The 144,179-nt window shown below is 35.2% G+C and overlaps 1 protein-coding gene and 2 long non-coding RNA genes across 3 annotated transcripts in view; 2 read left to right on the top strand and 1 right to left on the bottom strand.

Annotated features, from left to right (window-relative positions):
• Nucleotides 1–75,714, bottom strand: part of SLC28A3 (solute carrier family 28 member 3) — a 122,456-nt gene extending 46,742 nt beyond the window's left edge. Inside the window, exons 1-8 of the mRNA XM_051966180.1 lie at nt 75,263–75,714; nt 23,452–23,541; nt 20,962–21,044; nt 10,337–10,428; nt 8,036–8,225; nt 7,188–7,332; nt 4,152–4,265; nt 3,952–4,029 (exon numbers count right to left, since the gene is read on the bottom strand). Of these exons, the coding sequence (XP_051822140.1) occupies nt 3,952–4,029; nt 4,152–4,265; nt 7,188–7,332; nt 8,036–8,225; nt 10,337–10,428; nt 20,962–21,044; nt 23,452–23,541; nt 75,263–75,328 (858 nt within the window). The 5' untranslated portion in view covers nt 75,329–75,714. The remainder of the gene's footprint in view (nt 1–3,951; nt 4,030–4,151; nt 4,266–7,187; nt 7,333–8,035; nt 8,226–10,336; nt 10,429–20,961; nt 21,045–23,451; nt 23,542–75,262) is intronic.
• Nucleotides 75,715–102,176: 26,462 nt separating this feature from the next.
• On the top strand, nt 102,177–134,330 carry LOC127555846 (uncharacterized). The gene is made up of 3 exons (XR_007952303.1): nt 102,177–102,433; nt 132,720–132,928; nt 134,180–134,330. It is a non-coding gene; the product is annotated as an uncharacterized LOC127555846 (long non-coding RNA).
• A 600-nt stretch (nt 134,331–134,930) lies between these two features.
• Nucleotides 134,931–138,244, top strand: LOC127555808 (uncharacterized). The gene is made up of 2 exons (XR_007952297.1): nt 134,931–135,323; nt 137,897–138,244. It is a non-coding gene; the product is annotated as an uncharacterized LOC127555808 (long non-coding RNA).
• Nucleotides 138,245–144,179: the final 5,935 nt, after the last annotated feature.

Here is a 144,179-nt window from a genome sequence, read left to right as displayed (position 1 = left end):
TGCTCAATACCACCTAGAAGCAGACTACAATCTTTTAAATATAGTTTCAATAGTATTTTATTTTTCCAATTACATGTAGTTTTCAAACTTTCATTTTTGTAAGATTTTTTTAGTTTCAATTTTTTTTTCACTCCCTCCCTTTCCTTCCCCTTCTCTAAGACAAGAAACAATCTGATATAGGTGATACAATCACTGTAAATATATTTTCATATTAGTCATTTTACTTCAGTCTTAGTTTTTAGACTCCCATTAGTAGGTTCTGACAAAGTTTGAGAAACATTCTTGGTGAGATAGGATGGGGTCATGGAAAGATTAGTAGAATTAAGTTCAAAAGATCTGGCTTTAGTATTTGCTATCAGTGTCATCTTGGACAAATCATATCACCTCTCTGGGTTGTTTTTCCTTATCTGTAACATGAGGGGAGTTGCACTGAATGACTTCGAAACTCCTTTCCTGCTGAAAAATCTATAATCCTACAAAAATGGTGCCCACACCCAACATAAAGAGATTTGATAACCTTATGTGCTCATGCTCCTTGGCAACTCCTATTATATGAAAATTACTTAGCTGACTTGTCAACATAAAAGCCAGACCAATCATCTCCTCTGAATATTAGCTTTTTTTTTTTTTTTTTTTTTACTGTCAAAAGCAGTGAGATTTTGACATACACAAGAGATTTTAATTGAGTTTCAAGTTGATTAAACTCTCCATTAGCATCTTTGAATTTACTCAGCATTCTGCTAGTTTGTTGAACTGATAAGAATGTGGTTCTTGCTGACCTGCAGGTCTTATGTGGATGCCAGTGATGAAATAATTTAATTAGACAAGCCTAGTTACTTAAAATTCATGTCTCATTTTGGACTTTTAAAATACTCAATCATTTGGGCCTCTGAATTAGAAAAAAAAATTGTTAATCTAATTACTATAAATCATGTTAATACCATTTTAACCCAGCAGGATCAGTACTTCTGGTTTTCCCACATACAGCCCGACTTTAAATACAAGACAGGACAGATTTTTTTAAAAGTTGGTTTTCATTACTGTCAAAATTTAAGTATCTTTACCAGGTTAGGACAGGAGGTCACAGTAATAACTGTCATTTACATAGAATCCATTACAAATATCACATTTTATGCTCATAATAACCCTGGCAAGAGGGGAACAGATAGAAGCACTGGGAGATGAAGGGCCCATAGGATCATAGATTTACAATTTATAGGAATTAGGGTTCATTTGCCAGCTGCATTATTTTTCAGATGGAGAAACTGAGGCCCCGTGAGTGAAATAACTTGTCCAAAATTCACCCAGATAGGTGAATGAGTACAATTTGAACCTGAATCCACCAAATATAGATTTTTTTTTCTTACTATACATGTTCATAGGGTCTCAGAAGCATCTAGAACACTGCTCTTACAGACAGAGCTTTTTTAGTCTGAGTGACTGTGAGAAAGGATTTATTTCGATCCCTACTCTATTCCAATCAGCATTAATCAGGGGCAGTGACTCTAAATAAATTCTGCATATTAGCCCCCAGAGCTGTGAGCTGCAAATTGTAAATGCACTTGCTTAATCACAGGAAGAGTCCTCCACTCTTACTTCAGTCTCCTTTTGCTTAGTTTTTAGGAGCCCATTAGTAGGTTCTGACAAAGTATGAGAAACAATTCTTGGTGAGGTGATGGAAAGATAGTAGAATTGACATCAAATGATCTGGCTTTACTATTTATTGTCAGTGTCATCTGGGACAAATCATATCACCTGTCTGGGTTGTTCTTTCCTTATCTGTGAAATGAGGGGAGTTGCACTGAATGAATGACTTCGAAACTCCTTTCCAGCTAAAAAATCTACAATTCTACAAAAATTGTTTTGTCTCCTTATGGTACCCAAGCCAAGAATTACATGGAAAATCCTCCAACTAAGTTTTGTACCTCTCTGTTATCCAACATGAGCAGATTATGATGCTTCTCCCAACCAGGCTGACATACCATATTTTTGCTTATGCATCATTTTTGGCCCTGGAAGCAGGGTCTATCAACCAATGCAATTCTATATTTTGTATAGCCCCTCTAAATTATTCAGGTATCAAATGTGTATCAAACATTGTAAAAATAAGGCCATGAAGAAGGAACATCTCAGATTGTGAGGAAAATCTGAGGTCCACTTCATGAGAGGGACTCTTTAATAAAGTGTCCCTGGCTCAGATTCTGCCTTAGTTTCTATAATTGTAGATTTCTTTCCCTCTTTAGGAGCTATTGTAATTGTGTACAGTATCTTCTCATCCTTTATCCTTTCTTCTAATTTGTTAAGTTTTCTATTATTGCAGTATCTATTATTGTAGATTAGACAATTTTAAACCCCATATGACCAATCTATTTTTTAGATATATGTATTAGAACAAGGAACTTTCAGTCTGTTTTCTCTCCAAGAATTAGGCTAACTAAAGGGTGTTTTTCCTGTGTGAGAAGGTAGGATAGACTACTGGCCCTTTCATTCTATGAACAGGAACCTGTTACATCATATATGTTCAATATATGGTAAAGATCCCCTCCAGGAAAGGCCTCACAGGAAAAAGAAAAAGTGAGGTGAAAGAGATACACTTGCCCAAATGTCTTCCTGGATTTTAAGAAGAAAAATATTTGAGCAACAGTTCTTTAAAAAACATTCCAGCCGTGTAAACTTGTATAACTGGACAAGTCGCTAAATCTCTCAGTGCTCTTGGCACTTTCTAATAAATGTAGAGAAGGTGCCAGTTTTCATTGAGAGATAAAGTTCCTCCCCCAGAGTGATTTCAACTGATGAAATCACAAATCCAATTTTTAAAATAAGATTGAAAAACAATCCACCAATAACCATGTAAAATATTTAAAGTAATCATAATAAGATAGTAAGGTAAATATAATACTGAGCATTAAATTGTATATCCCCCCCCCCAATTTCCAGAGCTGAACAAAAATGAAGATAGACATGCTCAGTCATAACTGGTAGAGCTCTGTATTGGTACAAGCATTTTGGAAAATAATTTGGAAATACGTATGATAGGTTTCTAAACTCTTCATGACCTTTTGTTTCACTACTTGGTTTAGATCTCCAAAGAGATCCCTGAAAGAAATGCAATCAAGGCAACTCTGAGATACCAGATGACAGGAAAAGATAATGAAAAATGATGGGGTATGTGTAGGAAAACTAGGACACTAATGAATCTATATCAAAATAATCATGGCTAGAAAAAATAAAAACATGGGAACAATTAATGTCTTCTATGAATTATAAAAGACTAAATAAATTCTTTTTTTTTTAAATAGAGGTAATTGCACATTATTATACCACGAGTAAGAGTGAATATGATGTATGCAAAGGAGTAATTTGAATGACATGAAGCAAAGCCAGGAAAGTAGAACAATACATACAATGACATAACAATGCAATTCAATATGCACAATAGTATAAAGAAAAACAACATAATCCAGTCAAGCATAGGGGTTAATATTAGTTCCATAGGACTGAAAAACCACATACTCTTTTGGTTAAAAAATGGTGAATTGTAAGAATGCAAATTTAGAGAGACTTTTTATCTCAATCATTAAATTATGACATAGTTTAAAACTTTTTTAATGGGATAGCTATTTGTGAAAGACAGTATTTTCTAAATTTAAAAGAGAGATGGGCTCATCCTACCATCAGTGTCTCTTTGTAGACAAAATATAAAACAGATCCAATTAGATGAAAATAATTTATTTGGATGATCACTCCAAATATGTTTTAAATATATACATATAATCCTATCATTGAAAAATTATGAAAACACATGAACCAGTTAAGACAGAAGGTATTTTTATAGTTATTAATAGGTGGCTGAAGAAAGACTTAGGTGGGTGTAGTGCTTTTTCAACAATGAAAATAAATAAAAATTTATAGCTGTGGATTGAGTTATATGGAAAAGTTAATAGTTCCTACCTTAAAAGCGAAGAAATGGTCTCTGTAGTTCTCACCAAAGACAAACCTGGAGCCTGTGTCCGTATATTCTAAGAAAATCTAGAGTAAAGATATCAAAATTTACTTTAAAAATTAAAATCACTGAAAAGATGCTTGTGGAATTAGTGGGAAAATCCTCAGGCCTGATAGTTAAATATGAGCTACATTGACTCTGACCTTACCTGCATTTGTTTTCCCAACCAATTGAATGTTTCAAATCCAGGTGTAGTTCTTAGAATGAGAAGACCAAGAACAAACTGTAATCCAAGTCCCCAGAAGACAGGTCTCCAGAACACCTGTGCATAAAAGAACCAGAAAAGTTGCTCTTACTAGAAAAGAAATTCAATAAGGGACTCAAGCATTAACTTATTCAGCCATTCCCCAGTTGATGGGCATCAATTTAATTTCCAATTCCTTGCCACTACAAAAAGGGCTGCCACAAACATTTTTGCCCATGTGAGTTCCTTTCCCTCCTTTATCATCTTTTCGGGATACAGGCCCAGTAGAGATATTCCTGGATCAAAGGGTATGCAGTTTCATATCTCTTTGGACATAGTTCCAAATTATTCTCCAGAATGGTTGGATCAATTCACAATTCCACCAACAATGCATTCTTGTCCTAGTTTTCCTACATCCCCTCCATCATTTTTCATTGTATTTTCTTGTCATTTTAATCAATCTGATAGGTATAAAGTGGTACTTCAGAGTTGCCTTGTTTGCATTTTTCTAATCAATAGTGATATAGAGTATTTTTTTCATGTGACATGGTAAATGATTCTGATTTCATCATCTGAAAATTGTTCATATCCTTTGACTATCAATCAGGAAGTGACTTATATTCTTATAATTTGGTTCAGTTTTCTATATATTTTAGAAATGAGGTCTTTATCAGAAACACTGGCTGCTTTGCTACTTATCTAGCTACATCAGGTTTGTTTTGCAAACCCTTCTTAATTTAATGTAATCAAAATTATCCATTTTGCATTTTTAAGTCTTCTTTGGCCATCAATTCCTTTCTTCTTCCAAAGATCTGGCAGGCCCTTGCTCTCCTAATTTGCTTATAGTATCATCCTTTATGTCTAAATCATGAATCCATTTTGATCCTATCTTGGTATAGTGACTCTGTGTTCTTAAAAGTAGTTGAGGTGGTAGCTAGATTTGAAGAAGAAAACATGTAGAAAATATTTTATAGTTGAGTCATTTGTTAATTACTTCCATCCTCACCCTATCTATATTATAGACTTATTGACTTGTATAATAAAATGCCATCTTAAAGGTTTTCCTGAGAACATGCAAGATTCAATGAAAACATAGTAGAGATAAATATAGCAGTCTTCTGATGATTAATCTCAAAACAAGCATAAAATAGGGAAATATATGCTCCCCCAAAGGTGTTTTTCATTGTTATAAACTATGTTCTTTGAAGATGCATGTACAATCTTTGTTCTGCTTCATATATTGAAATGATAATCTTGTTTGTTGTTAGTCAAGATCATAGTAAAAAGACATACGTTGTCTAGATGGCTGAGATTGCCCAGATTTAATGATTTATGGATAATTGTACTGACTGTATTGGTTTTCATAATACCAATAGACTTCTTCATTGTTCACCCAAGAGATCTGCCATCCAGCAAAAATAAAGTAAAAGAGGAAATCAAAGACAAAGAAAAAAGCCTAATGCCAGATGATTATGGGAGAGCATTAGTAAATTAGTCCATTAGTGCTCACATCTTGAATACATGTTGCAGATGGACAATAAGCTAAACTGAAGAAAGATTAGATTGCATCTTGGGGACTGCACAGTGTTTACAGGACAGGGCTCCCAAACTGCTCTCTTCAGCCAAAACTCATCTCTTTAATATCAATATTTTCCCTCTTATGCCCTCTTATGTTTGTGAATCAAGGAACATCATGATCTTAATAGGATCAGGTGAACCAAAGGGCAATGAAAAGATTCATGGTACATGTGAAGTAAGCAGCAATGTATTAAAAAAAAAAAAGACAAATTACATCAAAAGAGGAATACAAGACATCAAAGACACAGATCAATAGAAATGACCAGAAGCATTAAATGAGCATAAAAGATGGACAATCCAGGTGCCAACAAGTAAAAAAGTAGGAAAATCTTTAATTAAGGGAGTTGCAGCATAGCTTTATCATATCTCATATGTTAGCTCCATCATAAGGGCTTTATTCTGGCATCAAGCTGATATGATACAGAAAAAAAACAACAAAAGGATTTTCTTCCATTTGCCAGCTTCATAAAAGCTGGTTTTATCCAACCTCTTCATTTTTCAGAGAAAACCAAGGCTCAGAAAAGTTTAGTGACTTGCACATAAGCAATAAATAGTAGTATTAGAACTTGAAACCTCCCCCCACCCAAGTATAGCATTCTTTTTTTTTTTTTGCACTGTACTAAGCTGTTTGAGAATAATGTAATTGAAATTCAGCTTTGATGATTCATTTCTATTTCACTATACAAAGACTTGATTACTTCCAAAATATAGAATTAAAAGAGAAGCACTGATTGGCAGTTCAGACAATATTTGTGATGATCAAGGGCTGCAAAGAAGAATTTGGGTCACTGCAAAGCTTTTGTTTCATATGGTTGAAAATTCCTAGTATTTTTGATTGTGTGACAATATATGTTTTGAGAATTTACTCTTTTCCCTATTAAAGCAATCCTCTCTCATCAAAATATAGATTGAAAATGTTATTTATTGTCAATTTAAAGAATATTATAGGTAAGTTTTTAGATCAACAAAAAAGTAAAAATTCCAGTAGTCAAAATTTGCAGGCAATTATGGATTTTTTAAAAATCAAAATCTATGTCATTGGAATATATGTTGATTTGAGACTTTTGATCCAAAAATGATAGGTTCTATTTTGGGAGGAGATTGACTCATTAGGGAAAAGAATTGAAGTGGGATTTCTAATTGGTCACAACTACAAGATCAGGCATCTCTATAGAAATGATGTCTATGATTTCCTTCATTTAGCCTTTATTTCCTTTGTTAAAAGGGAGGTTCTGTTGGAGCAAAGAAAAATGAAAGGAGAGAGAGGCATTAAGAAATGATAGTGGTGTAAGGAAGAAAATAAATAATTTTTGTTTTAACATTTTTAAAAAGTACCCAATGCATTCTTTACATATAATGCCTTAAAGATACTTAAATGCAGATATGAGAGTAAAATGAATTTAAGATTTCCTTAGTACTTACTCTGGTTGGATACTTAGAAAATACTAGCATCAGGAGAATATAAAACACAAGCCCAGCAAAGGACATTAGAGCCTGGGTTCCCTGTTTGGCTGTGTCAAAAATTAGCCAGCAAATGATACATATAATCAGTGAGATCCACATCAACCTAAGAGAAAGGAAAGAGGATTGTTGAGATGATTTAGATATTTTCAAATGACAGCCAAACTTCTGTCCTGAGGAATGACAAGTTGGGACAGACAATAACACTAGCTCTATGGATGTGTTTACATGAGCAATCACTGAGAGAATTGAGAAATCTGAGATAGTTCCTTCAAGTCCATTATGTCCTTTCTTATCCTGAGGAATTAGGAAAAGAGATGCCTAATTCCTGGCTTTCCTATATGGAATGGGTAATACACACATATTATAAATTATATTATTATTACATTGGGTAACACATATATATTATAAATTATACTATTATTACATTACATTATACGATATTACAGTTATACAATCACACACACACACACACACACACACACACACACACACACACGCACAGACTCAGGGAGCTAGAAAAAATCAAGAGATCAAGAGATCAGCTGTCCAGTAGGTCTGTTTGGAAGACAGGACAGATAGCTTGTCAACCATAAACTCCAAATAGTATGATTTCCACAATTTCCCTTGGGATACTCTTTCAGCATCTAGATCTGATTTCATTACTGGAGAGACCTCCTAGCATAAGCCCCCCTAACAATATGGACTTGGGAAAACTTGAGTATTAATCCTGACTCAGACATTAGCTACATACATGACTTTGCATTAAAATCCCACCCATGAACAATAGGAAGATGTTCTATACTTACCACTTCAACCAGAACCAATGTTTATTTAGGAATCTGCCACCAGGAGACAAGAACTCTGCAATCTGACCTTCATATCTGGCTATCAAGCGGTCCCAAATAACAAAAAATATGGTAGCAATAGTGAGGAGAAAAAGTGGGAGGGCTCTATGAAAGTTCATCACACAAGCTGCAATGATTAGAGTCAAGTAGCCTGTCAAGGAAAGGAATGAACAGTTTATATATGTATAATGTGTAATAATAAATATAAAATATTTATATATTACCATAAAAAAAGATTTCTTCATCCGATTAAAAGAAAGCCTCAAGGAGACTTCCCCCCCTCCAACAAAACAAACAAACAAAACCCACCACTTTCTTTCTTTTTTTGTTAAGGCAATTGGGGTTAAGTGACTTGCCCAGGGTCACACAGCTAGGAAGTGTCAAGTGTCTGAGGCCAGGTTTGGACTCAGATCCTCCTGACTTCAGGGCTGGTGCTCTATCTACTGAACCAACTAGCTGCCTCCACTTTAATTCTTAAGAGATACATTTCCACCCCATTCTGCTTGATCCTATTGGACTCTATTCTCTCTGGAAGCATCCCACTTATCCAAATTTTTCTCATTCTAACCCATGTCCCTCTCCCCCCAAGTTTGCCAGATAAAAATATTTCTCGCTATAAATTAACCCCCCAAAAAGGCAACCAACTTTTTTTTTTTAATGGGGCAAAAGGTTGACAGTAGAAGAAAGAATAGGGATGTGTAAGAAGTTACCAGTTAAAAGTGAGACTTTGACATTTTGGTTGAAAAAATTTTGGTTGGAAAGGGGAGGAACTTTTTTTTTTTAATTAATTCTTAGCACATCTGATTTTAGCTAATTTAATACACTGTTAACATAGAGTTTTCATAATTATATATATTTGCAATGTATTAATTTGATAGATATATTTTTATGAGTCTGTAGGGGTTTAACACATTTAATGCAAATGGGGACATTATAATTTATTTTCACTATGTAAACTCCTAAAAGCTAACAAAGAGGGGAAAGTGCACTTTTCTATTTCTTTTACAAAACAATTAATGCCACAAATAACGATTCTTCATTATGACCTTTCTGCTAGATTGTTCATTCTATTGATAAGCTTAGACGATATAGCCTGGCATAATATCATGGATGGAAGAAACTAAGTTGAAGGGAGGATAGGTAATTAGTCCAGAGTGACTGAAAAAGTCATTGGTAGAATAAAACTGGACCTCCTATGGATTACTTAACATTGGAAAAGAAAATCTTCTACTCTGAAAGTACTTGAAAATAGGGGGGCTTCTCATTTGTTTGAGCTGGTTTAGATACACATGAACTTATTTGACACCAAGGATATAAAATAGCTTCTTTGTATTCTTTTACTTTTCCCTTTTTGTGCCTATATTGCTTAGCCTTCTGACTGGCGCATGCTGTTTAGTCATTTCAGCCTTCACTCTTTGTGACTGGAGGTTTGCTTTTCCTGGATTTGAAATCATGAAGATGAGTTTTTTTTCTAAGCCCACTGATTTATCCGCTTTATCATCTAGTTGCCCAGCATGTTAGAATTACCATTTAACATTTACACTATCCATCCTCTATGTCAAAAACGTATTCTTTCCTCATCTTAATTATCTTAGAGAGCCTTGTTTTCTTTTTTCCTTTTTGGGGAGGCTGAGAGGTTGTGACTTGCTCAGTATCACAAAGCTAAACCATCTGAAATTATGTTTTAACTGACTCTAGGCTCAGCATTCTAACCATTGAGCCATGTAGCTGTCTAGTTGATGCTCTCTCCCAATAAATTTATTTATTTATCTTGAATTTACCTCGTATTTATCTTGAATCTTTTCTTTATATATACACATCTCCTAAAGGATAGGGATAGTTCAATTTTGCCTTTGTATCCCCAGTGTCAAAATCTCCTGGCATATAGTTGGTATTTAATAATAGCTTGTTTAATAAGGATTATTGCTTTGCCTTAGAGTAATTGGAAGATTTCCTACCACCAAAACTATTATTACAACTCAGTACCCATGTCAACCAGCATAGTAATTGACTTAAGAAAATTTCAATAACATCCCTCCCTCTCAATCATTTTTTATGTTGTATTGCTTCATAAATTGAGCATTTCAAGGGGAACATTTTGTATTCACTTTCTCTATGCTTTGATTATGTGGCAACGAGCATCCGGAACACATTTTTGATGCTCTTGCACAATTGAAAGAGTTTTCCTCAACATTCCACTTAGAAGCTCAACCCTTCAACTAAAACCTAAAAAAGTGCTCGTTTCCCTCCCAACTGAAGTACCTGCTAAAAAAATGCCATAGAAGATGTATTGGAGCACAGTTTTATGCTTCCTAAAGAAGTTACAAATCACATCATACTTCTTTTCTAGGTACCTGTGAAAACACAAAAAGAGACAATTAATTTAGCTAGAAAGAAACACACTTTCTTTTTTCAGTGGTGGGATGGGTTTGCCACTGTGTTCGATGAATCAGTTATTTTTTCTTTTTCCTTTTTCTTTTGTTTTCAATGGGATAGCTTTCTGTGGGGAACGGGGGAGATTTGGGGTGGGTAGAAGTGGAAAGATAAGGTGATATTAAAAACAAAAGACATCAATAAAATAGAGATATCTATGCCTATATCTATATGAAAAGAAATTGTCAGTCAAGTAAAAGCAAGAATTGAGGTAGTTTTAGAATAGGGTAGGGATTCCTAATACTCCAAAAGGAATATGGTGATTTTTTGCCACATAATTATCCTATTTAAATCTTTGAAAGTAATATTGGGGACAAACTTGATAAAGGCTAAGGTGGGATGGGAAAGGAAGGGACTTTTAAATTGATAGTGCAATAATGCATCTAAAAAATTTGGAATTCAAATTGGGGGGATAATTCTTACTAACTCAAACCCAAGGAACCAGATTTGAGAACAAAACCTTTTTCTTTCAAATAGTCAAGGAAAGATGACATAATTGAAATCTGCAATAATCAGAAACACTGTATCATTTCTAATCAATGCAGTTACAAAATTTTCAATTTACCCAGAAAGAAGCCTGTCTCATTCTTACTAAACTAATACTTTAGTTTATTTTTAAACTACTATTTGTAATACTTTGCAATGAAATCAAAGCAAGAAACAATCAATCAATACTCTGCTAAGTGTTGGGGATACAAAGAAAGAAAAGATAGACAGTCCCTGCCTTCAAGGAGCTCATAAGTTAATGTAGAGACAACATGAAAAAACTACACACACACACACACACACACACACACACACACACACACACAGTAAATAAAGAATAAATTGGAAATGACCAGCAGAAGGAAGGCAGTGGAATTAAGAGGTTTTAATTAAGGATTCTTGTAGATAGTGTAATACCTCAGTTTCCCTGAATTGTAATACCTCAGTTTCCCTGCCTCAGTTTCCCTGAATTGTTCTGCCTTAGTTTTCCTAGTGGCCATCTCCCCCCCCCCCCCTTCCCTCCTTCCTTGTCCCATTGGGACTGAGAGAATTGGGACCTCGAAGCTCTGGCCACTCTCACATTCCAAAGAATTATAAAACTCTAGATGGCTTATCTCAAATGCTTGAGCATCTCTGTCTCAGACTTCTGTCTTCTGTTCCACCTCCATAGTTTGACACCCAATCTGTCAGGACTAAGTTATGGTCCTTCTTGGAATTTCCTCCCTTGCTTTTGTTTCTGTGAAAGCTGGAGCCCTAGAAAAGTTTCTGGAATTATTTGCTGGTGACTGGATGCTTTGAGACAAGGGTCCCATCCAGCTGGCTGGCTATGGCTAGTCCAAATTCTTCACTATTAAAATATTAAAAACCTAATCTCTGCCTTGCCTCAGTTTCTCCTGTATTACAATAATGGGATTTTACTTGGGATTTGGGAGAAGCCAGAAGTTGGAAATGAAAAGGAGAGCTTTAAAGATATACAGAGAAAATGTTAACAAACTGGAAACTGAAAATGATATGTAGGATGTCTTTTCAAAAACTACACAGAGAATAAAACTGTAAGTTTTCAAGAAATAAAATCATGGGTCACATTGATTTACTTATGTTCTGATAAAATATTGGACAACTTTATAATACTAAAAATTGATAGATTCCAAATAAAATTTCTTTATAAAAAATTAATCTATTTTAAGTACATAGGTATTATAAAATCTAAAACTTACTTCCTTTTCATATTGAATAAAAGGTATGACAAAACTTACAGATTCTATGATGATAGGCAGTATTTAAAAAAATCTTACATAACGTAGTTTGGAGGCTTAAGGAAAAATACAGTTGTGATTGAATCTCTGGTTCACAATCTTTTACCTAGGAAGGTTGTTAACTGATTATTTTGTAGTGTTTAGAATTTTGGTCTTTTGTCTGGGTAAGCATATCTAGTAGTCAGTTTGGTAGATCATTTAGAGCCGGACTTTTAAGTAAGGAAAAACTAGGTTCATGTTCAAGTCTGTTGTAATAACTGTGTGACTTTGGATAGAGAGACATCATAATGTGGTGGAAATTTTGATCACTAACTCTAAGGTCAGAGTACCCAGATTTAAAAGTGCATTTCTAATACTGTCTGTGTAAATTTAGGTATGTCATTTAACCTTGGGTTTCAGTTTCCTCTTTTGTAGAATGAGGGAGTAGGACTAAATGATCCTTTCAGTTCTAGCTTTATGAACCTATGATTGATTGAAGTTGTCTTATTATTGACAAAGGAAGTTCACATACCTGTAGTTCTGTGTCTCTAAACTTCACCCTTACTTTCCCCAAGTGAATAGAGTCCTGGACCTAAAATTAGGATAACTTGAATTCAAATCTGCTTTCTTTTGTTAGACTATTTGTGTGACTGCACAAATCACTTAATCATGTTTGCCTCAGTTTCCTCATTTGTAAAAATGAGCTATAGAAGGAAATGGCAAACCACTCCAGTATCTTTGCCAAGAAAACCTTAGATGGTATTATGAAAAGTGGGATGTTGTTTCCCTTCTAGGATTGCTGTGAAGATTTAACTAAATTAATACTTGTAAAGCACTTTGAAAACCTTAAACTATTAGTATTAGAACAACCTGAGCAATAAATTAAAAATTGGAAGGTGGGAACAGTTGTGACATCTTATAAGATGAATTTATTTTCAGGTAATATTTTTTACATGCTAAGGAATAAAGGAAAACTTTCAAATTTGTCTCTGTTGTTTGTCTCTTGTGCAACTCATACATAATCTAGTTGGAAATATGTTACCAATGTTTGGTTATCTATCAGAAATGATTCCAGGCATCCAGTTGGTGTTTTCCCATAAACATTAGCTGAAACTTGAGTACCTCTCTGCCACTCAGGGGGCTTTCTCAGCCTTTAGAGTCTTATAGTGTTTCAAGGAATCTTAAGGTAATATGAAATTGGAAAGGAAGCTCAGGTTTCTCTGGGTAAATGTCCTTGAAAGTTGATACACGATGAGAACATTTTGGCTTCTGTGCAGTGCTTCTCAACTTTGGTTTTGTAATGCCTCAGGGTATTCTCCAGTTATCTCAAGGGCTGTCAAGAAATTTTCTCCTTCAAAGTCTCAAAAATAAAAATTTGTTTTCAGTAACTTTGAATTTTAAGATGATCTTATACACCAAAGTATTTTTAAAGGAGGTTCTCACTATCATAAAATCAGACATCTTTAGGCTATTATAGGCCATATGGAATTAATAAAGGGCATAACTCAATCAATCAAGTATTTAAGTGCCAACTCTATGCTTGGTGCTATTACAGACACTGGGAATACAAGTTAAGAAAATGAAAAATCTCCTTTTGCAAGGAGCTACTTCATGATAGGTACTTATAGACACATATTGGAATTCTCAGTCATAGATAGAATCCTGGGCCTGGAATCAGGAAGGTCTAAATTTAAATCTGCCAGTGATCCTGGGCAAATCATTTAACTCTGTTTGCTTCAGTTTTCTCATTTGTAAAATGATCTGGAGAAGGAAATGGTAGACCATTCCAGTATCTGTGCCAAGAAAACTTCAAATGGGGTTAGGAAGAGTCAGACATGACTTAAATAACTCAGCTACAACAATACTGAATAATCAGTTTTGAAACCTAGTTTTAGCATGGGAAGAATTTGTTCCTGTTGATTTGTTTCTTTCAGTCTATATTTTTGTTTTATTAAAGGGATCTTAGATTTATTTTTTTTTAAAAGAGGAAACCAAATTTTTAATCAGAACAACAAATCCTTCATTATACTGGTGCTCTAACTTTATCTGGCCTGCAGGAATTAGGTCTAAAAGTCCTGTCTGGGATATTGGTGAGCAGGGACTGCTAGAAAGTTTCAGATTTTACATTATATGATCAGATAGCAAGAATGTTGATCTTGGAGTCAGCATTTATCAATTGAACTGCTTTCTTGGTCATGTAGTCCCTGTGAGACTTTGAACAAATCATTCAACCTTTCTGGGGCTTCAGTTTCTTCATACATAATTAAGGAGATTAAAATGAAACTATTTTTAGGGTCCTTTTATTTCCTATAATATTTAAATCTAAAAGCCATTTTGAGGGCAACTTAAGTCATTTATCACTATTCTTTGTAGACCCCATGACATAGAAGTCACTTTAAAAATGCATGTTGATAACTAATGTGAAAATATGTTTAACATGATTACACATGTATAATCTATGTCAGATTGCTGGCTGTCTTCAGGAAAGGGAATGGAAAGGAGAGAAAAAATATGAAATTCAAAATCTTATAAAAAATGAATATTGAGGGCAGCTAGGTGGTGCAATGAGAAGAACACCAGCCCTGAAGTCAGGAGGACCTGAGTCAAATATGGCCTCAGACACTTAATGATTCCTAGCTATGTGATCCTGGGCAAGTCACTTGCCTCAGCAAAAAAAAAAAAAAAAAAAAGCATATTGAAAATTCAAAAAATAAAAAAATAAAGAAATGCTTGTTGAGTTGACTTCAAGTTGTACCTTTCTACAAGACTTCTGAGAAAAGGCACTATCACAGTGAAATGTAAGTTGGGAATTTTCAGTCTGTGTTGTTTCAGAAATACAAATTTTGTTGTCCCAGAGTAGAAATGTTCTTTCTAATGCACTGAGCTTAATCCTGTTCTCTCAGAGGAATCTCCTCTTGTGGCAAATATGCAAGAAAACTGCCAAGGGATTCCATTCAGAAAGTCTGGCTTTCTGGTCTGGAGAAATGATACATTGTGAGAAACTGACTTTATTGACAGCTATAAAAAATGCCTTAAATTTTCTATTTTAATTTCAATTATATTATAGGCAAATGTAACCCTAGAGGTTGTGTGGGAAACAGAGTCCATTGGGACCAATTAATTCCCAAGGGAAGTTAATCATTGTCTATAAAAACATTTATGTTTAACCCATAAATTCCAGGCTACACTGTACAGCTTATGTATAGTCCCTACTTTTCTCTCCAAGATCTTCCCCCATGTTGCCCATAATCTTTGTCATTATGCTTAAAACACCACATAAAAGTGATGCTTAGAAGACAGAAGCAAGGATTTGAAAATAATTATAAAAGAGTCACTTGAAGCTCCAAGCCAAAGGGACAAAAAAAGATCTAGGATTTGGAGCTGAAAATGTATCATCTAATCCAGCCCCTTCCTTTTTATAGAAAGCTAAATTATTTCTGTGTATTGAATGCCAGTCTTGCAGTCAACAAGTTCTGAGTTTAAATTCTGCTTTAGACAGAAGTTATGTGAATGGGGCAAATCACTTATCTTCTCTCAGCTTCTCATACATTCATTCTGTCTTTGTCTCTCCCTTCCTGTCTCTCTCTGTGTCTCTTTCTCTCTCTCACACACATACATCTATTAAATGGGAATAATAAGAGCATCTATACAGCAGAGCTGTTCTTAGGATTAAATAAATTAAGTGAGATGATATGGGTAAGATACTTTGCAAATCTTAAAGCATATCAAATGCTAGTTATTTTTATGAGGCAACTAGATGGAGCAGTGGATAGAGAACCTTATTTGGAGTCAGGAAGACTCATCTTCCTGAGTTAAAATCTGGACTTAGATACTTATTAGTGGTGTGGTTCTGGACAATTTATTCAACCATGTTTTCCTCAGTTTTCTCATCTTTAAAATAAGCCACAGGAGAAAATAACAAACCACTCTAATATCTTTACCAAGAAAAACCCAAATGGGATTATGAAGAGTTAAACATGACTAAAAACATAATATAATTTTTTTAAAGCCTGGAAAGACTTACATGAACTGATGCTGAGTGAAGTGAGTAGAACAAAAAAACAAAAAGATTACATACAAACATGGGAGGAAGAAAACATTTGGAACACAAAATCTTATAAAAATGAATGTTGAAAACTATCTTTAAATTTAGTTAGAAAAATAAAATACTATTGAGAAAACAAGCTTTTTTTTTTTAGAGGAGAAAATTTAAAGGTTGATGAGATTTTTTTAAAGGATTTTTAAAAGGAAGTAAAAACCTAAAGTAAATGAGTTTGCAGAGCAATATTTAATTTTATGAACTTTAAATTGGATTGATGAAAGAACTGGAAAATGATTATTGAGCTTAGATTAAAAATCTATGAAAGATCCTGGATAATGGAAGAAATGGACTAATTTAAGAAATATTAACCTGTTTTGAAAAGGAAAGAGAGTGAGTGTGTAAAATTCTAGAACTTAAAAATAAAGGGAAAAAATAGTTATAACAAGCCAGCATGATCATTAAGAGAAATAAGCCATACCAATCTCAAATTTTTTTTTTTTTTGGACAAAGTCATTAGATTGGAGAATAGGCAGTCATAGTGGACTGAGAGTCAGCCTTGGAATCATGGGGTCCTGACTTCAAGTTTCACTGGCTTGTGTGATTCTGGGGAAGACTTTTCTGTGCAGTTTGGGTAATACTGAAAGACAACAAGGTACAGAGCAGGTACTGATCTGCATTGGGAGAAGAAATTTTATCACTAGGGATTTCATATAATATTAAAATCACAGGCCCAATCAGTTCCCTATCCTCTAATAACACTTCCTAAACAACCACAAAACTCTAAACTGAACTGGTAGACTGGGGAAATACCAAATTTAGATCAATTTAGTCTAAATGATCCAAAATTTAGTACATTTAGATGAATTAGATCTATATTTATGTTTCTGCAGATTATTTGACAAAATCTCTTAAGTTTTTCTTTTGAATAAGATATATAGATATGATTTATATGAATGCATAGTCCAATTGATTTAGACTGAATCCAAATTCGAAAGAACAGTCATTAATGGGTCAATATAAACTTGGAGAGAAGTTTCAAGGGCAGTGCCTCAGGGATCATCTGTCTGTTCATGACCTTGTATTGTTCAATATTTTTAAATCAATAACTTGGATGAGGGCATGCTTGTCAAATTTGTGAATGATAAGAATCTGGGTGGAATAAGTTAACACATTTGGATAGTTTCAAAGGCTAGAATTACAGATTGAGTAAAGTAAGATGAAATGTAATAGAAATAAATAAAAACTTCTGTGTTTGGGTTCCAAAAGTCAAAACCTCCAGAGGGATGGATGTATGGCAAAACAAAAGTTCTCATGGAAAAATATCTAGGGATTTTGGTGGACAAGTCAATACTGCAATAGAACATGTTGATATGTTTTGACTGCATCCGGGGATAGTTTTGACAGAGTCATTTGTCCCCTTAGTTTCAGATTTTTATTTTGTTATCTTTAGAGACAAGGAGTTGTGAAAGAGCAAAGAAACTCAAAGCATTCCTACTGCAAACTCATCTCACGTATGGCAGTCATGTCTGAGACCCAAAGAAACAAGTTACATTGGAATTGCCCAGATGCCTAATTGATTTTGGAACTTATTTAATATATTGCAAGTACTTGAAATCTTGAATCTCTAACAAGCTCTTTGAAGGAAAGCATATCTTGATGCCATCTGGTCCCTCCTTAAGTTTACAGACTGAAGTCCAGAATCAGGATTCAAACTCCAAAGTATTATTTAAATACTTCTAGTTTTTTTCATGATTAATTTGGACCCCCAAATCTATTCCAATTAGTAATAAATTAGTTTGCTATTTTACATAAATCATGGATAATTCGATAAAATATGTTCTTAAAGGAGGTCTTTATATGGATCTCAGACTTTAAGATAACATTCACCATTTAGGAAGCTTATTTGTATAACCACAAGAATGTTGACAAAGACATCTCCATCTTGTTTTATTCAAATTTCATGCCCAAATTCAGCATGTGTGGGATGTTTGATTTTTTGAAAAATCCTCCAACTTATTTTTATACATCTGTACCACCTTCTCTTGTCCAGTGTGAGTAAGGGACCATCTTATGACTACTTGGTCACCAGAAATGACTCTTATATTGCCCATCTGAAGAAGCTCTAAGGTGCTATAGACCCTTTAATAAAGCACTATTGGTTTGGAACTCTGCCTCAGTGATTTTTCTTATAAATGATTTTATTTTTAGACCCCTCATCAGATAGTTGATGTGTCCCTGCTTGAGACCATAAGGGGTGGGAAACCAACTAGATTCCTCTCAACAGGATCCTTTACTATCCCCATCAAGCACTTGTGTTATCCTGACTCTAGAATTATCCTGAAATATGCATCCAGGAAGCCTACTGAGAGATTGGGGCAACCATACATCAAATCCAGAGAAATTTTGCATTATACAATCATGGCCCCCTAACATGGCCTAAATACTATCATGCCAGAGGTTTACTGGTCACTTATTAGATTGTATCCTGACCTTATCAGCTCTGCCTTATGTCCGTCCTGGCCCTGATGTGAAGAAGTTAGTGGAACAAAATTAGTGAGACACAGAGATATTTTGATACTATGAACTTAGGAAAAACAAATTGTTAAATTTTCAGTGTAAGCAATTACAACTCAGAAATCAAGAAATATTATAAATCAGATGTAATTTTATTGTATAGACATAAATAAGTGATGGGCCAGTTCCAATGGACTTGTGATGGAGAGAGCCATCTGTACCCAGAGAGAAGACTGTGGGAACTGAGTGTGGATCACATCATAGTATTTTTACTTTTTATTGTTGTTTGCTTGCAATTTGTTTTCTTTTTCATTTTTTTTTCTTTTTGATCTGATTTTTCTTGTGCAGCATGATTATTGTGGAAATATTTAAGAAGGAATTGCACATGTTTAAACCTATATTGGACTTGTTTCCAATAATAACTTTTTATTTTCAAAAAAAAAAGCAAAGAAAAATGTTTGTGGCAGCCCATTTTGTAGTGGCAAGTGGATGCCCATCAGATGGAGAATGGCTAAATAAATTATGGTATATGAATGTTATGGAATATTATTGGTCTGTAAGAAATGACCAACAGGCTGATTTCAGAGAAACCTGGAGAGACTTACATGAACTGATGCTAAATGAAATGAGCAGAACCAGGAGATCATTATACACAGCAATAGCAAGATTTATACAATGATCAATTCTGATGGGCGTGACTCTCTTCAACAATGAGATGATTCAGACCATTTCCAATGATCTTGTGATAAAGAGAGCCATCTATACCCAGAAAGAAGACTGTGGAAACTGAGGGCAGACCACAACATAGCATTTTTCACTCTTTTTATTATTTGCTTGCATTTTATTTTTTCTCATTTTTTTCCTTTTTGATTTGATTTTTCTTGTGAAGCAAGATAATTCTACAAATAATATGTATGCATTTATGTGTTGGATTTAACATATATTTTAACATGTCGAACATATATTGTATTATTTACCATCTGGGGAGGAAGTAGAGGGAAGGAGGGAAAATTTAAAACACAAGGTTTTGCAGGGGTCAATGTTGAAAAATTATCCACGCATATGTTTTGAAAATAAAAATCTTTAATTAAAAAAATACACACAAAGATAGTTTTCAACATTCATCTTTGCAAAACCTGGTGTGCCAAATTTCTCTCTCTCCCTTCCTCCCACCATCCCCTAGATAGCAAGTAATCAAATATAGGTTAAATATGTTGTTCTTCTAAACATATTTCCACATTTATCATGCTGCACAAGAAAAATCAGATTAAAAAGGAAAAAAATAAGAAAGACAAAAACAACAAAAAGGTGAAAATACTATGTTATGATCCACGCTCAGTTACCACAGTCCTCTTTCTGGGGGTACATGGCTCCCTTCATCACAAGATCATTGGAACTGATCTGAATCATCTCATTGTTGAAGAGAGCCACATCCATCAGAATTGATTGTCATATAATCTTGTTGCTGTGTACAGTGATTTCCTGATTCTATTCAATTCACTCAGCATCAGTTAGTTTAAGTCTCTCCAGGCTTCTCTAAAATCATCTTGTTGGTCATTTCTTATAAAACAATGATATTCCATTATATTCATATACCATAATGTATTCAGCCATTCCCCAACTAAAGAGCATCCACTCAGTTTCCAGGTTCTTGCCACTATAAAAAGGCTACTACAAAGATTTTTGTAAATATGGATCCTTTCCTTTTTTTTTTTTTTTTTTTTTTTTAAATGATCTCTTTGGGATATAGACCCAATAAAGATCCAGCTAGATCAAAGAATATGCACAGTTTGATGGCCCTTTGGACATAGTTTCTCTCCAGAATGGTTGGATGAGTTCACAGTTCCACCAACAATATATTAGTGTCCCAGTTTTCCCACATCCCCTCCAACATTTATGTGATCTGGTTGTTAAAAGAAACAAACAAACATTTACTAGCTCACTCCTAGTTACTCCCTTTCCTTGGCTATATCTAATTAGGTTATACTTCCTTGCCTGTTGATCCTTCCCTCAAACATGCCATATAAAAGGGCCAATTGCTTTCAGTGTTGATTGACTCATCTGCTTTTTTTGTGAACTCTGTTTAGTTGCATGGGAAATCTGTCAGTGAGTATGACGGGGGGGAATGGCAAAGGGAGGAAGTTACATTAGATTTGAAATTTATTTAAGAGTCATACCTTTTCCTGTGTGTCAGTTCATTTTCTTCTATGCTTTCTTTCTGTTTGGGGAGATCTTGCTCAATAGTGACATGTTCTTCTCCCTGAAAAGAAAATATATGAGAAAAATAAGGATAATTATTTCCTAGGTAAACAGATGAACTTGCACAAATGAACATTATTAAGAGTCTGCTGTGTTCCAGGCATTGAGGTGAGAGCTAGAGATACAAAGAAAGCTCTCAGTCTAATGGATATAGAAAAAAACATAGGGGCAGCTAGGTGGCTCAGTGGATAGAGCACCAGCCCTGAAGTCAGGAGGACCTGAGTTCAAATCTGACCTCAGACACTTAACACTTTCTAATTGTGTGACCCTGGGCAAGTCACTTAACCCCAATTGCCTCAGCAAAAACAAAACAACAACAACAAAAAAACATACATTTCTGGACATGGCCAATATGAGAGTTCCCAGCTTCTTCTTCTTTTTTTTTATTAAAGCTTTTAATTTTTAAAATATATGCATGGATAATTTTTCAATGTTGACCTCTGCAAAACCTTGTGTTCCAAATTTCCCCTTCCTTCTGGCTACTCCCTCCCCTAGATGGCAAGTAATCCAATATATGTTAGATATGTTAAAATATATGTTAAATTCAATATATTTTATATAATTATCTTGCTGCACAAGAGAAATAAGACCAAAAAGGAAAAAAAAATGAGAAAAAAAAAACAAAATGCAAGCAAACAACAACAACAACAAAAAGAATGAAAATGCTATGTTATGATCCCCACAGTCCCCACAGTCCTCTCTCTGGGTGTAGATGGCTCTCTTCATCACAAGATCATTGGATCTGGTCTAATCATCTTATTGTTGGAAGGAGTCACATCCTTCAGAATTGTACCTTGTACAATGGTCTCTTGGTTCTGCATATTTCACTTAGTATTAGTTCATGTAAGTATCTCCATGTCTCTCTGGAATCATCCTGCTGGTCATTTCTTACAGAACAATAATATTCCATAATATTCATATACCATAATTTATTCAGCCATTTCCCAATTGATGGGCATCCATTCAGTTTCCAGTTTCTAGCCACTACAAACAGGGCTGCCACAAACATTTTGGCACATACAGGTCCCTTTCACTTCTTTAGTATCTCTTTGGGGTATAAGCCCAGTAGAAACATTGCTGGATCAAAGGGTATGCACAGTTTGATAATTTTTTGAAGATAGTTCCAAATTCTAGCTTTTTTATGCATGAAGATAGAATTTTTGAGCGGCATTGTGGCATAGAGGGTGTAAAAAATTGACCTTAGAAGTAAGGACTGGTCACTTCCTCTGCCCCTTGATTAGCTGTGTGATCCTGGACAAGTCACTTAACTCTATCTTAGAGGCTCAGACAATTGTCTGGTAGTTTCCTATAATGTTGGACTACAAAAATAATTCTTACTATAATGTCAGTCTGTGTTCTCTCACCTGCCTTAAATAAGAAAACATCCTCCTCCTCTTCCTCTACCAACTCTATTCTTATTCGAACTCTCTATTTTTGATCAAGTTCATTTTGGAGCTGCCTTTCCATGTCTCTGTACAAACTGTCCCCTATGGTCAGAAGGCACTCCTTTTAAAATTCTACCATTAGTTTCTTTCAAAGTCCAATTCATGTTCCACCTTTCTGATCCCCCTCATTATTAGTCCTTTCTCTTATATGCTAAATAACACATTGTATAGCGTGTTGGTTCTGAGTCAACAAGAACTGTGTTCAAATCTAGTCTAAAAACATTTTTTAACAAATCATATAATCTTTCTGTCTCAATTTTTCATCTACAAAATGAGGATAATAATTATCGTGAAACTCTAATGAGAGTATCTATAAAGTTTTTTTGTGAGAGTTAAATAAGAGCTATTATTATTATTGTTTGCTGTTGTTGTTATTAGTTATTGTATGTTCCCTTCCTCCATTCTCAGAATAGAATATAGACTTTTTGTGGGTGGAAATAATTTTTCATTTTGCTTTTATACCCTTGAGCTTAGCACAATGTTTTGTACATGGTAGGTACATAATAGATTGGGTTATATGCTTTTTGTAGAGAAAATATTTTTGATGAATTTAAATTAATGGGACATATAATCTAGCACACTTGTTTCACATAAGGAAACTTAGGCCCAAGGAAATAAAGTGATAGACTTAAGGAACTAAAATCTCTTCTTCAGGGTTCCATTTTGGTGTGCTTATATCCTATAGTATAATAGAGTAGAATGTATAATACAGCATAGTATAATATGAGAAGCTAAGTGGCTCAGTAGATGGAGTGACAGAACTGGAGTTAGGAAGATTCTTCTTCCTGACTTCAAACCTGGCTTCAGACATTTACTAATTGTGCGACACTGGGCAAGCCACTTGACCCTGTTTGCTTCAGTTTCCTGGAGAAGGAAAATAATAAAACTACTGCAGATACAAAGTGCTCCATTACTTTTGTGCCTAGGAACCAACAAAAGTCACCACAAAAAATCAAACCGTACCTGCTGAGTATTTTTACTATCCCCATTGTGTTCATTACGATATTTCAGTGAATATTTTCTTGATTCACTCTGATCCTTGTTGTCTTCTCCCTTAATATTAAAAAAAAAAATAAGAGATGTAAAAAGGAAAATCACTGTTAAAAAAGAAGAGAGAGGGAGAAAGAACAATTGTCTAATGAACTAGAGTACTAATGGAGCTTAGTAGAACCTCCAATTTCTTTTAACCCACAAAAATTCATAACTCATCAGATTAAAAAGTCTAAAGAAAACTGATAAAAGCAATTGAAATGGAGTCTCTAGATTTGGAGAAAGGAAAAAGATAGCAAAGATCAAATAAGAGGGTAGTATGAGTCAAAGGCTAGGGGACAGCCTTGAAATAAAGGACCCCTGGGTATAAGTGCCATTTCAGGCACACATGAAATACTGAGTGAACATTTCTCTGTGCCATAAAAACATTTCTCAAATTTAATAAATTGGAATTTCTAGGACCTCTTTCCCCAAATTATGTTAATACCACAAAACGAAGTTTTACCAGATGATTAGTAATATATGACAATGGAGGTATACAATTTGTTTTTGATACAGTAAGGATATTGAACAAGTCTGAAATACACAGTGAATTTCTTTTGAATCCTCAGGATGATTGACTGCTCCTGCCACCTGGTGGCAGGCTCAGAAACTACTTTCATGCTTAATCTAAAGATACTAGGATAACATTTTTTACTTTAGATAAAGAAAAAAGGGGGGGGCATTAAAAAAACCCCACAAACAAACACTTTTCTGAATGTGGTCTAATATCCTGAATTAATCCACTGTGCCTTATTAAGGAAAGCCTAGTTATTATATAAAAACTCCTTCCCCCTTCCCCCCCTCTACATTTGCTTCTATACTTCCTCCCTCCCTCCTTTCAGGTGCATTAATTTTTTTTTGAAGCAACTGGAGTCGGATTTATCTGAAGCCGGATTTGAACTCAGGTCCTCCTGATTCTATCTACTGCTCCACCCTGCTGTCCTTCAAGTTTATTATTATATATTGCTCTAGCAAACACTGAAGTTGAAGCTTAAATACATAATGAGATGAGACTCATTAGAACAGACTCTGATATTGGGAAAAATTGAAGGCAAAAAAAGGGGGAGCAGCTGAGGATGTGATAGATAAATACTGTCATGGAAACAATAAACATGAACTAGGACAGAACTAGTAGAAAGTAGCTGGACCTGGTGTTTTATGGTGCAAGGGGTCACAAAGAGTATGAACAATAACAAAATTGAATTTTGTCTAGCATATATTTTTCCTCAGTTTGTAGGATCCCTAGCTTTTCTTCAAGGGTCTACTAAAATGCCACCTCCTACAGGATGCCTCTTATGATTTTTTCTTTAGGATTTGGGATCAGAAGGACCTTCATAGCTGAGAAAAATGAAGCTACCAAGTTGTGTTATTCATTTTAAATGAATTGAATTTTAGTGAATTGCCTCACAGGTTTAGAGATAAAAAAGATCTTAAAGACCACTGAGTCCAAATTTTCCTTCATTTAACAGATGAAGAAACTGAAGCCCAAAGATGAGATTACTTGCTTGGATTCATAGTCAGCAAAGGGCAGAGCAATTGTCTTTGAATCTAAAGCCTCTCCCTTTAAATGCAATATTACCTTGTACTATCTATCTCTCAGTGGCTAGTATCCTCCTCATGGTAATTCTGTGTTTCATATTTACTTTTCTGTGCACACAGTGATAAAAATTAAATAAAATTTATATATATATATATATATATGTAGTCCCAAGGATAGTGACTATTCCATTTTTATTTGTTTTTGTAGCACATTGTTTGGAATATAATAATTGCTTAATGAATAACTACCATTTCTTGAGAATTTGTCATTATTTGACTTTTTAAAAATTGAACTGAATAGAAAATAAGAAAAAACAATAGAAAAAGAAAGACAGAAAAGGAAAATTTAACCTCCCCCCCAAAAAAAAACCAACCAAAAAAAAAAAAAAAAAAACATTGCCAAGTGCCCAGCAGAACATCAGGGAAGTTTTAAAATATATAACAATAAATTACCATTTCAAGAAAGTATATATATGATAATAGAAGACAATACATTCATGAGTATCCATCTTTTTTTTGTTTCCTTGTAAGATATTCTTTTGTTCTCTGCTGTGTACTTTTTACTTTATTCTTTTTTCCCTTTCATCCCCCACACCTCCCTCAAGCAGGCTACAATTAAATATCATGAGGGGTTAGGATTGTGTGTATGTGTGTGTGTGTGTGTGTGTGTGTGTGTGTACGTGTGTGTACATAAAGACACACATACATACACATATACACATATATATAATACAAAGATACACACATACATTTATATGTACATACATATATATATTCACACCTACTCATGCAACTACCCATATATATATCTTCTTACATACATACATATACCAAGATTCATATATACTCAGATATATAGACACACACATACATTTACCCATATGTAAACAATTTTTTTTCACATCAAATTCTTCCTTAAAATGAGATAAATTCAATCTCTCTGTAGCTTCTGCTTTTTGTGCCTAATTTTCTCCCCTGGGGGCACTTCTTCCCACGCCCTCTTCCTACTTGTAGACTCCCACTGGGATTACTGCCTATTGTGAGTATGGGTTAACAGCTGAAAATAACCCTTTTAAAAAAATAGCTGTACCTGCTTGGCCACCCCCAACACACATTCTTTGGCACTCAATTGTATTATTAGGGCTTCAGCTACTTAAATTCTTTGTTTTCTTCTTTTTCACTTAGTACTTAGCATTAATGGGCACATTCATATAACTAATCCACTAGGACTGGTCTAATTGCAGTTGCTGCCAAGCATAGAACAGTTAACTTAATTACTCAAGTTGTGCATGTATAAGGGGCTTCCATAATCCCTCTCTAATTTGGATGATTACTAAGATTGTCCCACAGTATGGAACCAAATCCCAGCATTCTTGCCAGCTGCCCCCAACTGAAAATGATGCATGTCAATTCAATTCAAGGGGAGCAAATGAGATATTTATAAATTATGTCTATAAAATGAAGTTTATCAAAAGTTAAGATGCCATATAGTCACTATTATAGGAAGCTAAGGATGGATAAATTATTTACAAATACTAAGTGCCAGACACTGTGCTAATTATTTGGGATAAAAATGCAAGCAAGAAAGACAGCTCCTGCTCTAAAAGAGTTGTTGTTTTAGGTTAAACAAGTGCAATTCTTCTAAACAGATTTCCATATTCATCATGCTGTGCAAAGAAAATCAGACCAAAAGGGAAAATACAGGAGAAAAAAGAAAAAACAGACAACAAAAAAAGGGGAAATACTATGCTTTGATCCATGTTCAGTCTACAAAGTTCTCTCTCTCTCTCTGGATGCGGATGGCACTTTCCATCCCAAGTCTATTGGAATTGGCTCATTGTTGAATAGAGTGTTGATTATCACATAGTCTTGCTGTTTCTGTGTACAATGTTCTCTTGGTTCTGCTTGCTCCACTCAGCATTAATTCCTGTAAGTCTTTCCAGGTTTTTCTGAAATCAGCCTGTTCATCATTTCTTATAGAACAATAATACTCCTTTACATTCATGTACCATAACTTATTTAGTCATTCCCCAACTGATGACATCCACTCATGTTTTTGTACATGTGGATCCTTTTCCTTTTTTAATGATCTCTTTGGGATACAAACCTAGGTATACAGACTTAGAGATACTGCTGTTCCAAAGGGTATGCACAGTTTTTTCGGTAGGCATAGTTCCAAATTAAAGGCTTATATTTTAACAGGACACATAAAAGATAGCTAAAGGGAAGTAGTCCTTACTGACATCCCAGCAAGATAAAATGAAATTTCACCTGGGAAAGAGAGCCCAGCAATTCAAGGGTAGAGCTCATGCACGGAGGAGGAAATGAGGGGATGGCTGAAGTGAAAATAGAATGATGAGAAAAAAGAAGATGAGTAGAATGCTAGAATCCCACATGAGGAAAAAAATTTTATCAAAGCTGATTGGCATCTGGCCTGACATTTATATTCTGAAAATTGTTTGGAGGTTGAAGAGCTTGTCCAAGATCATATAGTCAATCTTTGCCACAGGACTTGAATCCCAGTCTTCTTGATTCTCAGGCCAGCCCCCTTTGCACCATACTCTATAGTACAGTATGGCCTTCAGCTATCATCGTTCTTTATCCACAACTGCACTTTCTTTGGGATAGAGAATTACCATTGTAGAAACTTTGTTCGCTAGCAGAAATTAGCAATTTCTACCATCTGTAGAGTTTCTTGGAAGAAATGGTATGATAATAACAACAATAATGTGCTTAAATAAAAATATTGAGATACATTATTATTGTTTTTATATTGTTGTTAAATATAAGATAATAATAATGGCTAGCATATATGTGTCTGTGTACATATATGTATATTTGTATGTCTCACATGAGTTAGATGTTATAATAACCCTCATTTTATAGATGAGAATACTGAGAATAAGAGATGCCATCTGACTTGTCCAAGATCTTGTGTGTCAAAAGCAGGATTTGAATCCAGGTCTTCCTGACCCTAAGACCAACTCACTGTGCACTGAGCCTACTTGCCTATTATTATTTGTCCACGAGTGCAAGACATTATGTTAGGTGCTAGAAATAAAAAAAGTGGCACAGTGGATAGAGTTTTGGGCCTAGAATTAGGTAAAAAACTGATTTTAAATGCAGCCTCAAACACATACTAGCTGTGTGACCTTGGACAAGTCACTTAACCCTGTTTTCCTCAGAGTACTCACTCATTTAATCTATAAAATGAGCTGGAGAAGGAAAAGGCAACTCCCCTCCTAATATCTCTAAGAAAACCCCAAATGGGGTCACAAAGAATTGGACATGATTGGAAAAGAATTAAACAACAACAAAACAACCAAAGTCAATGACAACAATTTTGTGGGTGGGTGTGGTTGTGATAGGAGAACCTTGATTGACTCCACCATTGCCAATAAGCCAACTGATTTATTGCTGCTCTATGGCAGGTTACAGGTTATAATAGGATTATAAATCTAGAGCAAGAAGGGCTCTCAGGCCACTAGTCCAATCCCTTTGTTTTAACAGATAAAGAAAATGAAGCTAATAAAAATCAGAATTGACCCAATATCCTTAATTAAAAGAAATAAAATATATCAATAAAAATCCCATTAAAATAATGCCTTAGTTTCCTTATCAACCCCAGTCCCTTGAGGTCAAGCATTCTATCCTAAACTCCCTTATGTCTCATTTAACAAAGGATTCTCTTAAAGCAAAATATAACTATTTGCTGAGTGATTGATCAGATTTTAAATAACCCTCAGTAAATAAGAGGAATTTTAGGGATGAAGGCAAAAAGGAAAATAAAGGAAAAAATTACCAAATCTATTGGGTAAGAATATATTTTAGAGCTTTCAAACCTTTCAAATTTCCAGCAAAACTTCTCAATTTTCTTTAATTAATTGGACCTTCAATACATTTAGTACTTTGTAGAGTAATGATTCATGATTTGTTGATCTGTACTCTCCTCCTTGCTTCTAATTCCATGAAAACTCAAATTTCTAAATTTGTCCATTGGGGTTGGGGTAGGGAAAGTTGCAATGACCCTTTCTTGTTGAAGATCTATAATAGCTTTTCTTTTGCTCTTGATTTAGCTTCAGTATTCTTGTGTACCATTCAATTTCTCATTCTTTCTATCAATTCTTCTTCCATTGTCCATATTTTTGTAGAAACCGCCTATGGAGTCAAGGCCTTGGATTCATATATGACCTCCTTTGGCACTTACTGCCTGTGAAACCATGAAGAATTAATTCCAACAACAGACCTCAGCTTTAATCAAATGTAAAAAGAGAGTGCTGAACTAGATAGCTTGAGGTCAATGCCAGTTTTAGATCTCTCATTCTACATCTTTTTGTCAAGTCCCTTTGTGGCCTTCTTATGCCTACCATAATGACCTAAAATGGGTCTGGGGCTGTTTAGTTTTATTCTTCTGAGCAATATTTAATCACAATTATAGTCATGTCCCCCTCCCTAACAGAGATTAAAAGCCAAAATTTTAAAAATAAGGTCTTCTTGTCTTACATTGATAAAATTAACCATATAAAAATGTATGAATTTCTTCTGCAGAAGATTGAGGAGTATAAAGATTCTGTGAAGGACTGGACAAAATCCTTCACAGAAAATGTAATATTTAAATGTTAACATGGGCCACTATGTGGGAAAATGTGTTGAGAAATATGGTTTTAAGATTAAGATATAAAAGACCATTCAGAAATTTCATCCCTATAAACCAGGAGTTTAAAGAGTTGGAAACTGCTACTCCAAAAGATTACTTGAACAAAAGCAGGCAGCTCAGTTCTCACATACTCATTCCAGCAAAAAACAAATACAAAAACAAACAAACAAAACAATGACAACATAAAAATAACACCTGTCTGAATCATGACCAAGAAATCCAAAGAGAAAATACTATAGGTGACTTCATATCAAAACTATACAAAAAGAAACAGAATTGAGATGCAAATAAAACTAGCATCAGAGGAGGCAGTCAGGTCAAAGACCTGTATAGCTTGAAAAGCTCTATCTGGAGACAGTAAGATCAGAAGGATTGTACAAATATCCTTGGTCATAGTTTGAGCTTTGATAGACTCAGAGTGGGCGTAAATAGCAATTGTTTCTGTTTTGGTCAGAAACCCCAAAGTTCTTCCTTTCCCAGATTGATTTTTTTTTTTTTTTTTTTTTTTTTTTACTAAATAAAAGAGGCTTTTCTTTGTCTCAACTCTAACTTAGCTAGCTTTAATCACTGAATGAGAGTTGCCTCAGACACTGAGACCTGTTAAAGACTTTAATTTAAAAAGGTCAAGCTCTCCTACTCATCCTGGGCTATGTCCAGTTTTCTTGATCTATATCTTGCCATTGGGTTAAAGGCATGGACCTTAAGAAAGAAGTCTACCCCATAAACCCCAAGATATGTTGTGAGGTTTCAGGGATCAAAATTTATATTCCTTTGTACAGAACATCTGCAGGTAAAAGTATGATACTCTATATGGACAGAGGAAAGGAAAGGGTAAAAAGAAAGAAAAGGAAAGGAAAGGAAAGAACTCGTTAGTCCCAATGGGGTCCTCAGTGGACAATTTCCTACAGGATCCTATATGTAAATACATAGCATTGGAATACTTGGAAATGATTCCTTATTTTCATGACTGCTTGTGATCAAACTTTCAGCTCCTAGGACAAAGGCCACAGTCCATACTAGAAGTAAAAGAAAGGATAAAGAGAAGAAAAAGGTACTATAAACAGCTACAACTGCCCCAAATTAAACCTGTTTTTAAAATGGGAAACAGGATAAAAGTAAAGACACTGACATTGATTATCACTAATAGAATATTATGTTGAAGTGCCACAACAAGAAGGTTAAAAGAGCCCAGACATCAAGCAATTAAATCAACAAACATTTGTTAATTATGTATTATGTGCACACCCTGTGCTGGCAAATTGCCCAGTTGGAAATGCAATTGGATGGAGAGGGTGCTATGTTAATTTATTACTACCTTTATTTGGCCAGATAGGGAAAAATAAACTGGGCCCAGAATTGCATAGAAGGAAGAGGGCTGAATTAGTTTAAAAAGTGCTTTAAATGAACCAACTGTTTTTTCCTTCTCCATTTTTAAAAATAATATTGTCCCAGTGATATCAAATGGAAATGAATCAATAAAAATAATGATATGTGAAGAATCAGAATTGAAAACGATCCAAAGATAAAATAGAGATATGATTAGCATATGTTTGTAAGATATTGTCAACAATTACTTGAGTGTAAGGAATAGCGTAAAATTTTTCTAATGACCAATGCCATTATAAATGATCCAAAGGATAAATGATCCAAAAGGATTTGGACATCCAAAGGAAGACAAGTTAGGGTAGCTCCTTCAACTAAGTCTCACAGAGCATGCTTTTTTAGGTCCTTTCATCAACTGCCTTCCCCTGACAATGGTCTAGATCAGCTGTGTCAGAAATGGAGTTATTTAACCATACTTAAGGATCCCCGAGACTGCATATTGATTCAGAAAACCATATATCAACATTATCTATGTTCTACTATATTTTTATTTTGTAAATATTTCTCAATTATATTTTAATCTGGTTTATGTCACACTTAGAAGAATTATTTGACACTTCTGTTCATCATGGAGGAGAGAAGTAGAAAATTAGGATGTTCCTCTGTTAATTGGTATTCTTTGGTTTTTTCACCTAAACTATATTATCATCTGTTCATATATTCCACAGAATACCCAGAAAGGTATTCTAACTAATGAGGAAAAAATAAATGTCAAGTTAAAAATCTTAATATGTTTAGGAACAAGATTGTAGCATTTATCATATGCTTAATGGGAAACCATTGGAGAATTATGAATAAAGAGAACAGATAGGTAACATGCATCTTAGGAAGATTAATAAGTCAGTAGGCTGGTCACTTGCCACAATAATCCATGAGCAAATAAAAATTATCCTTGCTTTTATATGGCCTATTCAGCTTCAGCAGGGATAGTAGCAGAATGCCATAACTTTTTTTTTTGCAGGTAACAATAGTAATAACTGATATTATAAATATGAGATCTGTATTCAGTGATCAGTGATCATATCAACTATGATATGCCTATTCTAAGACAGATAAGTATTAGACTTGAAGTCAGAAATCTTGCCTCAGACATTATGTGATCCTGGACACATAATCTGCTGACATCTGTAAAATGAGGATGATACCAATCAGAGCTTTTGTTGTTGCTTTTTTTTTTTTTAATAAGAACTTTTCATTTTCAAAATACATGTAAAGATAGTTTTCAACATTCAATCTTGCAAAATCTTGTGTTCCAAATTTCCTCTCCTCCCCTAGACAGCAAGTAATCCAATATAGGTTAAACATGTGCAATTCTTCTAAACATATTTCCATAATTTTCATGCTGCATAAGAAAAATACGATCACAAATGGAAAAAAATGATAAAGGAGAAAAAGCAAGCAAACAACAAAAAAGGTGAAAATACTATGTTGTGATCCACATTCAGTCCCCATAGTCCCCTCTCTGTATACAAATGACTCTCTCCATCACAAGTCTATTGAATCTTGGCTTGAATCACCTCATTGTTGAAAAAAGACTATAAAATCATCCTGATGATCATTTCTTATAAAACAATAATATTCCAAAACATTCATATACCATCATTTAACTGTAATTCTCCAACTGATGGGGCATCCACTCAGTTTCCAGTTCCTCACCACTACAAAAAGGGCTGCCACAACAGTTTTGCACATGTGGGTCCTTTTCTTTTTTTGTGATCTCTTTGGGATAGTCAGTAGAGACACTGCTGGATCAAAAGGTATGTACAGTCTGATAGCTCTTTGGATATAGTTCCAAATTTCTCTCCAGAATCAACCAGAGCCATTTGTGAGGATCAGATAAGACAATATTTGTAAAGGACTTCGATTACTTTAGAGTGCATGTTAGCTATTATTATTAAACAAATCCAGGGGACCAAAAAAAGCATTCACAGGCTTTCTTTGAAAAGGCACTTAAATAAATTCAGTTATTCCAAAAATAACAAGGAAAATTTTCATGGAATATTTGTCTATGTTCTATTGCAATATTCATGTTAAGCATTTGCTGAAAGGACCTATGAGAGTAATTGCAATTTTATCTAAATATCCATTGCAGGGGAAGTAGAGAAATTCTACAAAGAATACAGTTAGACTGCAAATTAAATCAATATGTACTTTAATTCTCTGTAATATGGGAGGATAGCTAAAAAGAAAGTTGGTAAAATTGTTTAGAAATTAGAAAAAAGAGAGGTTAGGAAGGGAGGAAGGGGTTGTAAGAGACATATCCCTGTGCTTATGTCTCATTAACATTTTCTTCAGGAAGAGTGCCAGTGATAGTAAGGAGAGATGGACACTCCCTTTTTGGAGCAAAGACAGAACTGACTTGGTCATGTTGGGAACAGAACGTGACTTCAGTGTAAACATGCAGGGGCAAGAAATCCAATGGAAAAGTTGGCCACCAGGGAGTAGGGAGTGAAATGTCAAGTTAAGCAAGCTAGGTACCGGCTTGAAGTGGTGGGGCAGGTGATCAGGTGAATGGTAATAGCAAGGCCCCAGGGTGAAAGCAAAAGGAGTAAAAACTTCCAGAACATGTTCTGTGCTCTGAGTAGGAAAGTAGGTGCTGAAGAGAGGTCTAGGGAAATAGAATTCATTTCTGGAACCATTCCAGGTGATTTCTGAGGAACACGAACAGTTCTTACTAGGTTTTTCCTGCTTTTTAGAAGCTTTTCTAGAAAGAAATGATACTTTTAAGGCTATTTGGAAGGCTTTCTATAGAAAGGGCAAATTTATCTATAGCATACATTTGGCAAGCATTTAATATATGCTTAATGTATGCAGAGGAAGATACTAGACACTGGAGAAGTCATGATCTCTGACTTTAGGAACCACATAGTTTGGAAAATTTGGGAGTAGGAACTATCTCTTGCCTTTGCAAAGTTCTCCCATGTATCTGGAAAGTATGGTCTCCTCATTTCCTAGTATCCCTAGCTTTCTTCAAAGCACCTTCAAAGGTGCTATCTTTTAGAAGGATAATTTTTTTAAGGCTATTTACGGACTTTATTTTTTTACATGCTATCTATATTTTAATAGTATTTCATTTTTCAAAATAGATGCAAAGATAGTTTTTAACATTCACCTTTGCAAAACCTTATGTTCCAAATTTTGCCTCCCTTCTTTCTTTCCCAAGACAGTAAACAATCTTACACAGGTTAAACATGTGCAGATATTATAAACATATTTCCCTATTTGTCCTGCTGTGCAAGAAAAATCAGATCAAAAGGGAAAGAAAAAACAAACAAGTAAACAAACAACAACAGGTGAAAATACTCTCCTTTGATCCATATTCAGACTCTATAGTTTGCTCTTTGGATGTGGATGGCACTTTCCATTCCAAGTCTATGGAATTGCCTTGAATCACCCTTTGTTGAAAAGAGCCAAGGCCATCACAATTGATCATCACATAATCTTGTTGTTACTGTGTACAATGTTCTCTTGGTTCTGCTCATTTCACTTCATGTTCACGTAAGTATTTTCAGAATTTTCTGAAATCATCCTGCTCATCATTTCTTATAGAACAATATTATTCTATAACATTCATGTACCATAACTTATTCAGCCATTCCACAATTGTTGGATATCCACTCAGTTTTCCATTTCTTGCCACTACAAAAAAGGCTGTTTCAAATTAGAAGTATCTTTAGAGCTCAACCAGTAGTAACTGTATTTTGCCAGAAAGTTCTCAATCCAGAGATGTCAAGCATAGGACCTTACTATTATTCCCCAGACATCTGGAACCAGATTATAATTTAATTGAGAAATGTTCAACAAAATAAATAATATAACATAGATTAATTTGTGGTTTCCTAAGTCATGACATTGTACTTGTTTTTGACATCACCAAGGATGTAGAATGTATACTAAAATATCCATAGAAGCATTTTTAAAATAAAGCTTTTTACTTTCAAAATATATACATGGATAATTTGACAACATTGACCTTTGCATAGCCTTGTGTTTCAGATTTTCCCCTCCTTCACCTCATCCTCTCCTCCAGAAGGCAAGCAGTCCAATATATGTTATACATGTTAAAATATATGTTAAATCCAATATGTATAAACATATTTATACAATTCTCTTGTTGCACAAGAGAAATCAGATGAAAAAAAGAAAGTAAATCAGTAAGGAAACAAAATGCAAGCGAACAACAAGAAAAAGAGTGAGAATGTTATGTTGTAATCCACACTCAGTTCCTGTAGTCCTCTCTCTGGGTGCAGATGGCTCTCCTCATCACAAGATCATTGGAACTAGCCTAAATCATGTCACTGTTGGGAAGAGTCACATTCATCAGAATTGATCATCATATAATCTTGTTGCCATGCATAATGATCTCCTGGTTCTGCTCATTTCACTTATCATCAGTTCATGTAAGTTTCTCCAAGCCTCTCTGAATCCTCCTCCTGATCATTTCTTATAGAACAATAATATTCCATAGCATTCATATATCACATTTATTCAGCCATTCTCTAATCGATGAGCATCCACTCAATTTCCAGTTTCTTGCCACTACAAAGAGGGATGCCACAAATATTTTTTGCACATGTGGGTCCCTTTCCCTCCTGTAACATCTCTTTGGGATATAAACCCAATAAAAACACTGTTGGGTCAAAGGGTATGCACATTTTGATAGTTCTTTGGGCATAGTTCTAAATTGCTCTCCAGAATTGTTGGATCAGTACACAACTCCATCAACATTGTATTAGTGTCCCAGTTTTCCCACATTCCTTCCAACATTTGTCTTTGTCTTTTCCTGTCATCTTAGCCAATCTCAGAGGTGTATAATAGTATCTCAGAGTTGTTTTAATTTGCGTTTATAGAAGCATTTTTGTGGTAGAAACCAAAAATGGGATTCTCACAGATTACATAATGGCTGAATAAATTCTGGTATATGAAGACAGACTATGGCAAATGAAATAACATATTGTTTAAGAAATTATGAAGAGAAGAGGATTCTGGGAAGATCTGAGTAGATCAGAAAATTCAAAGGTCTCTAGATTTTCCCCACAAACAAGACAAAATAGTACCTCAGGGCAAATGTAGAACTGCACAGCAGTAAAAATAAAGAGTGGTGGGCAGAACAGTGGTCCTCCTCAGACCTCCTAGGATGGAATGTAAACACAAGCATTAGTCCTGGGGCTAGCTGGCTTGGAAGATAGATTCACACAGCCACAGGAATTTGTTTATTTTGGGTCTGAGTGGGGAAGATTGAGGGAACCTTTGCTGATAAGAGAAGTCAGGCTCAGCTGGGATCTCTGTGATTCCTGGTGAGAAGGAACTAGCACATGTAAAAGCAGTTGAAGAGAGATGCTGGCCATGGGCTTTTACAGGAGGGTAAAATTCTTGGTTTGGTGTTCCAGATCAGAGGAGAGAATTGAAGGAGGAGCTGAGATCAGAGGCACTATCATCCACAGCCTAGAACTAGAAGTAATTACAATAACAAGCTCTTATTTAAAAAAAAAAATGAGCAGGTAAGTAGAAAGACTCTAATTGTTGAAAGTTATTATGGGAAAAAAAGATTGGGGTTCATTTTCAGAGAAGGCTTCTAAAGAAAAAGAAACCAAAACAACAACTTTCTCTTACCTCAAAAAAATAGCATCAAATGATCACCTACCCAAAAAGAATTTATGGGAGAACTTAAAAAAAAATCAATCTTCAAATGAGAGAGATTGAGGAAATTTTTTAAAATAAGAACAATCCAAGAAAAATGTAACCATGAAAAATCAAGCAAATGAGAAAGGATACCTAGAATCTTAAGGAAGTGACTGCTTGAAAATTAGAATTGGGCAAGAGGGTTGGAGAAATATATCAAAATAAAGAATACAGAAATTGGAAGAATACAGTCCTTTCTCTTTAATTAATACTTTCAGATACTATTCTTAGTCCCTGCTATCTGATTGATTTTGCTTTATTTTGAATTCAATATGTATACTACATTGATATCCAGTTGGACAATAACCAATCTTATAAATTTTATCTTTATATATATATATATATATTCCTATATGATAGCTGATACTTTATATTCTATATTTATTTGATATTTAATATCCCCCTGTGTCAGCCTGGTGATAAACTATTTCTAATGCTAATTTATTTCTAGTGATAAAGTGCCTGTTGGTGATCACTTTTTTTCACACTTTATCCTCACTTTTTATTATTTAAATTCCCCTTTACTTGAACATACACACTTCCAAAGAGGGCACCTTTCCACAGAAACTCTGTCCACTCATGAAGTTTCACTCATGAAGTTCACTCATGAAGCCCACCACTGTTGGAGTCCTAACCCAAGACCAATGGTGTTAAACACAAATAGAGATCAAGAAATAAGACAATCAAAGTATCAGCTATCATATAGGAACATATATTATATATATATATATATATATAAAGATAAAATTTATAAGACAGTTCCCTTAAATTCTTAAAGTAAATTCTTTTATCATTACTCTGGAGGAAGACAGGAGGGCAGAAACTGCAAAGCCTGAATACTGGAAGAGGGGAAGAATTAGCACCTCCTCCCCAGGCTTCCTGTTCAGATCTCTCTCATAGACACAAACCTATAGAGAATTAAATTCTTATACCTAGGGGGCTAGTTCACAAAAACACTTTAGAGAGCCAAAGAAAGAGAAAGGGATATTCATTTTGAAATACAATTAGCCTTTCCAGCTCCTGATCTAAATTATCTAATTCAAATTATAAAATCATTAGCCAGTTTTCTATCAACAACCTGCTTTTTAAAATGCTAATGTTGATTAGCTGGGGGAGAATAAAAAATACTTTACTTCCCTTCAAACAGCTTCCCTTGGTGTCACATGGAAGTATAGATAGTATAGAATATATTCTCTCCCCACTAGAGACTCACTCAAGTCCACTCCCTTTTGATATGCTAGGTTTATTTTAGGATACATTTTACAAGCATTGCCAAGGTTAGGTTTATTTTAAATTTTTAAGAAAATATATATTCTTTGTTTCTCACCATATTTTTGTTTAAATAAATAGGGGGAGAAAAATAGCACAGTTTTAATAATATCTTACAAAAAATAGGAAAAGCATAAAAATAAAAATTTTAAAATATGTATATATAAAAAACTTTAGGATCTTGAAGATTTTTGGGAGCACAGAAAAGGAGGTATTCTGGATGCAATCTATCAGTGATTTTACACCAATTCTAAAATGGAAATTTGAGGGGATAATTTAATTACTTTAAATGATTATCAGGTATTACTGAGGGATATTGAATGGATAAAACTGTATTTGAAACTGGGAACACATGCATTGACAGTTATTTCAGATTTTAGGAGGAGATCCTAATCCAAATTCTAAAAGAAATTTTACCAAAGAAATTAGGAGCAGTTGCAGGCAATAAAAGGAGTAATAAATAATTTAGCTCATCAGTTTTGGAAAGGCTTTTCTGCTTGCCCTCAGATATTGATAATATTGATTCAAAGAGCTTTTAAAAGACTACTGCAATTAACCAGAGACCTCCCACATATAGTTCATCAGCTGTATTCTAAAGATCTTTATTAGCTTCTAATAATGATTGGGTACTAAGGTCCAATTGATAATATTTTTTTGGCTACCGATTTTGTAATTCATGACTATTTATAAATGGATATTCCTATGATTGACTAACAAAAGTTAGCTTCTTTGTATGTGTATTCCATCTATCTGGACTGTAGATTGTGCCTCAAATCTCCTGAAAAGATGAGTTTGCGAGGTAGGACTTGAAAAAAGCCCTAAATTTAAGATGACCCAGCAATATCAAAGCCTTCTTGCTTACTTAAAAAGACCCTTGTCTCTTTTTCTGTCAAACCCCCACTTAGCATAAAAATAACAATGAAAACCTCATTCAAGATTTCTGTTTCCCTACTAAATATGTTTTTGATACCTTGCTTGAATATAACAGCAGAAGGAATTATTATATTGTATACTGCTCAAGATCTTCTTAATATTTTTTAGTTAGTAAATGTGCTGTCTTTTGGAAACAGCCCCAATCCTGAATATCCTGCTGGTTAAAAGGAGATTTCTTTAACAGTAATTTGTATGTGTGTGTGTATGCATGTGTGCCCATGCAAAAGAATGGTTGAAGTTTATGGTGTTATACAAAGTTGAGACAATTTTCTTCCATGTCATTTTTGTCTGTGTCTATATCTGTTTCTGTGCAGAATGTCCATGTCATGCTTGTTGTGTGGGCTAGATTTTGTTGCCTGGAAAGAGTCATAGGTAACCAGCCAGAAAAAACCTTTATAGTATAGTTTGTATGCTGAAAAATTTTCCTAAAAAAGGAGCCTAACTTTTTTTTCTGTGAATTAAAAACTTCTAGCCAAAGGTTGAAAAAAATGCATAGAAAAAAGGCATTAGAAAATAAAATTAAAATAACACCCTACAAATTCTCAAAAATTTTGTGAGCAAAACACTTTAGCAAAGTTTCACAAATTTTGAGAAAATTGATTATGGAATTTGGAAATTAGTAAAAAACAAGTAAAAAACAATAGCAAATTTTACTAACCTTTCTTTGAATTCTATTTTGTCTGAAGTAATTTCCCACTCCAGGTGGGAGTAAAAGTCAACTCTCATAGGGCTGCTCATGAGATTATTACCACTGGATTGCTAAAGTATTGTAGGAAAAGTTTCAATAGCAGTGGAGTCAAAGCCTTGCACTTTGCAACTCCCACCCAACCCAGCTTAGAGGAATGCAAATGGGGTGAGAGTCAGGCTCCATGATTCACTATTCCCAGATCCTGCCAGGATAATTAGGGAAACAGAGTTAGGACAATAAAAGAGAACTGTGGCATAAAAGATTAAAGCTCCTTTACAATTACTTTTACCATCATATCTCAAATAACAAATTACATCTCATTATGTATATTTTCTTTCTCTCCTTCTTATCCCTTCTTCAGGTCAAAGAAGTAGAAGGAAAGAGAAAGAATTTCTACACACTATCTTCCTAGACCTAGTGAGGCCTAGTTGAATTTGTTTAGTATAATTTTATATCCAACTCTCTAATCTCTATCTTGCCTCAGTTTCTCTGGCATTACAAATCAAATCCTATTAAAAGAATATATAAATTGTAATCTATTTGCACTAAATTTAGGAAAACAGAAAAGCAGTTCACAGCTACTTAAAAAGTATAAAAAATCAAACTGCTTTTAAGTTATCTAGAATCAGACTTCTCAGGATCCAGACAAAAAAATTACATCTTAACCCTTTCCTGGCTCACCAAAGAAAAAAATGATTTGTGTAAAATTGGAAAATATTGAAATGGAAATTCAGCTTGTCTGGAATATTTGATTGATATTAGGAGGATTTTGACTGATTTAAGAAAAGTAAATGAACAGATGGAAACTATGGGAACTCTTCAGCCTGGACTTTTATCTCCTACTCAGTTGCCTAGAGAATGGCTTCTTTGGGTTATAGACATTAAGAACTGTTTCTATTCCATCCCTCTACATAAAGAGGATATGAAAACATTTGCCTTTTCAGTGCCCAGGGTTAACTTAGCCAAGCCTTATAAAAAATATGAATGGACAGTTTTGCCACAGGGAATGAAAAACAGCCCTACTATGTGTCAAATGTATGTTTGCTGCTGCTCTTACTCCAGTAAGAAAAACATTTCCAAAAGTGATGTTATTACATTACATGGATGATATATTGGGATGTGTATCTGAGGAACAAATGTTAGAAGCATGTCTACAAAAGACCATAGAAACACTAAGACTACAAATTGTACATAGCTCCAGAAAAAATTCAAAGACATGCTCCTTTTTAATATTTAGGATATGAAGCACACCCTAAGGTGCTTACAGTACAAAAACTGTCTTTAAAAACAGAGAAGCTAAACACCTTAAATGACTTTCAGAAATTGATAGGAGATATCCAATGGATGCCTCCAGTGTTGGGTTTGACTACCTATCAATTGCAACCATTATATAACATTTAATGCTTTAAACTCATCACATCAGCTTACAAAAAGAAGCTCAAGAGGCTTTGAGAGAAGTTGAACTGGCTTTATCCAATGTGGTTGAAAGAGTCACTCAAAAAACCCTTGGAAATATCAGTTTTTGCTACACAAGAGGCACCCACAGCAGTCCTTCATTAAGAAGACAGTATGATAGAGTGGGTGAACCTCCCAGCACAACCAGAACAAAGCCTTACTCCTTATCCAGTGCTTGTGATTAGAATTTTATTAAAGACCATTAAGCGAGCAGTACAATTATCTGAGATAAGATCTGACAAGATATACACCTTTTATACTAATGCACAATTAATATATGCTGTGAAACCATCCCAGAGTGGCAAATTTTATTAGCCATGGCTCAAAATTTTATACAAGGGTCTCCTTTAAAGATAACCAGACTATTACATAATTGGTAATGGATTCTTGAAGAAAAGGTTTCTAAGGTTTCTCTTAAAGGACCAACTATCCTTACAGATGCATCTAAACATAATATTTGCGCTGTATACTCTCATGACTTAAGCATAAAGAGAAACTTTTCAGTCCACTCAGCAGAATGAATTGTATGCAATCATTCTAGCTCTTATCATCCAGGAGATATAAATATAATATCTGATTCGGCCTACAAAGAATTGCCACAGCCCAAATAAAATTTATAGCCTCTAATATATATCAACTCTTTAAGGAACTTCAAGAGCAAGTGAGAAAACATCCAGGTAAGATTTATATCTTGCATGTCCACTCTCATAATGGACTTCCAGGTCCTATTTTTAATGGTAATTCAAAGGCAGATAGCCTTCTAACTATGCTGGCCAATACACCTTTATTTCAAGAAGCCCAAGAATCTCATTCTAAATACATCAGGCTACTGGAGCTTTACGTTTGCAATTTGGAATAACAAGAGAGGAAGCTAGGAGCATAGTAAAAGCCTGTCTATGCTTTTCCTATCTATGCTTTCTATGTTCCTACACTGCCTCCAGGGAAGAACCCTCGTTGATTGAGACCCAATGAAATCTGGCAAATGGATGTGATCCATTATAAATCTTTTGGTCGTCTGTTTTTTATCCGTGTTGTGGTAGACACCTTTTCAGGATTCACTTTTGCAATACCAGCAGCAAAAGAGACAGCCCGAGTGGTCACTTAATTCCTTATCCAAGCATTTGCAATTATGGGTGTGCCACAAGCAATAAAAACAGATAATAAAGCTGCATATACTTCTAAACCTTTTACACACTTTTGTGCACAGTATAAGATTTTACACACCACTGGCATACCCTTTAATCCTCAAGGACAGGCAATAGTAGAGAGAAGAAACAGAGACATCAAGATCCTCCAAAAACAAAAGAAAGGAGGAGCCACAGGTAATCCTAGAGAACTTCTAAATTTAGCTCATTCAAACTTGGGGCCCCAGAAATGCAGGACCTTGCAAAGCAGGGCACAAAGCAGCTAGACTGACAAGATTGGAAGCTCAATGGAGAAGTCCCTGTGACCCAGAAATAAGGTGAGTATAAAAATAGACAAGCAGGAAACTTTGGGAAGGGCTAAATTACTCACTTTTATTTTTCAGCTGCAATGGGGCAAAAACTAAGAAAAGAGCCTTCCCCACCCTGAGGGGAGTGTGTAGCATGCATAGTTAGATTAATAAAGAAGCAAGGTTTGTTGGTAACTTGGAAGCAGATCATTGGGCTCTTAAATAAGTTAGAGTGCATGTCTCCTTGGCTCTCTAAGGAAGAAAAATTAGAGCCAGATATGTGAAAAAGAGTGGGAGAGCAACTAATTGAATATGTTGAAGCTAAGGGTCCTGATTCAATTCCTGAGGAAACATTCCTTATATACAATATAATACAATTGGCTTTAAAGAATCCCATGAGTTTTAAAATAAGGAAAAGTTTTAAGGAGAAGAGTCAGACAAGGAAGTGTGAGGAGAAAGAGCAGCAGGGGGATGGTACTGACAAAGCAGCTGAAAGGCATGAAGAGTTGGACTAGAACAGAACTAATGAATTTAAGAGGTGATAGGGCTGCTTGCATTCCTCAGTGTGCCAACTCAGATTAGAGCAAATGCACAAACTTACTGACCATGCTGTGGGTGGAAAATATCCATAAAACAAAAAATAGGGAATTGTTAAGGAAGGAACAATTCAATTCTTCTAAAGCCTTCACAGCTGTGAACATCTGAAGGTGTTGCAGGGCAGCCTTTGCTGACACAGGTGTTCCTTGTAGATTGGGAATGAAATAAATTGGAGGCAGAGGGAAGAGGAGAAAAGTCAGAGAACACAACAGCCTCTCAGTCTCCTTGTATCATCATTATCCTCTCACATGAAGAGATCCATTCTACGGGTCTGAGTTAGATCTCCAGCAGCCACTGGCATGTGGCTCCCATATCACAATAGATATTTAGAAAATTTCATGAATTAAAGTCAAATAATTCTCAAAAATCTGTTTTACCTCAACAACAAAAAATATGTGTGTGTATATAGGTGTGTATCTATCTATCTATCTATACACATACATGCACATTGTCTTGTCTTCTCTCTAAACAAAAAAGTAAAATTATTTAAGGCAATGAAAATCATCCGAGAACTTCTCAGCTCAGTAGTTTGGAGACAAAATAGATTTATCAACTATTAAGAAGGTGAAAAGTTTATTTAGCTTTGCTTATCCTGTTTCATATTATTTTGTAAATATAAATTAAGGAATAAGATATGTTTCGTGGCCACTAGAAAATTAATAGAAAAATTACAATAAAAACTATTTGGTTTCTCTCAGGAAGAAATAAAAATTGTTAACTAAGTTATCTGGAGCTATTGTCATCATATTAAACCTAAATCTGATAATTACTATATACAGCATAGCCCATCGAAACATGATCAAAGGTGGGGGGTTGGGCAACAAACAGCTCAGCTCCTTCCCTAAGGCTATTGCCCAACCTTTTAATTTTAAGCTTGTCAGTTTGCTTAAACTTTTAGGATAAGTAAAGGCATCAGCCCTAAGAGCCTATTTAAGGGATATAGTAATATTATATATATACATATAACAAGGAAAGTATATACAAAAATTCTATAAGTTCATCTAATGATCAATCCTTTTGCATCAGGATGAGTTTAACATATAAAACAAGTTAAACAATCTTTTAGGTGTGTTAAGTTTGGTAAAATTTTTGGTAAACTTGGCAAAAAGATAATTTATCTAGCTCTCAGTTGCAACTAATAGAATGTGATATTGGAGATGAAACCTCTTAGGACTACAACTTTTAAGATTTTGAATTTGATTGCCTGATCATTAAGTCAGTAACCTAGCACTTGAAAAAATTTTCATAAGCTATCTAGGGAAATGTGACCCTGAACAAGATAGGAGTCTGTATTAGGATAAGAGTTGGGAGCTTTTGTTCAAAGTGAGATCCTTCTGACTCAGTTTACCAATTCTGTTTTTTTTCCTACTTGATCATTCCAGAGTCCAATAAAGTAAAACTATTACAATTGGATATCAATCTAAACTAAGGAAGTTTTATTTTGTCATGTGTGTGCTCTCAGTCTGAGGCCTGAAGAATATATACTTTCATATTTTCCTTTTATGACAAATTTCTCTGATAAGAGCAAATGGTCAACACAAATTCAAGTATATAATATCTTGTTGTTTTCAATCTGAAAATATGTAATCATTATTTCCTAAATAATTAAATAATTTGGTGAATGAGTATTTGGCCTAGTCATCTATTTATTATATACATACATACATACATATATATATATATATATATATATATATATAAATGTTTGGTGAAATAAATTATAGGTTTCCAAAATAATGTAAGAACTAACATGATTGTCCATAAGAACAAACTGTTATTTTATTGTTCATTTGAAATTAAAACTGAAACATCTTTAAAATTGGTATATACTGTATGCCTTATGATACAAATATATTTCATTACCTGAAAATTGCTGCCAATATATATTGGTTTCTTTACATCTTATAGAAGTTCTAGTGAACATGTCTTTCTATCTCAGATCATCCTAAACTCTATTTGTTAAAATTGTTTTGTATTTTAGATTTTGGTCAGTTACAGCTGCATTGACCAGCTTCAAGGAACTAAATCAACCTTCTAACACTTCAGTCAGCTCCAGCTTGCCACCCCCCTCCATAAAAAGATGGGACCCTGCAAGTGACTCAAATCTATACCCATTCTCAGCAGGAAGCAGTTTTAGAAGATGAGATCATCCCCACCTGCTCCCAGAGGGTTTTGAGCCCCATTTGTTTAAAGGGGGGAATTAGAACCCCAAATAATCCAGTCTCTGGATGGGTCTCCTGTTACAATATATTTGGGACTTAGGATGGCACAAATTTTCACATCTCAGATATGGGATTCCATGATGTTTTCAAGCCCCTAAGAGACATACTGAACAGCATATTTAAAACTAACCGCAGCTATTTCTAATTATAGATACTGTTTTAAGGAATGACACTAGAATCCAAATCATGAATGTGTTAGAAGGATATATTGTAAAATGTTACAATTGTGTGTTATTCCAGTGTCTTACTTTTATTCAAATGTTTTCAAATTCAATACTTATGGTTGTTATTATGGAACATCCATCCTATGTGATCATATCTAATAAGATTAATCACAATTGGTACAGGCCAGAAGGTGAACTGGTTTTGGACAACATCAAGGAAAATTAGAACATAGTTGCAGAAGAGATTTGTGGGATTACTTACTGTTGGAATTCTAGCAGATATATCAACTATTACAACACTTGCTGTTTCAGCTACAGCTCTTACATAATCTGTTCAGACTGCTCAATTCACAGATAAATTAGCAAAAAATATATCATAAGCTTTGTAGAACAAATTAATATAGATTATTAGTTAAAATAAGAATTTAACTTAGTGGAACAATCATTTATATGGTTAGGGAATCATGTAAATAATTTGGAATCTCAATTGCAGCTAACATTTTAGCAAAAAACATGACAAGAAGCAGTGTCCATAGAATTGATCCTGATAGGGTAGCTAACAAAATATTTGAGTGGTTCAAAAAAGATAAATCCTGTACATAATCTGACCTCTATGCTTTTGCATTTCGTTCCTTTTGCATGTTTTATTTTGCTACTGATTGGCTTAGCCCCTGGCACTGTCAAGTATGTTCTGCAATCATTCTCAACTATAAGAACTGAAGTCCATAGTCTTCATTTTTAATTTAAAAAGGGAAAATTTGTAGAGGGCAAGGAGGTAAGATTCTATTCCAGGTCTTGAATCTTATAGTAACTTGGCTCACCAAAACTCCCTTTTCAGATTGAAATAACAGAGAAATACTTTTTTTTTTAAAAATAATTATAACTTTTTATTGACAGAACCCATGCCTAGGTAATTTTTTACAACATTATCCTTTGCACTCACTTCTGTTCTGACTTTTCCCCTCCCTCCCTTCACCCCCTCCCCCAGATGGCAAGCAGTCCTATACATGTTAAATATGTCACAGTGAAATACTTGTTAATATGTGATTAGACATCTAGCAACTGAAGCAAAATGTAAAACAACTATACAGTGGATCAAAGGCTTACCTCTGATTTTAGGACAGGAAAAGCAGCTTACAATGGAAACTGAAGGCATTTGGGAGAAAGGTATTTGACAACATTGATAGGATAAGTTTACTCTGATGTTTATCTTAACTATTTACATCTCTGTCTAAATAACCAAGATCAGAGCTTAATCATTTACATCTCAGCAGATCCTTGCTTATTATAAAAAACTATTGGGACATCTAAGAGTATACTTTATATCAAGTCTAGAAGCATTGGAGATATATATATATAGATATATATATATATATATATATATCTATATCTATATCTATATATCTATATCTATATCTATATCTATATCTATATCTATATCTATATATATCTGTCTGTCTCTCTGATCAATAAACTTTGAAGAGTTCCATTAATTCTCTATTGGACCTGGACTCCAACATTATACAAATGAAATGCAAGAGCAAGAACTGACACAGAAAAATTAGATGGGGAAGGAGAGCTGATAGTTCTGGAATTCTACTCTTATTGGGAATAGGTAAAAGAGGAAACAGTACATATATACATACATATATATTTGGGAGGGAAGAACATATATATTTGGAAGGCTATAAAAGTCCTCTAAAATTCAGATATAAACAACAGGGAAAAGGGAAAGGGTTAGGGGAAAGAATAAAGGACAGATTCTTGGGAGGTGGGTAGGTGGGTTAAGTAATAGGAGGACAAGGTAGCAGGTCAGAGAGTCAGGAGGAATAGGAAATAAGAGATACACACAAAGATAATAAAGATCAGCAATAAGTTTTTTAGGTTAAAAAAGCAGGTATTGTAATCATGTTCTCAAAGTTAAAGTTAAAATAGACTTAATCAAAAAAGAAAAATAGGGAAGCTACACAATATGTCAGCTTAATCAATATTGCTTCACACTATTCTAGATAATAAAGATTGAAATATTGCTGTGATGTAGAAAATGAGTTGGTGGATTTAGAAAAATATGGGAAGTCTTAGATTTATGTTGCAAGATTTATATACCTTTAGAGAAAAAAAGAACATGCAAACACAGTACAATCTTACATAGATGTATATGAATGCATATTATATATATGTATATGATTATAGATATCTTTGTATATGTATTGTGTATTTGTATATATATATATAAATATTTTGTATTTAAGTTTTAAATAAAAGAGACAATTTGTTTTCCTTTTGAAAAAAAGAAATTATAAAAATTTAGAAAGGAATTTTCATAGAAAAAGATAAGTTAAGCAGAGCAAACACAATAAAGAATAATATACATTATGAAAATTTACAACAATGTAAGCAAAAATAACTGAGGTCTGAAAAATTATAATAATTAGATTTGGTTTCAGATTACAAAGAATTTAAAAAACTTTTCCTTTTAGCAGACAGGTGAAGTACTCTGGAAACAAAATGTATACATTGTCAGAAGTCATGGCAATTATTTTTATTTAATTGTTTGAAGGCTTGTTTGTTGTTGGTGATTTTATTCTTATTTTTTAAACTTTATTTGTTTATTTTTACTTAAGGGAGAATTAGAAGGAACAAAATGGATTTGAATAACAATGAATTTAAAGATGAGCTTGAGGAAAAAGTAATTTTTAAAAATGAGTCCAGTATTTTGAGACTGGATGATGGGGAGAATAGTGGCTCATATAGACAGAAATCGAGGGACTGGTTTGATAAAAGATAAGAGCTGACATTTAAGGGGTAAAAGAAAGAAGAGGTAAGAAAAGTAATTCATCCTCTCTGAGGGTAAGTCTGAGAACTTTCCACTAAGGTAGTACTTTGTACATCATAAGAGCTAATAGATGCTTTTTCATTCAATGACTTAGCAGGCTATCAAGCCACACACAGAAAGGTAGGAGGTAAAGGGGAATATAATTTATTTCTTTGCCTTTGATGTTCAGGATTCCTTTGAACATGGATAACTCAATCAATTCTTGGAAGAGATCGAGTGATCTGAGTTAAGTCACCCACGATGTGTTTGATTATTTTTCATTCTCTTTTATTCCTCTTTATTGATGTTTCAGTACCCTGAAGCTACAGAAATATATATGTGGAATTACACATAATTTCATTAATTGCGACTTAGTTGAATAAATATCTCTAAGACACTTCAAGGCAACTACTTCTTTCCCAATTTCTGTTTGTTTTCTTTTCACCTCAAGTAGTCCTCTTTATTTATGAATGGTTATTATTAACAAATGGTTATTTCAATCTGCTTCTTGTTTCCCATTGTTATGACCTATGAGGCTGCCTTATTGCAAACTGTGTTTGGTCCATGTGTCTTAGATAAGACCTAGATCATTTTAGACTTTAACACTGTATGTATGAAGGTCAGAGAAACCCATTGTACTCTGAATCGGTGATGAAGAAGAAGACAATAAGAGTATAACAAAATACAGGAAGCTTTGATTCTTAATTATCTATGTGACCTGTCCATAATAATTCCAATCTTCAGTTAACCTAGTCTTAGGGTTAACTGATGTCCTGATCAGTAAATTATTTACTCAACAAAAGGTAACTTCTAAGGGTCCCAGAGGCTACTTACATTTTATGTTGGAGTGTAGTAGCTATTCTCCATGAGATTGGCTGAATAAGTTATGGTATTTGAATGTAATGGAATATTATTGTTCTATAAGAAATGATGAGCAGGATGATTTCAGGAAAGTCTGGAGAAACTTAGATGGACTGATGGTAAGTGAAGTGAGTTGAACCAAGAGAACATTGTACACAGCAACAACGGGATTATATGATAATCAGTTTTGATTAAATGATAATCATTTCAACAAAGAGATGATTCAGGCTATTTCCAATGGTCTTGTGATGGAGAGAGTCACCTGCACCCAGAGAAAGGAATGTAGGAACTGAATGTGGATCACAATATAGTATTTTTGCTTTCTTGTTATTTGTTTGCATTTTATTTTCTTTATAATTTTTTTCTTTTTAGATCTGATTTTTCTTATGCACCATGATAATTGTGAAAATATGCATAGAAGAAGTATCCATGCTTATGTTTTGAAAATAAAAAGCTTTTTTTTTTAAAAAAAGATAATTTACTCTAATGTGTAAGGTAAAATTATGGATGAATTAGAAATTGGATAAGACCATGTGTTTATAACCTTTTTAGGATCCCAAAGATAATTGCAATTAGCCAGAGTTATTTAGAAAAAAATATGCCAAATTACAAAAGTGGAATTCAGTGAAGATGGGTTTTATAGATAGGGCTATGAAAGAGAACAGAACATAAAAGGAGAACTTTTTTTTCTTTGAAGGGCTTTACTGGAGGAAGGAGGGAATGGGAAAAGAAGAGAGAAGGAGAGAGAGAAGGTGAGAAAGAGAGAGAGAGAGAGAGAGAAAGCGAGAAGGAGGCAAAGGGAGGGAAGGAAGAAGGAGAAAGCATTTTAGGGAAGTTTCTGATGTCTTGAGATAAAAATATGAGAAATCTGATTATTCTTTATGATATGGACTATATATAGTAATATATTTGCAACATGGAAATATTTGAAGGTAGTATACTAAAATGCTGTCTTTGATGGACCATTGGAGGAGTATATTTTAGTTGTTATGTGAGGAATATAAAATCATTATGGATACTAAAGAGGGGAATGAGAATACAAGATGGCCACATGTAATTTTTGGAAATAAACCACTAGAATAGTAGTCCCTATAATATGAAATAATGGGAATACAAGACCACTGTGAAAATCTGACATTTTGATTTTGTGATTGTAAATCCATATTTGATGTGATAAAGGTTTGTCCTAAAACAAAACCAATGCAGTTCAATATTAAGCAAAATTCTGAAAGAGCATAGATTGAAGAAAATATGGATTTTCTGGCTGTGAATTTTAAGGAAGTAACTTCATTTCTTTTTATCTCAATTGATTAATATATGAACTAGATAAAACTAGCACTCATTATCCCCCTAGGGTTGTTACAAGAAACAATTAACAGATGACTAGCATTTTGGAAGCATCATATAAATATTAGTTATTATTGCCACAAACTGGGTAAGTCTATATTGTGTTTTAAATGTAAGTAATGTAAAATGCTAAAAGTGACAAAATGATTATCTATTTAAGATAATTTGGAAATGCAAGTTGTTTTATGTTTTAAATTCAGGATATTGTGTGTGTTATTCCTTCTGTAAATTTTCTGATAATATAAATTCTGAGAAATCACTGTATAAGAAATTTTGTGAAGAAAATGATGTAATTATTTTATTGAAAAAATTCAACACCTTTTGATTTAGATTCAGTGAAATTATTAATTAAGTTGTTGGAAGCTATTATTATAATGATAAAACCTATGAAGTATTTAAAAGGGAAGAACACAATGTGAATAAAAGGAGAAGAAACATTACCTTAATGGCAAACTTGCCAATTTTCTTGGGACAATCTGTTTGAAGACCATAAAATCCCATCAGCCCTTTGCCATAAATTGCTGAATTTTGTAAAATTCTTAGATAAAGACTTGGTTTCCTAAGAAACTAGAATCCTGGAGATTTCTGGAAGATGTTACAGTAGATTTCAACCTCTCCCAATTTCTCCCACAAATAGAACAAATTTGCACCTCAGGGCAAACATAGGCTGGGGGAAAATCAAGAAGACTTGGGGAAGAATAGGAGTTCTCCTGATTTAACCCAAGAATATCTGAAGAAAGAGTTTAGCCTGGGAATTAACCTGCCTGAAGTGTAAACACCTCCAGGCTAGCTCCACAGAAACACCAAAAGGGGACACTTTGGTTAGGTAGGTATGGCTAGAACTTTAGCAGGAACCACTGAGACTTTTACCTCCTGGACTGTTTGTGGAGTTATGGTCTGAGTCTGGGAAGACTGAGGGAACAGCTGTGCTGCTGTAAAGTGGCCCTGGATGAGAAGGAACCAGTACCTTGGTGAGTGCAGAAAAAGCACAGCAGGGATACTGCTGGCTGAGGGAGGAGCTCTTGATTTGGGGTTCCTGGTCAGAGAGGAGAGCTGAAGGGAAGGTACCATTCCCCCACCCTATGATTAGAAGTACTTACACTAATACTTCTTATTAAAAAATGAATTTGCAAAGAAGAAAGAATCCCACTATTGAAACATATTATTAAAACAGGGAAGGGGGTGGTTCATCTTCAGAGGACGACACTTTAGTAAAAAAGCTTCTACCCCAAAGAGTAACATGAAATGACTCCCTGCCCAGAGAGAATTTATACAAGAACTCAAAAAAAAAAAAGAATTTAAAAATCAAATGAAAGACATTGAGGAAAAACTAAATAGAAAAATAAAAATCATCCAAGAAAAACAAGATTATGAAAAAATAGTTAATTAGAAAAGGAGGCACAGAGAATCAAAGATGAGAATAACTCTGAAAATTAGAATTGGGCAAGAAGAAGCCAGTGAAGTTATGAAAAATCAAGAAATAACCAAATGGATAATAATGAGGAAATAGAATAGAATGTGAAACATCTTATGCTTCTTGTGAGAAAAACAGATCTGGAGAACAGATCAAGAAGAGAAAATATAACAATAATTGGACTGCCAGAAAGCTCTGACCAAAAAGAGAACCTTGACACAATAATTCAGGAAATAATCCAAGAAAATTGTCCTGGAGTAATAGAACATGAGGAAAAGTAGAAATAGAAAAAATGCACTCATCATCACCTCGAAGAGATTCTTTGTGAAAAACACACAGAAATATTATTGCCAAATTTTGAAATCCCCAGATCAAAGAGAAAATTTTGCAAGAAATAAGAAAAAAACAATTCCCAATATGCTGGAGCTACAATTAAAATTGTATAAGACCGATCAGCAGCTACAATAAAATACCACAGGTCCTGGAATCATATCAATCAGCAATCAAAAGAGCTAAGCCTGTGGCCAAAATATCATATCCAGCAAAATTATCTATAATTTTAAATGAGAAAAAAACGGACCTTCAACAAACTTGCAGATTTTCAGGACTTTCTATCAACCAAACCTGAACTTAATAAATAATTTAACATATAAAAGCCAATAAAGAAGATCACTTTTAAAGAACTGAACATGGTCAAACTGTTTAAACATGAATAAATTATTTATGTTTTTATATATGTATATATGTATATTATATGTTTAAGATTTACATCAGTAATAGGATAGCTCAAAAGAAAAATTAGCAGAATTAAGGTAAAAATAGTAATCATGTTATACAAATGAGATACGGAGGTAGAAAAGACCAAGAGGCATTAAAGGGTGAGGAGGGCTTATAGTTCTGAAAATCTGCTCATATTAGGAATGGGCTCAATAAGACATACAACGCATATACCATGAAGGACATACATTCACATATACACATATACCTACAAAATCTATAAAGAAATAAGAGGAAGGGTGGGAAGATGGGGGAAAGGTGAGGGAAGAAAACAAGGAAGGGATCCTTGGGTGGGAGGAGGTTAAGTAATAGTAAGACAAGTTAGAGAGCAGAATTTAATGAGTCAGCAGGGATAGGAAAGATGTGTGTATGTGGGGTTTATATATGTGTGTGAGTATGTGTTTGTATGTATGTATGTATGTATATATCTATATCTATCTATCTATCTATCTAAATTTATCTTTTTTTAACTGTCACTTGCTTGTGAGTAGTGGGGGAGATGAAAGAGGGAAAAAAGAATGAAGTAAATCAGGTGCACAGCAGATCACCAAAAAACAATTTACAAGGAAGTAAAGAAAAAGTGGGCATACATGAACATAATTTTTTCTATTAATATATATACTTTCTTGATCTGGTTATTTGTTGTTATAGATTTTGAATCCTCCCCAATGTTTTGTACATGACAATGTTCTATTTTGTTTTGCATTTCTTTTGTTTTTCTTTTTTCCTTACTCTAGTTTTTCAAATAAAATAAATTTAATAAGAAAAGATTTTTCATAAACAAAATTAATATAGCTAGAAAAAGGTAATGAACTAACTGGGAAAAATCTTTGCATCAAACAGCTTTCCTAATGGTCCAATATATAAGTTAATTGGGCAACTAATGAAAGAATATGAAACCAAAAGCTATGTGGTCAAAGAAAATGGTTTTCAATGAAATGGAACCCCATTAGCAACTACGTGAAATTGTTCCAAATAAGTAATAATAAGAGATATGTTCAATAAAATATCTCTGAAATTTCACTTTATAACCGACAACAAAAAAGAAAGAAACTATCTTCTGCTCTTTCTAAAATAGAAAGGGGGAATTTACAAGCTTGCTCCTGTCTATACGAGAGTAAATTTCTTCTAAGATTATTTGACTAATGAAAATTATGAAACTATTTGTTTATGAATAATATATATATCTATACATATATAGAGAAACTATATCTTAAAGCCAACTTAATCTCAGCAGACTTCTTTCAGTTTCTAAAATATCGACATAATTTGTAACAGATCATCTGACAATTATAAGCAATAAAAGGGAAATTTTTCCCTTTACAAGGATTAAATCTGAAATCAAGAATGAAATAAATAAGCACCAGTCTTTAAAAAATGTTTAATGGAGTTAATGCCAATTTTTAAAAAAAGCACTTTTAACCTTGGCTTACATGTTTACTTTGTTAACTATGAAATATTTAAATAAAAGCACTCATTTTACAAGTTTTATCTTCATAGATTCTTTTAAAGATTCCAGTGTCTATATCAGGTACAGACTTTGATAAAGATAGAAAAAGCAAGGGGATATAAAAATTTAAATTCTCTGAAATTTTGGGTGAATTATGGGTTCTTGATGTTTAAATTGATATGAAACATATCATATGAAACAGGAAACCTAATTTAAGAGGGTGTACTGTATTGTGGTCTATTTTACAAAAGATTATAGAATATCTAAGAGTAACCTGAACCAGAGAAGCAGATCTTTTCAGAGAAATCCCTCCCTTTGGAATTGTTCTGACAATAGATGTATTCCATAATGGCCAAGAGCAGATGTTTTCAGAAGCCAGATGACTGCATGAGATTCCTGAACCCTAAGATATACTGCACTGATGAAATAGAAATTGGAAGTGAATTACTAGGAAGGAAGGCAGCTAGATGGCACAGAGTTCAGATAAAGTCAAGAAGACTTATCTTTCTGAGTTAAAATTTCTGAGTTAGGTACTAACTAGCTTTGTGACTCTGAGCAAATTACTTAATTCTGTTTTCCTCAGTTTCCTTATCTGTAAAATGAGCTGGAAAAGGAAATGGTAAATCACTGTAACATCTCTGCCAAAGAAAGAATTGGAGAAAACTAAAATGACAGAACAATAAAATCAAGCTAGATCTAATATTCCTTTTCAAGGTTTCTTCCCCTTATAAACTTCACCTACCATTACATCCCAGAAAAACTTGTCTAAAGGTCAAGCTTTTGTCTTGTAATTATCTTTTCCCCACTTTCCAGAGTAACTTGATTAACTTAAAAGGTCAAATATGTTCAAATTAAACTAATGCAGCAACCCCTAATTCTATCCCTCAAAACTTGTTTTATGACTTGAATCATATGTCCAGCTGTGGGTAAAAAGGATTTCAAAAAGGCATGATCAGATGAAATTTCAAACCTGATCATGTCATCAGTAGCCAATCTGAAGGAGACACCTCTATATTGCTCTGTTATCTTGTTAACTGTTATAAAGGATCCTGACAGCCCTCACTCAAGTTCTTCAGCTCATTCGAAAAGGGATTGACCTAATTTATTGCTAGTACTAATAAACTGATCATGCTCAAAACTTTGTCTCTCAGAATTTGTCTGGAGATGCTACCTAGAGGCTTGTCTCATTTAGAAACTGACCATAGTTTTGAAACTGCCATTTTTATTCACAATTGAGACAAATAGGAGTCCACAAATATTTAATTTACCACAGTTGTGAAATTATAGAATTTAGAATTTTCTAGATACCTTAGTACCCATTAAAGAATTTACTCTACAATATACCTCACTATGGTAATCCAGTCTTAGAACTGGGGATGGAAATTACAAACAAGCAAATTAATGAAAAGAAAAGCTTCCTTACCATTACAGCAAATGAGATACCTCAGGATATAGTGCTTTCTTTCTCACTGGAGGTCTTCAAACAAAGACTAGTTTGATTTAATAGACCATGTAACCTTGGGTTACTAAAGCAGTATGACTTGAAGGAGACATGAGTCATAGTCCAGTTGCATGTGTGTATGCATGTAAGGTTGTTCTTTAAAAATTAGATTCTCGATTCATGGAAATTATTTTGGATATATTTGCATGTCTATTGAACTAGAAATGCTATGTATTGGCTAGTCTTTATTAAGTACTCTGTATACATTTTCAGACACAAATTTTTCTTGACTATGCTTTTGTTATGAGAACTTTCATGTGGAAAGGGGAATAGTGGTAGTAAAGCAAGAAAAAAAATAGGAAGAGAAAAATCAGTGAAACACTGACAAATACACAGATGAAACCAAAGGAAGTTCAAAGAGAGACACAGACAGGCAGGACCCTATTGTAACTACCACAATAAATTTGATATATATTAAAAGGATCATAATGTATCTAGTGGGTTAACAATTCCATGTACAATCCTCATTTTCTGGATTTTGTGTATGGAAGTATTCCATTCATTTTCATTGATTGTCTAAACATATTAATTTTTAAGTGATCCAATGCTGCTAAGGAAGTAATATCTGACTTTTAATATACCACTAGCCAAATGTAAAAGAACTCAAGAGTGAGTGGCAGGAAAAAATGTGGAAATGACCCCCAAATTCCTTTCTCAGTAAGGGTCTTAAAATTAAACATTTAACCATTTGGGAAGCTTCCCTTCTCTTATCCCCTCCCCCTAGTTAAACTTCTTACATTTAAAATACCTGAAAGTATAATCCTTTTAAATCCATTCATATTGTCAGCTGAAACTAATTGTTTCTCACTCTCATTTCCTCTTTTGAGCTGTTCAGATTAATCCCAGGACTCTGACAAGTAGGTTGTAGATTTTGATGTTCTGTTGGTTCTTTAGCTCAAGGAATGTAATTAAGATGGATTTGGAATTGGGTGAGGTCCTGACTCAAAGTGTAGTTGTGAATATTTTGATGCTAGCAGGTCAGAGAGTATCCAAGTCACTTACTGGATACTCCTATAACGAAGAGTTATAGGAGTCCTGGATTCAAATCTTAATTCTGCTACTTCCTATTTGACTTTGGGCCAATCAATTACCTCTCTGGGACTAAATTAACTCATTTATAAAAGGAGGAGAAGGTTGAATTAGATGGTCCTGGTCCTTTTTAGTTCTAAAACTATAATCCTATATCTTAGATGGTTCATGGATGGGAGAAATGAAGAGAAGAGAAAGGGGTGAAATTCAAGACAGGAAAAGCAATAGCAGGTCAAAGAAATATTCATAGGTACGAGAAATGATCCATTTGGATTTCTCTCTATTCCAATCAATATTAATTAGTTTGCTATTTTACATAAATCATAAAGGGATAATTAGATAAGCTAGCTTAATCATATTAAGCTTTATCTTAGGTCTCAAACTTTAATGTGATGATCAGTAATTGTTAACCAGTTATGAAATTCACTTGTACAACCACAAGAATGTGGACAAAGATGTCTTAATGCTGTTTTACTCAAATCGCATGCCCAAACCCAGCAGAGTAAAGGGACTCTTGGAAAGTCTCCCAACTTATTTTTGTACCTCCAGACCACTTTTTCCTGTCTCAGCATGAACAGGTAACCATCTTGGTCACCAGAGACAACTCTTATCTTGCCCATGTTACTTAATGGTCCTCAAGAACACAGTCTATCCACCAATGGCTCTTTTTTTTTTTTTTTTTTTTAACTATGCCTCTTTTATACATTTGGGTATCAAACTCTATAAAAATAAAAGTCCAGAGGACCAGGGAAACTCAGATGTGAGGAAGATTTGAGATCCATTTCTTTAGAGAGGGACATAAACCCTTTAATAAAGTGCCTTTGGCTTAGAGCTCTACCTCAGTAGTTTTTCCATGAAGATGGGAATCCCTACACAGAGATAAAAGGAAGAAAAACTCAGGATTTAATTGAATAAGGTGTAGTTGCAACTATTGTCATATGTAGGTGTGTTATGCCTTAATTTGTTCTGGAAATAGTTTGAAATTAAATTGGCAACTGGATTTCACTTATGACTGATAAATTTGTTACTCTTATTTTTAAACTAGTGTATATCTTTCACTTTATGAATAAGGATTCCCAAATCTACATATCCAGCAATAATCTTCTTTTTGAAGTTTAGTCCCCAATCAAACAATCAATAAATATTTATTTATTATTATCCGGCATACTGCTGGAGATTGCAAGGACAAATATAAAATAATTCCTATCCTATCCCTTACTCTCTCCAGTTGCAATGATTGGTTTCTCCATGGGACTAGGTATTATGAAAGCTATAAAGTAGAAAATAATGTAGTCATTTTTCTCAGGAAGTATAATAAAGGAAATGAGATGCATAGAAAATATAGTGTGTGATGTCAAAAGTCAACAAACGAGTTGGGTAAGGGTGAAGTGAAGGTTCAGTACGTTGCTCTTGTCAGAATTAATTCTTTATTATTCTTGTAGTTAATTTTTAAATACCTTAATTGATAAATAATAAAATAATAATGAATAATTTGATAATTATTTTAATTAAACAAAATTTAATGATTAATTAATAATTTAATTCCTTAATATTCTTTATTGTTCAGTCATTTCAGTTGTATTGACTCTTCCCATTGTGGGGTCTTGCCCAAGATCATACACACAATAAGTGTCTGAGTTCAGATAAACTCAGGTTTTCATGGTTCCAGACGTGACTCTATCTGCTTCACATAGATGAAATTGATGATATTTTAAAGAAAAATCTTTGGCAAAATAGATATTGGATCAGCACTAACCGAAATATTTTAAAATTGTTTGAAGATCCTTAATGAACCCAGATGAAAGCTCAGTTCTTACTGTTGATTTCTCCAAGGCAGATATAGGACCATAGGTACTCACATGATTATACTGTGCTAACATGTTAATGGAATAAAGCTATTGCTAAGAATGTCTGGCTCAGTTTCCAAATACTTCAAGTTAGAGCATTCTAATGTTTGCTATGGGAGTCGGCAATTTGACACCCAACTTTTCCAGTATACTTAGAGGTCAGATTTTGAATTTCTTGAGAAAAAGAAACCCATAAGTATCTGATTCAAAAGTTGTGATCAAACTCATTTTCTGAATATGAAATGGAAATCCCCCCCTCAAAAGATTCTACACTTTTTTTGGTTTTTTTGTAGCAGTACTACAGATTGCCTTCAACATCACCTCCTCATTTTGTGGGTTCCTCCCAAAGTGCTTACCTCTGTATTAGAAAATCGGTTCGTACTCTCAATTTAGCTTCTTACTGAAGCCTAAAAAATATTGAATCCTAAAAAATACTGGGTTCAAATCTGGATTCTGCTATTTAATAGTCTCTTCTTAAGCAAGTGTGACTTATTTTCTCTGGGTCTCAATTTTATCTTCTGTAAAAAGGATTAGATAATCTGGAAAGCATCTTCTACCTCTAAAGGTGCTACTCCTATTCTTTGACTTTCCAGGACAGACCCTGGCAAAAAGTAGGTAGGTTGATTGATTGACTTGTTTGAATCACCCTTCTTTCCACTAACCCCTAGTTATATAATGTTCTGGGGTAGAATAATTCTGGTCTCCACTGAAGACAGTATTCTGTCTTCTGAATTATTCTGAATTATAAGTAATAGTTTTCATGTCTCTGCCATTCCTTCCATCCTGTCCATCATTTCCCTTACAAGACAAATGTAGTAAACTAATTGGCAAAAGTCTGGTTGAACTTCAGAATCCTACTGGATGACATTGGCCTTAAAGCTAGTAAGGTTGGATCTAAAATTACTGTCTGATTTCTAACCTAAGGACGGTTCCTGATAGGAGACCTGTAGAGGGCCAGGAAGTAAGAATCCATTCCAGTTCTTGAATCTTACAGTAGCTAGGCTCACCATGTTCCCTTTTCCTATATACAGTAATAGAGACATACTTATTATTATATTGATAAGAAACCTGGTGACTGAAGCAAAATGTAAAATTAGCTATATAATGGACCAAAAACATACCTTTGAACTTAGGACAGAAAAAGCATCCCACAATGGAGACTAAAGGCATTTAGGAGAAAGGTGCTTGATACATTGATATGATCATTTTACTCTAAAGTGTATCTCAACTATTTATATCTCTGACAGAGAGGCCACCCCTCCCCCACAGTGTCTCAGCACACTCTCGGAGTCTCAGAGCGCAGGCGCAGCACAGTCCTGCTAGTGCCTCGCTGCTGCCCCCCGCAGTCTGTAGAGGAAGCTCGGTAACCACCCAGCCCCTCCCCCTCAAAAAGCAGACTCCATGTAGGGGTTTTTTCTTTTTTTCTTTTTGCTAGTTTATCTTTGATTCTTCTCTGACAAAATGAGCAAAAAATTAAAGAGGACCTTAACCTTTGACAACTTCTATACGGATAGAGAGCAGACTCTAAACCCTGAGGAGACTAAAAACAGACAGTCTCCAGGTGAATCCCCAAAGGAGGAGATCATCTGTTCCTCAGCACAGATAAACCTCACAGAAGAAATTAAAAAGGCTCTCACAAGGGAGCTAGATGAAAAATGGGAAAAGGAGAGGGAGGCTTGGCAAGAGAGTCTGGAGAAGTCATCCCACTCATTTAAAGACAGAGTGGATAAAGAAATAAAATCCTTAAAAAATAGGATTAGTGAACTGGAAACAGAAAATACTCTCTAAAAAACAAAATTGGCGAAATAGAAAAAAATTCCATAGAACAAAAGAACTCAATTGGACAATTAGAAAAAGATTTTAAAAAGTGAGTGAAGAAAATACTTCATTGAAAATCAGAATTGAACAAATGGAATTGAATGACTCGAGGAGACAAGAAGAATCAGTCAAGCAAATCCAAAAAAATCAAACAATGGAAAAGAATGTGAAATACCTTCTGGGGAAAACAACAGACCTGGAAAACAGATCCAGGAGAGACAATCTGAGAATCATTGTACTCCCAGAAAAGTATGATGAAAAAAAGAGCCTGGACACTATTTTCCAGGAAATTATCAAAGAGAACTGCCCAGAAGTCATAGAAATAGAGGGTAAAATAGACAGTGAAAGAATTCATCGATCACCTACTGAAAGGGATCCTAAAATCAAAATATATAGTGGCCAAATGCCAGAACCCTCAGATGAAAAAAATCTGCAAAAATACTGCAAGCAGCTAGAAAAACCCAATTCAAGTATCGAGGAGCCACAATAAGGATCACCCAGGATCTAGCAGCATCCACATTAAAGGATCGAAGGGCCTGGAATATGATATTCCGAAAGGCTAAGGAACTTGGTATGCAACCAAAAATAACTTACCCAGCTAGAATGAGCATCTTTTTCCAGAGAAGAAGATGGACATTCAACGAGAAGTAAGCGAATTTCACCTATTTTTGATGAAAAAGCCAGAACTTAACAAAAAGTTTGATCTACAAATATAGAACTCAAGAGAAATCTAAAAAGGTAAAGATTAATCTTGGGAACTATATTTCGGCTATAAAGATGTATAAAGAATACATGTATACCTTGTTCTAGAAACTAGATGTGGAAAGGACATTGTACCAGAAAAAGGGTAAAGTGGGGGTATTACATCTCATGAAGAGACAAAGGAAACCTATTATATCTGAGAGAAAGAATGGAGGGGGATGAATATAGTGGGTATCTTACTGCCTTCAGAATTGGCTTTAAGAGAAAAATTTTAGACATTCAATTTATGGTGAAACTTCTCCCACCTCATTGAAAAGTGAGAAGGGAAAAGTGAAAAGGAAAGGAATAAGCTAAGTGGAGGGGAATATGGAAACTGGGAGGGAAAGGAGTAAGATGGGGGAAGAACTCTAAGGCGGGGGGAGAGATACTAAAAAGGGAGGGCTGTGAGAAGCAAGTGGTGCTCACAAGCTTAATACTGTGAAGGGGGTTAAGAGGGAAAGAAGGGAGAAAAGCATAAACCGGGGTTAACAAGATGGCAAGTAATACAGAATTGATCATTTTAACCATAAATGTGAACGGGGTAAACTCCCCCATAAAGAGGAAGCGGTTAGCAGAATGGATTAAAAGCCAGAATCCTACAATATGTTGTTTACAGGAAACACACCTGAAGCGGGGAGATACATGCAGGTTAAAGGTAAAAGGTTGGAGCAAAATCTACTATGCTTCAGGTGAAGTCAAAAAAGCAGGGGTAGCCATCCTGATCTTAGATCAAGCTAAAGCAAAAATTGATCTAATTAAAAGAGATAAGGAAGGACACTATATCTTGCTAAAGGTTAGGATGGATAATGAAGCAATATCAATATTAAACATATATGCACCAAGTGGTGTAGCATCTAAATTCTTAAAAGAGAAATTAAGAGAGCTGCAAGAAGAAATAGACAGCAAAACTATAATAGTGGGAGATCTCAAACTTGCACTCTCAGAATTAGATAAATCAAACCATAAAATACATAAGAAAGAAGTCAAAGAGGTAAATAGAATACTAGACAAATTAGATATGATAGATCTCTGGAGAAAATGTAATGGAGACAGAAAGAAGTACACTTTCTTTTCAGCAGTTCATGGAACCTATACAAAAATTGGCCACATATTAGGACATAAAAACCTCAAACTCAAATGCAGTAAGGCAGAAATAGTAAATGCATCCTTTTTAGACCACGATGCAATGAAAATTACATTCAACAAAAAGCCAGGGAAAAGTAGACCAAAAAATAATTGGAAACTAAATAATCTCATAAATTGGAAAGTAAATAATAATTACTAAAGAATGATTGGGTGAAACAGCAAATCATAGACATAATTAATAACTTCACCCAAGAAAATGATAATGAGACATCATACCAAAATGTATGGGATGCAGCCAAAGCAGTAATAAGGGGAAATTTCATATCTCTAGAGGCCTATTTGTATAAAATAGAAAAAGAGAAGGTCAATGAATTAGGTTTGCAACTAAAAATGCTAGAAAAGGAACAAATTAAAAACCCCCAGTCAAACACTAAACTTGAAATTCTAAAAATAAAAGGAGAAATCAATAAAATTGAAAGTAAAAAAACTATTGAATTAATTAATAAAACTAAGAGTTGGTCCTATGAAAAAATCAACAAAATAGACAAATCCTTAGTAAATCTGATTAAAAAAGGAAAGAGGAAAATCAAATTGTTAGTCTTAAAAATTGAAAAGGGAGAACTCGCCACTAACAAAGAGGAAATTAGAGCAATAATCAGGAGTTACTTTGCACAACTTTATGCCAATAAATTCGACAACTCAAATGAAATAGAAGAATACTTCCAAAAATATAGCTTGCCCAAACTAACAGAGGAAGAAGTAAATATCCTAAACAGTCCCATCTCAGAAAAAGAAATAGAATAAACTATCAACCAACTCCTTAAGAAAAAATCCCCAGGACCAGATGGATTTACATGTGAATTCTATCAAACATTTAAAGAACAATTAACTCCAATGCTAAATAAACTATTTGAAAATATAGGGATTGAAGGAGTCCTACCAAATTCCTTTTATGACACAGACATGGTACTGATACCTAAACCAGGTAGGTTGAAAACAGAGAAAGAAAATTATAGACCAATCTCCCTAATGAATATTGATGCTAAAATCTTAAATAAAATATTAGCAAAAAGATTACAGAAAATCATCCCCAGGATAATATACTATGACCAAGTAGGATTTATACCAGGAATGCAGGGCTGGTTCAATATTAGGAAAACTATTAGCATAATTGACTATACCAATAACCAAACAAACAAAAACCATATGATCATCTCAATAGATGCAGAAAAAGCATTTGATAAAATCCAACATCCATTCCTAATAAAAACACTTGAGAGCATAGGAATAAATGGACTTTTCCTTAAAATAGTCAGGAGCATATATTTAAAACCTTCAGTAAGCATCATATGCAATGGGGAAAAACTGGAACCTTTCCCAGTAAGATCTGGAGTGAAGCAAGGTTGTCCACTATCACCATTATTATTCAATATTGTATTAGAAACACCAGCCTCTGCAATAAGAGTCGAGAAAGATATTAAAGGAATTAGAGTAGGCAATGAGGAAACCAAACTATCACTCTTTGCAGATGATATGATGGTATACCTAGAGAACCCCAGAGATTCAACTAAAAAGCTATTAGAAATAATTCATAATTTTAGCAAATAAGCAGGATACAAAATAAATCCCCATAAATTCTCAGCATTTTTATACATCACCAACAAAATCCAACAGCAAGAGATACAAAGAGAAATTCCATTCAAAATAACTGTTGATAGCATAAAATATTTGGGAATCTATCTACCAAAGGAAAGTCAGGAATTATATGAGCAAAATTACAAAAAAGTTTCCACATAAATAAAGTCAGACTTAAATAATTGGAAAAATATTAAGTGCTCTTGGATAGGCCGAGTGAATATAATAAAGATGATAATACTCCCTAAACTAATCTATTTATTTAGTGCTATACCAATCAGACTTCCAAGAAAATATTTTAATGATCTAGAAAAAAATAACAACAAAATTCATATGGAACAATAAAAAGTCGAAAATCTCAAGGGAATTAATGAAAAAAAAAATCAAATGAACGTGGCCTAGCTGTACCTGATTTAAAATTATATTATAAAGTAGCAGTCACCAAAACCATTTGATATTGGCTAAGAAATAGATTAGTTGATCAGTAAAAAAGGTTAGGTTCACAAGACAGAATAGTCAACTATAGCTATCTAGTGTTTGAGAAACCCAAAGATCCTAACTTTTGGGATAAGAATTCATTATTCGATAAAAACTGCTGGGATAACTGGAAATTAGTATGGCAGAAATTAGGCATGGACCCACACTTAACACCATATACCAAGATAAGATCGAAATGGATCCATGACTTAGTCATAAAGAATGAGATTATAAATAAATTGGAGGAACATAAGATAGTTTATCTCTCAGATTTGTGGAGGAGAAAGAAATTTGTGACCAAAGATGAACTAGAGACTATTAGTGATCACAAAATAGAAAAGTTTGATTATATCAAATTAAAAAGCCTTTGTACAAATAAAACTAATGCAAACAAGATTAGACTATTAGTGATCACAAAATAGAAAAGTTTGATTATATCAAATTAAAAAGCCTTTGTACAAATAAAACTAATGCAAACAAGATTAGAAGGGAAGCAACAAACTGGGAAAACATCTTCACAGTTAAAGGTTCTGATAAAGGCCTCATTTCCAAAATATATAGAGAACTGACTCAAATTTATAAGAAATCAAGCCATTCTCCAATTGATAAATGGTCAAAGGATATGAACAGACAATTTTCAGAGGATGAAATTGAAACTATTACCACTCACATGAAAGAGTGTTCCAAATCATTATTGATCACAGAAATACAAATTAAGACAACTCTGAGATACCACTACATACTTGTCAGATTGGCTAAGATGACAGGAAAAAATAATGATGAATGTTGGAGGGGATGTGGGAAAACTGGGACACTAATGCATTGTTGGTGGAGTTGTGAACGAATCCAACCATTCTGGAGAGCAATCTGGAATTATGCCCAAAAAGTTATCAAATTGTGCATACCCTTTGATCCAACAGTGTTTCTATTGGGCTTATATCCCAAAGAAATACTAAAGAAGGGAAAGGGACCTGTATGTGCCAAAATGTTTGTAGCAGCCCTGTTTGTAGTGGCTAGAAACTGGAAAATGAATGGATGCCCATCAATTGGAGAATGGTTGGGTAAATTGTGGTATATGAATGTTATGGAATATTATTGTTCTGTAAGAAATGACCAGCAGGATGAATACAGAGAGGCTTGGCAAGACTTACATGAACTGATGCTAAGTGAAATGAGCGGAACCAGGAGATCATTATACACTTCAACAACGATATTGTATGAGGACATATTTTGATGGAAGTGGATTTCTTTGACAAAGAGACCTAACTGAGTTTCAATTGATAAATGACGGACAGAAGCAGCTACACCCAAAGAAAGAACACTGGGAAACGAATGTGAACTATCTGCATTTTTGTTTTTCTTCCTGGGTTATTTTTACTTTCTGAATCCAATTCTCCCTGTGCAACAAGAGAACTGTTCGGTTCTGCAAACATATATTGTATCTAGGATATACTGCAACATATCTAACATATATAGGACTACTTGCCATCTAGGGGAGGGAGTGGAGGGAGGGAGGGGAAAAATCGGAACAGAAACGAGTGCAAGGGATAATGTTGTAAAAAAATTACCCTGGCATGGATTCTGTCAATATAAAGTAATTATTAAATAAAAATTAAAATAAAATAAAAAAAAGAAGGGAAGCAACAAACTGGGAAAACATCTTCATAGTTAAAGGTTCTGATAAAGGCCTCATTTCCAAAATATATAGAGAACTGACTCAAATTTATAAGAAATCAAGCCATTCTGCAATGGCTTGGATTTTGTCAATATAAAGTTATTATTAAATAAAATTAAAAAAAAGAAATTTTGCTCCACATAGGATTAAAAAAGCAGAAGCCCAAGTTTTCAAGTTTCTACAGTTGGCTTTCTTCGACTAGATTACCCATTAAAGTTGAGAGAGAGTGACCAAAAAAAAAAATAAATAAATAAATAAATAAATAAAAGAATGGTAGTATGGTTTATCTAAGTAATCAAACAATTTAGTATTGGAAAAGGTTCTCTGTGAATATACAATTTCCTCTCCCTATTCTACTTCAAACTGGTTGGGTTGTCCTTGAGTGTGCCTTGGTGCAGAGTACATTCAGTTCTGAATTTGTGCTTTTCCATAGCTATAAATTCTTAATACCAGGAAGCCTTCAAATTAGGAAAAGACCTTGCTATAACTAGGAGGACTGAATTCTATTCCTAGCTGCCTAATTGACTTGTCCTCACCTTTCCCTAAGTCCCAGATTTTATCAATAAAATGGACAAAAGTATTGTCAAATAGCAAGTGGATGGATCAAATGACATCTCAGATTGCTTTCTAGTCTTTGGATTTTATACAGCTAAAGCCTCTTTTCTTTTTTTTTTCTGGATCTGAGAACCTTGGAGACTCAAATCTATCCTTTTAAGATATATATATATATATATACATATATATATATATATATATATATGTTATACATGTTCATTCTTTTTTTTTTTTCTTTCTTTCTTTCTTTCTTTTTTTTTTTTTTTACATATTTTCATATGAATCATTTTGGGAGAAGAAAATCAGAACAGGGGAAAACCATGAGAAAGGGGAAAAAATGGTGAAAATAGGTTGCATTGATTCAATTTAATTGATTCAATTTCCATAGGTCTCTCTCTGGATGTGGATGGCATCGAGCCTATCTTAAGAGTAATATTTTGTATTTGTGACATTAGTGATTATTAAAGATATTTAGAGTATCTTATGAAAGTAGAACTTTAAAACTGAGAGCTGATATTTGGTTACCATCTCAGAGATTTTTAAAGAATATTATAGATGTTAATGTATTTAAACCTTACAAGTCTATGAAGTATGAATTATTAACCCCACTTTTCAGATCAGGAAATTGGGGCTTAGAGAGTTTAAGTAACTTGCCCAGCATCATACATCTAAGAAATGTCGGAAGAAGTGGGAGAGAGCCAACCCCCAGGTTTCCTGATATTTGATCAGTATCCTATACATTAAATCTATCTAGCAGTAATTCTCTCCCCTTGTGCCCCATTTTAAAGGGAGTAATAAGGTCTTAACAATTTTCAGATGAAGAAATTTTCATGTGAAAAAATGCTCTAAATCATTATTGCTCAGGGAAATGCAAATTAAGAGAACTTTAAGGTACCACTTCATATCTCTCAGATTGGCTGAGATGCCTGGAAAAGACAATGATAAATATTGGAGGGGATGTGGGGAAACTGGGACACTAATGCATTGTTGGTGGAATTGTGAACTTATCCAACCATTCTGGAGAACAGTTTGGAACTATGTCCAAAGGACTATCAAATTGTGTATACTCTTTTATCTACTGGGCTTATATCCCAAAGAGATCTTAAAGGAGGGAAAGGAGCCCACGTGTGCAAAAATGTTTGTTGCAGTCCTTTTTGTAGTGGCAAGAAACTGGAAACTGAGTGGATGCTCATCAGTTGGAGAATGGCTGAATAAGTTATGGTACATGCATGTTATGGAATATTATTGTTCTATAAAAAACAACCAACAGCATGATTTCAGAGAGGCCTGGAAAGACTTACATGAACTGATGCTAAGTGAAATTAGCAGAACCAGATCATTAGCAGAACAATAAGACTATACAATGATCAATTTTTTTCCTTTGCCTATTTCAGGCCTCCATCCTTTTAACTTTTACTATCATTCTCATACTTAATTATGAACTTCATCAAAATATTTATACACTAGTAAGGCACTGTAGTATAGTAAATAAGAGTGCTAAATAGGAAAGATTCAAATCCTTCCTTTAACACTTGTTAGCGGTGAGATTATAGGCAAGTCTTTGAATTCTTTTCTTTGGCTGTAAAAATGGGAATGATAATACTTATCTTAGGGCATTATTTTCTAAAGTATAAAGAAGGGCAGTTAGGTGATGCCATAATGTATAAAGTGCCAGGCTTAGAGTCAAGAAGATTGAGTTCAAATATGACTTCAGATATTTACTAGAAGTGTGAACATGGAAAAAGTCACTTAATCCTTTTAAGAGTTTGCCTCAGTTTCCTCATCTATAAAATGAAGGAGAGAAGGAAATGGTAGACCAGTCTATTATTTTTGCAAAGAAATCCCCAAATGAAGTCAGGAAAAAGTAGCGGGGACTGAAAAATGACTGAACAAGAGTACTGTGCTAGAGGCAACTGGGTGATTTAGTGGATAAAGCACTGGCCCTGGAGTCAGGAGGACCTGAGTTCAAATCAGAAATGATTAAACAACAATAATACTTTAGCACACAAATGAGGTAATGCAAGATGGCCTGCAATCTTGAAAATATATCAATTTCCATTATTATTATAGTAACTGCCTCTGAAATATCTTCAGGGAATTCATTTTATTTCTTACCCTCATTCCTCTCATCGACAAAATAAAAGGAGTTGGACCAAAATAGCCTCTAAGATTCCCTTTTAGCTCTAAATCTGCAATTACATCACCTTTTCATGCCAATGATGATCATACATACATATATATCATCTTTCTACTGGAAGATTCTAAGCTCCAAGGAACATGGTTCTGTTTCGCTTAATCCCTAATTCTTTACTTTTATGCATATAAATACTTAATATCCTGATTAAGCATATCTTTTTTTTAAATAGTATTTTATTTTTCCAAATATATGTAAAGATAATTTCCAATATTCACCTTTGCAAAACCTTGTGTTCCAAATTTTTCTCCCCCACCACAAGACAGTAAGCAATCCAGTATAGGTCAAACATGTGCAGTTTTTATAAACATATTTCCATATTTGTCATGCTATGCAAGAAAAATCAACTCAAAAGGGAAAAACACAGGAAAGAAAAAAAAAACCAGCCAACCAACCAACAACAACAAAAAGATGAAAATACTATGATTTGATCCACATTCCGTCACAAATCTTTTGGAATTGCCTTGACTCACTGTTGATTCACTTTAGTGTTGAAGAGAGCCAAGTCTATCACAGTTGACCATAACCTAATCTTGTTACTGTGTACAATTCTTTTCCTTGTTCAAGCAGATCCCTTCCTAAAGGAGATTAACCTTGACAGATATTTGCTCTGTGTGTATATATGTATGTGCGTAAGGGAATCAGGGACTTAAACATTAAATGATTCTTCTGTTGAAAGAAAATTGTGTCTGGTAGATATTAAAGACTGAGAGCCCTTGTGACTGATAGCTATTTACTTACCTGGATTTTACAGACTTGGCTTTGTGGAAGTTACTTTCCTCCTCTTTATTTTGCTACTGGTGCCTTTTTCATAGAAGTAGGGAAGTCTAGGAACTGTTTGATAAATTATGAAGTAAATGGCTTTTCTTGTTCATGTTTCTTATAAGGGATTTAATCCCTTTAGGGTTTAACCCTTTCAAAATCTACTTTGAGAAACAAAAGGGGACAATAGAAAACAAATCTATACCAAGCAAGCTATATAGAGGATTGGTGGGAAGTAATTAAGACATGAAAGGTACTAGAGTTAACAAGAATTGGGGATGGCTTCCTGTAAAGGATAGAATTTTATTAGGCCTTGGAAGAAGATAGGGAAAGGTCAGTAGTCAGAACAGAGAAGGAAGAGTACCCCAGGTGTGGGAGGCACTCACAGACCATGCCAAAAGTTGAGAGATGAGTGTCTTGTGGTTTGTGGATATGGCAGATGAAAGATTAAAGGGCTGAGGAAAACACAAGTCTGATCTGAGCATATTGATTATTAAATTGCCCAACAAACTCCTCAGTGTATGTCTAGACCCCCAAATACAGAGGGAGACAGACTTTTTATACATTAAAAACAATCAAATAACATCAATGAATGAAAACAATTCAATATTCAATAATCTGATTTCTAATTGGAGGAAGGATTTGGGAGTTTCCAAGTTACCAGGGGAGAGTAAACAGGTGTACTTCTCTGAAATCATAAAAGGTATCCCACTCTCTAAATTGCCTGTAAACAATCAAAAGAACATGGAAACAATAATTGATTGATCAGTATGGGCCAGTTTTCATATAAGACATATGGGATGTTTCAGGTATAAAACTCTGAGAAAACTCCTTGTATTCATTTGGATCTGACTGAGATTTTCTGGTCATCATAACCTGGGTTAAGGATCTTTAAGCAGCAGGTTGAGGTGGTCTAGTTTCCCAGCCATGGAAGGTTAAGTTCAAACAATACAATAAAGTTTTCTCCCAATTTTAACAACTTAATAGTTTTCTCACAAGACAAAAGTTGGACTAGTCCCATAATTGAATAGAAAGGAAACTGAGCTAGCTCCAGAATTCAGTAACAAGATGCAGTCAGTATAGTTCATTCAGTTCCTACAATTGTCCTAATATCCTCAATGAACAACTGGGAGAGCAGTATCACAGAATCAAAGAGTAGGTATCAATGAATTGGGTGTAAAAAGACTGAAAAAGTAGGAGGAAGCTAAGCTATGATGGACTTTGAATGCCAGAAAGCATTTTGTATTTGATCCTGAAGGCAATTGGAAACCACTGGAGTTTGAATAAGAGATGATGTAACATAATACCTACTCTTTATAAAAGTTACTTTAGCAACTAAATGGAAGATGGATTGGAGTGGGGAAAGACTTGAGGCAGACAGATCTACTTGTAAACTATTAGCATAGTCTAGGTTTGAGGTAATGAGGGCCTGTACCAGAATGACAGTGGTCTAAAAGAGAGAAAGAGATATTGCAAAGGTAAAACCTTCAGATCTTATCGAACAGATTGGTTATATAGGCTAAGATGAAATATGGCATTGGAAGGATAGTTTTGCCTTCTATAGTAATAAGGAAGGTAGGAGGGATGGGGTAGGGCTTAAAGGGAAAGATAATAAGTTCTATTTTGAACATATTGAATTTAAAATGATGAGTGAACATCTAGTTAGTGGAGTCTGAAAGACAGGTGAAAATGTGAAATTGAAGGTCAGCAGAGATTTTAGGATAGGATAGGTAGATTTTAGAGTCATCAGCATAAAGGTAGTCATCAGATCCATAGGAGTGAATGAGATCATCAAGTGAAGTAGTACAGAAGGAGAAGAGAAGAGAAGAGGGTCCTGGATAGAACCTAGACTGAATGGTTAGTTAGCATGATCTAGAGGAGGACTTATTAAAGGAGATGAAGGAATGGTCAGATAGGTAGGAAGAGACCTATGAGAGAGCAGTGTCCTGAAATCCTATAGAAAGAGGGAGGAAGGGATGGGAGGAAAGAAAAGGAGAGAGAGAAAGAGAGAGACAGACAGACAGACAGAAAGAAAGACAGAGAGACAGACAGAGAGAGAGCAAAAGAGAAGAAAGGAGGGAGAGAGGGAGAAAAGAAGAGAGAGAGAGAGAGAGACAGAGAGAGAGACAGAGAGAAACAGACAGAGAGACAGAGAGAGACAGACAGACAGGCAGAGAGGTTATAGACAAAATAAAGAAGTACAATAGACATCAGGAATGGTAAATATGAAATAGAATTGAGAGAGCACATAAGAAGGAAAGGGGTTTTAATAATTAATGATGGAAAAGACAAATTCCCCAATGGAATTCACAATTAACCAGGAGAAAGGGAATGTACCCTGAGGTAAGAGTATGCCCTTAGCTTACAGGCCAAATCCACAGAGGAGTTTAGCCCCCTAAAAGAGTTAGTGAGCTATGGGAAGGAGAGACACCATGAGACATAGTGAGGGGAGTGAGAGGATAATGGTGGGGTGATGAGAGACACTATGTGGCATTGAGGAGTGAATGGAAAGACACCATGAGACAGTGCAGTGAGGGGTTATAATCCCAACAGGGATTCAGCAAATATGGCAGGAGCCCTGGACAGATATAGTGGAAATTTCATCTCAGGGCTTGAATAACTTGGATTTCTGACCTGACATAGCAAGGCTGAGCCGTCCACGATCTCTATAGAGGATTGGACTATGAGGCTAAACTGATTCCTATTAGTGCCCTTCCCTGCCTGTCCCAAGGAGCAGTTCTATTAATATTTCATTCTTTCTCTGCCAACTGCACCCAGTTAATCAGGACATCATCAATAGGAGATGAGGAGAGGAGTAAATGGTGAATGGCCTCATTTTTTTTTTCCTGTAAAGTAACTAAAACTAGGGGAAGAGGGATCCATGGGAGATTTGAGGAAGGATGAAAAGGTTTGAGAGGGTTGTTGTGAAAAGAGGAATAATGAGTGGTTGAGGACCACTCTTTATCAATAATACAGATAAATGAGGACACTGTATGGTATAATTTTCAGAGTCTTTTGGATTAAAACTTTCTTGTTAGGAATTACTGGCTAATCAGCAAATACCGTATTTTAAAAAACATAGTAAGCCATTTTTGGTCCCTGTCTACTCAGTTTTTTGTTTTGTTTTGTTTTTAAGTAAGAAGAGCAGTCTGGGAGTCTCGGGAAATGGGACTCAGGACAACTAAGCTTGAATGGGGGAGGAGCTAGCCACAGGTCTGGATCAATTGTGCTTTGTCCCAGAAAGCCAGGAAGCTAAACTTACTCTCATTGCCAAAGCAGAAGAATAAAAGCCAATATTTATAATTGCGTACAGCTAGTACTTTGAGGAAATTTTTCCAGCTATAGCTACCTGTGTTTCTCTATTCTCTGCTTCTTTTGCCCTCTTTCCTTTTCTTTTCATGCATTCATTTAGTCAGTCAACAAATATAAAGTACTTACTATGTGCCAGGCATATAGTTAGGCATTAAGAATGCAAAGAAAGGCAGAATCACAGTTCCTAACATCTTAAAGAGCTGATATATTCTACTAGGGGAGACATCATGAAAACAATTATGTACATAAAGATATATACAGAGTAAATTGGAGATTATTTTATAAGACATTAGAAGTGGTGGAGGTGGGGAGTGGCAGGAATTGGGAAATAACTTTTTTTGAAAGAAGACAGGACCCAGAGGTTAGAAGGGAGAGCATTCCAGACTTGGGGGACAGCAGAAGATGGAAAGCTATGTTGAAGAAGCTCAGAAGTCAGGAGGTCTTGAGTTCAAATCTCATTTCAGACATTTACTAGCTGTGATATCCTGAACAAAGTCACTTAAACTTTTGCATGCCTCAGTTTCCTCATCTGTAAAATGGGAATTTATAATAGCACTTACTTTACAAGGCTGTGGTGAGGGTCAAGTCAGAGCTTATATTTAATGACTTATAAAACCTGAAAGTATTATATAAATCCAATTATTTTTCTTATTCAAGAAACAGTAAGAAAGTGAGTAAAGTGTAAGGAAAGGTGGGGTCGTGAAGTAATTTAAAAGTTAAACAGAAGATTTGGCCTTGGAGGTTTTAGAGTTAGTTTCCTCTACCTTTATTCTCCCTCTGGTCCCAATTATGCCTTGGACTTGCTTCGTGAAGAATGGGGGTGGGGTGAGAAGAGGGAGCATTGCTAGAAGGGCCAGAAAGCTTGCTGAGCCCAGTTCCCAAGATTGCCCAATCAGTGGGAAGCTTTAGGTCAGTAAAGGAAGCAAACTTCAGGAGCTAATCTGAACATCCCCTTTGGCAAGGGGTTAGCCAGATCATAGGACACTTTAACTCTCTAATTCCCAGAGGGGGTTTGGAAAGTCTCAGGAACCTTCAAGTTCCAAGCAGCCCAGTGTTGGCTTGTGCAGACATTCTCCAACCGTTAGGAATGAAACTGGGAAGCTTTGCTTAAACTGAGAGAACCTGGAAGGCTTTCCATACCGTGTCCTCCCAGGTCAGATTAGATCATAGACCAGAACATGGGTTAAGATGCATCTGTGGTTCGTTTTTTGCTGGTTTGTTTACTTTTTTTGGCGATGGCAATTTTGAAGGGAAAGCAGAATTTCCTTAAGGCAGATTTCATTACTAACACAGGGTTTCAGAGACTAAATAGATCTGGGTTCAAATTTTAAATCTTCCACTTGCTACCTATTAAATACTTTCTGGATCTTGGTTTCCCTTGGTAAAGGGAATAAGCTATATGGCCTCTGAGTTTCCCACACATCTGTGATCCCACACCCCATAATTCAATATACCCTGAATTGCATATTTTTAAAATATATATTTTTAAAAAGATAAAAGATAAGTGTTACTATGCATCCCTTGTAAGCTTGCAAGTGGTACAGTCAATGGAGAATAAAGCAACAGCCTTGGAGTTAATCAGAGACTAGTCCCTCCCCTCACCCAAATTGACTTCATGACTAGTGGCTCTGGAGAAGTCCTTTAATTTACCTCATTGTCCCCAGGTAGTCAAGATTAGGAGTTGTAGGGCAGGTACCAAACTGCTCTGTTAGAGGAAGTTTTCCTGCACCAGTGAAATCACAAGTGTGTAGGAGTGGGGTGGGAGGTGGGGAGAGATTTGCAAAAATTCTTTGCAATTATCTCATTTGAAGTTCATGGCAGTTTGGGGAAGTAAAGAATACTTCCCCTTAATTATCATATTCAAGGTTTGGTGCTGGAATACCAGAACAGAACAATACAATTTGTTCCTTCAAGAACTTTTTATTCTACAGTAAGATGAAAAAATTGAAGCTCAAAAAAAAAAAAAATTGAAACAAGTGAAGTGATTATCATTATCACAAAGTTACTCCACAATGCAGGTAGGATTTGAACGCAAGTCTTTTTGATCAAAAATTTAGTTCTTCCTTCAATTTTTCCAGAATAGAGTGATCTTAGGGTAGGTATTCACTTTCTCTGGGTCAATTATAGTAAGTGCTTAATCAATGTTTATTGACTGACTGATTGAGATCTAAGTAGTCAATAGCTAAAGAGACCTTTCAGGTTCCTCCACACAATTGAAAATTCAGGATGAAAGGAAACTAACTTTAAAGACATTAAGCTTTAAAGAATGCCTTTAATAAGCTCTGTTTCCCCACTCCCTTCCCCACCAATCTTAATTGTTTCTTTAAGCACCAGGCCAATACCCAAAAGGTGCGTGCAAAGGCATTTTGGTTGTATTAAAGCTGCAGCAGCAACCACCAGAGCCAAAACAAAAGGTCCCACCTACCTCAAAACCAGTGTTGGAATAACCATCCTCTCCACTGAGGTTGAGCTTAGTTTCTTTCAGCTCCATTTTGTTCAGCCCGGAGGAAACACGTCCAAGCTGCTTGTTCTTCACACTTATTTCTGATTCTTAATTCTTTCAAAGTGTATCTGGTCCGAAGTTTCAAATACCTGGAGAAAAAAAACCACACCCCTTTTGCTGAGGTCATAACTACTCCACCTGTTGTTTTAGGCTAGGAGGAAAACTTAATTTAATCAAGGATTTACAATTTCAAGCCAATCAAGTAGCTGCACACTTCTGAATTTTGTTTTGTTTTTGGAGGTGACCTAGCTTCCTCATTTGCCCACCTACACTTATGTTCTACTCAATAGTTCAGCAGACTTATTCAGAACAGAAAGAAAATTATTATTTTTTAAAAAGTGAATTGTATATTCCAAGGAGATCAAAGATGGAATAATCCCAGATACACCCAAATATTAGCAGCATTTACTGCAATAGCAAAAAAAAAAAAAAAAAAAAAAAGGGAAGCAAATTGTGGTAGATGGATATAATAAGTGTGGGAATACATGTGAACTGACACAAAGTGAAGTAAACAGAAGTAAACAGAACCAGGGAAACATTATGTGGAATTAACTTAATGAATTTTAAAAATGAAAGTGATGAGGTCCTAAGGAACAGTGGGTACCTCACCTTGCTGTATCCATTCTGAAATCCGACCCCTGAGGTTAAATTTCCCCTATAAATCTGTCCACAGTTTATGCCATCTTTGCTGAATCTCTTTTGGGGCTACAGACCACTCTGCCTCATAGTGTCTTTTCCCTTCCCTCTCCTCCAGGCCACGTGATATCTTTCCTCTCATTCCCCCACTATGGTGATCTTTCTCCTTTCCGTAGCTAATTAACTCTTGTAGGGTGCTAACCTCCCCTATAGATTTTGCTTGTCAATTGGGGACACATTCCCATCTTGTAGAATATACCCTTTCCCCGTGTTAATTGTGAATTAGCTTATCTTTTAAGGAACTTGTCTTTTCCATTATTAATTGTTAAAACCCCTTTCCTTGCTAACTATATGCCCTCCCACTCTATTTCATATTTATCATTCCTGGTGTCTATTGTATTTCTTCATTTTGTCTGGCACCTTTTCTCCTAAATAAACCTACCCTTTGTCAAAGAGAATGGCCATTGTGAATTCTTCACATGACTGACATTCAGTGCTTGAACTATAATGTCGTAATTTGGTGCTAACCCTAAACATATCATTGAGAACTAGTAATTGCTATGCTGAGCACCCCCAAATAAATCCCATGGCCAGTCAAACTTGTCTCAGAAGAGATAAGATGAGCATGTGAACTATTTTTCCTGCTCCACTTTTTTTGTCATGGGGATGACTCCCTGGAAAAGAAGAGATATATACAAGTAAAGGTGATAGGGAAATCCAAAGATACAAAATTTAGAAGAGAAAGTGAAATGCAAGAACAAACATAATTAAATTCAATAGACACTTATTAAGCACCTGCCCTGTTAAAGGTTTTGTGCTGGATCTTTGGTGCTGCTTATAAAAGATGATTCTTTGGGTGTTAATTTTCTTTTCTGTAAAGCTGGGGTGATGCTGGATGTAATGGACTTTCTGTCCCAATCAAGGTCCCCTTCCTCCAAAATAAGAACTGTCCTACCTTCAAAAGCTTATATTCTATTAAAGGCATAACAGTATATAATTCACACACCACCAATTCAAATACATGCAGTTGTACAAATTAATTTTAGGGGGAAAAAGTAGTAACAGTGGGAGAATTCAGGCAAAGCCCCAAGTTGTAGGTAACACCTCAGGGGAACTTTGAAGGAAGTTAAGGTTTCCAAGAGTGATTTATTCCTCTGCAAAATAGAATTTGTAAGAATGTTAATTACACAACCCCTGAAGTCAGGAGGACCTGAATTCAAATGTGGCCTCAGACACTGAACATTTCCTAGCTGTGTGACTCTGGGCAAGTCACTTAACCTCAGTTATCTCAGGGGAAAAAAAAAAAAGAATAATAATCGCTCAAATAGGTACCATACATTATATGAATGGTCACAAATGGGTGCATATATATTAGGTTTAATGAACAAAAAATCTGGAATATTAAAAAAGGAAAATTATCCATTTTTCCTTTAACAAGAGATTTGGTTGCAGATTTTCTTCAAATGGTTACTTTCTAGTATATTTTTTAAATGATTTGACTTTAAAATAGACATTCTAATATATGCACATTTTGCAAATTTAAATTTAGCTAAAGGAATTCTTATGTCTTATTATTCTTATTAATTATTCTTATTGAAGGAAAGCTGTACTTCCCTTCTCCCCCTCCCCCCTTTTTTTTAGAAGGCATAATCCAATGGTTGAGTTTAGAAACCTTCTCTGGAGGAACTCAGGTATTTGTTGTTCGGTCATTGCAGATGTGTTGGACATCATTTGGGGTTTTCTTGGCAAAGATATTAGAATGGTTTGCCAATTCCTTCTCCAATTCTTTTTACAAATGAGGAAACTGAGGCAAACAGGTTTAGTGACTTACTTAGGGTCATATAGCTAATAAGTATTAGAGGTCAAATTTGAATTCAAGATAAGTCTTCCTGATTTCAAGCCCAGCACTCTATTTACTGAGCCACCTAGCTGCCCCTGTCCTCCCAATCCCAGATATTGATTTTTTTCCCTAGAAGATCCAGCCCCTGGGAACTTTGGAATATTTTCTGAAGTCTTCATGTGACTTCCTAGTCAGAATCTTTATACATTTTCCCATAGAGATAGATTTATGATAGGTTTTTGTTTCTTTATTTTGGATTAAAAAATTTTTTTTCTTTGTTTTGTGTTGATAAATTGGGCATTCACTGAAAAAGAAGCAGCCTGATCTCCTGGAAACTGAATTTGGAGAGGGAGGATTTGTTTCAAATCTCAGCCCAGATTGGCTATATCCCTGCAGTGCCTAGAGTGCTGGAACTGGAATTAGGAAGGATTTTGAGTTCAAAACCAGACTCAGATCCTTACTAGTTTTCTGAATTTGGTCAAGTTGTTCTACCTCTGCCTTATTTCCCTCAACCGTAAAACAAGGACAATAATCATACCTTACAGGGTTGTTGTGAGAATCAAATGAGATATTTGTAAAGCAGAATTCCTGGCATGTAGTAGGCCCTATATAAATACTTACCTTCCCCCTCCCCCTCCCCCCTTACTTATTTGGTCTATTAGGCTATATCAATCAATAACTAAACTAACAAAAGGGGCAAATAGGTGGTTCAATGGATAAGTACCATACTTGGAGTCAGGAACATCTGAGTTCAAATCCAGCCTCAGATACTTACTACATTTGTGATCTTGGACTTAACTCCCACTTAACTCCTATTTGCCTCAGTTCCTGGTCTATAAAGTAATAGACACACTGGAGAAGGATATGGCAAACCATTCCAGTACCTTTGTTTGGAAAACCCCATAGACAAAGCGTGGTGTCATATAGAGTTGGACTGAACAGCGACAATGCTAACAAAAGGATTAAAAAAAAAATCTATGTATGGATGAAGAAACAATGATATGGGACTGTAGCAGGATTGGAGTTAAAAGCTGGCAAGGAATTGTCAAGGGCTAAAGACTGCCAAGGTTTTAATGGGGAGTCTTAAAAGGAGTATTTTCTTTAAAATTTTTTTTTTATTATGAACTATAAAACTGATAAACATAAATATTTCTATAAATAACAGCCAGAAAAAATTGTATAGGAAAGAAGAACTTGATTATAAGTTGTTGGTCTTAAATTGTCTTTCTGTGCCTCAGTTTCCTCATCTGTAAAATTAGAGGTTTGGATTAGATGGTGGGCTTATGGATAAGTCTGTGGTGTGAATAGGTTGAAGAAAGTGGATTAAAATAATGAGAAAAAAAGATAGATCCAAAATCTCTAAACAGCTGTCATATCCATTATTGTTTTGATTAAAAATGCATTTATTTGCCATTTCTTAATTTTATTTGAAACTTTAGGAAATCAAAAATTATGGATGTGACTTTAAGTCCAACCTAATTAAAGATGTCTACCACTTAAAAATAATGGTATTTTTTGGCACACCGTATTCTATTCAACTCATACCTAGAAATTCTGATTAGAAAACTGTGAGATAAAACTTTCATATGAACAAAAGTGAAATATGTGTGTGTGTGTAATCATAATGTAATTGCACTAAAGAATTAATATGATGAGAATTTAAAATCTCTTCTCATACCTTGGGCACAGAGGATGTTGGGAACTTTCTCATTCTGTCTCCTCCATCTTTGATGAGGATGAGATATGTAGTCCTGAGTAATTTGACTAAGTCTACAATAAAATAGACAGGCAGAGCTGTGAGCCAATGGCACTTTATTAATGGGTCTGTGGTCCCCTCTAATGAAGTAGATCTCAGATCTTCCTCTTGATCTGAGATGCCTCTTCCAAGTAATTGATCCAGCGCTACAGAAACACTTTGGGGGACTTTCCATGTGGTTGAGTTATTTCTGTCACACTGGGCTTGATCACCACAATAAGGAAAAACAAGGAAGGAGGACATTTAGTTAACTTTCCATAGTTAAGCAAGTAAACTTAGAATCTGCAGCTCACAGCTCTGGGGCCTTATATATAGAACTTGTATATGACTATATCAAACTGATTAATACTGAATAAAGTAAGAGTCCAAATGAATTATTTCAGTTGCCAAAGTAAATGATGGCACTAAAAGACAATTAGTGAGAGTGAGATACTTTACCTGAACCTTTACACTAGGTGGGGCATGAGTAAAGTAGAGGAGATAAAATATTTGAGCACTTATGACACAAATTATCATCATACCATAAAATTACCATGAAATTGAAAAGAGTCACTTGTAAGGTGCATCAGGAGATGCTTCCTCTAACATGGATTTCCTCTAAGTGGTGGTAATACAAATACCAAAGTGAAAAAAAAAGTCTCTATCCTTATGAAACTTACATTCACTATAGAGAAAGATTATATATATGTATGAAATATATAAAAAATAAATGTAAGGTAATTTTTTGGGGGAGGGGAATACTAGTAGCAAAGCCATTGAGACAGAAAATTGCTTACTAGGAACATTAAAAAAATTTAGAGAATTTGTGATTAGTGAGTACTAAGCTTTAAAAATCACACAGAACAATTTATAGTTGACCCTAGAGGTAATAGAGAGCCATTGGAGTTTATTGAGTAGATCAGGCCTGAAGTATAGGAAAAATTACTGTAGTCAACTGTAATGTCTCAAGTCTCAGGAATTGTAAAGGCTCTATTAGCCTATGTAACCGTGAATGGGTGTAGGGAGACCGATTTGGAGGCTATTGTGGATAATCTAGGCAATAAACAATGTATATCTGAGCTACGATGGGGGCTTTATGAGTATGAAGAAGAGAATAGATGCAAGAGATATTATGAAAGTAGAACTGACAAGTAGCTATGTAGGGTAAGGCAATGGGAGTTAAAGATGACAACAAAGTTGTGAACTTGAATAAATTGAAGTCAGATTTTCCTGACTCTAAAGCAAATCTTTTCATCACTATACAACACTACTCTCCTTTCAATTTTATATAATATTATTTATTTTAAGGGGGCACCTAAGTGGTACAGTGGATAAAGTTTTGGGTCTGTAGTCAGGAAGACTCATCTTCTTGAAGTCAAAATCAACCTCAGACACTTATTAGTTGTGAGACTGGGCAAGTTTACTTCAGTTTCTTCATCTGTAATGTATAGGAGAAGGAAATGGCAAATCACTCCAGTATCTTTGTCAAGAAAACTCCCAAAGGGTTTCATTTTATTTTAAAAAGAGAAAGAAAATATTTAAAAAAGAAAACTGTTTCATTCAAGCATTCACTATCACATACTTCTAACCATAACATGTCATTTATCACTACTTATTGTTATGGGCCAGAACTCTGAACTTAAAAACAAGGATTCTTTCAAGGGGTTAATTCAGTGGAATTGATGAGACAATGGTTATCTAATTTAGCATGGTGATTAATAGTTCTCTGAGTTCAGTATGATCGACTTAATCCTACAACAAATAATGGTTTCCTAGTGACATAATGATTGGTTTATACTCAGTGTACTGCAAATAAGCTGGGACTCAGACTAAGAGTCAGATTCATTCACTCCATTTCACACTACTGTGGTGTCAGGCTCTCCTCCTTAGCTTCTCCACTGAAACCAAGACTCCAGAAGGCCTCTAAGGCAAGGAAACTAGATTGTGAAGGAGATAATAAAGTATTTGGACTTTAATACCTGGTATTTTTGTCATGATTAATTTGCTGAAAAGAAGGCTGCTCCAAAGACTTCCAGAAAACCAACCAGAACACTACATTTTGGCACCCGAACAGGGACTAAGGATCTACATCTGTGACCCAGAAATTAGAATGAGTACAAAAACAGACAAGAAGGAAACTTTGTGAAGGGCTAAAGTAGTGTTTCAGCTAAAATGGGGCAAATGTTTAGAAAGGAGCCTTTTCCTCCTCAAAGAAAATATGTCAAAAGTTTAGTTAAATTCATAAAAAAACAAAATTTCATTGTAACTTGGATGCGGATCATTGAATTCTTCAAAATATTAAAATACATGTTTCCTTGGTTCTCCAAGGAAAAAGAATTAGATCCAGACGAGTGAAAATTAGTAGGAGAGCAACTATGTGAATATTACACTGATAATGGCACTGATTCAATTCCTAAAGAAACACTTTATACATATAACTTAATACAATTGCCTGTAGGAAATTACATAAGTTATAGAATAAGGAAAAAGAAGAAAGTGCAGGAGGGGGAGGATACTGACACACTAGGTGAAAAGGATGAAGAATTAGACAAGAAAGAAGTTAAATACAATTCTGATGGAATTAAGGAGTGTGGTGCTTCACAGCAGGAGCCATTAGGGCATTCCCCATCCCCTGACCTACCCCCCTCAATTAACTCTTCATGGATGGAAGGAGAAAGAGAAGGGGGAGAGGCAGTGACACAATCAGCACCACCTATGAAGCAGCCTATGACAAGATTACAGAAGGCACTAGTTAAAGCTTAAAAAGAAGGACAGAATATATCTAATTTACAAATAAATGCATACCCTGTTACAGAAGAGTTTGACACTTTAGGTCAACAAAGGAGAAGATACACTCCTTTTTATCTAGAAAAAAGTCAAGGATTTGAAAAGGGGTTGCAGTCTTTGTGGGGTTACATCTTCTTATGTTAAGATTATATTAGAGAATTTGGCTTATGAAATTTTTAACCCCTAATGATTGGAGATCTATAGACATGTTTAGAACCTAGACAAAACCTATTGTGGCTTTCAGAGTATAGTGAACTATGTAGGATACAAGCCCAATGAAATAGATAAATTGGAGTTAATATACAAGTGACTTTTGATCAACCAGCAGATAAAGGTCAGTATGCAGACACTTCAATACAGATTAATTATCCTTTGATAGCCTATGAGCAAATTGCTGCTGCTGCTATCAAAGCATGGGGCTCCCTCCCAGGAAAACAAAATAGAGAAAGGTCCAAATGAACCCTTTTGCTGATTTTGTGAGTTGTCTGCAAACAGCTATCATACGAACAACTGGAGAAAATTCAGCAACAGAAATTATGATAAGACAACTGGCTAAGGAAGATGCTAATGAGTTTGTAGAAGAATTATTCTGGGACTACACAAGGATGCTCCTTTACAGGGGATCATAAAATTCTGTGCCACAGTGGGCACAAATGTCTTTATACCCAGGGTATGATGCAGAACATGGGAAGACAGAGTCCCTCTTTCAAGGGACTTCCAGAGAGACTCATCAATGCTTTTAGTGACAGAGTGAGAGGACAGGATGGGAGAGCAAGACCCAAAACTCCATGTACAAAATGCAACAAGGGTTTCCACTGAGCCTTAGAATGTAGATTGACTCAGGGAAATGAGAGGTGGGGCATGATGGCAGCTGAGGTTACACCCAGAGAGTCTTTAGAAGTTCAGGATTCTGATATGAAAAGCAATCAGATGGGAGAAAGGGATTACAATCGGAGAGAATACAGACTTTTTAACCTGACAGAAGGGACGTGTCCAGTGAGAGTAGCTCCAATGTAATTGCCAGGTGATGTGGAGAAATCCAGAAAGTGGTGAATGGAAGGGACTAGATAGGTTATCTGCTTGGGTAAAAGGGTTTACTTGTATCTCTACAAATGGAGAAGGAACCAGATGGGTGCCAACAAACCATATTCGCCTTGTCCATCAGAGAGAGACAGAAAAAGAGAAAAATCTCAAAACAAAGGAGAAGGCCTAAGAAACATCTGACACTAAAAGAACATAGTTGATAATGAATGAGGCTGTTATAGAACTTCCAAAACCTGAAGGAATTATTCGATTCCCTGAGGTGAAAAATTGTTGATAAGACTGTTGCAGAACTTCAAAACCATCAGATATCATTGGATTTTTTGAAACATGATAAGACTGATACAGGACTTCAAAATCTACAGATTTCCTTAACACATGATAAGACTATTGCAGGACTTCAAAACTTTCAGGAATTATTGGATTTCCTGACACATGAAGTAATGGACAATAAACTATTTCTAGGACTTATGGACATGTATAATTCCTCATGTTGATTCATGTTGTTTGTTATGTAATACTTCTCATGTTGATGGATTTATGTATACCTGTTTCAAGTGAGAAACCTGCTAATCTGGTTTGATTCCCCATTTTCCTTTGGTTTTCATCTCCCTTCCTGAGATGTCAGGGAGGATGTGATAACCTCCTTTTTTGATGTTTTCACCTCTTTTTTGAGGAGTCAGAGAAGGCATGATCACCTGCTTTTTGGGGTTCTCGCCTCCTTGATAAGTCAGGGAAGGTGTGACCACCTTATGTTCTAAAAAAAAGAAAGCAGAAGATGTTATGGGCCAGAACTCTGAACTTAAAACAAGGATTCTTACAAGGTGCTAATTCAGTGGAATTGATGAGACAATGATTATCTAGTTTAGCATGGTGCTTAATAATTCTCTAAGATCAGTATGATTGATTTACTCTTACAACAAATAACGGTTTCCTAGTGATATAATGATTGGTTTATACTCAGTGTAGAGCATATAAGCTGGGACTCAGACTCAGAGCCAGATTCATTCACTTCATCTCATAGCACTGTTGCTGGCCTGGCCTCTTGCATTTCCCCCACTGAGACCAAGGCAGGTCTGAAAGGCTCTCCAGAAAGCTGCCCAGCCCCAGGCAAGGAAACTAGATTGTGAAAGAGATAATAAAGGATTTGGACTTTAACATCTGGCTATTCTTGTGGTGATTACTCAATTGAAAAGAAAGCTGCCCCAAAGACCTACAGAAAACTAACAAGAACAATACAACTTATCCCAAAGTTATGAGAAAAGTACTTTTAAAATTTTCAAGTGATATATATATATATATATATATATATATATATATATATATATAATATACATATATATATACTTATATTTACATCTGCATATGTATATATGCATTTATATATGTATACACATATATTTATATATAAATGAGTTATTATCCTCTTTTAGGGAATGACAGAAGATGTGGAAATAAAAAGCATTGTGATTTGGTTGGCACAGTATGCATAAAGTTCATAGTATTTAAAGATCATCTAGTCCAAGACTTAAAATTTTTCCCACTAACTACTCCTTTTTGCCAGAGAAATTTTTATGTGACCTTGGGTATATAAGTATATAAAATAGTCAACCAAATCAAACATTTACTGATAATAAATTATAATGTTCCAATAACTAAGCTTTAAATATCACACAGAATAGCTTATATTTGATCCTGGAGGTAACAAATTGCCATTAGAGTTTCTTCAGTCAATCAGATCTGAGATATAGGAAAAATTACTGTAATCAACTAGAGTCTTACATCTCATGGACTCTAGGGTGAAGTAAGTCATATGACCCCATATGGGATCATGACCCACAGTTTAAGATGCTGGAAATTCAAATCCATCTTGATTACATGGATACCATGAACTACCGTGAAAATCCTACCTATCCTTCAGAACTTTTTGCATATAGTTGATGTACTTACATAATAATTTTTATGAGTTCTCCCCCCGTAAATTCCATGAGAGCAGAAACTTCTCCATTTTTGTCTTCACATCTCCCAAGCCTAATATAATACCTGACCCATAGCAAGCAATTTAATAAATGCTCCTTCAATTTGCCTAGAACAGAAACCATGTCTGATTTATACTGGGCATCTCTTCTACTTCCTAACACAAAGTGCTCTGTGTATAGTAGATGATTAATACATGTTTTGTGCTGTACTTTTTTTTTTTTTTTTACATTGTACTGTTGTAAGTCAATAGAAAGGAAGTTCTAAAGTAAGAAGGATGATTGGTTTTAGAGTGGATCCTTCACAGAAAACCAAAGGTATGAGAAGCTTATAAAATCATAGTGTCAAGTTGAAAACTCTGTCCTGAAATTCTGTATATCATCATCTTGAATAAGGAGAACTTGTAAACATGATCAGCTACCATTAACTTTCAACCTGGAAAGGAACAACAAGAAATATGAGAAGGAAATAGAGTTCCCAGAAAATTCAGGGTGATGAAAATCATTCTTTTTAATGCTTCTAGTTTCTGTTTAATGCTCAGGGAACAAGAACTGCCTGCTCTCTTAAAGTCGGTGATTATTAGGATTCCATGTAGGACTTGGCTACCTATCAAACTTCTCCAGGCAAAATTTATATTAACAAGGAAGAAGTTGATATAGTGGAAAGAATGCTGGTTTTGAAGGCAAAGGACCTGAATTCAAATCCCAGATCTGCCATTTATTAAAATTTTTGTGATCTCAAATCCCAGTTTCTTCATTAGTGAAAATAGAGGTTTTAAGTTATGAATTCATGATCCTGATTCATTAGGAATAAATAACACCAAATCATGCTAATCCTGTTTCCTTACTTGAAAGAGTTAGACTAAATGACCTCAAGATCTTTAGCTCTTTGATTTTTAGTGATAGGAATATTTCTCTGCTCCTCTCTTCCATTTTTGCTGTAGGGTTTCTCTGAGATGTGTCCAACTCCATTTCAGGTTTTCTTTGAAAAAATTCTGAAGTGGTTTGCTATTTCTGAGGCCAGATTTGAACCCAGAATTGAGTCTTTCTAATTCCAGACCTGGCACTATCCACTGGCACGATTTTAGTTACATGATGATAGTAATGATCACAAATGATCTTTGATCATTCTGCTTGAATTGTAAAAACCTATTCATTTTTGTTCAATTTTCTAACTTCATAGAACTAGAAGGGGACTTTAGTAGTGAAAAGTTGGGTCTCCACAGTGTTGCAAGCTTCGTGGTATTATGGGATAGCAGGTAGCACTGACCAAGAGGTTTTCAGAATACAAGAGGTTAAGGAAGGTTAAGATTCCATAGAACAATTAAGTTACCAATAGAAATCTTGAGCAAAGAAGGAATGGGGAGCTAGCAGGCATAAGAAAGAATCTTGTGGTATTGAGAAAACCATAAATTTAAGATAATAGCCATAAAGCCCAAACTTGTTGGGTCAATGACTTGACTTGACCAAATCACTATTGCTTAATAAGTTAACTTGAATATTAACACAGTCCGTAGGAGGAGTTTTCCACCATTTTTGAACATGGGATGTATTCATGAGGGAGAGGTTTATACATATTTATATTTTTTATATATGCTTGTACATATTTAGGGGGAAGCATGTAGTGGGCACATCAGAAAGATTGCAACTCAGAAGGAAATGGACCAATCTGTTCTCTGAAGGGAGGGGCTGCCAAACTATCTGGTATAAAGCTTCTCCCATTTCTGTGCTCAGCCCCACTTCTTCCTGAAGAGGAAAAGACCTTCTTCTAGCCAGAAACATTAAGACAATTCCATAAGATTCTTTAATAAATTTTCCTCTTTATCTGATTTTCATTGTCAAGATTGTATTTCTTACAGTAATTCAGAGCATTCAAAACTGGAAGGGTTCTTTATAATCCAGATACTATCCTTCTCCCTGCTTTGTTGGGCTTCTCTTCCTCCTCAAACTGCTTCATAATCCCTCATCCATGTGGAGAAAGATTATATCCTACAGTAGAATGTGAACTCCAGGGGAGTTTACAACCCCAGGGAAAAGGTATTATTCCCCTTTGTCTTATTATTCCCAGGAACCAGTTCAGAGCCCTGAACATAGTAGATGTGTAATAAATACATGTTGATTTGAACTGAGGGAACTCAAACTTAAGGGGATTACTTGCCCAAGGTCACATAGGTAATAGATGGAGGAGACCCTGGATTCCCTTGGTTTCAAAGCCAGTGTGTGCTTTTATCATTGTATCCAGCTGATCCCAAGTATTGAAGGTGTACACTAAATGGTACCCTGGGGATTATGAACCCCCAAACTTCCCTTTCTTATTTCCCACTAAAGAATCATCTTCATTATCACAATTACCAATTAGATAGAACAGTAGAAAGAGCTATGGATCTGGAGATAGGAAAAACTGAGTAAAATTCTATCTCAGAAACTTAGTAGCTGAGTGATCCTGGGTAAGTCACTTAAACTGTTTGCTTCAATTTCTTCAGCTGTAAACTGAGAATAATAAGATTTCCTACTTCTCAGAGTTGTGAGGATCAAATGAAATAATGTTTGTAAAAAAAGAAAAAAAAACTCTTAGCACAGTGCCTGACCAGTAAAAGGTAACACAATAGTAGGTAAGACAATAACACCAAGTGAGACAATGTGCTCATTGAGAGTTATAAAAGCTACAACCAGATGGAGTGGGATAGGGTGTGTAGATTAAAGGGAAAGGGATAAAGAGGTAGGAAAAGGATAGGGGAGAGGTTACTGGTGGAATCCCTGGGGTTGGGGAAATTAAATAATAGCAAGGCAAACTAATAAGTAGAAGTAGAAGAGTTAACAAGAGATAATGTGTATATGTGTGTTTATGTAAGTATATATGTATGTGTATTTACCTTATCTAAATGTAAACATAAATATAACTATATTTAACAGTAGTCTGCTTGGGGAAGAAAGGGGAAAAAAAGAATAAAGTAAAAAGTGCACAGCAGAGAACAAAAGAAAACCTACAAGGAAGCAAAGAAAAGATGGATAGTTCTGAGTACAATGTGTTCTATTATTATATACAATTTCTAGAAATGGAAATTTTTTTGTTACATATTTTAAATCCTCTCTTACATTCTGCCATGCACATGAGAGTTTTTTTCTTTTTTCTACTTCATTTTTTTCCCATTTTCTATTTAAGTTTTAAATCAATTTTTAAAAAAAATCTATAAATCTGAGAGGCAGGTATTATTCCTATTTTATAGAGTTAAACATCTACAGGGTTTCTTAACCTGGGGCCCATGAATTTTAATGTTTTGATAATTATATTTCCATATAATTGGTTTCTCTCATCATAATATGATATTTTTAAAAATGTATTTAAAAAGCGAATTCTGAAAAGGTGACTTCACCAAATGTCTAAAGAGATCCATAATACCAGATCCCTTACTTGAGACTATCACACATAATAAATGAACCAAATGTTACTCAACAAAATACCCCTTTGCCAGTGCCTCAGTCAGGAGTTACTATAGATGCTTTGTATGAAGTGTGGGTTTATTATACATTTAAGTTCTTTCCAAGCATCCTTATGTGTCTTGAAAGCACACATATCTAAACAATGAATACTAATTATAAATAATTTTTATCTATTCACTAAGGCAGGTTATCATTTTGATTGGACAGCCAGGTAGAGAGTTGGACCTAAAGTCAGAAAGACTCATTTTCCTGAATTCAGTTTTGGCCTCAGACACTTAATAGCAGTGTGACCTTGGGCAAGTCACTTAATTCTGCTTGCTTCAGTTTCCTCATCTATAAAATGGGTTGGAGATAGAAATGGAAAGCCAATCTGGTATTATTGCTAAACATATATGATTGAACAAGAAATGTTCAGTTCTGTGGTTTTCAGCCTTTCCCTTCTCTCCTCTATCCTATTCTTTATCTTCTCTCTTAAATTCTAAGGATTTACATTCTTAAGAACATACATTGATAAATGAATACAGAAATTTTTCCAGGGCCCACTTAAAGAGTTTTCTATGATTCTCAGTTTTTTTTGTTTTTTTTTTTTGTTTTTTGGTGAAGTAATATCTTGCCAAGATATACGTATACAACATATATCTTATATACAACGGAGACCTTGCCCCCCTTCCCATAGACATATCTGGTATAGGTAATAGTCATATGTAATACTAAGAGATCAACAGCACAAGTATATGCTTTCGAGTAATAAAAATATAAAAATAAAAATATCATTTAAACAAATACTCTCTTCATTCATTCTATTTTCGGCCTTCTCTTCCCTTCATTCCCCATTCACTCACATGACTATACAATCATCACATTTAGACAGGTGAGATTCAAATATCTGTCTCCAGCTCTTGTCTTTCTCCTGAACTCTATTCCCAGAGCACCAGAAACTTAGATACTGCTTGATAAATGTTTGTTGATTTACTGATTTCCAGCTACCCTTAGATCATCTCTGCTTGGAAATCCTACTCCACCAACAAATCTTCTGCTTAAAACCAGATACTTTTCCTGACTTTCCCATGTTTATGGAGCATTGCACCATATTTCCCAGTTGGCCAGAATGGATGGTTTTGAGCCATTTGTTATCTGAGATCTTTTTAAATATGCAGATATAGAAGGAAGGGAAGAGGAAGGAGGGATATACATTAAATAGAATCTAACTTGTATTAAACACTTTGGTAAACACTTCTGCAAATAGTACCTCCTTTGATTTTCAGAACACCTCAGGAAATTAGTTGCTATCTCCACTTTATGACTGAGGAAACTGAGTTAACAGAGGTTAAATGATTTGCCCAGGGCTACACAGTTAAAAAGTGTCTAAGGCAGATTTAAATTGATTTTCCTGACTCTTAGCCCATTGTGCCTCTATCTCTCAAAGATGACTGAGGCTTTGAATGATGACAAGGAATTACTCTCTTGGAGTTTATAATCTAATTATAAACTGTGATTATTTTGACATAACACTTAATTCTTTTCAATATTCCGTTTCTAATCTACAAAATAGGAATAAAGCGTTGTATTTCTTATTTTCCTCAAAAGATAGCTTTAAAAACTGAGAAGCGCTACGGAAATGTAGGATTATTTGTCCTAAACTTTCTTGTTTGAAGATTCAAGAATCCTACCATTATTGTTATGAAATTTCTAGAAGTTAGAGAACAAATCCTTGTTGGTATAATTTCATTCATATATTCATGTAGCCAGTGGAGGAGATGCAAAGTTTAGATAAGATACTCTCCTTGTACCCATGGAGTTTACAATCTATTACAAGAGAAGATAATGATTCAGATAATTAACTATGATATAAAGTATCATGTTATAAATACATTAGAGAGATACAGAACACACACAATGTTAGGTAAGGTTGTTCAGGAAAATTGTTACTTACAAGGGAAATCAGAAAATTTTTGTATAGTTGGTGGCAAAGTGCTCCATACTTTTCATGATTTTGCAAAATATCAATGCCCCATTTAAGCCTTCATCTTCCCAGCTCTCTCTCTTTGCCCCCTTAATTAAGAAATGTATTACAATGCCTACAACAATCTGTTTTCTTACACTACCATTAATTGCCTGTGTGACTATAAGCAAATTTAAGTTAGTGAGGATAAAATGGGTATAATCATTTGTGTCTTCATGTACCTCTGATGAATAGATTGTGAACTGGGGAGAAGGTTGAATAGGAGAATAAATATCATGTTAATATGTGTATAAAAAGAATGAGTTTTAATTCCCTTTAAGAAACCTGGATGAAAGATGTACTATGATTTGGATACATGATAAGTCATTGTACCTTCAAGACAAAGTTGTTTATTTTCCCCAAGATCCTTCCTCCTGTTTGTACTTAGATTCATTATCTAAATCATTATTAGTGAGTAGTAATAAAGCCCCTATTCCCAGCCCAGTATCCTTTTTAAAAAAAAAAAAATTACCCTTAATAATAAATAGTTATGTTAAGTAACTTTGTGCCTGGGAAAAAGTTGCAGGGGACCTTATAGCTGGATTATGACAATTGGGAGTTGGAGTACATTGTGGGCAGGGAACACACAGGAGGGAATGGTTTGGGAAGAAGCTTGACAGGATGCATGTCATGTGCTCTGGGACTTTTTCCCTAGGATAAGGCCACACCTTCCATTGGGAGGGAGCAAGAAGATCTGATAGAATTGTAGAAGGGGGAGGGAGAAGAGGACATGTTGACTATGCCTCCTAAATTCCTAGACAGATGCAAGGGAGAGATAAAATGAAGGAAGCATATCCTGGGTTCAAGGCAGTTTCTGGGGACATAGAGCAGTTAATTGGGGGATTAGATTATCTTCCTTCTCATTCTCTTGGCACTCTCTAAATTGCCCACCTGAGGCAAAACTCTTATTCTTGGTCTAGGAGAATCGTCCATAAGAGTCTTATCTAAAGACTTCAAGTCTAAACTCTCATAGAGTTTTTTAAAAGAATGATTTTCTTTTATTTTTCCTCATTTACATATAAAACATTTAAAAAGTATTTTAAAATATTTGAGTTCCAAATTCTTTCCTCCCCTCTCATTCCTTGAGAGAGGAAGCATTTTGATGTAAATTATACAAGTGCAGTTATTTATAAACTTGGACTGTTTTGTTGTTGTTTTTTGACAAGGCATTTGGGGTTGACTTGCCCAAGATCACACAGTTCATGAGTGTTAAGTGTCTAAGATCAGATTTGAACTCAAGTCCTTCTGCCTACAGGGTCCATGCTCTATCCACTGTAGCATCTAGCTGCCCTTTGCTGAGAATCTTGAGAATGAAAGGGACTGAGGAAGAAGGCTTTATGGAGCTATCCCCAGGTAATATCTAAGTGTACCCTGAACAAAAATAAAGTAGATAAAGAGTATTTGCTGAACCAATTTTTCATTTCTGCTTCTATCTTCCCTCAATCTTTCCTCCCTCACTAGCCCATTATTCTTGTCCTATGCCCTCTTTCTCTCTTTTCTTTTTCCCAAAGAGTGTGAACAATAAAAGGAAGACAGTTATCAGTCCACTTCCCTTTTGTAAAAATTTAAGTCAATGAGTTCCTTTGAGTATACTGACATTTTAGGTCTTATTTCTAGTTGGAGAAAAAGAATTTCAGATACCAGCTATAATGGGGGAAACATTTGGAGACACAGGTCCCACTTTACCCTCTCTCTGGTGGTCTTAAATTTGTATTTTAGAAGTTCCATTAAATCTATAGATATGATATTTTATTGAAAGAATTCTGATCTTGGAGTCAGAAGTACTTGCTCTGGTTCTCACAACCTTGGTCAGACCACTTAATGACACTCCTGGAACCTCAGTTTCCTCTGTTATAAAATGGTGATAATTTTTACTGTTCCTTCTCACAGTGTGATTGAGAAGATAAATGCAATAATCTATAATCAATAAACATTGATTTTAATTAATACATATTTATTAAGCACCTATTATATGCCAGACAATAGCATGAGTTCTCCATTCCTTAAAACACAACAAAACACATAACCTAAACTTTATTCTATAGAACTCTACACATATTGTATTTTATATATTATATTTTCAAACGTTGATTTAAACTCCAGATACTAATTCTAAAGCATAGAGAGATACTCTTTGTCACCAGTGCATCTGAGAGACCCTCAAGGTAACCCCTCCAAAAATCAACAAACATTTATTAAACACTTAATATGTGCCATTTTCTATCTATGATGATTTCTGGGAATACAAAAACAGGCAAAAGACAGCCCCTGTTCTGAAGGAGTTTGCAATCTAATGGGAGAGACATGAAAACAAATATATATGAAGTAAACTATATGCAAATAGTAAATAATTAACAGAAGGAAGGCTATGAAATTAAGAAGGACTGAGGAAAATTGTCTTTAGTTGAAGGTAAAACTTTAGTTGAAATCTGAGCGGGGCAGGAGAGTGTTCCTGCCACGATGGATATGGAGCAAATATCTGGGGCCAGAAGATGGAATGCAAATCAGAGTTTGTGGAAGAGTCAGATCCACGTCACTGGATCCAAAGTGTCAGGGAGTTAGCTGTAAAAAGACTGGAAAGATAAGAGGAGACAAGGTTATGAAAGATTGAATGCTAAAGACATGCTAAAGAAGGCTAAATGCAAAGTAGGTTTGATCCTGGAGGAGTCACTATTGAGTAGAGGGTTCTGACATGATACTCAATCTTTAAGAAAATAGAGAATGGATTTGGAGTGGGGAGAGACTTAAGGCAGACAAATCTACCAGGGGGCTAGTGTAATAGTTCAGGCACGAAGGGATGAGGACTTACACTAGAGTGGTGACAGTGTCAGAGAGTAAGGGACCTATTTAAGAATTGTTGCGAAGGTGTTGCCTTGATAACAGCTTGGATATGGGAAGTGAGAGATAGTGAGGAGTCCAGACTGGTTCCTAGATTGTGACCCTGAGGGACTGGGAGGGTGATGTTGCCCTCTTGTTTGTCTTTCATTGTTGAAGAGGATTATGACTTTAGGGAGGTGATGCCGTAGCAGGTAAGTGAATTGGATTTGAGGGAGAAAGGCTGTGCAAGGTCACTTGCTCACTTTCTCTTCCAGACTCATCTGGGTCTAGAGGCCAAATAGAGATCAGGAAGACTGGATGCAGTGAGAGACTTTGACTTTTTTAAGGTTAGCAAGTCTCTGATCTCTAGACTGAGGCAAGCACCCATTTGACGATTAAGGCTAGTTAGCAATCGAAGCAAAAAATCTTTACAGTAATAGGAAAGAAAGGGGAGGATTTGGGAGAAAGATAATGACATATTGAATTTAAGATATTTACTGGCTATCTAGTTTAAGATATCTGAAGGGCAGTTAGAGATGTGAGATTGGAGGTCAGCAGACTTATCTCCAAAAAAAGATTTTTTGCTTTTTATAATAATCTTCATAAATTCCTCAAGGAGAAAAGCACCGTGTCCTTTGGCAACCTTTTTAATGCCTCCCAAGCTCATGTTGACCCTTGTAGCCATCTTGTACCAGAGCCAGTATATCCTGTGGAGTGCAGTTGCTCCTTCATAAATGTAGGCTTTTTGGATATAAGCTGCTGGGGGAGTCTTTAGGGTTGGGAAGAACTGGAGGGAGGGGTTGAAATAGAAAGGCAGAAAATATTTACTGTAGTCTCTGCTTAGTCATAGTTGAACCCATGTTAAAAAGTAGGTCCTGCACGAGACTTCCTGAAAAATATTAAATCATACCTCATAGATGGATAGCAACCCTGACCCAATAGAGACTAAACTAGGAGGTTCATTTTCCTTCTTTGAATACAATGTCATTTTTGTAATGTAGCTACCTGGCCTTCATCTTTCCATCCTTTTATAATGAAAATCCTTCCCACAATAAGATATACTATGCATTGGGTATCACTGCCCTGATTTACTATTCTGTGTACAAGTTACTCTGAAGTGTGCAAATTTCTTTTTCTTTTCTCTGTAATTACTAATGCAAAGCACCCCTCTTTCTTCCTACCATGTTTTCTTGGGCGAGAGAGCCATAGATGTCCTCTAAAGGGACCTCTTTAGACTATCAAGACCATATCCCCCCAATTTACAAATGAGGAAACTGAGATCTGGGGAGATTAGCTGAATTATCCAGGTCACATTAACACTAAGCCTATAATTTGAACACAAGATCTTCGACTCCAGAATCACTATGTTCCCCATTTGCACCAGATCACCTCATTATTTACTAATGAATTTCTTCTTAATTTATTCCTCCTCCCCAAGTTTATTTATTCTGACAGAAAGTGTCAAGTAGGAAAATAAATGACTCATTACTGATCTGAATTGGAAAAAAAATGTGGTTAATATATTTACACACAACTTTAATATCCTGCAGCTACTAGGGGCAACTGCTAGGTGGTACAGTGGAGATAGCACTAGGCTTAGAGGCAAGAAGACCTGAGTTCAAATACAGTCTCAGATACTTATTAGCTGAATGACCCTGTACAAGTCCTTCTCAGAACCAAAACTGCTTCTTTGGTGTAGGAAAGGCAGTGAATGAATAAATGTGTGAAATAAATGTACCAGTCTTATGAATGGTTCATTTTAAGTTGATAGGAAGAGATAGGACATGGAAACTCCTTTAGAGTTCCACTCATTTTCAAGTGTCTTCCCAAAACAAAAACACTTTTCCCTGACCACCACTCTCTAGATGTAATATATTGCCAAATTAGAATGTAAGCTTTCTAAGGGTAAGGACTTTCTTTTGTATTTGCATCCTCAGCACAGTGCCCTTTGGGGGAGAGAGACAATCAGAGTTAAGTAACTTGTTAGGGTCATCCAATGTCTTCTAAATTCAGATCCTCCTGATTCCAGGGCCGATGCTCCATCTGATGAGGTTGAGTAACTAGAGGCAGTTTGCTGAGAAAGACTGAAATATTGATGAAATTACTCCCTGAGGCAGGCACAGAAGGGCACTGATAGAGTCAGTTTAGACTCACAGTCCCACCTTCTGTGGAACTCCACTTTGCTATATCCAGTCAGAAATCTGAGTTATGTCAAACCCTTGAGGTTAAATTTCTCCAATCTGTAGCTGAACTTTTTTGGATTATGCTGGCCATAGTACTATGCCTCTTAGTATCTTTTCCCTCACACTTCTCCCATGTTACATGTTGTCTCTCCTTCCCCCACCATGACTCTATTCTTTTCTCCTTCTTATAACTAATTCTTTTAGGGTACTAAGTCCCTTTTAGAATTTAGTCTACCAGTTAAGGGCATACTCCAACCTTATGAGGTGTGCCCTTTCTCCTGGTTAATTGTGACTTCCACTAGGGAACTTGTTTTTTCCATCATTAATTGCTAAAACTCCTTTCCTTGCTAACTCTTATTTTGTATTTAGCATTCTTGGTATGTATTGTATCTCTTCATTTTGTCTATAACTTCTCCTAAATAGATCTACTTTTCTACTTTTTACCAAAGAGAATAGCCATTATGAAATTTTTTATATGACTATATATATACATACATATACTAGATATGGGCAACATTTGGTGCCTATCAATCTCCTCATTTGGTGCTGAACCCTAAATATATCATTTGGTTAGAAATAGCTCTCCTAAATCACATAACATGCACTGAGCCACCTAGCTAAGTGTTTTTTGTATGCTCTTGTTCAGTCATTTTTCAGTCCTGGCTGACTCTTTGTAATTATATTTGGGATTTTCTTGGCAAAACTTGGATTTGAGGGAGGAAAGCTGTGCACGATCACCTGCTCAATTTCTCTGCTGGAGCAGTTTGGCATTTCTTTCTCTAGCTCTCATTTTATAGATGAGGCAACTGGAGTAAATATTGTTAAATGACTTGCCCAGAGTCACACAGCTGGTAAGTGTCTGAAGCTGGATTTGAACTCAGGAACATGAATCTTCCTGCCTCTAGTTCTGGCACTCTATCTACTGAGCCACCTACCTACTCACTTTTCACATAGTATATGCTTAATAAATGCAATTTGGACCATTCACTGAATAAGTGTGCAAAGTCAACTACTTGTGCAGTCAGTTTGAATGAACCCATTTTAAAAACCTAGTTTAGACTTTGGGTATATGCACAGCCCACCTGTTAGAGATGGTGGTTGGGAAATACCCAGGTGAGCATTAATCACATCTCCCTATGAAACTCTAAAAAGGAAGGAGGTAAGGTGGTACTAATTCCATCTCCTCTTGATTATATATGCATCAATCAATATATTTTTGCCCCTTTATGGAAATTGTTTACTCAGTCTATTAAAAAACAACCAGCCTTGGTGTACTAAATAAATTCCTTTTACTTTCCCTTTCTTCCCCCTATGTTTGCCCCATTGACCAGCATGAGTCCTGAATCAAGAATTCTTTTAACATAAGCAAGCATTTATTAAAAGCCTACCATGCTCCAAATTGGCGTCTAGGTGGCACAGTTGAAAGAACATAGAGCCTGGAGTCAGGAATACTGATTTTTCTGAATTTCAGTAGCTGTGTGACCCTGGACAAGTCACTTTAACCTTGTTTGCCCCACTTTCCTTATCTGTAAAACGAGATGGAGAAGGAAATGACAAACCAGTCCAGTATCTCTGCCAAGAAAAGCCAAATTGGGATCACAAAAAAAGAGAAAAAAAATCATTGAAATAAGAAAAAAATGAAATAGTTTTTGTCCTGAAGGAACTTAAACCACAAAGGAATCGAGAACAACATGGATATACAACATCAAATGCAAAATATTTACAAAGTGATTTTCTGGAAGTTTTTAGACATTAGGGGGAAATCACAATAGATTTCCAATAAGAGTCTGCTTAAGAACAGCTTTAAGGGAAGCTAAAGAATCTCCAAGATGGATGTGAGGAAGGAGTGCATGCCAGGAACAATATAAAAAAATATAGAGATAAAATATAATATATGGGGGAAAGCAAACAGGCCAGTTTATATGGAATTTGGTGAAGGACATTAATGTTCAGTAAGTAGGATTATGAAAGCTCTTGAAGGTCCTGGAACAGGGGGATAAATGACAAGGTCACACCTCTGTTTCAGGAATAACAAATTGGCAGTTGTCTGGAGGATAGATTAGAAAGGAGAGACTGGAAGATCACTTAGAAGGCTATTACAATAGTCCAGAGGAGAGGTGATGAACCTAAATATATATAATTGTTGGAGTTCAAATGTTGGAGTTCTTGTTCTTCTCAAAACACGGCCGGTTTAGCTTAGAGCCCTCCAATTATCTCCAAATCCAAAGGTTTTGTCCTTCAGCCTCTGCCTCTGCTTTCTTCAGCCTCCAGCCAGCACAAAGATGGAATGAATCTCTTGTCTCCTTCACTTGGGGCTCAGCTAGCTTTCTGGTGAGTCTTTCAGACCAGCTTGGTCTCAGTGGGGGAAGTGCAGGAGTCCAGCCACTAACTACAGTGGTGTGAGATGAAGATGAATCTGGTTGTCCACTGAACTCTTCACTCGTAGCTTTATCCTCTGAAAACTCTTCTTCTGCCACCAACCAGCCAAATAGAAAATATTCTGGAATAGATCTCTCATCACTGGCCTTATATCTGACTCTTCTGAGAAAATGGGATTATGGGTTTTTTCCCATAGTGCTCTCTGGCCCTAAGAGCTTTAAGGGAGGTGTGAATTCACAAAGTTACAAGGTTTACTTTGTGAATCTGGCAAACTTGTGAACTCCGATGAGTAAAGGTGTAAACACAAGCATTGTACTAATTAGTTCTACTTAGTACCTTGTTTCAGGTTCTGGCCCAAAATATCTTCTTGTAAGATAAGTCAACTCTAATTAGTTAGCAGTTTGTAAAGATTCCAAAATATAATGATTGGTTGTATATGTGGAGGTAGAATCCACAATTCTAGGCAACTTATTAGATATGAGGGATGAAGAAGGAAGGAAGAAAAGAGAAAAGAAAGGAAGAAATAAGCACATGTTGAGCACTTATTATGTGCCATAGAATTGAGGATGATGCTTAGGTTGTAAGCCCGTATGACTGGAAAGAATGTGGTATTCTGAAAAGAAAAAGGGATAAAAGGAGGAGAGAGTGAGTTCTGTTTTTGATGAATTGATCAAATTGAATTTGAGATGTCTATGGGGCTATCTAATTGAAGATATCCAAAAGGACTGAAAAGATAGATCTAGAATCCCCCAACTGATAAATGGTCAAGTGATATGAACAGGCAGTTTTCAGATGAAGATAACAATGCTAACTATAGTTATATGAAAAAATTATCTAAATCACTATTGATTAGAAAAATGCAACTCTGAAGCACTACTTCAGACCCATCTGATTGGCTAATATGACAGAAAGATGTGGGAAAACGGGAGCACCAGTGCATTGTTGGTTAGTTGGTTTTTTACTGATCCAACCATAAAAAGGAAGATGATATATCATTCTTTCTCCGTATGCCTCTTAAATTTTAAGTGCAGCTTAAAACTGCAGTAAGACTTTTGGGATACCTTGTATCTATGTAGCTAAATGGTTTCTTCACAAGCATAAAAAATGGAAAAGGACCCATATGTACAAAAAATACTTATAGCAACTCTCTTTGTGGTGGCAAAGAATTGAAAATTAAATGAATATCCATCTATTTTTGGGGAATGGCTGAACAAATTGTTGTATATGAATATAATGGAATACTATTGTGTTATAAAAAATAAAGAGCAGGTGGATTTCAGAAAAATCTTGAAAGACTTACATGAACTGATGCTGAGTAAAGTGAGCAGAACCAAGAGAACATTGTACAAATGTTGTGCTATGATCAACTTTAATAGACTTAGATGTCTTCAGCAAATGCAAGGATAAAAGACAATTCCAAAAGACTCATGAAGGAAAATGCCATCCAGATTCAAAGAAAGAACTATGGAGAATGAATGTGGATCAAAGCATACTATTGTCACTCTCTTCTCCCACTTCTTTTTGTTTTTCTTTTTTGTTCTGCTTCTTCTTTCACAACATGAATAATGTGGAAATATGTTTAATATGATTGTACACATATAATCTATATATTGATTGCTTTCTTGGGGAGGGTGGAGAGAAGAGAGAGGAGAAGGGGAAAATATGGAACTCAAAATCTTTTAAAAGTGAATGTTGAAAAATATCTTTAAATGTGATTGGAAAAAAATACAATTAAAAAAGAAAATATAGAGATCTGGAAGCCAAACGTATAGGAGGTGATTGTTGAACCCATGGGAATTATCCCTCCTGAGACCCTTCACCAAGGTCAATAAAAAAACGAATCTTCCAAATCGTGGAATCATTGGTCAGTTCTCATTCTTTCTAATCTCTTTTAGACTTTTGACATTACTGACCACTCTCTCCTTGAAACTCAATTCATCCTTTGTTTTGATGTTACTTTTCAGATAAAAAAAGAAGAGTGGAGAGGAGACATTTGTAAGACGAAGGTGTCTCCTTTCCCACCACCTCACTTACTCTGTCTCCCATCATTCTTCTATGATAGAGTTCAAACCAGGAAGTCTGAATTTCTTTGGAAATCGTGAATCCCAAGGGAAGAGTAGTAAAGTAGGAGGTGGCTTTAGGGATTTACAGCAGGATAAGGTGAATTGAGAAGGGAGACATTTCTTCAGTTGGTGAAATAGACTTTCCACAATAGGGAAATGCTAACAACTTCCATCAAGTTGACTGAACTGCTCCATTAGATGTAAAATGAAGAAACTAAATTTGATGAAGTCCAAGTGTATGATTCTGTGATTCTATAATGGTCTATTGAGCATTGCCATTTGTCTTGATCACCTCAGACTTAAAATGTACCTAGTTTCCATAGCTGTAAGGGAGCTGTAAGCTAAAGCCAAAGTCAACTTATGCCACTAAGATCTGTGGCTCATTATTCTCCTGGATACCTCACCATCATGCAATGTCAAAACCACAAGTCTATCTAGGATTACCTCAAATGTAGATTTATTGATCAACTTCTGACCTGTTCTCCATTCCTAACTCCCTTCCCCAATTCTTAATTGAGACAAATCTTTCTAAAACATTATTTTCATTAGTAAACTTCCAAGGTCAAAAGCTGTCACCAGTTTTCCCATAACCTACAAGATAGACTCTAAACTTCCTGACCTGGCATTCCTCAATGTAATTGAAATCTCTGTTGATCTCATTATTTCTTGAGCAAAGCTCATTCTTTCCCCTATTTTGCTATTACTAATGAATTGCCTATATGGATCATTCTCTTCTTCCCATCTTAACCATCATGGCAGAAAGTATACTGGACTTGGAAGTCATAAGAGCTGGGTTGGAGTGTTATATTATCCCTCACAATAAGTTATTACTTGTAAGTTTCTAAATTCTCAGCCACAGATTCTTCATTCATAAACTGAGATCAATATTTTTTTGCACCATATTTATCTATATTGGATTCCTTGCTGTTTATGGGAGGAGGTTGAAGAGAGGAAGGGAGAAAATTTTGAACACAAGATTTTGCAAAGATGAATGCTGAAATTTGCACGTATTTGGAAAAAATAAAGAGGTATTAAAGTAATTCTTGCACTAGGCTTGTCACAGGGTTGTTGTGAAGAAAACCAATTTCTACACCTCAGAACATCTTGGGAAAATAAGTGATTACTCCAAAGTCCATATTTTTTCTATCTCATTTTTGAAGGTTTTCTGAATTATTCTAGGCTATATTCAGTACCTGAGCAAATCAAAGTCCATGTAAAAACATTGACTTTTTTCTTATTCTGAGAGCATATAACATTTACTGGTCACATATCATGTTTTGTTTTATGTCTAGCTATCTTTTTATATTTTTATTCTTGTCTTCCCTTGAGACCAGGGACTGGACCTTACTATCTACTTCTCCTTCATAAAAAGGAAGATGATATATCTTTCTTTCTCCGCATGCCTCTTAAATTTTAAGTGCAGCTTAAAACTGCAGTAAGACTTTTGGGACACCTTGTATCTATGTAGCTAAATGGTTTCTTCACAAGATCTCTGAGGAGAAGTGTATTATTCCCATTTTACAAATGAAGTGAAGCTGTAGAGCTTTGCAAACGATCCTATAGCTGCGAAGTATCTAAAACAGGATTTGAACATAGGTCTCGTGATGCTCAGCATCGTACCCACAATTCCAGTTAACACCGAAATGCAACAAGAGATGAATAATTTCCCTTTCACACATAGTGGCAAAATGAATTAAGACTGTGTTCTCTAATTTAGAGAAAGCAAACTGGAAAATCTGAACAAACAAATGAAAGAAAAAAAATTCTTTCAACTTAATATGTGCCTAGTATCAGGGAAACAAATATAGAAACAGAGATAATACTCAGCCCCTGTCCTCAAAGAACTTCCTTTTTAAAAGAGAAGACCCACAAATCTATTACTGAATTAAATGCACATGGAAAAAAAAATTCTAGTACTCACCATTTTAAACTAGAAAATCCAGGGGGAGGTCTCTCTTCTTGGTCATGAATACAGCCAAAGCCTTCCAGGGAGCCAGATCAGAATCAACACTCTGGGAAAAGAGCTTGAAGAAAATGCTTGAGGGAAAAGTAGATATAATTCCTTTCCTTTTCTACAAACTCTCTCTAGCAAAGGTGCTGTTCTTCCAAAAGATTACAGATACAGAAGACTTTCTAAGTCCAAAAAGTGAGATTCAGAATCTTTTGCCTGAGGAAAAAAAGAATTGCACTCTGGTGAGTTGCTATGTTTACAAAGATGAATTCTGGGTGGTTTGGGTGATTCCTATGCAAATGTAATCTTTGCCACTTACTGTGGGGGTGTGAATGAATAGCTTTTAAAGTGAAATTGATCAGTTAGGTTTAAGAATTTAGATCCACTTAGAGACCAAAGAGAGAGATAATCCTAAAACCTAATTGACTCAGTACCTAAAGAGACCTGTATTTTTGCCATGGACAATGTGGGAATTTGTTTTCAGACTCTGCATATTTATTACAAGAATTTTGTTTTTCTTTTTCTTCTTCCAATGGGAAGGAGGAGGGAGGAGATAAAATAGATTGTTGTTCATTGAAAAAAAATTAAATAAAATAAATGAATTTGGCAAGGTTGCTCTGTGGCTTTAGACAAATGATTAGAGAACTTAGTTGGGGCTCAAGTGGCAATTTCTACCCACTTCATAACTTTCACTTAACTGATGAGAAGCTAATGCCCAGAGAGTTGAAGTGTCATGCCCAAGGTTACAAAGGGAATAAATAGCAGGGCCTAGAATTTGAACTCAGGTCCAAAGGCAACCGATTTGTGTCACTTTGTCTTCAAGCTTTTTAATTTTTGTTGTTCTCTCCTAGTCCTTCCTCTTACTTTAATAGTACATAAACCCATGATATCATCAGTGTGGATATTCCCTTTCCCTCCAAAGCTCAGGACCCTCTGTCCTTTAGTAGAGGGTTTTTAGAAATTGTTATGACTGGGGAGAAATCACCACGTAACCACCAAATTCAGGGTGCTTATACTGTTGGCAGTCTGGCTAGTCTGGTCCTCAAAGGTCAGCCTAACCTTGGACCCATGCCCTGATTCCAACTCAAGGTGACCTAACCCAAGTTTATTATCATTCTACCCAAGACTGTTTTTCCTTCTGACTTAACTATTTCTGATTAGGATTCCATCAGTCACCTGGACTCCCATGTTAATAAACTTAGAATTAGTTCTCACTAACTTTTCCTTCACTCTCACGTTCATTTAGTTACTAGGTCCTATACAAGACCCTTCTCAAAAGCACCTGCCTTTGATTTCTATTCTTTATACTACTGCCCTACAGTAGGTCTTCAACACAGTGCTGTAATCCCAGGCTTATAAACTTTCCGATTTCTACTTTGTCAATTCTTCCCTTTCTCCTCCTAATTCATTATTCATTGTATTTACAGATAAATTTTGTTTATGAACACAAACTACTCTCTAATAAAAAAAAAAAAGGCAGTGTTATGTAGTGGGTAGAGCCATGGGATTGGTGTCAATAAGATTTTTTTTTTTTTGTCAATAAGATTTAGATTCCAATCACATCAAATATTGGCTGTGTGGCTTTCAGGAAGTCATTTAACTTTAGCTTCAGTTTTTTCATATCTAAAATGGTGGGGCTTGATTTGATTTCCAAGGTTCCTTCTTGTTCTAATTATCTAGTATCTAACTATCAGCAATCTTCAGTGATTTCCAAATAAAATTCAAAAACTACTGCCTGGCATTTAAGACCTTCTAAAATCTGCCACTCTTCTATTCCTTATGTTATTTTCCTTCTTCTACTGTTACATTCAGAAGGTACAATTTTCTGCTTCCCAGAATATACCTGAGCTTCCTCCTTCTGTATCTTCATATTTGCTCTCAGTGTGCTTCGAGTGTTGTCCCTTTCCTTCTTGGATTATTGAATCCCCCCATCCCCCTCCACCAACCTTTTAAAGCTTATCTCAAATGCTATCTACTCCCTTCCCATAAATGTTATACCTTCCCTTCCAAAGATCTTCCCTCTCAGATCTCAAAGAACACTTTGTTTTCTAGCTCTCAGACAAATCCATCATGTTAACATTATACCTTTTTTTATGCCCTTACTAGATTGTAGATATACTGTCCACATATAAACTATGTCTTCAATATTCTACATATAGATGACTTTTGCTTTTAACTTATGTGTACTGAAGAAAGGAGGGGTCCCATCCTGAGATCTCATTGGTGAATGAAACTCCATAGAAGGAAACTCCCTCAGCCACCATAAATCCCAATTTATAGTTTGCGATTTGCCTGAGGTAGTTAAGTGACTTGCTCAGGATCACATAGTCTGTGGCCAGGATATTTCAATAGATGGACTTCTTAAGTCTTTTGGACACTTACTGTATGTTAATTAGTCCATTGATAGGACCTACTAAAGTAAATTTCCAAACTTAAAGGCGTAAGAAATTTGAGTAGGGGATGTGGAAATGTTTGAAAATCAACTCTATTAAATGAGTGAAATTAGTTTAAAATTATATTATATGCAAATGCTTTGGAAAACTATAATTTTTCCCCTTTCATATTTAATAGGAGGTATTGTAATGTTTCTTAAAAGCCAAGGGGCATTCAGGGTTGAAAAAGTTAGAGTTCTGAATGCTAGAGTCTGCCACCAATCCCAGGTTTAGTGGAATTTGGATCCTTTCTCCTTTCTCTCCTTCTTTCCCCTCTGGTACCTTTATAGAAGTAGCATGTTACAATGGAAAAGCATGGCTAAGGAGTTAGAAGAGGACCTGAATTCAAATTCTGACTTCTACTTACTAGCTATGTGATCCTGGGCAAATCATGGAAACCCTTCTAGATTTCCATTACCTAGGGGAAAAGAGAATTTCTTTAGATTAGGCATTCTTAATCTATGGCCCCTAGATCCCCAAGGAGTGGATGGGTAAATTTTAGGGGATCTGTGAACTTGGATGGGAAAAAGCACATTTTTGTTTCATTTACAATCCTGAGTATGTTTTACTCATTTTAAAACATTCTGAGAAGACCCTAGACTTCACTCGACTGCCAAAGGGGTCCATGGCGCAGAAAAGGCTAAAAACCCCTGTCTATAATAATAAACATTGTTGAATATAATATATGTTGAATATAAATTGTTTATACATATATTCTTATCATTCTATGCTGTTCAGTGGTACCCTAGCACAGGCAGCTAAGATGTGACTAATATATACTTTATTTTTTAAGTTGATGTGATTAAGTGACTTGCCCAGGATCACATAGCTAAGTAAGTGTCTGAGGCCAAATTTGAATCCAGGTCCTCTTAACTTCAGCTCTGGGTGTTCTATCCACATTGCCACCTAGGCCCTCTGTCTAAGATATACTTGAGTGAGTAAGCTTTTACTGAGATACTTTTTTTTTTTTAAAGGAAATAAGGGTTTTTAAGTCACTTTCGGGAATTTCTGGTTTGATCGAATAATTGTTAATAATTAGCTTATATTTGTCTTTGCCAGAGAGACCGGGTCTATTAGCACTGAGCCTCAAGCTTTATTTTACCCCTTAACAAAGTTCAATGTTATTTGCCTAATGCATGTCAGACTGTTTGGTTGAAAATGAAGAAAGCTGCTGGTGAGGGGTGTGAAATATTGCCTGAGAATGTCATAGATAAGTAAATTGAGGGCACATGAATTCTGTAAGCAAGTGCTACTTAAAATGAAGATGGTCCCGAAGGCTGACTTTGATATGTCTGTCCTCCTGGAATTGGTGATAGATGGACCAAAGCATATTTTCACCAAGGGAAACTTCTAAAACTTTAAAAAAAGATTCTTTAAAGGTACTTGCCGTATGAGGTGGAAAAACCTCTCTTAATCAATCACTCATTATTTACTTGAGTTGGCCAGGGGAAATACCTGAGTTGGACTTGACTTTCAAAGAAAAAGTAGGAAAAAAACTAAGCATAAATTGAGAGAGAAACTTCAAGGGACAAAGGTGCATAATGCTGGTCCCATTTCTGTCTAAGGAGCCCTTTTCTTTAGGAAGATTAGGAGGGAAGCCTGAACTTTTGGCTGAGAGAGGTGTTGGACCCCGAAATACTCTCTTTTGCCCCTTTTTGCAAAATTCCTACCCATCTTTTAAAGCTGAAATTGTGTCTGTGGCACATTGTGTACACTCTCTGAAGGTAGAAATGGGGATTTTATTTGTTAGTCTTTCACAACACCAGACCTCTAGTTAGCACTAGTTTATTATTGAGTGATTGATTTTATGTCTCCTTAAAGCAGTTGGGCTTAATCTCCTAGGTAGAAAGTAAACTTTTTGAGGACAAGGTTTGCTTGTATTTGTAACGGGAGTCTAACATTGTAGTTGGCACATAATAAGCACTTAATTTTTTGTTGACTGATTGTCAGACTGTCTACTTCCCTGATCCTCTAGCAAGCAATCTTTTAGTACAAAGCCCTTTGTTTTCTTTCTTTCTTTCTTTCTTTCTTTCTTTCTTTCTTTCTTTCTTTCTTTCTTTCTTTCTTTCTTTCTTTCTTTCTTTCTTTCTTTCTTTCTTTCTTTTTTTTTTTAATAACTTTTTATTGACAGAACCCATGCTTGGGTAATTTTTTACAACATTATCCCTTGCACTCACTTCTGTTTCGACTTTTCCCTTCCTTCCCTCCACCCCCTCCCCTAGAACGCAGGCAGTCTTATACATGTTAAATATGTTATATTATATCCTAGATACAATATTTGTGTGCAGAACCGTACAGTTCTCTTGTTGCACAGGAAGAATTGGGTCAGAAGGTAAAAATAACCTGAGAAGAAAAACAAAAATGCAAACAGTTCACACTCATTTCCCAGTGTTGCTTCTCTGGCTGTAGCTGCTTCCGTCCATCATTGATCAATTGGAATTGAATTAGATCTTCTCTTTGTTGAAGGAATCCACTTTCACAGCATCGTTGTTGAAGTATATAATGATCTCCTGGTTCTGCTCATTTCACTTAGCATCAGTTCATGTAAGTTGCTCGAAGCCTCTCTGTATTCATCCTGCTGGTCATTTCTTACAGAACAAAATCCCATAATATTCATATACCACAATTTACCCAACCATTCTCCAATTGATGGACATCCATTCATTTTCCAGCTTCTAGCCACTACAAACAGGGCTGCCACAAACATTTTGGCCCATACAGGTCCCTTTTCCTTCTTTAATATCTCTTTGGAATATAAGCTCAGTAGTATCACTGCTGGATCAAAGGGTATATACAGATTAATAACTTTTTGGGCATAATTCCAGATCGCTCTCCAGAATGGTTGGATCCATTCACAACTCCACCAACAATGCATCAGTGTGTCAGTTTTCCCGCATCCCCTCCAACATTCGTCACTATCTTTTCCTGTCATCTTAGCCAATCTGACAAGTGTATTAGTGGTATCTCAGAGTTGCCTTAATTTGCATTTCTCTGATCAATAGTGATTCAGAATACTTTCATATGAGTGGAAATAGTTTCAATTTCTTCATCTGAAAATTGTCTGTTCATATCCTTTGACCATTTATCAATTGGAGAATGAAAGCCCTTTGTTTTCAATACTTAATACAGTTTCCAACTGGCAATTTTGGGGCCTCTTTATTAAGGAAATTCTTCTTTTTTCAATGTCTAGTAATGAGGTTGGGTAGCAGTATCCCATTTGAAATAAACATGTGACAAATTCACAATGGCCCATTGTCTTTTCGAAAAGGAAAGTTTATTTAAAAGAGATTATAGACAAAATAAAAGGTAAAATGGGCACCAGGAGTGGCAAATATGAAATGAAATTGGGAGAGCATATAATTCCTCAGGGAAACTCATATCAGAAAGGAAATACTCTGAGAGATGGGAGCAAGTCATTGATTAACAGCTTAGATCCAAAGAGAAGCTCAATAGACCAACCTACTCTGGTAAGGTAGAGTAAGGAGAAAGGTGCCATCAAATGGAAGACATGATAAGGGAAAGAAAGAACTCATAGTGGTCTTAGTCTGAAAAGAACCTAGGGAAGATCTTCATCATGAGCAGATCTTCTATAGGGGAAACACAGTCTTGGGGTTTCTTAGGGAAACCAGGGAAGTAAAGGCAGGAATTCAGAGGGAGAGAACAAGGAGATAAATGGGATGCACCCAATAGACCAATCAATATCTCAAAGGTTGCTTAAAGATGCATAGAGGTTTGAGGGATAGACAAGAGTTCCATCCTCACAATCACTGGACAAATAGGCCAGGAATTGGCTATGCTTGATAATAGCTGGTTGGGCTTTTTCTGGACAGGGGAAACTAGTCCACATCACCTCGCCCTAGGAGGAGCTTAATAAATGCTTTTTGACTTTATGTATTAAGCTTCATGTTGGGTCAACTAAGTGGTACAAGGGACCTGGAGTCAGGAAGACTTATTATTTTGAATTCAAATTCAGACTCAGACACTTATTATTTGATAGACTAAAGATGTGGTGTTGCTCCTAGGGAAGATGTAGCAATAACCCTAAGCCTACCTGGTCTTGGGAGTATTGAAGTTCCACAAACATTGCTGGCTGACAGATAACAATTTGTTGGTCAGTAATACAAAGTTTCTGATGTGGAGCATCAGACTACTCCTCAACTCCATCTCTAAGACCACTCCTCAATTTTACCTCTAAGTCATACAATTAGCATATCAGTGACATGAAGCACTTGATCTCTCAAACTTTTTCCTATAAATTTAGCTTCTTGCTCCTGGTTCTTTGCTAACTTCTTTTGAATTTTAGCACCTTTTATATAGAATTTTATTTTCAGTATATTGTAAACACTTAAGAGATGTTTGTTGAATGTTGATTGATTGATTTTATCTAAATGAAGTGCAGGTATTAAATTCCTTGTTAGAATTCGAGCTCTTTGAAGTCAGAAATTGCTTTCTTTTTGTCTTTGAATTCCTGACACAAAGCCTGATATATATATATCAGTCATTTTAATAAATATTTGTTGGTTGATTAAGGCACACTTTTTTTGTGTACAAGGAAGGAAACAAGCTTTAAGTGCTTACTACATGACAAACATCGTGTTTAGACTTTACAAATACTATCTCCTTTGATATTTCAACAATGCTAGATCTCATTTTCTAATTTAGGAAATTGAGGCACACAGAAGTTAAATGATTTGCTTAAGGCTAGGCCCACTATTAATTGCAATCTAGATTTTGAACTTAAAATCAAAATTTTGAGCCACCCAGAAAAAGAGAGAAGAGATAACTATCTCTCTTAGCATATAACACAGTGTTTTGCATATAGTAAATTTTTAGTAAGTGTTTTTGGGAGTTAATTAACTTTAAAGTTCTCAAAATTAAGTATAGGTATTTTAAAATAAAAGGGAAAAATAGAGTAAAAGGGAGCTAAGCCTTAAGAGCTTATTCTAAATGCCTTACAAAGACATGGAGAATTAAATGATTGGTGGCTTCGTTTTACAAGATGACTCTAAATTCATTCACTCAATTAACATTTTAAAAGTGATTACCATGGGCTTATCAATCATTCAACAAGAATTTATTAATGACTTCTATTGGTAGGGTGAGTATCCTCAGCACAGTGAGTCCCCGCTAACATTTAAACCAATAGTTGAGTTTCTTCTATCTATCTTTGTGAACATCACAGGTGCTTTTCAACTGGGTCACAAACAAGATAAGTAGGATGGGCTTCCTATCCTCCAGGAGAGGTATAGTCTAGTGTATGTAGACAGATAAGACATTTTGTACTAATTCAGATTAGAATATAAGTACATTTTCCATCAGTGGTTCTCAAACTTTTCATCGCAGGATCCTTTTTCACTCTTATACACTAATGAGGTTCCCCTCCAAGAGCATTTTCTTGAGTAGGTTATATCTATCTGTATTTCTCATATTAGAAATATCATTGTAAAAATAGTTTTGACCTTGTGAAAGGATTTAAGAATCCCCTGAGGGTTTGGTTAAACAATAAGTCAATAAACATTTATATGTGTCAAGCATGTGCTTAAGTGATGGTAATATAGACAGATACAAAAAAGACATTTCCTGTTCTTTTAGGAGATGACAATCTAATATGAAAAAACAACACATAAAAGGAAGTAGAAAAGGTGGAAGGGAGGAAGAGGAGGTACGATTCTCCATGAGGGAGTCAGATGAAGTTCAAAGTAGTAAAGGTAGTTGGGGAAAAAGGGATGGATGGTTTAAAGGCTCTCCTTTCTATCCTCCATTTTGAGGAGTTGGTCCCAGGGCTAGAGGGTTATGATGATCAGGATGATTTGATCTTTCAGAAGAGTGAGGATTTTATCTCAGAGGAACCTGAACCACCCATCCTTTAAGAAACAGTGGTAAAAAAAAATTAAAAATTCAGAAGACTGAATGTGGATGGAAGCATACTATTTTCATCTTTGTTTGTTTATTTCTTGTGGGTTTTTTCCTCTTTTGGTCTGATTTCTCTTGCCCAACATGACAAATACAGAAATATGTTTAACCTATATCAGATTTCTTATTGTCTTGGGGAGGGGGGAGATAAGGGAAGAAGGGAGAAAAATTTGAAACACAGAGTCTTACAAAAATGAATATTGAAAGCTATCTTTACATGTATTAGGAAAAATAAAATACTATTGAAAAACTTAAAAAAAAAACATGTTCTCTAACTACATTGTAAATTCCTTGTACATTATGGAATGGAACCACTTGGTTTTGAATCTCAGCTCTGCTGATTGCTGTGTGACCTTGGACTTCTTACTCTTAAGAATTAATTTTAATCTCTCTAGGCTTCAGGTTTCTAATTTGTAAAATGAGAGTATTTGACTAGATAGATAGCTTCTGAAGTACCAGCTTTAAATAAGTACATAAAAGGACTAAATCATAAATGATTAGATGATTAATTTAACTCTTTTGAACATGTCCTTGTGTTAATAGCAAATGGATTTTTAAAAAATGTGTTTTTAAGAAGATAGTAGCTGAGAACTACTTCTTCTCCCATACCCTGAACCTTTTTTTTAAGTCCTTGTTACAATGGATACCTATTTGGCTAGGGGAAAAGAGGAGGAATATAGAAGATGTAATAAAGAATTAGAATGCAATGCAATTTAAGGTTAAAGTATAGAGCTGAAATAGTTACATTCAATTTAGTTGTTTTTTAAAGCATGTTATTCCTAATTCCATTAGGAGTTTTACTGGCAAAAATATCGGCGGTTGCCATTTCCTTCTTCAGCTCATTTTATAGATGAAGAACTGAGGTAAGCAGTGTTGATACTTGCCCAGGTTCACATAGCTATTATATATGTAAGGTTGGATTTGAAGTTAGGAAGATGAACTTGGTCAGGAATATGACACTCTATGAACTATGTCATACCTACCTCCCTGTTAAGTTAATTGAATGCCTTCCTCATAAGAATTTGTGAGTCAGGCAAAGAAAGTATCAACTTGATTTTCCAGAAAAGTAAACTGAGGCTTATAGGTGTCATTCTATTAGTTAAGAGGTATCTGTCTCTTTAATGATCAGAGAGACCTTCAAGTCTTTTTTCAAGGCTAAGCCAAATCCCACATCCCCTTAGAGACACTTCTGACTTTCTCAGGCCTCATCAAGAGTTTGTCTTTAAATGTAGGCTCTTTGAGGGCAGGGACTGTTTTGCCTTTGTCTCTGTATTTCCAGTGTTTGGTACAATTTGGACTAATTACTAACAAATAAATACATAAATAATATTTATGTTACATAAATATATAATATATGGAAATGTAAATAGATAATAAATAAACATAAGGAATAAATAATAAATTAGTTAACTAATAAACACACTTAATTGATTTAATGCCCTGTGTCTGACTCATTTGGATTTAACACTCAGCAAAATTTTCATATACAAAGTAGAAACAGAAAAGAGGATTATATGTGAAACATCACATCTTTACAATGTAAAGTTTGCTTTTTCCTCTTAAGTAAATAATAGGTAGCTAGATATCTGGTTCAATAGCTAGAATGATGGGTCTAGTGTCAGAAAGACCTGAGATACTTATTAGTTGTATGACACTAAACAAATTACTTAATCTGCTTGCCTCAGTTTCCTCAATTAGAAAATGAGGTTAATAATGACACTTACCTCACAGGGTTGTTGTGAGAATCAAATGAAATATTTGAAAAATACTTAACTCTGCCACGTGGTGCTTAATAAATCCTTTTTTCCTCTTCTAATAAATTTAACATGTAACTTTCTTTTCTTTTTTCTATGCTATTCTTTTTTTATTATAGCTTTTTATTTAGAAGTTATATGCATGGGTAATTTTATAGCATTGACAATTGCCAAACCTTTTGTTCCAATTTTTCCCCTCCTTCCCTCTCCCCCCTCCCCTAGATGGCAGGTTGACCAATACATTTAACATGTAACTTTCAAAGCTTTCCTGTTTGGTGTGTTTCATTCCACTCTTTCATTCTGTTCTATTTAAAATAAAATGTTTCTATGACCTTTTCTTTCTGTCCAAAATCAGCCTGAGTGACTTCATGTAAGCTTCTTGAGAATAGGGACCATCTTGTTTTATGTGTCTATAACCCAGAGTACCTTGCTCATAGGAAGAATTTAACAAATGCTTTTTTATTTATTTGAGAAAAGACTAGGCACAGTCTGAGGCACAGAAGGAGCAGTTAGAGAAGTAGATGGAGAACCAGGAGTGTTTCGATATCTCCAAAGTGAAGGGAAAAGATAGTATCTAATAGAAAGTAACTAAAAACAGAATCAAATGCTTAAGAACAGTTACAGATTATAACAGAAATGAAAACACTGGTTTGCCCATTAGGAGGCTCTTGGAATCTTTGAGAAATCCATTTCAGTAGAATGGTTTAGGTGGAAGCCAGATTGCAAGGGACTGAGAAGAGAGTGACTGGCAAGGCCATGAAATCATTTCTTTCGAGTTGCTTTTAAAAAATAGTTGGCAGAGATGGGTAGGAGTTAGATGGGGCCATAGCTGAAATGTCTTGAAGCCTCCAAAGCAAGTCTTAAGAAAAGAAAATTGTTGAGGAGACCTGAATATATTTGTAGAAACATGGGAAAGGGTCAGTGGAAAAGGAGAGATCAGAAATTTGTGAGACAGTGGGGAGGGGAAGAGAAGAAGAAAAGGGGAAGATTAGAGTCAGGGAAGGAGGGATAGGGAAAGAGGGAAAGGGAAAAGAAGAGAGAAAGTGAAAAAGGAGAGAGGGGAATAAGAAAGGGAAGAGAGAAGGAGAAAGACAGACAAATAGACACACACATAGAGAGAGGGAAAGAGACAGAGAAGACACAGAGAGAGATAGAGAGGAGAGAGGGAGGGAGATTGAGAGAAAAACACAGAGAAAGACAGAAACACACAGAGAGAAACACACAAAAAGACAGAAGAGAGATACAGATAAATATTAGAGAGAGAAGAAACACAGAGACAGAGACATATATACATAGGAGGGAGAGAGAGAGAGAGAGAGAGAGAGAGAGAGAGAGAGAGAGAGAGAGAGAGAGAAAAGAAGGAGGAGGAAGAGGAGAAGGAGGAAGAGGAAGAGGAGGAGGAGGGGGAGGAAGAGGAGGTGGAGGGGAAGAAGGAGGAGGAGGAGGAGAAACAGAAACAGAGAAGACATACATCACAGAAAGAGAGACAAAGAGGGACAGGGAAGAAAGAGACAGACAGACAGATAGACACAGAGGAGATAGAGAGACAAATAGAGAGAAGAAGATGAGAAAAGAGAGCCAGAGAAGACACACACACATGTGTGAGAGAGAGACAAGGACAGAGAAGAAAGAGAGAAAGAGACAGATAAGACAATCAGGGAGAGACAGAGGAAATCAGATGATGTCAAGTGATTTGGGGAAGAACATATTTATTTTAGGGTTTCAAGGTTGCCAAACATAAGTGGAATAAACATTTTCTCTGTAATTCATCTCATCAGAATATCCTGGTGGGGCAAGAAGTCTATAAGATCACAATCAAGACTTCTTTCATGTTGGGATCAGTAAGGCTCTCAACCTTTCTTTATTAACCCGAGGATCTCTATTAATCGAATTCTATAACTCTGTCTTTGATTCCTAACATTACTTTTTCTGGGAAGAATGTTTTCCCCAAATTCACAATTCACCTGTTCCACCAATCTCATACTTATTAATTTAGAGTCTAAAATGTTAACTCCTCAAAGATAGAGAAGTTTCTCTTTGTTTCTCTACACTACCTTGCTACTATCTCATTTTTCTTCTTCGTGGCCAAGATATGTTTCTTTGGCATGCACCCTCAGGGGAATAAAACATAAAAAGACTGGAAAAGTAGTAAGTGGCCAGGCTTTAAAAGGAAAAGATAAAATTTTACATTTGCTCCTGGAGATAATAGGTTGTAAGGAGTAAAATATCTTCCTAACCTGTTTCAAAATAACAACATTAAACAAATAAATAAACAAATCCTTGGAAGGTCACAAATTTTAGAGAGAGAAACTGAGTCACCCTATCAGAATAACATCAGTGTTGGGGAGTTTGAATACCAGAAAGCCATCAGTTCCCCAGAAATTTACCTCCCACTAATATAAATGACCACCACTCCCTAGATCTAGGTTCTTTGCTCTTATTCCTCAAAGCCTGAATTCCACTAGACCCCAGAAGATAAGAACTTTATATAAACTCAACAGGCTTTCTTGGTTGGGGCAAGAAGGAGTCTCATCCCCTCTGAAATCTGAGCAAAGTGCCAAATTCTACCTTGGGGTCAGGGAAACCTGCTCATGATTCTCCCTGACTGCCCTTTTTTGGGTTGGTTTTTCCCTTTTAATAAAATTGACTTCTTTTACTGATTTATTTTGAGCACTGTTTCCTTTTGATGAATCTTGGATATTCTGACTCTTCTTAATTCTCCCTCAAGACAGGTAATCTACTGGAGTTTATTGAATATGTATATGTCTGTGTGTATTGGAGCAAAGCGACATGGTCAAACCTCTGCTATAAGATGATTACTTTGACATGAGTGGAGAATGGACTGGAATGGGACCAAATTTACATGGAGATAGACCAGAAAAAGTTAAGAGAAAGAGAAAGATCATTAGATTTGGCTCTTAAGCAATGATTGGTACCTTTGGAAAGATCAGTTTCAATTGAAACGTGAAATCAGAAGCCAAACTTCAAAGTTAAAAACAAATAAAAATGATGGAAAAAAGAAAGAAATTAGAGGTATCAGTTGTGGAATTTAGTCATGAAAGGAAGGCGAGATATAGGACTATAGCTTGGAGGGAAAGAAGGATCAAATGAAGTTTTTTTTTTAAGCCTGGGAAAAATAATTGATAGCAGGAAAACACTCAGTAGAGGAGAGAAATTGAAGATTAATGAGAATGAGAATGATACAACGATGTCATGTTGTCTCTCTGTTGATTCCATTTGGGGTTTTCTTGGCAAAGATTCTGAAGTAGTTTACCATTTTCTTTTCTAACTCCTTTTACAGATGAGGAAACTGAGGGAAAAAGGTTAAGTAATTTGCCTAGGGTCACACAGCTAGTACATGTCTGAGAGCAGATTTGAACTCAGGTCTTCCTGACTCTAGGCCCAGTACTTTATCCGCTCTGCCACCTACATGCCCTTCATAGACCATATTCCATGCTTAAAATGCACTCCCTCCTTCCTTCTACAGCATAGATTCTGTAGCCTCTAAGTGTCTGACATTGGGTGTGGAGTTAACATTTTATTGGGAGTGGAATAATTAGTGGAAAATTAAATATAAGATATATGAAAAATAATATGGGAGAAAAGTACTAGCAACTGGGTTATGAATGTAATCTTCCTGTAGAAGGAAGCACTGGAATCTTTTAAAACATTTTTTTCTTTTTGTTTCCAGTGCTCATTGCATAATTAATAAATGCTGTTGGAGGGGGCTGTCATGCAAGTACTTTTCAAGTTCAGGCTCAATGTTGGGGTAAAATAAGGCACTTGCATTAACAAAAAGTGGTTTAATTTGCCCTAACACAGCAAGAATATAGACAAGCTTAGCTTAGCTCGGCTTCTCTTCTTTATGATGAAGCTCACATTTCTGTACAATCATCAACTCAGGATATAATGAAGGACACGGTGACTTACAAAGTCTTCAGAAATTTGCCAAGATAGAGAGGCACCCACTGGCCTTTTTTCTGACTTTAGATGACTGGAAAGCTGGGTTAGGGAAACAGGGGCTAATCCATTAGTCTAATTTCTGTCCCAGGAGGGAAGGAGAAGGGGTGGATCTAACTTATGCTGTGTCACTAATTACATATGCACAACATGAACTTAATAATAATAAATGTTTGTGGAATTGAGTTGCATTCAAATAGATCAGTTCCATATGGAAGATATATCTTTAACCTTCTTAATATTGTTTTCAATTAGTTTTTTTATTCCCATGATCTGGAAAGCCAATGTCTCTCCATTTCCCCAACTCCTCTATGCACAAAAGCTCCCAGAAATGCTGACTCCCCTGCATATCCAGCATGAAATCTGCCCTCTGTAAACAGACAAAAATCTATCTGCCTGCTTGGATAGGTTGTTCTTTCCTCAAGATAGTAATAATTCTCCCTTTAAAGCAGACCCAAGCATAATATAGTCTGCTCTGTAAAAGGGATTCTTCTAGGCTTGCTGAGCAGAGGTCAAGTGGGACCAAACTCTGCAACTTTCTCTCTTAGTAGTACATTGTTGAGGAAGCAGGGGCTGTTAACAAATTCCTCCCTGTAGTCTGGGAATAGAGCAAACTGCTCTCTTCTCTCCTAGTCAGGAAGGAACCTGATATCTGACCTTTGGAATCCTACAGGTCAGTTTGCTGTCCCTTCTCAAAATCAACAAATATACCCCCAGCCAACTAATCTACCAGCAACTTTCCAGAAATGATTTTGGGGACACATAAACAAGGATTGTCTTTAAGGGATTAGGAGAATTCTTGTTTTAGAACTTACTGTACGATTATGTGTACTCAAGCTTTGTGGGTGATGGAAATACATCCCAATATCCAGTTCAGTTTTAATCTTGTTTGGAATTTCGGCCACATTTCCTTTGGCTTCATTACCTGAATCCCACGTGAATGATATATTTAGAACACGCTTCTAAGGGCTGGCCGCCTTCTGCATTTTGAGTAAAGGAGGTTAGGTTAAGGGCGTCTAATAGATTATAAATACTGCCTCTGTCTCACCTGGTTACAGGCGACACTGGACAATTTTTCCCAACAGTCCTCTCATTTGTCTTCATTTGGATCTATAAGTGCCCTCTGTTCTGTTTCCAATTTGACATTGCCTGTGGGTTCCAATCAGAGCTTGGAGTTTTCAGGAACTTTTAATTTTAATCAACGAAGACGCATCTGTTTCATGTTAAAAAGGAATCATGTACAACTTTAAATCTTTGCAAAAATGACTTTCTTCACCTTCCCATGTTCTTTTTACCTTTTGAATCCAGTTCTTCCTGTGCAATAAGAGAACTGTTTGGTTCTGCACATATATATTGTATCTAGGATATACTGTGACATATTTAACATGTATAAGACTGCTTGCCATCTGGGGGAGGGGGTGGAGGGAGGGAAAAATTCAGAACATTTTTTTCAAAATAAAAAAAAAAGATATGAAAAAAAAATGACCTCAGACACTTAACACTTCCTAACTGTATGATCCTGGGCAAGTCACTTAACCCCAATTGCCTCAGCAAAAAAGCAAAAAAAAATTTGCTAAAATTACTTTACACATGTTATCTCATTTGACAGCCAGTCAAAGAAGTAGGTGGTATTATTATATCCACTTTATAGATGAGGAATAAGAAGCTCAAAAAGAGTAAGAGATTCTCTACTGGATCTTTATCCTAAAGAGATCATAAAAAAGGAAAAGGGCCCACATGTGCAAAGATGTTTATAGCAGTCCTTTTTGTAGTGGCAAGACACTGGAAACTGAGTGGATGCCCATCAGTTGGAGAATGGGGTAAATATATGTTATGGAATATTATTGTGCTACAAGAAATGATCATCAGGATGATTTCAGAGAGGCCTGGAGAGACTTACATGAAATGATACTAAGTGAAGTGAATAGAACCAAGGGAACATTGTGCACAATGGCAACAAAATTATGGGATGATCAAGTCTGATGGACGTGGCTCTTTTCAACAACAAGGTGATTCAGGCCAATTCCATTGGACTTGTAATGGAGAGAGCTATCTTCATCCAAAAAGAAGACCAAGGGCACTGAATATGGATCCCAACATAGTATTTGCACCTTATTTATTGTTGTTTGCTTGCTTTCTTTTTCAAGTTTTTTTTCCTTTTTGATCAGATTTTTCTTGTGCAGCATGATAAATGTGGAAATATGTGCAAAAGAATTGTGCATGTTTAACAAATATTGAATTGCTTGCTGTCTGGGGAAGGGAAAGGAAGGGAAAAAAACTTGGAACACAGGGTTTTACAAGAGTGAATGCTGAAAACTATCTTTACATGTATTTTGAAAATTAAAAGCTATTATTAACTTTTTAAAAAAAGATTAAGAGATTTATACAGGATTGAATTAACCAAGATAGTAATAATTCTCCCTTTAAAGCAGACCCAAGCATAATATAGTCTGCTCTGTAAAAGGGATTCTTCTAGGCTTGCTGAGCAGAGGTCAAGTGGGACCAAACTCTGCAACTTTCTCTCTTAGTAGTACATTGTTGAGGAAGCAGGGGCTGTTAACAAATTCCTCCCTGTAGTCTGGGAATAGAGCAAACTGCTCTCTTCTCTCCTAGTCAGGAAGGAACCTGATATCTGACCTTTGGAATCCTACAGGTCAGTTTGCTGTCCCTTCTCAAAATCAACAAATATACCCCCAGCCAACTAATCTACCAGCAACTTTCCAGAAATGATTTTGGGGACACATAAACAAGGATTGTCTTTAAGGGATTAGGAGAATTCTTGTTTTAGAACTTACTGTACGATTATGTGTACTCAAGCTTTGTGGGTGATGGAAATACATCCCAATATCCAGTTCAGTTTTAATCTTGTTTGGAATTTCGGCCACATTTCCTTTGGCTTCATTACCTGAATCCCACGTGAATGATATATTTAGAACACGCTTCTAAGGGCTGGCCGCCTTCTGCATTTTGAGTAAAGGAGGTTAGGTTAAGGGCGTCTAATAGATTATAAATACTGCCTCTGTCTCACCTGGTTACAGGCGACACTGGACAATTTTTCCCAACAGTCCTCTCATTTGTCTTCATTTGGATCTATAAGTGCCCTCTGTTCTGTTTCCAATTTGACATTGCCTGTGGGTTCCAATCAGAGCTTGGAGTTTTCAGGAACTTTTAATTTTAATCAACGAAGACGCATCTGTTTCATGTTAAAAAGGAATCATGTACAACTTTAAATCTTTGCAAAAATGACTTTCTTCACCTTCCCATGTTCTTTTTCTTTTCACCTGGATGTCAAGAGGCAGACCTTAGAAAAACGGAATCCTGACAGCATCATTAAATAGTATTAATATTGTATTTTCTTAACCCGTGTCTCTAATAGGACGCAGCCCTGGGCTCCTGAGAATCAAGGAGAGAAGAAGGCAGTGATTCATTATTCTTTTAGGCTTCATGAAGATAGACCATAGGGCGATGACCCTCTGATAAGGCAAAACCTGTAGGGTTCCTAATTAAGATTTAATTCTAGTTTTTACACTATAATAATAGTGATTCCAGTATTCTCAAAACACTTTATACATAATCTCATTGAATACTCTCAATAAAAATAGCTAATATTAATAAAATGCTTTAAGATTTGCAAAAAAATAGGGGCAGCTGGGTGGCGAAATGGATAGAGCACCAGCCCTGAAGTCAGGAGGACCTGAGTTCAAATATGACCTCAGATATATTTTGACAGAAGTGGATTTCTTCAACAAAGAGAAGATCTAACTCAGTTTCAATTGATCAAGGATGGACAGAAGCAGCTACACCCAAAGAAAGTACACAGGGAAATGAATGTAAACGGTTTGCATTTTTGTTTTTCTTCCCGGGTTATTTTTACCTTTTGAATCCAGTTCTTCCTGTGCAATAAGAGAACTGTTTGGTTCTGCACATATATATTGTATCTAGGATATACTGTGACATATTTAACATGTATAAGACTGCTTGCCATCTGGGGGAGGGGGTGGAGGGAGGGAAAAATTCAGAACATTTTTTTCAAAATAAAAAAAAAAGATATGAAAAAAAAAATGACCTCAGACACTTAACACTTCCTAACTGTATGATCCTGGGCAAGTCACTTAACCCCAATTGCCTCAGCAAAAAAGCAAAAAAAAATTTGCTAAAATTACTTTACACATGTTATCTCACTTGACAGCCAGTCAAAGAAGTAGGTGGTATTATTATATCCACTTTATAGATGAGGAATAAGAAGCTCAAAAAGAGTAAGAGATTCTCTACTGGATCTTTATCCTAAAGAGATCATAAAAAGGAAAAGGGCCCACATGTGCAAAGATGTTTATAGCAGTCCTTTTTGTAGTGGCAAGACACTGGAAACTGAGTGGATGCCCATCAGTTGGAGAATGGGGTAAATATATGTTATGGAATATTATTGTGCTACAAGAAATGATCATCAGGATGATTTCAGAGAGGCCTGGAGAGACTTACATGAAATGATACTAAGTGAAGTGAATAGAACCAAGGGAACATTGTGCACAATGGCAACAAAATTATGGGATGATCAAGTCTGATGGACGTGGCTCTTTTCAACAACAAGGTGATTCAGGCCAATTCCATTGGACTTGTAATGGAGAGAGCTATCTTCATCCAAAAAGAAGACCAAGGGCACTGAATATGGATCCCAACATAGTATTTGCACCTTATTTATTGTTGTTTGCTTGCTTTCTTTTTCAAGTTTTTTTCCTTTTTGATCAGATTTTTCTTGTGCAGCATGATAAATGTGGAAATATGTGCAAAAGAATTGTGCATGTTTAACAAATATTGAATTGCTTGCTGTCTGGGGAAGGGAAAGGAAGGGAAAAAAACTTGGAACACAGGGTTTTACAAGAGTGAATGCTGAAAACTATCTTTACATGTATTTTGAAAATTAAAAGCTATTATTAACTTTTTAAAAAAAGATTAAGAGATTTATACAGGATTGAATTAACCAAGATAGTAATAATTCCCAACTGAAATCATGTCCAGGCCTTGATGACTCTAGATCTTTTTGCTCTATCAATCCTGAATCCTGAAATTGCTCTTCTTTCAAATGCAAAAGACAAAATCTTTGAGAATATATATGTTTTCATTCAATCAATCAGCAAATATTTATTAAATGTCTACTATGTTCTAGACATTGTGCCTGAAGTCAAGCTTACAAATTCTATAATAAACAAAATATTCCTACTCAAATATTTACTATGATAATCCAGGTAGAGTCTGGCCACTGCAAGTTACAAGGAATTAAGGGAAGTAAAAATGAAAGGTATGAATTATATATATATATTTTAAAAAGAAGCATACAAGTTAAAGTAATGTTTATTATTCTGGTTGCAAAATGCAATAATTAGCCAATCTAGTAGATGGTGCAGTTAATAAATTGCTGGGCCTGGAGTCAGATAGATGAGTATGTAAGTTACTTAGCCTCTGTCTGTCTTAGTTTCCTCAACTATGAAATGGGAATAATAATAGAATGAAGTGGTAATTAATGAAATTATGAAAAGGGGGCAGGCACACCCAGTTCTTTGGATACTCAATGGAAAAGACCATAGTTGACAGCAGAAAATGGGATGGTAATCACACTTTAATTGATCACAGAAATGATGGAGATAAAGAACCCAACAGAGACAAGTGCTGAAAGGATCTATAGACCTTTGGCATGAAGATGATGAAATGGTAAGGGAAGGAAAGGCAGCATGAGGAAGAGGGTGGGGAGGAGGAGAAGCACTGATTGTCAGTCATGTAACTAGATGGGAATGTTAGGCAGCAGAGACCCAATGGAGAAGGTTGGGTGGGTAAGGGGACCTCAGTAGTTTGAGGTTTTATTTTTATAAGGTTTTGGGAGGAATAGGCTATCTGTGGCTCCTTGGGGTTAGTTCATTAATTATCCATCTCATCTCAAAGTTATTGATAAAACTTTAAAGTTAAGTTCACATTCTCTCAAAATTATCAATACCTTTTAATTTTCTACTGGTTTTACTCTATGTGGAAATTTAAGCCTTCTAGCCCCTAACAGCATTGCCTAGAGAGTTTCTTTTGATTCAGACAATACTATCAGGATGCAAGTTTTGGATAATATGTGATACATTTTGTACATTCTGCTTCTTTGATCTTGGGAATGGTTCCCTTTCACAAGCTTCTTTTCTGCTCTTACCTTGTTGTACTAGCTATTTATAAATTTAATACTCTGACTAGAAGCAGGGCTTGGTCAGGAAGATCAGAACAAGTTATGATTTTTACACATAGTACTGCATTTCCCAGGGTTGTTGTAAGAATCAAATGAGATAATATTTGTGAGGCATTTATCATAATGCCTGGCACATTTCAGGTGTTATATAAATAATATTCTTGTTATTATTATAATAACGATCATCATTATTATTGTTTATATAAAGATCTGGAAGTCTGGAGACCTAGTTTCTCATCCCAACTGTGTGATTTTGAAACAGATAATAATAGCATATAGTTAACATTTATACAGAGCTTTAAAGTGTGCAAAGAACTCCATATATTATCAGGTTGAATCCTCCCAACAACACTGATGTTATTTTCTTTTTTTCCTTTTCTTTCTTTTAAACATTTTTTCATTAAATATTTCTCAATTATATTTTAAAAAGATTTTTAGCATTCATTTAAAAATTTGAATTACAAATTCTCTCTCATTTCCCCCACTCCAAGTTTGAGAAGGTAAGCAATATGGTATAAATTATACATGGAAAGTCATGTAAAACATATTTTGATACTAGCCATGATGCCAAAGAAAATAACAACAACAAACAACAACAACAAAAAAACCCAAAAAACTTTTGAAGGAAGAGAAAATGGAAAAAAAATGCTTCAATCTGCACTCAGAATTCTCCATTTTTCTTTCTGGAGTTGAAATAGTATTCAGATCTGATGTTATTTTCATCCATATTAAGACAGTTAAGTGGGGCCAAAGTACATAGATGTTTATAGCAGTCCTTTTTGTAGTGGCAAGACACTGGAAACTGAGTGGATGCCCATCAGTTGGAGAATGGGGTAAATATATGTTATGGAATATTATTGTGCTACAAGAAATGATCATCAGGATGATTTCAGAGAGGCCTGGAGAGACTTACATGAAATGATACTAAGTGAAGTGAATAGAACCAAGGGAACATTGTGCACAATGGCAACAAAATTATGGGATGATCAAGTCTGATGGACGTGGCTCTTTTCAACAACAAGGTGATTCAGGCCAATTCCATTGGACTTGTAATGGAGAGAGCTATCTTCATCCAAAAAGAAGACCAAGGGCACTGAATATGGATCCCAACATAGTATTTGCACCTTATTTATTGTTGTTTGCTTGCTTTCTTTTTCAAGTTTTTTTTCCTTTTTGATCAGATTTTTCTTGTGCAGCATGATAAATGTGGAAATATGTGCAAAAGAATTGTGCATGTTTAACAAATATTGAATTGCTTGCTGTCTGGGGAAGGGAAAGGAAGGGAAAAAAACTTGGAACACAGGGTTTTACAAGAGTGAATGCTGAAAACTATCTTTACATGTATTTTGAAAATTAAAAGCTATTATTAACTTTTTAAAAAAAGATTAAGAGATTTATACAGGATTGAATTAACCAAGATAGTAATAATTCCCAACTGAAATCATGTCCAGGCCTTGATGACTCTAGATCTTTTTGCTCTATCAATCCTGAATCCTGAAATTGCTCTTCTTTCAAATGCAAAAGACAAAATCTTTGAGAATATATATGTTTTCATTCAATCAATCAACAAATATTTATTAAATGTCTACTATGTTCTAGACATTGTGCCTGAAGTCAAGCTTACAAATTCTATAATAAACAAAATATTCCTACTCAAATATTTACTATGATAATCCAGGTAGAGTCTGGCCACTGCAAGTTACAAGGAATTAAGGGAAGTAAAAATGAAAGGTATGAATTATATATATATATATATATTTTAAAAAGAAGCATACAAGTTAAAGTAATGTTTATTATTCTGGTTGCAAAATGCAATAATTAGCCAATCTAGTAGATGGTGCAGTTAATAAATTGCTGGTCCTGGAGTCAGATAGATGAGTATGTAAGTTACTTAGCCTCTGTCTGTCTTAGTTTCCTCAACTATGAAATGGGAATAATAATAGAATGAAGTGGTAATTAATGAAATTATGAAAAGGGGGCAGGCACACCCAGTTCTTTGGATACTCAATGGAAAAGACCATAGTTGACAGCAGAAAATGGGATGGTAATCACACTTTAATTGATCACAGAAATGATGGAGATAAAGAACCCAACAGAGACAAGTGCTGAAAGGATCTATAGACCTTTGGCATGAAGATGATGAAATGGTAAGGGAAGGAAAGGCAGCATGAGGAAGAGGGTGGGGAGGAGGAGAAGCACTGATTGTCAGTCATGTAACTAGATGGGAATGTTAGGCAGCAGAGACCCAATGGAGAAGGTTGGGTGGGTAAGGGGACCTCAGTAGTTTGAGGTTTTATTTTTATAAGGTTTTGGGAGGAATAGGCTATCTGTGGCTCCTTGGGGTTAGTTCATTAACTTATCCATCTCATCTCAAAGTTATTGATAAAACTTTAAAGTTAAGTTCACATTCTCTCAAAATTATCAATACCTTTTAATTTTCTACTGGTTTTACTCTATGTGGAAATTTAAGCCTTCTAGCCCCTAACAGCATTGCCTAGAGAGTTTCTTTTGATTCAGACAATACTATCAGGATGCAAGTTTTGGATAATATGTGATACATTTTGTACATTCTGCTTCTTTGATCTTGGGAATGGTTCCCTTTCACAAGCTTCTTTTCTGCTCTTACCTTGTTGTACTAGCTATTTATAAATTTAATACTCTGACTAGAAGCAGGGCTTGGTCAGGAAGATCAGAACAAGTTATGATTTTTACACATAGTACTGCATTTCCCAGGGTTGTTGTAAGAATCAAATGAGATAATATTTGTGAGGCATTTATCATAATGCCTGGCACATTTCAGGTGTTATATAAATAATATTCTTGTTATTATTATAATAACGATCATCATTATTATTGTTTATATAAAGATCTGGAAGTCTGGAGACCTAGTTTCTCATCCCAACTGTGTGATTTTGAAACAGATAATAATAGCATATAGTTAACATTTATACAGAGCTTTAAAGTGTGCAAAGAACTCCATATATTATCAGGTTGAATCCTCCCAACAACACTGATGTTATTTTCTTTTTTTCCTTTTCTTTCTTTTAAACATTTTTTCATTAAATATTTCTCAATTATATTTTAAAAAGATTTTTAGCATTCATTTAAAAATTTGAATTACAAATTCTCTCTCATTTCCCCCACTCCAAGTTTGAGAAGGTAAGCAATATGGTATAAATTATACATGGAAAGTCATGTAAAACATATTTTGATACTAGCCATGATGCCAAAGAAAATAACAACAACAAACAACAACAACAAAAAAACCCAAAAAACTTTTGAAGGAAGAGAAAATGGAAAAAAAATGCTTCAATCTGCACTCAGAATTCTCCATTTTTCTTTCTGGAGTTGAAATAGTATTCAGATCTGATGTTATTTTCATCCATATTAAGACAGTTAAGTGGGGCCAAAGTACATAGAGTTCTGGGACTATAGTCAAGAACTCATCTTCCTGAGTTCAAATTTGACCTCAGAAATTTACTGGCTGTATGATTATAGACAAATCATTTAATCTTATTTGCCTCAATTCCTCATCTATAAAATGAGCTGGAGAAGGAAATGTCAAACCAGTTCAATATTGATACTAAAAAATACAAATGGGTTCACAAAAAATCAGATACCATTTTATAGATGGGGTAAAGGAATCTTGGAGAGCAAGTGCCCTTGATCACACAACAAATAAGTATTTGAGGAAGAATTTGAATTCAGTTCTTCCTGACTCTAAGATCAGAGTTCTATGCATTGTCTTATCTAAGTGCCCCTTGAAATCCCTTTTATAGTCCTCAGTTTCCTCATCTATAAAATCAAGAGTTGGATTTGATACAGTTATGAATAAAATCTAGTACTGCAATGGTCTACTCTATTCAATCAAATTTTCAAAGCTGTTTTAAACATGTTTAAAAACACCTTTTACATGTTGAGTAACATGTAAAAATTCCTCCTTTTAGGGACAATGAATCTAATAATTTAGAGAGAAGTGAAGAAAAGATAAACATTTTCAAGGAAACTCTCAAATTTGTTTTCTAGATTAGTTGAGATTGGAAGAAGCAAAATATATTTGGTAAGTGGAGATAAACAACTAACTTGCTTTTTTTCTCTTGAATCTGATAGGGTAGGAATGCCATTGGTGAAAAAAGAATTTGGCAAATGTATTAGCTGCTGAGTGTGGATTTTAACCAGGAAGAATATTCACTAAATAAAATGATCAGGTAGTAATTTCCATTTGTAGATTTAGTCAGAGTTGGATGAACATATTGGCTGAACCTGCTTCCCACCATTGCTGGAAAAAAATCATCTTGTATGCTTCCTGGAGATGAGATTATTGAATTTTTATTGAGATAGGAGAGGTGATACAGCAGATAGGCAAATTTAGAGACATACTTATGAGATTTAAGTTCAAGGCCTATTTGTGACACACATTAGCTGAGTAATCTGGAGAAAGTTAAGACTTCTCAATGGCAGCCACCTTGGACCATAGATTGCAGAATTATGTTTTCTCATTTGGGAATTATCATCCTGAAATTTAGAGTATGTAGTCTCAGTGCTATTAGCATATGTTCTTGGCTGAATGTTGGTTTGATAGGGTACATATGGTAGGTAAATTTACCTCCTTGGGAGGTAATTAGTATGTGGAGAGTGAATAGAGGGCAGTGATTACTGTATTGATACCTAGGAGGATGAGTGAGAAATTAGATCAGGAGAATGTGGTTATAATTACTATTAGTTCTCCTAAAAGGTTGATGGGTTTCTCTATCTTTACCAAGATAATAGTTATTGATTTTTTATAGTGTTTTCTAGGTATTATCTCCATTTTGCATATATCTTTATATTACACTAAAAAAATCTTAAGTATTAGAAACAGTTGAATTCTCAGCTTTTGCTTCTTAAGCCCTCTGTAATCTTGGGCAAGATACTTGCAGAGTCTCAGTTTTTTTCATTTGTAAGGGTTGAACTAAATGACTTCTTCTAGATCTGGATCTATGAATTGAAGTATCTACTAAATAGTTCCTGATATGTAGAACTGGAAAAAGGGAGGAAACAAGCATTTTTTTTTAAGAGTCTAATGTGCAACAGTCATTCTTCTAGGAGTTTTACCACAATTGTGTGAAGTAAGTGCTATTATTACCCCCATTTTACAGTTAAAAAAATACTGAGGCAGAGAGGTTAAGTGATTTGCTCAGCATCAATTAGTAGAAAGTATTTAAAGTTGCATTTGAACTCAGGCTTTCCTGATTCAAGGTTCTGTTCTCTACTCACTGTGCCAGTTAGCTTACTACATATCTGTTTACACACACACACACACACACACACACACACACACACACACTCATATTTTTCTAAAGCTCTTCTTCCCTAAACCTCAGTGTTATCAGAAAGCTGGAGATCAGTTAGCTTTGTTTTTTTACTTTTTTTTTTTTTTTTTAGCATAGATGTTGTTTGTTTTTATTTTTCTCCATTATGTAAAGAAAAGATTTTTTAAAAATTGCCTTAAAATTTTTTGAGTTTCCAATTCACTCCTCCCTCCCTCCATATCTCTCTCCTTGAGAAGGCAACTAATTTGATAAAGATTGTAAATATGCAGTCAATTGATTGATATCCATTAATTTCTAATTTTTTGCTATCACAAAAAGAACTGTCACAAATGCTCTTGTACAATTAGGTCTTTTTCCTTTTCCTCTTAATATACAGTTTTATAATCCTTTGGATAGCTCCAAATTGTTCTCCAGAATGGTTGGATCAGTTCACTACTCCACAAATACTTTGCTTTGGGGAAAAGATGCCATTTCAGGAGCAACAATAAATCTATACAAATCATAGACAATGGGAACCATAAGATTATAGGAATAGAGGCCATTTAATTCAATCTCCTCATTTAACAGATGTGGGAGTTGAGGCTCTGGGAAGCACTGAAAGAAGAATTCAGCTGTTTATTAACTTTTTGACCATAATTTTGAATTGTTCTCTGGAATGGTTGGATTAGGTCACAATTCCATCAACAATGAATTAGTGTCCCAATTTTTCCACAACCTCTCCAACATTCGTCACTTTCCCCTTCAATAATTTTAACTATTCTGGTAGATATAAAATGATATTTCAAGATTGTTTTAATTTGCATTTCTCTAATCAATAAAACTTTTTCCTTGTTTATTCTCTGGCTTATAATGCACCCATCCTAAAATCTTTTACCTGAGATTTTTTTCTTAGAGAGTTCATTGTTTGTTTATAATCCTTTTACCTGTGATTTTTTTCCTCAGGGAATTCATTAATAGCTTGTTCAAACTTCTTTTTCTGAAATAGGGTTGAGTATTTTATTTCCTCTTCTGTTGATCTGGGCAATTTATATTTTTGTAAATATTCATTCATTTTAATTAGATTGACAGATTTGTTGACATACAGTTGAACAAAATAGCTCCTAATTATTGTTTTAATTTCTCCTCCATTGGTGGCAAATTCAACCTTTTCAATTTTGAGTTTGGTAATATGGTTTTATTCTTTTCTTTTTTCTAATTAAATTAACCAAAAATTTATCTATTTTGTTGTTTTTTTTTCATTAAACCAACTGTTAGTTTTATTTGTTAATTCAATAGTTTTTATTTTCAGTTTTATTAATCTCTCCTTTGATTTTCAGAATTTCTAATTTGTTATTTAATTGGGAATTTTTTATTTGTAATTTTCTATCTTTTTTAATTGCATGCCCAATTCATCAATTTCTTTTTTCTATTTTATTCATGTAAACATTTAGTGATAAAAATATTCTTGGAGAAAATATCTTAAGAAAAGCTTGTTTGGTTCAAATCTAGAGTCTCTCTGAAAACCATTAACAGGTTCTCTTCTAGAAAAGTTACTCAAAGTACAAAATAGTATATTAGTCATGAGACAGCTACTTATTTCCTCTACACCAAAGGAAACAGTTAAATTACAAAAGACTAATATGATCACATTGACAAATACTTAAAACCTGAGATAATAACCATCACTTCTTTTATACTCCCTTGGGAAGTAGGAAAGATTCCTAACAGACTTAGGGATTGATGAACAGATATTTTACATTCATGTCAGATCTGTACTATTTGGAAAGCAATTCAAAGACCACATATCTGGCTAATAGATGGGGTCCTCTTCTGTTAGAATTGCTGTGGTTGCAGAAAGTGCTTTTTATTAGTAGGCAGCACTAACTCTGGAACTTTCTATATCAAATATTCATCTCAGATCACCATTTAGTCCTCTGTGGAAAAAGAGAGGGAGTGATTGAAGACAGAACAGAATAAAAAGATATCTGATGAAACTGGTCCTGGAAAAAGTAGAAGCACTACAATAAGACCAATTTTCTTTCTAACAAAGGAAGAATCAGGGAGACAGTGAGTATAGATAGAATTTTGTGTGGAATGGAAAGAGGTTAAGAGACCTTGGATTGAGTCACCTTTAACTTTTCACAAGATGTGGATGTCTATTGACAAGTATCTTTGTGCTTTGAGCTTCTCTGCTGGTCTATGCTAAATAGTAAGATGGGGATCCCTTCCTAAGGGCTCCCCAATTCTGCCCCCTCTAATTTGGCAGAGCCACAAGAGGAGATTTGAGGAGACCAGTCATCACTTCTCCCTGTACAACTCTGCCCATAGTTACACTGTCCTTTGTACCATCATGTCTATTTCCCTTTCAAGACACTAGCTTCTTCATTACTTCTTCCTCTCCACCACTCTCTGTCTCCCTCTGTTTTCTTTATTTCATCTCTTTTTTCTTTTTGTGTAAAAATATGCTCATAGTTTTCCTTTTTTAGAAACAAAAACAACTCCCCCTCTCATAATCAAGCAAAAAACCTACCAACAATCTCAAAACCCCTTCACTCTATTCACAAGTCTTGTCCCCTGCTCCAAATTTCTCAAAAGGATCATATTCTGGCCCCTGCTTTCACCTCCTTTTCACTTGCATTCTACTTAACTCTTTACCATCTGACTTCTCCCTATAGACCTCTCAAAGTTACCCAAATGAACTCCAAACTGTGAAAAGTAAAAGAGCTTCTATTCATGACTAGAATAGTACAGGGGTATTAAACCTTTTTTACATCATGGATCTCTCTGGCAATCTGATGAAGCCTATGATCCCATCTCAGAACAATATTTTTAAATTCATAAAATAAAATACAAGGATTACAAAGAAAACTATTTATGGTCAGAGGGAAGGGACACAACATTGATTAAGCACCTACTAAGCACTAGACATTGTTGCTAATTGCTTTACAGATATCTCATTTGATCCTCACAACAAACTTTTGGGGTGGGTGCTTTTATTATCCCCATTTTACAGTTAGGAAATTGAGGCAGATAGAAATTAAATAACTTGCCCAGGGCTACCCCCTCCCTCCCAGAGGTCGGATTTGAATTTAGGTCCTCTTGATTTCATGTCCAGCTTTCTATTCACTGTGATATTTAGTTGCCTTCATTATATTGAAATAAAATTAGATCTATACATGTTATATATAGAAAACATTATATATAGATATATACAAATATATTATTTATAATGTTATACATGTACATTATACACAAATATACATGTCACACATGTTTTATATATACACACAATGCATAGTTATATATACATGTTATATGTCATAACACACATGTTATATATACATAAATACATGCCACATACAAACATACATGATACACATATTCATATAAGTATTTTACATACATGTGTATAAACGCACAAATACACATTTATATAGTAAGGGTGAGTGGAAGTAGAGAATGTTAATTAAAAGAAGAGATTTAAAGACTTTGGGAATGATTATGTGAAAGAATGGCCTAAGAATTGCTGAGCATCAGTCAAGATTGAGCTGAGATATCTCCATTTTTTAAACTAAGACTACTAATGAATTTTTTTTTGGTACCCACATGGTAAGGATTTATAAGGAAACATAACATTTTCTGAAGTCTCTTGAGAAATGGCCTTCAAAGGAATTATTAAAGATGGTGTTGATAGAATTTATCTAAGCTAAACAAAGTGACTTAAGCCTTTCTCATGCTTGAATGGCTATTTTGCTAAAACTTGAACAGACCCAGACTGTTGAGCTGACTTCATTTTGACTAGGAAAATATGGCTAGATGAAAGGCATCTTGAGATTGGAACAAAGATCTTTCTTAAAAGGGGAAACATTCCATAATTTGTTTTCTGTTTCTGAAGGCCTATAATGTAACCACAGTAAGGATGCTTATTTAAGACCTGTTGACAAGTTGAAAACTCTTTTCCTTTAATTCCTTTTTTTGGCGGGGGGGTAATTGGTGGAGTGGGAATGAATCATGAATTGGTTCCTGTAGATGAAGAGATGTTAATATAATAGTTAAGACTAATCTTTTCTCATAGATAAGACCCTTTGTAAAGGCATTTTCCAGAAAATGTGATCACCATATTGTCTCAGGTCCAGTAGGAAAAAGGTAAAACTGGAGAAAGTCCAGGGGAGTTCAGGGAAAACAGGAAGGTATGTATTAATAGTTGAACATCTGCTAGCTTAGCCCACTCACACAAAGCCTCAACAAAAAGACAGAAGTGTCTTTATTAGGAAGGACAACTTGAGAAACAGGAAGCTTTTTAATGGCACACCATGAATAGATATAAAGGAGAAGCTGTTCACAAATAAATCCTAACATTATTCTTTCCAGGAAATGGTTCTCTTAGAACTAATCTCATTTCTAAATTGGGAGTTTCATTGATGAGGGAACATTCCATATCTGAAAAGCAAATCCTCATGTAGCCTTTTTTCATCTACATGCATTTGGGTTTTTTAAAAATAAAATTTCCCTTTTTTGCTGTTTTGAACTTGATAAATATCAATTATCATGATTATTTCCTTATAAGAAGAACAATATAAAGAGATTTTTTTCATGAAATCATGAATATCTATTATGCATATTTTATATTTTAAAAAGTATATAATAAATTAAATTTTTTTGAGTTTAAGAAATGAAACATTTCTTTTATTTTAAATTTATTTTAAATGTTAGCAAACATTTATTTTATCCCCCTTTCACCTTTTCCCATTCCTTTGATCTCACTGAGGAGGAAAAAAAAGAAAAAAATCTAACAAATATGCAAAGTCAAGCAAAGCAAATTCCCATATTGACCATATTCGAAGATATATGTCTCAGTCTTCACCTTAGGTCCATCATCTCTCTGCCAGAAGATAAATAACATGCTATGTTATTGAGAATCATGATTAGCCATTGCACTGATCAGAGTTCTTATCTTTCAGAATTTGTCTATGGAATTCAACATGTTGGTTTCAAAACTGTCCTCCTGATTGTCTTACTCTCCATCTGCATGCAAGATATCTTCCTCTGTATTAAAGAAAAAACAAAAACAAACTTACAATAATACTTGCTTTGAAAGCACATATATAAAAAACAGGAATATTCCAGAGATAAGCATTACCTCTGTTTCAGAATGACATGCAAATTCATGGTATGTTCCACATATGTTTTGGTTAGTTGAAAAAAAAATTGAAAATAATACAATGATCCTCTTTTTTCTTTTACTTATTGTTATTATTATTATTAGGCATTACACTCATAGTTCCCCTCTCTCCCTCCCAAATTCATTACTCTCTGATTATATTCTTTATAATCAACAAATATAGGAATTTAAAACAAATCCATACATGCATCAAATCCTAAAATGTGTATCTCAATTTTCATCTTGAGTTTCCCACCTGTTTGTATAGTAATAGTTAACAGACTTCATCATCATGTTGGAATCATATAGTTGGTCATTACATTGAACAGAGTTCTTAAGTCTTTTAAAAATCTATCTATATATACCTTGTTACTCTCAGGGGTACACTTTTTAAATAGGGGGCCAGTTCACTGTCCCTCAGACTGTTGGAGGGCCGGATTATAATAAAAACAAAAACTTTGTTTTGTGGGCCTTTAAATAAAGAAACTCCATAGCCCTGGGTGAGAGGGATAATCGTCCTCAGCTGCCGCATCTGGCCCGCAGGCCATAGTTTGCTCCCATAGTCCTCATAGTTTGAGGACCCCTGCATCAGTGTGGATGTTCCTTCACTCACTGATATTCATCATAGCCTTTCGATGCTTTTTTGTTCTATGAAACTATGGTTTAAATTCTTCCATAATTCCACATTAAAAGCGGGTACTCTACTTATAAGAATCTTCCTTTTTAGAATGTAAACTCTTTGAGGGCAGGGTCTATTTTTATTTCTTTTTTTTAATTCTCTAAGGCTTAGCACAATGCTTGGCACACTGTAGACACTTAATAAATGTTTCCTGATTGATTTACAGTCTTGAGAGTTCCAGTGTACTACTCAGACTGTTCATTTGGTGTTTGCCATTCTCTCTTCATGACCATCCTACCTTCTTTTCCTAATATACATCTCCTTGGTAACATTTTTGCTTCTTGTATGTAAGACATATGTAGCTACATATACAATGTAAAATGTATTATTGATGTATATAAAATATCCTCCTTCAAAAAGACAAAGGACCGAAACACCTGGAATTGGGTAATTCTAGTTTGATAGAGACACTGTAGACTAAATGAGACATTCTGTATATAAGGTGTCATGGTTCCTATAATTTGCCTTTCAATATATTAATTCTCTAGGGGTCACAGGCAGACTTTTGCTCTTTATTGATTCTTGTAGACTCTTCCATTACTTGGTCTTAACTAAAATATTAATATCTCTTTTCTTTTTAGGTTTATTCCATTCAAACTTGCCAACTAACGAAGACCCAGAAACAATTTTTTATCATGTCCTAATATCATATTCTTCTCCCTTCTTTCTCAAGGAAAGTATGTATGTGGACTTGCAATCTTCATTTCTACTCCTATTCTTATTTTGGGGACAACAACATACATGTAAGCAAATAATAAATTTCTGTTGGTTGCCTTGCTTTTAGTCTCTATAGAGAAACAAAGGAAGCTGTTTCCTGTCAGGGTCAACCTTGTCTTGTACATGCTGTTAATCCCAGAATTTTCTGTCATTTCCAGCAGAATGCCTCTACAATCTGTTTTCTCTAATTTTCACCCCTTCTTCCCTATAAACATGGCCAGATCTCCATCCCTTCAACAAAATCAAAATTCTTTTTAGATATTATCATCATGCTAATTGCAGTTATACATAAATCTTTCAAACTCGTAGAAAAATCTGTCTATACCTGTACTTGTCTTGATTCCTTCTCAACTCTTTGCAATCTGGCTTCTCACTTATCATTTAACTGAAACTGCTTTCTCCAAAATTATTATGATGTCTTAATTGTTAGAAAAGGAAAAAAGATGAATGTTGGATAGGATGTGGTAAAATTGGGACATTAATTTACTATTATTGAAGTTGTGATCTGATCCAATTATTCTGGGGAGCAATTTGGAACCATACTTTGTTTCTTGTAATGTTTACATGCTTGTCTATTGTAATGCTTACCTTTGCTGCATTGAGAGAGATGGAATGTCCAGCATACTTGAGGTAATAGTTGTCCCATATGCTGTTCTGATCAGATCACATCTGAAGTACTGTATTCATTGTTGGCTTTCTCATTTTAGGAAGGATATAAATAAATTAAATTATTACTCAAAGGACATTTATTAAGTGGCTACTTATAGTTAATAAGTAATTACCAAATAGATTAATAGATAAACTATTAATGATAAGACTGTTACAGGACTTCAAAATCTGCTGGAATCATTGGATTCTCCAACACATAAAAAGACTTTTGCAGGACTTCAAAAACTTGGGGGTATCATTGGATTCCCTGACATGTGACGCAATGGACAATAGATTGGTTTTGGACTATCTCTTGGCTGCTGAAAAAGGCAAAGCAAACAAAAGAAAGCAAACATAATAGTGAGTGAACTGAAGATCTTGCCATATGGGGGGGGATTCCACTGAAGGATTGAACTGAGAGTTTTTAGCCTATAGAAGATAAAACTTGGGGTAGGATATATTGGTGGGGGTGGGAAGAGAAATATGATAAAAGTCTGATAAAAGAGTTGTCATGTAAACACATTAAATTTGTTCTTTTGGGCAGAATGAGAAGTGTTGGCTGAGAGATTCAGGGAGTAATATGAGGAAAGAATATCTAATAATTAGAGCTATTCTAAGCCAGAATGAACTTCTTCAATAGGAAGTGAGTTTCCTTTCATTGGAGGCCTTCAAGCAAAAGCCAAATTGGGAACTTAGATGGATTATAGGGACTAGATAGGCTTTGAAGTCCAGTCTAACTGAAACTTAGAGGATTTTGGATACTGGCCTTGCAATTTCATTGATATATCTTCAATTTTTCCATGAAGAAATCCCTGTACTAACACAAGTTGATACATTCTCTGTGATATATTGTCTAGATGTGAAGAGGTTATGTGACTTACTCAATGTCACACAACCCAGAATTTGTCATATCATTTAGTCTGGAAAAACAAGTGTTGTTCAAAGTTTTAGTCTACAAGTACTGGTATTAAGAAAGTTTAATATATAATTCTAAAAATATTGACTACCTCCTTAAAGCTGAAGGTCTGATATCCCAAGACAAAATCTCAGACTTTACATAATTTTTCTCTGTTACAATTATTCACTTTAATTTTTTATTCATATCTTTTGTTTTCATATAACTTTGTATTGTTTGAACCTAGCCCTGCATGGCTAAGAAACTGGACCATCTCTTTGTGCTACTTAGAAACCCTTAAACCAAGAATTTACTAGAAACTCAGATCCAAAGATTGATGCAAGGAGTTTTTTCACGATTGTACATCTCTTCCCCCCCTCAAAAGTATTTTATTTTTTCCAAATACACATAAAGATAGTTTTCAACATTCTCTTTTATAAGACTTTGTGTTCCAAATTTTTCTTCTTCCCTTCCTTATTACCCCTCCTCCCACCTGCAAAACAGCAAGCAATCTGGTATAGGTTACATGTACAGTCTGATATGGATTACTTAAACATATTTCCATATTTGTCATATTATACAAGAAAAATTAGGCCAAAAGGGAAAAAGCAAGCAACAAACAAAAAAAGTCACGAAAATACTATGGTTCGGTTCATATTCAATCTCCATAGTTCTCTCTCTGGATGGAAATGGCATTTTCCATTCCAAATCTATTGGAATTGTCTTGAATCACTATGTTACTGAGAAGAGTTAAGTACATCACAGTTGATCATCACATAATTTCGCTGTTACTGTGTACAGTATTCTCTTGGTTCTGTTCACTTCACTCAGCATCAGTTTATGTGAATCTTCCCAGGTTTTCCTGAAACCAGCCTGCTCATTATTTGTTACAGAAAAACAATATTCCATAATAATCATATACCTTAATTTATTCAGTCTTTCCTCTACTGATGGGCATCCACTCAATTTCCAATTCCTTGACACTACAAAAAGAACATCTACAAATAGCTTCGTGTATATGGGTCCTTTTCCCTCTTTTATAATTTCTTTGGGACCCAGTAGAGACACTGTTGGATCAAAGAGTATGCACAGTTTTATGGCCTTTTGGGCATAGGTCTAGATTGCTCTCCAGAATGGTTGGATCATTTTACAATTCCACCAACAATACATTAATGTCCCAATTTTCCCACATGTCCTCCAATATTAATCATTATCTTTTCTTCTCATCTTAGCCAATCTGAGAGGTATGAAGTAGTAGCTTAGTGTTGTACTAATTTGCATTTCTCTAATCACGAGTGATTTAGAGAATTTTTTCATGTAAATGGCTTTCATTTCTTCATCTGAAAACACAATTGCACATATCAAGCAACGCATATTTCTTATCTGGAAATTGGCCTTGTATTGATCAATCAATCTTTGTTTTTAAAGGCCCCTATCAGGTCATTTTGACTACTTCCATAGCTGCCAGATTTGTGGGTATGGATTCCTAAATTATCTAAAGAAAGCCCCCAATCTGGGGTGAATAGCAGAACCCTTTGGGGACTTTAAGGTTCATCTATTATAGGCTCAGAAACATCTGACATCCAAATAAGGTAACTTTCCAAAGATTCTGGACAAGGATTGAGTACACTGTCCTAGTTTTTTTCCTTCTTCCCTTTTCTATGTGTCTAGCCACTAAGGTCCTAATTTCCTAGGGACACATTTCCCTGAAAGGTCCCCTTAAGAACTGATCTGGGATATAAATAACATTCCATCATTGCTAAGGGGGAGAGGCTAATAAGTTGTTAGATTTATCACCTTAATCATTAAGCTCACCAACCTAAGCTCACAGTTGTCTTCAACTCAACTTGTTTTGGTCCAATTGGCCTCTCATAGCATCTTGGCTAACATTTGCCTCTCCTTTATTGGCCAAAAGCTGAAGCATTCTCTTAAACCCCCTTCCTTTGGCCAGAAGGGTTAAATGTCAGGATCCCCATGCCAAACCCACTCCCTCTTTTTTTACTCCCCCCCCCCTTTTTTTTTTTTTTTTTACTTTTAGGAGACAACCTGTTTTCCAGAACTAAGACTCAGCATGCAAACTGTGCCCTGAGTTTGGAATAACAACAATTCTTTGTGCTTACCCTCTGGATAAATTTAGCCACAGAAAAATCCCAGAATTATTTCAGATCAGCACCAGCTGGTGCCTAATATTGGACAAACACCTGCATAAATCCCTGTTATATCAAACTTGTCTCATTGTTGCTGTTACCCCTCATTATCAGCACTACAGCTCACTGTGTAGCCACTAGTATATGTATTGAGATTTGCCTATACTAAATTGGGTCATATGTCTAGTTTCCCTCCTCCAATGGAATAAAGAAAGGTTTTTGCTCATGACCACTTTTAATTATTTGGTTTTATTTTATTTTTCAGAGTTAACTATGGTTGTGATTACCTGTGTGAGCTTTTTGGTAATATTTTGCTATTTTCAGAGTCAACAGTGATTGCATAACCTCTGTGACTCTTTGGTCATTTGTTTGTAGAGTTAATACCTATTATACTTTCTTTATACCTTAAAGTTGTCCCTTGTAAAAATGAATAAAAAAGAAAGATGAAAAAAAGCAGTTCATTGAAATTCAGTAGTATATATAGTTTTTCACAATGTATAAGTATACATATACAGAAGCATACTTTCCCAAATATACTAAAACTCCAATTGTGTCATAGAAATTAAAAATTAGTTTTATAACAATGTCCTAGAATGAAGTGTTATGCTTCCTTTGACTAGTTCTTCCTGGAATAGAAAAAGATTTAATCAGCCTCCCTTGAATCAGTTCACCTTGTTCAAATTTGGAAAGTGATCTTAATTCCCCTAGACAGAACCAGCAGCCAGCCAGATTAATAGAGGACCGAGCTGAGAGTAGGAGTGCCAAATTTATTGTGGACCAAACTAAGAATGAGGATGTTTTTTAGTTAACAGAATCTAAAGAGTTGTCCCTTTTGTTTAGCCTTGATTAGACTTAAAGAGGAAGTCATTATAGGGAACTGCTGGTTTTCAGAAGAAACTTTTATCAGGATCTGGGCCAAGATTAATATTGATTTCTTTGTTTAGTAATTCAAAAACCCTTAAATTTAAACTTCGAGCCTTTGCTTTATATTATCGTGGAATTTTTTTTTTTTTTTTTTTTTGGAGCTTGCTAGAAAATCTGTTTTTGAAATTGAGCAGGGAGACTTTTCTGATTTAGCTGGAGGAACTTCTCAATCGATTTCTCTCTAAGAAGAATTGTTTATACATTAATAGAAATGCATTTCTGAGAGGTTTGGTTATAAAATAAGGGGTTGGTTTTCTTCAAAGTTTCTATAGTACTTTACCTCTGTAAAGAAGACAAGGAAGTGTTTTCTGATATCTTTTCCCCCCCTTATCTATAGGAAATGAATGAGGACAAAGAGAACAGTTTGTCTGGATCTGAGTAATGGGTGAGGGAGAGTAATATCTAGTGAGGCTAGAAAGATAGTTTGGGGTCAGATTATAAAGGGATTTAAAAAACTAATTTTTATTTTATTTTTGTTTTATTTTAAAGGCAATAGGAAATCACAGAAGTTGATAGAGTAGGAGAATCACATCATCAAGCATAGGAGTAATTGGCCTATCCAATCAAAAACAAAGAAATGTAAGGGTGAAAGTAGGTTTAAAATAGGAATGTTGAGAACAGACATGTTTTCCTTTTCTATGTGGTCTCTGCCCACCGTTTGGACCAGGAGGCTATTACAATAAAGGGCTTAATCAAATATCAAAGCAATATGACCTTCCCCTTTTCTGTTAGATATTTACCATTATTTGAGCCCTAAATCCAACTTTCTTAGGTGAAGGTTAATCTTTTTCTGGGTTCAGCAAAGTGGATCAGTGGAAAGAGTACCAAGCCTGCTGAGTTCAAATCTGGCCTTAGATCCTAACTGTGTGACTCTGGGGAAAGTCACTTTTTGCCTCAGTTTCCTCATCTGTAAAATAATCTGGAGAAGGAAACAGAAAACTTTTTCAGTATCTCTACCACAAAAACCCAAAATGGGATCACAAAGAGTCTGATATGACTGAAAAATGACTAAACAATTTTTTTTCTTAAATCTTTCTGGTTGTCAGTTTTTAAGTGTGGTCTCTCCTCTTAGGAACAAAACTCTAATTTAACAGAACTGAGTACCTAATTAAAATATCTTAGGGATATCTGAATCTTTGAGTTCCTTTGTAAGTTTTAAAAATGAGTCTTATGAGGGGAGAGCCAAGATGGTGGGGTGAAGTCAGGAAGCTACTCAAGCTCTCCCAATTTTCCTCAAAAAACACATAAACCAAGCCCCTGAATAGAGTCTGATGGAATGAATACAGTTCAAGATAGTTTGGAAGGACTTTAAGAAAGGTCAGTTTCACTGGAGTGCAAGAACTGTTCAGCCCAGCTCAGAAGGTGTCTGGGAAAGCCAGTGAGAGGATCTTAATCACATCAGATCAGCAATAGAGACCATCGATCCTGGCTCAGTAGTGAAGCAGAGCAGTGCTGCAGCCTCCAGTCCCAATCCAGAAGATAAATTTTAGGAAACCAGGCTGTTTCTGAAAGAGAGCAGGTAGGGCTACCCTCTATTATGAACAAGACACCAAACACAAGGGGCCTCTGTGCTCAGAGGCAGGGCTCAGAACTGCACAGGAAACTTGGGATAGTATTCTGAGTATCCCAGGAGCAGAGCTCAACTATAAAAGGCAGAAAAAAGGAAATAAAAAAAGAGAAAGAAAGAAAATGAGTAAGAAATAGAAAAGAACCTTAAATATAGAAAAATACTATGGTGATAGGGAAGATCAAAACACCAACTCAGATGAGGACAAAATATCTACAGAGGAAACATCAAAGAGTGATATGAACTGGTCTCAAGCCCAAAGAGGCTTCTTGGAAGTCCTGATAAAAGATTTTAAGAGGCAAATAAGAGAGGTAGAAGAAAAAATGAGAAAAGAAATGAGAAATATGCAAAACAGAATCAACAGCTTGGAAAAGGAAGAAAAAATTGATTGAAGAAAATAGTTATTCCTTTAAAAATACAATTGGTCATGTGCAAAAAAATAATCCATTGAAGAAATCACTTCCTCAAAAAACACAACAGGCAAAATGCAAAAAAAAAAAAAATCTACTGAAGTAAACACCTTGAAAAGTAGAATTAATCAAATGAAAAAAGAGATACAAAAGCTAACTGAAGAAAATCACACATTAAAAACTAGAACTAGATAAATGGAAGCTAATGACTCTATGAGACACTAATGTACCTTGTCTGAATTACATCCTATGATGGATGCTCTCATACTAATGGGAAAGGACTTCAGAGATCATCAGAGTCAACACATTTTACAGATGAGGAAACTCAGTAGGAAGTGGATCTGGATTACAGCTCTGCTTGTACTACTTGGGTTTTCAGACTTCTAGATCTTTGTTAAGTCATCTATAAAATAAAATTGAAGGATCAGGTTAAATTATCTCCAAAGTCCCTTCCCACTCTAACATTCTGAAAGCGATGATCTAGTACAGAGGTCTCCAGACTTTTAATCACATAACTCATTATTACAGTTTAAGCACACAATTAATAATAATAAGCATTTACATAGTTCTTCAAGGTTTGCAAAATGTCTTATAGATATCTTATTCTTCACAACAATCCTGGGAGGTAAGAGCTATTTATTATCCCCATTTTTAGATGAGGAAACTGAGGCAGGTAGAAGTTAGATGATCTGCCCAGGGTTGCATAGCTAGGAAATATCTGAGGCTATATTTGAACTCAGATCTTCCTAACTCTAGACTTATTTGCTGCAATCCTAATATATACATACATACATAATATACACACACATATATATAGTGGGTATGTGTTTTTTATATTTATATAAATATATAAATATGTGTATAGATATTTATTTTTGGTGATCTTTTGTTTTCATCAAAGAGGGCCAATGACATCATAAGTGATGATCTTGACATATGAATTGAAGTGAAACAGAGGTAATCTATCTATATACACATATATACACCCACACATATGTGTATATTCTAGTTATTTATAATATAGATATGCTACTATACTAACAAATATACTATAAAATATACAGAAAAATGTACATCAAAAAAGGATGAGCTAAAGAAGCATCTGATCATAGAGTCATTATGGAGCCACTGGAATTTATGGAGTGATATGATCAGACCTGTGCTTAGGGAAAATCAGCTGGGCAACTGGAATTTTTTGAAGATTGATTGGTTGTGGAAGGGAGAGAATGGAAGTTGGGAGACCAATTAGGAGGCTATTACCATAGAAGGGTTTTCACCTGATTTAAGATGACTGGGCTACCTGAGAGGTATTATGTGGGTATAAATAATTAGATTTGGCATCTGAATGGCTATCTTTGGTGAGGGAGAGAGAGAAGGGGCAGATGGCACCAAGGCTGTGAACCTGGTTGATAGAAATTTTTTTGGGTGAAAGATCATGTAAAGAGGTCTATGATGGAGATGACCTTCCAGAATTGCTAATCCTATGTGACTCACTCTGTTCTACCCAACCCGAAAGGGAGAGTGGGACTCCTACTTATTGGTCACTGCTCGACAAAAAGCTGGACTTATGTCCTCTCTGTACCCCTACCTCTGTCATAGGGAGGAACTGCTTATGGACAGAGTGACAGATTTTTCTAGTAGTACAGGGTAATCACTGAATTTGATGGGAAGTTGTTGAGTAAATCTATTGTCCCCCAATATTGATGTAGTATAGAGGAGAATATATTCCATACCCCCAACCTCCAGGTAGTAGGGGAAATGTTTGCACTTTTGCCATTGCTACAGCTTCAAACTAAATATCCCTTTGTAAGAATTAATTGAGGATACATGTCAAATATAGCTGGGGTGCTCATTATTTCAACCCTTCCACATTGTGGGGATCAGAGTGCCACAACCATTACCCTCCTGTCCCCCACCATTCTGGAAACTCCTCGTAAACTTTTTTGGCCTTCTCTTCATGCCAGAGAAGTCTGAGTTTTTTCTTTTATGGGATGTTTGGAGTCCCTTATTGCAAAATTTCAATATTGTAAGATTAAGTATTTGGTCATAGGCTCTATGTTGTTCGCTGAACTTCATGTGTCATCTGTGGCTAATGCAAAACTTCTTCCAATTCCCATTAATTTTTTATGCTGACTCATGATATATCAAAATTGTAAAGAGGAAAGTAGAGAAATGAAAGGGACTTTTGATTAACTGCAGGAGGAAGACAACTTATAAAGGTTTTGGTTACTAGCATTGGAGAAGAGACACTCAAACTCTTTTGGGCACTCTTGGAATCCTGAGGGAGAGACATAGTTTGCCTACTTCTGGGCAAGTGAGAGTAAAGAATATACTGACTATTTTTATATGAAAACTTCCCTGTGGGATTGAAAAGTAGTAAAGAGGAAGAAAGGCTAGGAGTTTGAATAATAGAGGAGGCTATCATGGAGATATTGTGGGGGATAAGGGTGAATGTGGTTGTGTTGAAGACAGGTTTCATGGGGAGAGTGGGAAATCTACTCATCTTCCCACCTTCCACTTAGTTGATCCCACACACTTTGGGGTCAGGCTACTGTTACCATTAGTAGCCTGATCTGACTTTTTGCGACCCCAAGATACTGAAATGATTTACCATTTCCTTTTTCAGTTCATCTTTCAGACGAGGAAACTGAGACAAATAGGGTTAAATAGCTTTCCCAGGGTCACATAGCTAGTAAGTGTCTGAAGCTGGATTTGAACTCAGGAAGAGAAAGCTTCCTAACTTCAGTCCAGATGCTCTAACCACTGCACCACTAACTGTCCTAGAAGGGACCTGATAGAACTCCTCATCTTAAAAATAAGGAAACTGAGGATGGGGAGATGGATTTACTTGTCTAAAGTCACACAGAGAGTAAATGGTAGAAATTGGGATTTTGAATTTAGTTCCTATGATTCTTAATCCAACACACTTACTACTATACCCTACTAGATCAGTTTACTTCATTTAACCTGCTTGCTCATCTGTGAAGTAAAGCAGATATGTGATTCAGTAGATAGAGTACTGGGTCTAGAGTCAGGAAGACTCATATTCTTCAATTGAAATCTGACTTCAGAGATGCAATAGCTGCGTGACATTGGGCTAGGCATTTTACTAGGTTTGCCTTAGTTTCCTCACCTGTAAAATGGCAAACCTGTCCAGTATCTTTGCTGAGAAAATCCCAACCCCCCAAAATTATACATGACTAAACAACAACAAAAAGTGGAGGTAATCTGACATCATTGCTATGAGTGGCAAATGAGATAATGTGGAAAGAG

This window comes from Antechinus flavipes, chromosome 1 (genome assembly GCF_016432865.1).
Source record: "Antechinus flavipes isolate AdamAnt ecotype Samford, QLD, Australia chromosome 1, AdamAnt_v2, whole genome shotgun sequence".
Taxonomy (NCBI): Eukaryota; Metazoa; Chordata; class Mammalia; order Dasyuromorphia; family Dasyuridae; genus Antechinus; species Antechinus flavipes.
Note: the sequence above shows the minus strand (reverse complement) of the source record. Positions and strands in the feature narration are given on the sequence as shown.